This window comes from Phacochoerus africanus, chromosome 6 (genome assembly GCF_016906955.1).
Source record: "Phacochoerus africanus isolate WHEZ1 chromosome 6, ROS_Pafr_v1, whole genome shotgun sequence".
Classification (NCBI taxonomy): domain Eukaryota; kingdom Metazoa; phylum Chordata; class Mammalia; order Artiodactyla; family Suidae; genus Phacochoerus; species Phacochoerus africanus.
In genome coordinates this window covers 58,010,005-58,120,769 of record NC_062549.1, presented here as the reverse complement: position 1 = coordinate 58,120,769, position 110,765 = coordinate 58,010,005, and the positions used below count along the sequence as shown (strand labels likewise).

The following is a 110,765-nucleotide window of genomic DNA, read 5'->3' as shown; positions in this document are numbered from 1 at the left end:
AACAGCAGCCACATACAAGCAAAACCACTTAATTTACTTGTATCCAGTCCCAATCTAGTTCTCTGAATTAGCCCTAAACGAGCATATCTATCTCAGAGGTCAAATATAATGGATAGTTTGTGTGTGTTTTATGAGCCTACATTATGGCATTTAATCCTATTCACAATGGATTTCCTTTTTCTTTCTTTCTTTTTTTTTTTTTTTGAGATGTTTCATGTGTCTTCCTTTTTTTCCGGGTGTTTTTTATTTAGTTATATTTTGTCCTTTTCTCTGTGCAACCCCTCCCTGTTCTTTACTAGATCTTCCTTCTCTATGTCCCCACTGCCTTCCTGAAATATCATCCTGATTCCTCTTCTCCAATCCCATGCTTCCCTCTACTTCCGTTCCAACATCATCAGTCACCATATTTACCAAGATGAATCCCATATCGTCATCTCCAGCCCATAGGTCACTCCTAATCAGCTAACCTATTGGATAGCTCAACATGGATTTCCCAAAAGCATCTTAAAAGTCAGCATTCCTACTCTAAATCCAGGATATGACACCATTCCAAACCTGCTTTTCTTCATATGCTACAGATCTTACGTAGTGAAAGCACTGGTTCTCCAGCAACTTTAAATCAAAATTTTTAGAATCCTCTTAACTCTTCTTCCTCCAATTTGTTTTTCAGTCTATCAATTCCACTTCTTAACTACTTGAAACTAACCACTTCTTTTTTTTTTTTTTTTTTGTCCTTTTGCTATTTCTTGGGCCGCTCTCACGGCATATGGAGGTTCCCAGGCTAGGGGTCTAATCGGAGCTATAGCTGCCAGCCTACACTGGAGCCACAGCAACGCGGGATCCGAACCGCGTCTGCAACCTACACCACAGCACACAGCAACACCGGATCCTTAACCCACTGAGCAAGGCCAGGGATGGAAACCGCAACCTCATAGTTCCTAGGCGGATTCGTCAACCACTGCACCACGACGGGAACTCCCCCACTTCTTTTTGTCTAAACCTCAACTCTTTAAATCATCACTTATGTGATGTCTGAGCAATGGCCTGCCCCATTGGACACTCTTTCCATCTTGCAAGCAGAAGTATCTTTCTAACACAGAAATCTGACAGTTTTGCTTCTCTAATTTAAAAAAAAAAAAAAAATTCTTAAACTTAACCAGATAACACTTTCTGGTATAAATGCCACATTTTTATTTTTATTTTTTGTTGTTGTTGTTGTTGCTATTTCTTGGGCCGCTCCCGCGGCATATGGAGGTTCCCAGGCTAGGGGTCCAATCGGAGCTGTAGCCACCGGCCTATGCCAGAGCCACAGCAACGCGGGATCCGAGCCGCGTCTGCAACCTACACCACAGCTCACGGCAACGCTGGATCGTCAACCCACTGAGCAAGGGCAGGGACCGAACCCGCAACCTCATGGTTCCTAGTCGGATTCGTTAACCACTGCGCCACGACTGGAACTCCCACATTTTTATTTTTAATATAACTCCTTGCAGACTATGCCTCACCTCACCCTTATTTATTTATTTATTTATTTATTTTTGAGACACTTTGACTTGCATCTCCATTCCCAAGACCTGTCCTAGGAAATTAACTCTTCTATGTTCTTTGCTCCTTAACACTTAGTCTGCAAATATATCTCACTAGATTACAGTTCTTTGTTTACATATGTATCTCTCCAACTACAGCATGAGCTCCTTGAGTGCAACAGTCTTTTTTGTTAATCTTTATATCCTCATTGTCTATTAGATAATATTTGTAATGAATGTCTGCCCTCCTAAGATCATAATATAGTTAAGAGACAGATTTATACACAGATCTATTAGAGAAACATACAATTCAGAGATAAAGTTGATGTTTGAAAATAGTAAGAGGTGCATAATACTGCATTACAAAGATAAACACTTGATTTCTATCAATTTTTTTTCCTAGTATGGGCTATAGAGTAACTATTTTCGGATGATTCCCAAACTCTATGCTGCACATTTTTACACAGACACACAGGAAGATTTGATACGACATAGAGATGAGATGACCAATAGTACAATGTATAAATAAATGAGCAACTCAAGAGTATGCCATTCGGCTAAGTGATGACCTTGGTAAAGGTATTTTTTGCCATTTTATAGTGTGAATTACCTTCAGTTTTCTGGAACTGAGATTAGCCAAAGAAAGAGGCTGTATCTTAATCTCCTGGCCTAAACAACACATTAGCCAGAGAGGAAGCGCTCTAGAGAGACATCTGCAGGTTTTGAGCAAGGTTACACTGGAGTTTCCAAGAATGTGCTTTATAGAAATGTACTCTAGGAGAAAAAAAAAAAAAGAAAAAAGAAAAAGAAATGTACTCTAGGGAGTTCCCACTGTGGTGGGTACAGTGGGTTAAGAATCTGACTGCAGCAGCTCAGGTCACAATGGAGATGTAGGTTTGATCCCCAGCTCAGTGCACTGGGTTAAAAGATCCAGTGTTACCACAAGTGCCGTGTAAGTCACGGTTGTGGCTCAAATTCACTTCCTGGCCCAGGAACTTCCATATGCCATGGGTGCAGCCATTAAAAAAAAATAATAATAATAATAATTAAAAAAAGACTTGTACTCTAATGTATTCTAATAGCCTAAAGAAATGAGAGTTCTGAAATTCAATGGCAGACCATCAATAGATAAAAGGGGGAAATAATACAAAGAACTAAGAAACATGTTTTTATTTTTTTTTACATACTCAAGAGAGAAAATACACACACACACACGTGTGTGTGTATGTGTATATATATATATATATATATATATATATATATATATCCTTAAAGTCTTTTTCCTGAATATTGTATCACTTGGAAAAAACAGAAAAACAGTAGTAATCAAATTAATGCTAGAAACCTAACAGGACTAAACAAGTATTGTATAGTTTTTGACTCTGAAACTAAGAAATAAGAATGGCCAAGGTAATTATGTAGGTAATTTTTAACAGAACACATGTTTACACTTTGGCTACCATGATTCATTTTATACATTTCACTTGAGTAGGATGGTGTGACTATTATGACCGTCCTGTTAAATTTCTAAGTTTTCTTTTAGCCTATATGCTCTTTGAAATTCATAAAACAATATATAGCTGTGAATTTAAAAGCAAAAAGTTATATACAAATAGCTATAGCTAGGGAGTGACAACTTAAACCGAACTTGCCTTCCCAGATGGTCCTAAATAAAATTCAGTAAGTCATCAGATTTATTTAGGAAATATTTATTGAGCATTTAGTAAGTTTAAGTCACTGTGTGAGGTGCAGTACAGTGAAATTTTTAAAAACCACAAAATCTTTGACCAATAGAAACTGAAATATGTGATGGCAACCATAGGTTTTCTTTCTCTCAGTATTCTTGTCCTTCCCCATCACCGCTTCATTCCCTATTGTATGGAACTTTTCTTCTATTGCACTTTCTAATGAGAATTTATTTCTTACTCAGTTGACTCCCAGGCCTTTGTAACACACAAGAGGGAAAAGAGATCTAACCACAGGTTAGAGTGATAAGAGGAAAAAGTTTTTTTGTTTTTTTTTTTTAATGAAGCATCAGTACCAGAATTTTTCATTATTGGGGATAAATTAGTTAATAGTTGAAGCAGACAAAAAAATTATCAAGCTAACATGTTTAAGTCAATTTTTATAATAAAGAACTAAAATTAGAGAGAGGATTAGAAAAGCTATGAAACTGGGTTTCTATTTTTTTATTTTTTATTTTATTTATTTTTTTAATAATTTTTTTTATTTTCCCACTGTACAGCAAGGGGGTCAGGTTATCCTTACATGTATACATTACAATTACATTTTTTCCCCCAAAACTGGGTTTCTAAAAGAAAGTTTGGCGTTCCTGTCGTGGCACAGTGGCTAACGAATGCAATTAGGAACCATAAGGTTGCAGGTTCAATCCCTGCCCTTGCTCAATGGGTTAAGGATCTGGTGTTGCCATGAGCTGTGGTGTAGGTCACAGATGCGGCTCAGATCCCGAGTTGCTGTGGCTGTGGTATAGGCCAGTGGCTACAGCTCTGATTAGACCCCTAGCCTGGGAACCTCCATATGCCATGGGAAGTGGCCCTAGAAAAGGCAAAAAGACAAAAAAAAAAAAAGCTTTAGGGGTTTGACAAGAGGCTTCATGAAGAGACAAAGAGAACTATACCAATGTAGTGTGGACAGAAGTACAGAAAAGAATGTTTTTATAGGTTGTGAATTAGACATTCTTTAATATTATCAAGGAGATGCATGTAAATATTGCGAACTTTTCATTCGTTTCAGGTTTTTGGATGAGACTCCTTTTGAATGTGGCTTCATACCAAGACAGAGCCACGCGGGACCCTAAAATTTATTAAAGTGTATTCATTTAATAGTGATGATAAGACAAATACATACATATCTATAATAAATATCTAACTATAATGAGCAATAATAGATAAACATGGAATACCTCCTGTAGATTCTTGGGGAGAAATGTCACTCAACAGGAAAGATCATGGGGAGTACTGAAATGATTTGTTTCTGGCCACAACCATGGCATATAGAAGTTCCTGTGCCAGGGATCGAACTCCCACTACAGCTGCAGCCAGAGCCACACCAGTGACAATGCCAGGGCCTTGACCCACTGCACCACCAGGGAACTCCCTGAAATGATTTTTTTGGTATATTTATTTATTGAAGTAAGAGAAATTAGACATTCTACATTTTTAAAAAATGACATGAACTGAGGTACACAAGAGGGTGAACACAGGGTCATATATTTTTAATTTTATCCAAATTGGCTAGAGCACAGTTTATGTGTTAATTCTGAGGAGTAGCTATCTGAGGCCCTAAGGAAGGGATCTGGAAGCCCCAGAAGCTGATGAAAGACACTGAGAACTCAAGGGTGTGCCTGACAGCTCATCAGTGGCTGACAGACCAGCTCCAAGAGATCACTCAGAGGGAAGAGCATGGGCATTGGGGCAGGTCCCAGGCGCAAATTCTGAGACACAGGTGGGATCCATGCCAAAGGGCCTAACACAGAAACAGAAGAATTCTGAAAGTAAGAGTTAGGTTTTTGAAGGCAGGCTAAGGGCTTTGAGTAGATACAGACTTATCCCAAGGTTAAGATTCCAGCAGCTGTAAAAGCCAGACGCCAGAGGAAAAGTGAGAAGCAGCAGAGGTGCGTGCAACTTGGCACAGACAGGATCCTGCCTGGCAAAGCAGCTGCTGCTGTCCTTTATCCATGCTTTCTATTCATACCCTGATGTGCTTCTTTGTTTTGATAGACACCATACTTCTCAGCTGATAACATGTGTTGTAAGTATAAGGATAAAAAGGTCTTTTTAGCACCAGGAAGGGGGAGGAGGACTCTTGATCTTTTCTCAGCATAATAACTATCATGTTCTGAACATGTTTTGGATGCTTGATCATATTACCTCCATTTCACACAATTACTCTGAAATATCAGTATACTATCTCCTTATAAATGGCTGATCTAAGACTCAGCGAGGTCAAGTGGCTTGTCCAACACCATGCAATTTTTGTGTTGTAAAGCCAGGACTGAACCCTATATCCATCTTCTCTGATGACAAATCCCATGCTCTTTCAACTATACCAGAGCTTCCAATCAAAATATAATACAAGCCAAACATGTAATTTCACATTTTCTAATAGCCACATTAAAATAAAAAGAAAGCGTAAAATAACATGATATACCTAAAATATTTCCATTGACATGTGATCAATATAAAAATCAATGAGATATCCTTTTTTTGCTGTTTTGATGCCAATTCTTCAAAATCCAGTGTCTGTTTTGCCCAGATTTCTCAATCAGGCTAGCTACATTTCAAGTGGTCTATCATATTACATATCACAAATTATTATTCTGGGAGTTCCCATTGTGGCTCAGTGCTTAATGAACCTGACTAGTATCCATGTGGATGCAGGTTCGATCCCTGGCCTCACTTAAGGATCCGGCGTTGCCCTGAACTGTGGTGTGGGTTGCAGATGCAGCTCAGATCTGGCGTTGCTGTGGCTGTGGCGTGGGCCTGCAGGTACAGCTCCAATTCAACCCCTAGTCTGAGAACCGACAATATGCCGTGGGTGGCCCTAGAAAGACAAAAGACAAAAAAAAATTGTTATAGTGCTTCCCATGGGTTAAGCAGAGAAAGCATTTACTCCAGGGACATAGGGGTGTAGTGTGTGCAGGTGTGTATAGTTCTTTCTCCACGATTCTCAAATCTGGCTTCCCATCTGAATCGCTTGGAAAACTTTTTAAATATTAAGAATGTGGCCCTATCTCCTTAGATTTTGGTTTTATTGCAGGATAAGGTTCAGGTATCAATACTTTTTAAACTTTGTTGAAGTACAATAAATAGTAAAAAGTACACACAAGTGTGCAGCTTTATGGATTTTCATAAAAAGATCACACTCAGGTAACAAGCATCCAGATCAAAGATCAGAATATGCTAACATCTGAGAAACACCTGTCACATTCCTTTCTAGTCACCACACTCTGCAAAACACTACACCTCATGAGACTGATAAAACGGTGAACCCACGTGTGTTCTTACAGAGTGGACCATGGAGTTCTGCTCAGAACATCAGCTAACCTATTAATTCTCACTGCAGGCTGCTCTTCTTCAGGGTTCTTGTCTCAGCTTTTTCAGGTCAGGTCAACTTGTAGCCCCAGAAATAATAAAACATATGCTAACCCATCTCTCTTCTCAAGAATCTCCATCAGAGAAAACACAGGTCCTTCAAACCAGTATACTCCCTGGTCCATGCAGGTCAGTCTCATTCAGTCCTGAATCACTGGCTCCATTTCCATCCAGCCCTTCTTAGCTGCATGATAACAGAGATTGTCTCTCTCTTCTTTCCTAGACATCCACATATTTTCTTACCTCGCTGATTATCAACAGATCAAACGGATAACAACTTTGTGAGGCTTGTAACACAGATTTAATTTCCTACTGCGCAGGATTTAATATAAGTCCCAGTCATACATCCTTTCCCTTGGTACTTAATTCCCCAAACTTGGGCTCCAGCCTTTCTCATTACCACATACACCCTCTGGCCCTATACATTCAATGCTTTGGAAAGAGCATTTATTTTTCCTGTTGGTCATTTACCTTCCGGAGAGTCAAGAGATTTAAATTACATGTCTAAGAAAATTAAAAAAAAAAGAAAAAAAATCAAGTAGTTCCCGTCATGGCCCAGTGTTTAACGAATCCGACTAGGAACAATGAGGTTTCGGGTTCGATCCCTGGCCTTGCTCAGTGGGTTAAGGATCCAGCATTGCCGTGAGCTGTGGTGTAGATCGCAGACGTGGCTCGGATCTGGCATGGCTGTGGCTGTGGTGTAGGCCGGTGGCTACAGCTCCAATTCGACTCCTAGCCTGGGAATCTCCATATGCCGAGGGAGTGGCCCAAGAAATGGTAAAAAGACAAAAACAAACAAACAAACAAACAAACACCTCAAAAATTTCGACTTTCACAGGTGTTCCTTCTTTGGCTTAATCAGAAAAAAATCAATTAAGACGTTTCCTAAATTCAGCCAAGCTGAACAAACATGAGAATGGATTGCATTCTTGAGTCCCATGCTACAACAAATCCTCAGTAAAGGACTTCTCAATGTATTAAACATCCAGCAGTATTTGGCCTGCCACTTGTTGGAATCACAATTGCTTCACAGTGCTGTTTTTTTTTTTCCCCCTGCTTTCAGAACAGTGCCTTGTTGTACTTTCAGCCCATACAAGAATATTTTGAATGAGTCTGACTTTGCAAAGACGGCATTTGCAGCTGAAAATAGGAAAACATGACCATCTGTTCCTCCCTTCATGGTTCAATCTGACAGTATCCTAACACAGCTGTCTTCCTCTTTGACTCCATCCTACTCAGCCTGCCCGTCTCATTCCACGGTTTCTCACTTAAGCTTCTTCACTTACATTGTGTCTCTTTACATTCCTCTCCGCCTGTGCACCGATCACCACTATCCTCTATTTTATTGTTTCATGATTCTTATCACCCTCGAGAATACTCAAACAATTGCTTGTCATTTTCCATCCTTCCAACCCTAGCTTTTTCCCTCAATCCCTCTGCCTAGCACTGTCTGCACTCCTCAGCCACTACCTAATTTTATGTGGGAGAAAGAAATAAAAGGAGCCCCCTGCCCAGTTTTAGGTTGAGTCCCCTGATCAACCTAAAACTGGCTGGAAGTATGGAAATAAGCCCTAGGTTTTGAGAAGGGAGAGATTCATATAGGAAGGAGAAGGGAAGGAATACCTAAATGACACTGGTGGCAAAAGTAATTTTCACCTCTATCACTATAGATTTCCAATGAGTCATTTACTGACTACAGGAGAGGAGGTAGAGGATACCAAGTGCCACCAACTGCCACCACTATCAGAAGCCAGAAATTTCACAAGTTCCCTAAACATCAGAGAGACATCTTGATTTTTCATCTGTCCATTCAGTAGAACTCCAAATGATGGACAATTTTAGGAAACACTTGGCAAATATACTTAAGAGAGATTGATTTTAATAGCACAGACCCAGAACCCACACTTCTTACTAACTAAATATATGATTTCCCTCACTTTACTTAACTACTCTGGGTATCTGTTTCTTGTCTGCAAAAGGAAATAACAATAATAGATAACAGTAGATAAAAGATGAATAATAATAGAATGATGAATAATAATAGATAAGAGGAATGTTAAAAGGTTAAGATTAGTTAATACTTACAAAGTGCTGAGAACAGTGCGTGAAATTTAGTATAAGTATTAGCTATTAACGTTGTGTTTTATGAAAATATATTTATAGTCTCAGATAACTCAGAAAGAATAGTCAAATGGCTTTTGCTTCTTTATGTGGTGCCACCAAGTGGCTCAGAGGTTTTACTTATTCACTTATTGAACAAATATGAGTAAGTTCCTTCCACATGCCAGGTACTTTCAGGATGCCACCTCTACAAGGATTTAACCACAGGGATGATCTCTGATGATGTGAAGCTCACAAACTATAAAACTGGGTTTAAAAGGATGCTAGAAAATGAAATACTTAGAACATTTACTCTTGTCTACTGCAGGAAAGTCGTATTTTGAGGAGCAACATTTGTATTGGAAAGAAAGAGAGGGGGAAAAACTACTTTAGGGCTATGTAAATTCAGCTCTAACTTTTTCTTAATGAAAAGTTTCACAATGTCAATAAACAGTAGAAGGGGACCTAAGTACTCATAACAAAATAAAATACAAAGCCATCCAGGATTGGCCCAAGAAGGATGGGGGGGGGGATCACCGGACAGGCTCGGTCACTTGATGACATTGATTTCTTACTGGCACTTCAGTGAGAGCTGTTTTCTTCATAGTCTTCTGATTAAAGTGTAGACAGAATTCCTTTCTCTTGGATCCCCTTAGGAAAACAGACCAGGCAAAGAGTCTGACAAACACCAGGGAAACCAAAAAAGAGGAAAAACAGAGGCATATCGATAAATTGGCTTATTAAAAGTTTCTTATTTTCAACCTCATTAACTTCAGTCCAGGATCTCCAAGCCCTCCCGTTACTCACTAGATCCTTTCAAGAGAGATAAGACACTATCCAGAAAATTCTCTTTTTCATCTATATTCTCTTCCTCCTATCCCATTTTCTAAACTGAGACTCTTCTTCCTCTAGTTAGATATGTCATGAAAGCTATCTTTAAACAAGTATCTATTCTAGTATGCAATATTAATTGTATGATTAATATAACACACATTATTCATACATTCATAAAGAAGAATTTTTTTGTTGATTTAAAAACAAAATGGAGAATTCCTGTGGTGGTGCAGTGGTAATGAATCCAACTAGTATCCATGAGGATGCAGGTTCAATCTCTGGCCTCAGTGGATTAAGGATCCGGCATTGCCATGAATTGTTGTGCAGGTTGCAGATGTGGCTTGGATCTGGCATTGCTGTGGCTGTGGCGCAGGCCTGCTGCTACAGCTCCAATTCAGCCCCCAGCCTGGGAACTTCCATATGCTGTGGGTACGGCCCTAAAAAGACAAAAGACATTTTAAAAATTAAAAGAAAAGAAAAGAAAAACAAAATGAACATGAAGCCCTCAAAATCTCAGGCAGTATATGCAGTGATTATGAAGCTATTAACCAGAAATGTTAACTTCCAAAATCCCATTGTTGTAAATAATAATTATTAAATAAAAAGAATTTCCCTTTTAATTCTAAGCAAATTCTATATAATAAATACTCTGATTAATCAATTATTTAATATAATTGTCCTTAAATATTTGTGTTATATGAGGCACATTTCTCAGATAGGAAAATCAAGTTATTTAACAATAATTAGGTGTTCCTGTTGTGGCACAGCAGAAACGCATCCCACTAGGAACCATGAGGTTTAGGGTTTGATCCCTGGCCTTGCTCAATGGGTTAAGGATCTGGCGTTGTCGAGAGCTGTGGTGTAGGTCACAGACGCGGCTCGGATCTGGCATTGCTGTGGCTCTGGCATAGGCCAGCAGCTGTAGCTCCGACTGTACCCCTGGCCGGGGAACCTCCAAATGCTGCGGATGCGGCCTTGAAAAGACAAAAGACAAAAAAAAAATTAAATCCCCATTCATATATATCAAGCGTAAAAAAATACTTCATATATATCAAGTATAATGAAAATATACCTTTATATTTTTCTATATTTCAATTTTCCAATCTGTATTTCTATAAATATTGATAAATAATAAATAATAGATTTCTGCCTCCTGGTGGCCATATGCAGTTCTAAAAGAAAAAATAGCCTATGTCTCCTAAAACACAGTGAAGAGATTTTGTTTCAGATTTTTGTTTAAAAAGCTACTCACTCTGGAAAGCATTGGTAGTTGGCTTGGTACCAAAAAGAGAAAAAGTCAGCAGTGGCAGCCAAGGACATAAGTGCCTTCCAAGGACACTGTGGAACACAATTCCTCCTTTTCACTCAACTGGCTTATAAGCCATAAGCATATGCACATAAACTTGAGTCCTCAGGAAAACCAGTTTTGATAAAACTAACATGTTTGCCTGGTAGTTCTAATACATTTATCATAGATATCTTCCCTTAAGCCTCAAAGTCCTAAGGTTATAGTATGATTTACCTTTATTATTTTTAGCCAAAATGGAATATCCTTTATATACATTCTCCTGATGCAAGTTCTCCTGTGTCAATCAGATATGGCTAAAGAAATATAAGCTTCTTTGTATAGTTAAGTTCCCTTAGCAAAAGGTTTTATTTATTTATTTATTTTATCTTTTAAGGGCCACACTATGGCATATGGAGGTTCCCCAAGCTAGGGTTTCAATCAGAGCTATAGCTGCTGGTCTACACCACAGCCACAGCAACACCAGATCCCAGCTGAGTCTGCGACCTACACCACAGCTCAAGGAAATGCTGGATCCTTAACCCACTGAGCGAGGCCAGGGATGGAACCTGCATCCTCGTGGATGCTAGTCAGATTCATTTCCACTGAACCACGATGGGAACTTCAAAAGGTTTTATTCTAACATGTCATGACAGGAATACAGCATTGCTTATTAAAACTATGTGTTAGAAATGCGGAGGTTTTGTTGAAATAAAAATGTACTGAGGTGATTTTTAAAACTATGATTTATCAAAATCGGAGTTAATTTTTGAAGGGTTGCCTCAGTAAAAATAATAGTAAAATATATTGTATGTCATGTCACTAATAAATTTTTAACTTAAATACTTATAAGCTTATGATACAGAATAATTTTTGAATAGAAGGAACAAGTTTCCATAGACAATCTTAGCATCTAAGATTAATTTGTAAAAATCTGTAATTTCAAAATTGTTAGATAAATTAGCTAATTAAGGCTATAAATCACTTTTTTATTTCAATATGAGGGTTTAGTTGAGAAAGAAAATATTTATGATTTATTTTACATATCTCACAATATTTCTTTAGTTAGTGCTGTTTTGCAAAAGGGAAATAATTGAATGCACAGCATTTTAACATAAGTAATAAACATAGTATGTTAATTGAATCCAAATCACTGAACTTACTTGTATGTAAAATATTTTATTAAACACTATCAGAATTTTTTTCTTTTCTTAAATATTGTGTAAGAATATAAAAGGGTGGCATTATCATGGAAGAATGCCCTCTCATACTAATGAAGAAACAGTGAATTCATGAGAAGAAATAATGTATTTGACATGAAAGCACAAATATTCATTTACTCCTGACAGACCTCTAATATAAATTTTAATTCAAAAAATATTAATAGAAATGTTTAAACATACATCAAGTAAAAAGTAGTATGATGAGGGAGTTCCTGTCGTGGCACAGCGGAAACAAATCCAACTAGGAACCTTGGAGTTTTGGGTTCGATCCCTGGCCTTGCTCAGTGGGTTAAGGATCCGGTGTTGCCCTGTGCTGTGGTGTAGGTTGCAGACTCGGCTCAGATCCCTTGTTGCTGTGGCTCTGGCGTAGGCCGGTGGCTACAGCTCGGATTCGACCCCTAGCCTGGGAACCTCCATATGCCGAGGGAGCAGCCCAAGAAAATGGCAAAAAGACAAAAAAATAAAAAATAAAAATTAAAAATAAATAAAAAATAAAGACTGCTTTATATATTATACTGTAGCATTATCACAATTAAAGAAAAAGTATAGTCTATTATTATCAAATATTTAGTCACTGTTCCAGTTTATGACTGCTTCACAAAATGACTCTATCCTCTACTGTTAGTTGGCTTGAATCTGAATTTGTAATAGACCCATATATTGTGATTATTGATAAGTCTCTTGAAGTACCTTTTTTAATTAATAAACTTTATTATTGAGAGGTGTTAGATTTGCAGATGGAGCAGATAGTATAGAGAGTCCCCCAATTCAGCTGGCACACAGTTTCCCCCATTATTAACATCTTACACTATTATAGTACATTTGTTAGAATAGACAAACAAATATAATAACTTAAGTCCATATATTATTTATATTTCCTAGTTTTTACTTGGTATTCCTTCTCTGTTTCGGGGTTTTATTCAGGATACCACATCATGTCTATATTGTCTGATCTCCTTAAGGCTTTTCTAACTTGTGGCAGTTTTTCAGACTTAACCTTGCTTTTTATTTGTTTTTCTCTTTTCAGGGCCGTACCTGTGTCACATGGAGGTTCCCAGGCTAGGGGTCGAATTGGAGCTATAGCTGCAGCAACACCAGATCTGAGCCGCGTCTGCAACCTACACTGCAGCTCACGGCAACGCCAGATCCTTAACCCACTAAGCAAGGCCAGGAATCGAAGCTGCATCCTCATGGATACTAGTCAGATTTGCTTCTGCTGAGCCACGACAGGAACTCCTATCCTTGTTTTTAATGACTTAATAATTTTCATAAATACTGGTCAGCTGTCTTGTAAAATATCCCTCAATTGCAATCTGTCCAATGTTTTTCTCAGGATTGGACTCAGGTTATGGGTTTGGGGGAAGAAGATCATAAAAGTAAAGTGCCATTTTCATCACATCATGTCAAAGACACATACTAGCAACATGATATATATTTGATGTCATACTGATGTTGATTTTGACTGCCTGGAAGAAATTCTTTTGGTCGGTTTTCTTCTTTGTAAAGTTATTCTTATTCTTTCCTTTTTCCACACTGTAGCCTTTAGAAAAAAGATGTATGATCTTTAGAAAGAAGATGTGTGATCATCACACACAGCCCACACTGAGTAGAGAGTGATGCAACCTCGCCTTTAGGGCTGGAGTGTCTATAAAATTTATTTGGAATTCTGCATGGAAATTTATCTCTTTTCCCCTTTATTCATGTATTATTCAGTCATTTATGGGCCATAGATATTTATTTTATGCTTTGGGTTATATTCTAAACAATACAACATAAAATACATAATCAAAAACAATACTAGGAGTTCCCGTCGTGGCGCAGTGGTTAACGAATCCGACTAGGAACCATGAGGTTGCGGGTTCGGTCCCTGGCCTTCCTCAGTGGGTTAAAGGATCTGGCGTTGCCGTGAGCTGTGGTGTAGGTTGCAGACGCGGCTCGGCTCCCACGTTGCTGTGGCTCTGGCGTAGGCCGGTGGCTACAGCTCCGATTCAACCCCTAGCCTGGGAACCTCCATATGCCTCGGGAGCGGCCCAAGAAATAGAAACAACAACAACAACAAAAAAAAAAAGACAAAAAAATAAAAATAAAAATAAAAAAATTAAAAAAGATCCATTAAAAAAAAAAACAATACTATTTTATTTTGTTATTCAAATAGTTGCAGCTTTGGTCACTGGAGACTCTCTACTGGCTCCTGTGACCCTCTGATCTATTCCTACCAATGTGGATTTTTTTTTTTTTTTGAGTGCTTCTATTTTCTGGCACTACAGGATGATCCAGGGATATTTTACGTATGTCCTGCCCAGTCTCAGAATCGGCCATTTCTCCAAGAAGCCCTGATTCTTTCACTGGTGAATGAGATTAGAAACCAAGATCTAAATTCCTCCTAAAGTTAATATGAGATCAGAAAGAATGCATTTTTTCTCAAGATATTGAACATAGTATCTGCTCCCTGGGAAATCCAGCCTGAGAAATAAGTGAAACATATAAGATCCGAATAAAACAAAACAGCAACAACAGCATCAAACCAGCAATTCATATAGAACCAAATAGAAAGGCAAAACTCAAGGGACTACTCTGACCACCAACACCCCTGACACCAACATTCAAACAATTTCTTTCCCTAATAGGATTCTAGAGTTATACAATTCTACTTAGTAACTGTCATTGACCTTAACGCTAACCCGACTGAATATAAATTGCTTGACACATCCTGGCTGATATGGACAAAGAATGTCACCTGCCATTTTAGTGAACAAAAGATGTTGAGGCCATCAAGCTATCAGAAACTGCAGCTGCCCCCTTGTGGTGCACCCTGAGGAGAATTCAGGATGGAGAAAAACCAAGTTGTCTGCCACTAAGCCATCAGCCTCCACAGCCACCCCCAAGGGTGCACTGTGAAAGGATTCATGGAAAAAAACAGAATACTAGCCCTCCATAGTTAAGGTGAAAGATTAATTTCTATAAACTCATACTCTTGTATCTTCTTATACATAGAAAAGCACTAAAGTCATTAACTTGAGATGTTTGATTTTCTTCAATGTGGTGATCTCTTGATGTTCCAACTACCTGGGTTTTTTTGTTTTGTTTTGTTTTGTTTTTTCTTTTTTCTTTTTTTTTTTTTTTTTTTTGCAAAAACTCATATATATTCTAGTTCTTCTCTTACCTCTTCAGACCAATCCCTCAGAGCTGAGAGGCTGTATCTCAGGCTTGAGTCCTTAGTAAGTCCACCAAATGAAATATAATTCTCAACTTTTAGATTGTGCATTTTTTTTCAGTTAATAGTGCTGAATAAATTTTTATTCTTCTTCTTCTGCTTCATCTTCTTCTTCATCTTCTTCTTTGTCTTCTTCTTCTCCTTATTCTTTTCAATGACCACACCCAGAGCACATGTAAATTCCTGGGCCAGGGATTGAATCCAAGTTGCAGCAATGCCAGATCCCCTAATGCAGCACTGGATCCTTTAATCTACTGTGCCAAACCTGGGATTGAACCCTCTCCTCTGCACCACCCTGGATTCTTAACCTGCTGCACCATAGCAGGAACTATAACGAATACTTATTCTTATCTTACCTTAATTATCCCTCCATTTTCCACTTGATTTTTTCATTGGGCAGCATTTGTGTCCATGGCAGCCAACACAAATAGAACCCAAAAGTAGCCCCAGTCATAGGCTTGGAAAGGTTAAAATTTGTGGAGTACTAGTGGAATGTATGAAGAATTTTAATCTAAGATTCATAAATTATCTACACACTAGAATTTTAACACAAGGGATGGTGTTTATTAATTGTTCTTGTCTACCATTTCTGCCAGGTTTAAGAAATGTAACAGCCAACCACGTTTTCTCTATTCTTCACCTACCACACTGCACTTATGTCAACATAAAAGCAACATAACCAGCAAATCTCACCATTCTGAATATTATTATATGCCTTCTGCTCACATGAAAGTGGATATTGCTCTACCATTGAATACTTTTTTTTTTTTTTCTTTTCAAGTGCTAGGGTAAGTGCTGCCTGATTCTGATAAAATGATTTAAATTTCCAAGCACTGTACATGTCAGCATTCCAGTGTGATCTAGGACAGAAGGGAGTTGTTTCCATTCACACACAAAATGCACAGACTTGAGCTGACTTGCCTTATGTACTTAACAAAACCACAAGTGGTGCTATCCTGCTGAGAACCAAAATATATCCTGCTATTCTTAACAGAATTTAAATTTGGCTCCTGGCTGTCCTGCAGTTGTCTTTGTGAAGCAAGATACCAAATGGCCCCTTTAGTCCCAGTTTGCCTATGAGGTTAGGTTATTTACTTTGGGGATAGAAATCAGCTTAATTTAAAGAATAACAGAATTATTATTCTTTCCCAACTGTGGTTGAGAATGACCATATTTATTTCATAAAAAATAACAAAAAAGCACGTGATTGAGAATAATATAGGATTTAGTAATAAGGTTTCAGTTACAAATTCACAGAGAACATTCCCTCTAGGAAATAAATTCTTATCTACAGTTGCCTCACAAAGATTTAGCATCCCGAGGATATGGGGTAAAATAATACTATAGGCTTGAGGCAATTATTTTGATTTCAATTGTGGTTAAATGTACCCTGTCACATTGCTCTGTAATTGTCACAGATTAAATATTTCACAAGTTTAGTAAACTATAAAATTTTAGTAGACTAGTAGATTGTAGTATTGCTAGATAAATTATGGGGAATGTTCTCCTTAGCCTCTAAAATTATGCAGATAAAATTAGGCTAAAGTGAAATATTAAGGACAATTTTAAGAAAATAAGTGTGTTACAAATGGATAATTTTAAAAGTAAGGAAGCAGGGGAGAAGCCAGTATGTATTAAACATCTCTGTACCTATCAGCTTTAAGTGTTGAATCTAAAAGGAGATTAAGATGTATAGAGGAGTTCCCACTGTGGCATAGTGAGTTAAGGACCTGGCCTTGCTGCAGCTATGGTGTAGGTCACAGCTATGGCTCAGATTCGATCCCTAGCCCAGGAACTTTCATGTGCCGTGAGTGTGGACCCCATCCTCCACCTCCCCAAAAAAGATGTATAGAAATTAGCTTTTTTGTCCAAAGCTATCAAACTATGAATGTCCAATGGTACATTCAGATTCAGTTCATTCTGTTAGAAGTATTCTTATATGTGCTCCACAGAGGGAATTAAATGGCTACACTTACCCTTGGTTTAATGGTTGCATAAGCATCAAGTGTATATTTAGCAGCAACTGTTGCTATCGTTTCTTCAACTCAATGCCCCCACTGTGTCTCCACAACAGACTCAGACTGTATTACAAGGAATCCAGGAAGGACACTTAAACATTCCACAATAGAGCAATAATTTTGGCAACAGGAAACCAATATGATATCCAATTTATGACCTATTCCTTATTTGTGAATAATTCATATTTTTTGTAGTAAATATATCTTGCTTTGACGGTCTAAAGTGTATTAGGAAAAAACACCTCACCAAAACCCTCCTTTCTAGGGGGAGGGAGTGGGAGGGATCGGGAGCTTGGGCTTATCAGACACAACTTAGAATAGATTTACAAGGAGATCCTGCTGAATAGCATTGAGAACTTTGTCTAAGATACTCATGTTGCAACAGAAGAAATGGTGGGGAAAAAAATGTAATTGTAATGTATACATGTAAGGATAACCTGACCCCCTTGCTGTACAGTGGGAAAATAAAAAAAAATTATAAAAAAAAAAACAAAAAAAACCCCTCCTTTCTTCCCTCAACTTCCAACTGCTAGCATGTGTTTGTTTACTTGTGCATTTGTATACACATCCATCTTCCAAACTAAGTTTCTTTGAGAACAGCAACTATAATATCTAATTTTGTATTCGTTCTGCTGGAAAGAAAAATTTCTTATCTGACATTTTTAATATTTACTGATCTAATTTTATTCAGTAAGATTATAGGAGTAATCAAAAAGCTAATAGACTAGTTTTAATTTCTATTGCTTCAAAGTTGATTCATATTTACACGTTTTTTGACTATAACATAGAGACTGAGGTAAAAAAAAAAGTTCTACTAATTTTGGTGTCCTCTCATTTTTTTCTTTTCTTTTTTCTTTTTGCTTTTAAGGGCTACACCTGCTGCTAGGGTCAAATCGGAGCTACAACTGCCTGCCTACACCACAGCAACGCAGGATCCAAGCTGCATCTGCAACCTACACCACAGCCCATGGCAAGGCCGGATCCCCAACCCACCAAGCAAGGCCACAATCGAAACTGCATCTTCCTGGATACTAGTTGGATTCTTTCCCTTGTGCCACAACAAGAACTCCCTCTTATTTCTGACCAATGTGTGACATCGTGCTTGCTCCTAGGTCCTGATAGAGGAAGGATGGGACTTTTTTGTGTACTCAAATGAGAATGCTCTTCTCAATCTGAACATATTCACCACTGTTGGTGGAGAGGCACAATAATAACTCAGGTAGTCAGTGTAGGAGCATGGGCTTTGATGCATTCTTTGATGTGGCTATGGATTAACTTTTGTGGCTTAAGGGCTCCAGGGAGTAACATCCCCACCAGTCTTGTTTACTATAGAGAGTGTACCTACACCTAGATGGACATTAATCTCTAACCCAGTGTGACTCAATCTACAGGAAGAGAAGGGTAAAGAAACCATGAGACTTATGGGACATTTCCCCCCCTGAAACACCTGTTGGACAAGGACCCATATAGGTAACTTGGCAAGGCCAATGGGAGAAAACCATATCTTTCTGGACCCCACGTTAGTAATGCCCATCTATAGGACAATAGAGAGGGGGGACTCTTAGATGTTACCAGAATCCATGGTGCACAGAAGATAGAAGTGTGGTCAATATTGAAGAAATCATATTCTAGAGATGCACTGATTTCAGTCTAAATAGTTCAAGAGAAGACATGGTTTGAAGACATAGTATTTAGTATAATGAAATTTAAAACAGTAAATTTAACATGAACAGAAAATGAATATGTTCACATTTTCCCATATATTCAGATTTTGTAAGTCTTGATTTTGCAACATGATCAATGAAGCATATTAAGAACCTTTGAAGAGATATTGGAAGCCAATGTTCATTCACAGGTGGCATGAGTAATAATGCAACATACTTTTAAAATCATATTTCAAAGCATTGTGGCAAAAGGATACACAGGACTTAAGACATTAGCCAAGAATGACACATTTGACCATAAGGAACATGATGAGATGGTTCTGTAACATGAAAGGGAACAGATTGAGTTTGGACACTGTAAGGAATATTCATGTGCATTTGAAATCCAGCAGGGAGGGCCCTGTGGGGCTCCTGGGCACACAAGCTTTTCTGTGTTCCCCATTTCTTGTTTTTTGAGAATGAACTTCAGCCTCCATGACCTTTCCTGAGTTCCAAAAAGCAGGTTCAAACAGTTGCTTATCAGGGAAGGGAGGGGATGCAGAGACCAGGGAGCAACAGTCAGGAGACAATAGTGTAGCCTTGGGGCAGGATCCTGGTTCCTGCTCAGGGAATATACATAACAAATATGCATAACATTATCTTTGAGTTCTTCCACAGAATTGAAACCCCCAACAAATGGAAGATGTTGATGCATTCTTCATTCCAAAAGAAGGATCGTCAAAACCAATCCTGGGACCACCTGAACACCAGCTTTGAAAAATAATGCAATGGCCCAATGGCCCAATTTTTCACCACTGAACTTTAGAATCACCTCAAAATTTCTCCCAGGGGGGCACAGTCTTTAAGGCATTAGTCTGCGGTGGTCCCTTTTGCTTGGCAAAGCAATAAAGCTATCTTTTTCTCCTTCAACCCAAACTCTGTCTCCGCATTTCCATTCAGCACCAGGGAGCAGAGGGCAAATTCCAGCAACAAATTGACTGTACATTAAACAAATAATAAGATCCTCTTCATCACCTATTATTCTAAATCTAGATCAATAAATCTCTCTTCATCACATTGATCCATACATATTCTCTAAATCAGGAGTTCCCGTTGTGGCACAGTGGTTAACGAATCCGACTAGGAACCATGAGGTTGCGGGTTCGGTCCCTGCCCTTGCTCAGTGGGTTAACGATCCAGCGTTGCCGTGAGCTGTGGTGTAGGTTGCAGACGTGGCTCGGATCCCGTGTTGCTGTGGCTCTGACGTAGGCCGGTGGCTGTGGCTCCGATTCGACCCCTAGCCTGGGAACGTCCATATGCCGCAGGGGCAGCCCAAGAAATAGCAAAAAAAAAAGGCATATTCTCTAAATCAAATTGTTAATACTGACTTCTCTCTTGACCAAGATGGAGCATCAGGGAACAGATTACTTTCACATCTTGTACATAATGACAAAAACATTATAGCTATTTTTATCCAATTAAATTATGGATAGGGCAAAATATTTAAATAATAACCAATTAAATATAATTCAACATTATTATCCTTATCATAATTTGCTATAAGGTATAATGTGTGTTCCTTTACTCATGTCAGCTTTTAGCAGTGTATACCTTGCATTTTGTTTCTTTCTCTTGCTTAGGCTTTTTGGGATTGAATCTTCCCAGATCCACTCAATTTTTCCTCAGAGCCATGCTTATGGCATGTATGACTAAGATAAAACTTCAGTAGGGAGGAAAAACTCTAAGATGCTGCCTTCTGGTTTTCTTCCATGTGTTGAGATAAAGTGATTGTAGAATATAATCAGGATTTTTAAAAAATTTTTCCCTGGCGTTCCCGTCATGGCTCAGTGGTTAACGAATCCGACTAGGAACTATGAGTTGCGGGTTAGATTCCTGGCCTTGCTCAGTGGGTTAAGGATCTGACGTTGCCATGACCTGTGGTGTAGGTCCCAAACGCAGCTCAGATCCTGTGTTGCTGTGGCTGTGGTGTAGGCTGGCAACAACAGCTCTGATTAGACCCCTAGCCTGGGAATCTCCATATGCCATGGGCGCAGCCCTTAAAAAAACAAAAACTTTTTCCCTCAGTAACTTTCCTTTCTCGATAGGAATTTTACTGCTAGTTACTGTGTTTCCTAGGAGTAATTTAAGTTGATTTACTTAGAACCTTGAATTATGCCTAATAACCATCTTACTTATAGGATCAGCTATACAGGTTTTCTGAATCAAATGGTCTTGTTATAAATGCAAGTTTATGTCAAGTGTGACTTTAAAAATATATAACCAAAACCTTTCACAGATTTGAAATTTTATTTTCAAAATAGTTTTACCAGAAGGAATAAAAGAAGTTTACTGAAGTTATTGAAGTTGATTGTGGCCTCTAGCCCCAAAGAATGGTACTAATCACTGACAGAAATTCGGGAAGCTCTGAAAAGAGAAAGACTTCTGGGGGATTTTGATGCATTTCATTTTTAAGTTTAAGATCATGACAGGATACTCAAGAGAAAATGTCCTATGGGCCATCAGAAATGAGAATGCCTAAAGCTCTGGTAACTCAACAACTACATTGGCATTAGGATTACTCTTCACATAACCCTGAGAAGTCGGCAAATTATGCTTCTTGGAAAAGCAGCTGCAGTGCCTAGTGAGAAGGCAGGAACTTGAGGGCAAGCAGGAGCTGGGTAATTGCCTTTGTCACCACCATCGAGGCAGTGAAGCACAAGATCCAGGTTCTGCAGCAGCAGGCCAATGATGCAGAGGAGAGGGCTGAACTGGTTGTGGAGAAGCTGGACCTTGCTCAAGAAGGCCTGGCCACTGCCCTACAAAAGCTAGAGGAAGTCAAGAAAGCTGCTGATGAGAGCAAGAGGTATAAAGCTTATTGAAAAATGAGCCTTAAAAGATGAGTCAAAAATGGAACTCCAGGAACTCCAACCCAAAGAAGCTAAGCACATTGCAGAAGATGCTGGTAGGATGTATAAAGAGGTGGTTCCTATATTGGTGATTATTGAGGGAGACTTGGAACCCATGGAGAAGTGAGCTGAGCTGGTCCCCTTGCAACAGCTAGATTAGCAGATCAGACTGATGGACCAGAATCTGATCCATCTGAAGAGTCTGAGTGCTGCTGAAGAAAAGTTCTCTTGAAAAGAAGGCAAATAGGAGGAAGAGATAAATAGTCATACTGATAAACTCAAAGAGGCAGAGACCCGTGCTGCATTTGCTGAGAGATGGGTAGCCAAGCTGGAAAAGACAATTGATGATTTGGAAGAAAAACTGAAATGTACCAAAGAAGAGTACCTCTGTGCATAAAGGATGCTGGACCAGACTCTGTGTGACCTGAATGAGACGCAGAGTGCCCCAGTCCTGCCCTGCCACTGCTCCTTCCTCCGACCCCAACTTCACCAGCCTGCCCAAAGCTGATCTTTCAACTGAGGACTGATCTTTAACTGGAAGGCTGCTTTCTCCTTTCTCTGCCTCTCCCATCCTCACCCCCCTGCCCTTTTCACCAGACTGTCTCTGCCTCTCCCAAAAGTGATTCCAATAGGGCTTGAGGCTGAGCAACTTTGGGAACAACATTCAATGGAAGGTGAGCACAATGCAGTGTCTTTAAAAGCATGTTGTGATGTACATATTTTGTAATTACATTTTTGTTGTTGACGTGGCAACTATTTGTAAAAACATTCCAAATAGTTCTGAAGCAGCAGTCTAATCCCTTTCTCACTTTTGGAAGGAAATGTTTCAGCTTAATGCATGTTGCTGAAGGATAACAGTATGTTAACAGTATTGATAGTGAGGCAGAATATTAACTCAGGTAGTCAGGTAGGAACGTGGGCTTTGACGCATTCTTTGATATGGCCCTTGATTAACATTTGTGGCTTAAGGGCTCCAGGGAGGAATATTCCCAGAGGCCTTGCTTACTGTAGTGAGTATACCTACGCCCAGATGGACATTAATCCCTAGTCAGTTTACAGGAAGAAAAGGGCAAAGAAACTGTGAGACTTACAGGACATTTCCACCCCTAAAATCCTATTGGACAAGGGCTGGTAGAGGTAACTGAGCAAGGCCAATGGGAGAAAACCACATCTTCCTGGACCCCACGTTGGTACCCCCCCATCTTTAAGGAATAAAAACCCCTATAGGACAATAGAGAAAGGGGGCTCTTCTCCCCCCTCTCAGCAGCCCTGGGAGCTATTTGCTTTTCTTTAGTAAAGACTTTGCTTGCTTGATGCCTGTGTGTTCGCAGAGTTCATTTGACTGCTGACTGCCGTGAACAAGAACCCGGATTCCGGTATCATCTTTCTGGTATCAGTAGGGATGGAGTAGACACGGGTAATTTTAGAAGTCCCAATAAAGGTCCACAGATAACAAGGGAAACTTGGGGGACATTGGGAGATCACTGTTAGTAAATAAATTGCTCAAAAAAAGCCATCAGAACAAGGCAGGCTTGATTGACTAATGGAGGTATAAGAATTGCCTCAGGTCATTGGGTGGGGTCTGGGATGAGGTCTGCATTCAGATTCAGACCAAGGGCAGGAGTTTGAGGACCACCTTTCTGCTGATTTGAATACACACCTTACTGGATACAAAGGAGGAGCTGCTACTCCCAGAAAGGAAGAGGAGGGCTTTTCTGACCCCCACTCCCCTTGGAGGATAAAACTGTAGCCCACAGTTTCCTCTGGGCAGAGCCACCTTCCCTGTCTGCTTGCAACTCTCACAAGCATCCTATCCTAATAAATCTATCTCTTGCCTATCACTTTTGCCTCTCACTGAATTCCTTCTGTGTGGAGACATGAAGAACCTGAACCTCAGTGAGTCCAGACACAGGGTGAGTGCTTCTAATTTAAAACCTTGGGTTTAAGTCCCAATCTAGATTTAGGCTGGTTTGAGTCCGGCACATGGGTTCAAGTCCCAATCTGTGTTCTGGCTAGGTTCAGGCCATTAGTGCTGTCAGTTTCAGTATGGGCCTGCCCTACTGAGAACCAAACATCCCAGAGAAAGACTTCATTATGGGAAACCTTGTTGCTCTGTAGAAAGTACCCACCAAACTAGAAAAGTGATTCCAGGAGTTAGACAAAAAAAAAAAAAAAAAAATGCTGTTCAGGTTTTCAGCTTTACAGTATCTTTGGGCAATGATATTTTTTTCATCTGAAGTGATCAAACAAATTAAGATGATGAGACCCCTCTCTGAGACCAAATCCTTGTCCCATCCCTACCCTGTTCCCAACTGCTCACAGAATGGATCATGTGCCCCACTTGTGGAGGTGACCACTTATTTGCTCTCCTGCCTCTTTGAAAGAAAGAAAAGAAAATTATGTGGTTTTGTTTTTTGCTTTTTTTAGGGCTGCACCTGTGGCACATGGAGGTTTCCAGGCTAGGGGTTGAATCAGAGCTGTACCTGCCAGCCTATGCCATAGCCACAGCAACATGGGATCCGAGCCACATCTGCGACTCACACCACAGCTCATGGCAATGCCAGATCCTTAACCCACTGAGTGAGGCCATGGATTGAACGTGTGTCCTCATGGATAGTCGGATTCCTTTCTGCTGAGCCACGACGGGAACTCTGAAAATTATGTTTGCCACTGGTTTAGCCATATGAAGCTCATCTCGTCACCCTTTTCTGGGTCTGAAGCTGCTGTCTCTAGAAGCACATCTAACAAAGCACCTCTCATTGTGCTTTGTATCAGTTAGTGCTAGAGAAATCTTGAATAGCTTATGTATAAAGCTGTTTTTAAATTTTATAGTATTTTGGAACTTTGCTTCTTTGGGGCTGGGGCACACTAGTCACCCCATCTGGATGTAAGAGCTCTCTACACTCTGTGGGCTGGCAGTGTGCTGATCTTTTAAAGTTTCTTTCCTTACACCCTCCCGCCCTTTTTTTTGGTGAGGTTTCAGTGAGGTCTTTTAGTTAGGCATCCTGCAGCTTAATTGGCTTAAAATGAACTCTCTTTTGGTGTGGTCTATTTGGAGGCCATTTGGGAGAAAGAATAACCAGTTGTGTAGCTGTTTTGATACCTAAAATTGATGTATCATTTTGAAATAAAGAACCAGTCCCCTCCAAAAAAAATTCTTTTTTCACTTCTTAAATATCTTATGTACCACCAATGAATTCCTGTACTAAAAATAAAGTATGAAATATACTTCTAAGGCCTACCTATATTCTTGTTAACACCAGGCTCTAATTTTTTGCTCTAAAGTAAACAATAATGAATAGAACAATGCTCTAACTATAGCATCTAATAACTTTCCCATCTTCTTTTATTAAATATATTGCCAAAGCTTACATATTATTTCTGCAACCCCTTCACTCATCCTTCATGCCTTTTTTGTTTTTAATCAAATCTCTATTTCACAGAAAGTTCTCAGATTTTGAAAAAACAGAGTATTTTTACAGATCTTGGAAACTTTAAATCATAGCAGAACATAAATTATCCACTTTATAAGTATCTTTCATTGTTCTTTCTGGGCCCAGGCTAAATGATACTAATTAAAAATGGAAATAAAAAAATTAAAGAATTCTAAAGAACAAAACAAATCTCTTTGCTTAAAAAAAACTAAGTTCATGCTAATATGTTTAGAAATACATCCAGGAAAAAAAAATCTTAATATTATCTTTTGAGCACTTGGTAAGTCCAAAGTACTCAATCTTTATTATATCTATTTCTCATTAGACATATGCATTTCTGTTTCACAGAGGAGATGACAGACATGGAAAAATACTGAAGAGTTATTTGTATAAATCAAAAATGGGACTCAACTTTTTCTCTTAATTGCCAAAAATAAATGTCTATCAGAAACTATAAAGTGACAGATAAATATAAGCACTGCATCCTAGAAGATATAATAGTAATAATAATTACACATGGGCCAACCTACAGTTTTTTCTTCATTTTCAAAACCTGAGCATTTAAGTTAGCAATGTTTTATATCTCGATCAGAAACAAGATATGTGAAATTCAAATTTTATACATGTATAAAATGACACCATAAATTAATTATCCATAAAAAACAGAGTGAAAAATCGGCAGATCCATCAAATAATGACACTATCAACTCTGGTTACATCATTAAAATATAAACAGATAATTCTTAAATACACTAAATTGTTAATACAAAAAATAAAATAAAATAAACACCCATAACTTTAGAGTCCGTTTATACCATTCCTATGAGTAGCTTTAAATATGTTTTGTTTTCCAAAGAAAAATTTAAATTACTTTTTGAGAAACTCTCTTTTTAAGCTCTTATTATCTATTTCTGCAGTTATTTACTGACATCTTAGAATGTGATGCAGATTTAATGTAATCACATGGCCACAATCACTCTAACCATTTTACATATATAATTTACATGCATATTTATATATACATATGAATACGTATATAATTTCTTATCGTGTAGTTGCCATAATAGTGAAGTTTTTCCAAGCCAACCCTTAATGAAAAGCCACTAGGGGGGGACCAAGCATCATTTTTGTTTCTTCTCTTGCTCTCGTTACTAATATTATTTAGATATTATTAACATTGTATTTGTGTTTCACTATAAATTAATTTATTGGTATTCTTGAAGATTTTCCAAGTTACTAGAAATGTTTGAACAAAATTATATCCAATATAAATTAGTCACAAGTAGTTGAAGTACTTCCAAACACCCTATTTTGTTTAGTCTTAAAAGTATTTGATTTAAACGGTTGCAATCTTCCTAAAATCTAGATAAAGGTTAAATGTGAACTATGAATTGTTTACCCCACCAGAAGTGAATTTTTTACTCCCTCTAGGTTTTTGTGTTACATAAATTAACCACAAGTTTGGAAATAAAATATGTAACATGAAAACAATGAGGCTTAGGAATATTTCCCAGCATTTGAAAACTTATGTGCTAAGATAAATATAATAAGCTATAATAAACAGTAAGTCTGTTTTGAGAAATCAGTTGGTTGGGATAAAGATCAATTTTTGTTTTATTCTGATTTTTACTGAAGTTTATCTTGAGAGACTTTAGTAAAATAGATATTAATAATCAAAAATATAAAAAATATAGTTAGCCATTTGCAGCAACATGGATGGAACTAGAGACTCTCAAACTAAGTGAAGTAAATCAGAACGAGAAAGACAAATATGTGATATCACTTACATCTGGAATCTAATATACGGCACAAATGAACTTTTCCATAGAAAAGAAAATCATGGACATGGAGAACAGACTTGTGGTTGCCAAGGCGGGGGGAGTGGGATGGATTGGGAATTTGGGGTTAATAGATGCAAACTATTGCCTTTGAAATGTATAAGCAATGAGATCCTGCTGTATAGCACTGGGAAATATGTCTAGTCACTTATGACGGAGCATGATAATGTGAAAAAAAAGAAGGTATACACGTGTGTGTGACTGGGTCACTTTGCTGTACAGTAGAAAATTGACAGAAGACTGTAAGCCAAGCTATAATGGAAAAAATAAAAATCATTATAAAATCAACAAAATAAAAATATATATTTAAAAAGAAACAGTCTATAGTTTTAACTTTCAAAGGTCTGAAGCTTAATAAGTAGTTTGGGAAAATAGAAATTAAAATCTTTATTGAAATTTCTGAAACAGTGAGCAACTATACAATAAAGAAGTCTTAGAGTTCCTGTCATGGCTCAGTGGTTAACAAATCCAACTAGGAACCATGAGCTTGCGGGTTCGATCCCTGGCCTTGCTCAGTGGGTAAAGGATCTGGCGTTGCTGTGAGCTGTGGTGTAGGTCGCAGATGGGGCTCACTCAGATCCTGCGTTGCTGTGGCTCTGGCATAGGCCGGTGGCTACAGCTCTGATTAGACCCCTAGCCTGGGAACTTCCATATGCTACGGCAGGTGCCCTAAAAAAAAAAAAAAAATTTTATTTATGAAAGTGGAAATGAATATTTGTTATTTAAATCAAGGATGACAGAAAGAGAAATGGTTAAAAAAAAAAAGTATTTACCCAGTATTACCCAGACTTTGAACCATGAAACAGGCTATTACAAATAAGCTAGACAATGCCATCCTCTTATTTTCCAATCAGAACATGCTTCTGGAGTCAAACTACTAAGCTTCAGCTCTGTCATTTGCTAGTTAGGTGATCTTTAGAAAACGAGTTACAAAAGCCACAGTTGGGAGAATAAGAAGTTCCTCTCTCACGGAATTGTTAAGTGGATTAGCTGAGATACTGTGTATGAGGCATTAAGCAGCACACCTGGCACAGAACTCAATAAATGGAGAAATACTATTACATGAGAAACTCTTCATCTTAATGAGTGGGTTGGACAAAATGCATGCTCTTCACAGTACTCCCACCACTGTCTCATGGACAGATTAGTTACTGTTATATACCATCCCTTCTCTCGTTTGTATCATTTCTTCCTTTCTTAGCATTCAAATTCTCTCTCACAGGTTCCTCAAAACGTCCCTTTCAAAGACTTTGGACACGTAATTTAATGCAACTGAAAATCCTGGAACCATAAAATAAAAAAGTAATGACTATAAACCCATGTTTAAACCTGACACTGTATTCAGTGAAGGACTGAGAGGATATAAAAACATGGTCTCTATCTTCAAAGATGAGAATGAGCTAGAGTAGTAGGTGGGAGGAGATGGGAGGAAAGGAGAGGGGAGGAGTGGGGAGGAAATTAAATTTCTGTTGTTTTAAGCCACCTAGTTTATAATAATGTTTTTACAGCCATCCTAGGAAATTGATACAGAGGGACTTCCTTTTAAATCATCACAGTTAGCGAGAAAGAATAACAAAGAATCATAGCTAGAAAACGGAAAGATTTAGATAAGAAATATGTGTATTGAGTGTAACAGAGAAGAACAAACCTGACACCATATTGAATCTATTCCTTTAGCTCTAACCTTTGTTCTGTTGCCTATGCCTAGTCATGCTGGCTTTGCACTTTTTTAAGACTATTGCTTATAGCTTGAAATATAGAGCCCTATCTCAAGGTTACGCCTCCAAGGCTTGACCTTTAAAGGTATAACACTTTTCATTAATATAGAGATAAAAAGTTGTAGAACACAGAGATTTACAAGAACATCATGATCAGACCTACATGGTCAGCTGCAAAAACAAATGACTATTACATCCCCTCCAGAGTCTGGCCAGCACCAAAAAGTTTGCAACAACCAGCCACATCCTCCCCCCTTTTAGTATAAAAGAAGCCCAAATTCTAACTTGGTTAGGGTGGTTCTTTGGGACACTAGTCCACCATCTTTTCTGTCTGCTGGATTTCGGAATAAAGTCATTATTCCTTGCTCTAACACCTCATCTCTAGATTTATCAGCCTCTTGTACGGTGAGCAGTATGAGCTTAGACTCTGTAATTTGGGTAATGCAAAATTTTGTAGTTAAATAGAGATGGCTTAATTGAAGTGTCAGTGACATTTAGTTTCCTAACATGCTCCTAGATTTCCTTTGGCTTTATTTTTATATTCACTGCTGGTGATACAGAACAGGTGAAATTGTGATTTAACAATTTAAGGTATTGATTCCCTCACCTGGTTTTTCTCTCAGTTCTATCACATTCCTAAAGATGTGCTTATCCTAGCCTTTTCTCTCACAAATGTAAAGGTGGTGGAACATGTGTTCCCTGATGAACATTTGATGCTATACTTTTTAGTCCTGTGTGCTGAAAATATAGTGTTTTGCATTCTCATTTACTTAATTTCAAGAAAAAATAAAAATTGGAGTTTACATGAGTCTAATAACTATAAATTATTATGTGCCAGGCATTCTGTTAGGTATGTTCATGTTATTATTTGATTTACTCTTCACCACAATCTTTTGAAGAGCTATTACAACCTCTACCTATGGGTGGAGAAACAGAAGCCAATGAGGTTGTCAAAAGTCATTGAGAATAGGAGATAATGCTAATATGAATCTGTCCTTGTCCAGAGACTTACCAACTAATCAAAAAAGGATTTTTATGTAGTTAATATGCCCAACCTTAATAATTTGGCTCAGAGTCAAGATATTACTAATAATACTTGAGATTGGCCTTACACTGCCTGATGTAGCAATAAATCAGGCAATGGATAGGTAAGCCTTTAGCAAGATGTTTTTGGTTGGACCAAAACTTGTACAGAGCTATTCCTTCCATAAAAGGCTATAAAATACTACCAGAATCACAAAATGTGATATTTTCAGATGGAACAGTCCTGGAGTTAATATAAAATGCTTATTTTATTTTTTTATTTTTATTTTTTGTGTCCTTTTGCCTTTTCTAGCAAGGCATATGGAAGTTCCCAGGCCAGGGGTCTAATCAGAGCTGTAGCTGCTGGCCTATGCCAGAGCCACAGCCACGTGGGATCCAAGCCACATCTTTGACCTACAGCTCATGGCAACGCCGGATCCTTAACCCACTGAGCGAGGCCAGGGATCGAACCCACAACCTCATAGTTCCTAGTCAGACTCACTAACCACTGAGCACAATGGGAACTCCTAAAATGCCTGTTTTCTGAAAGAAGAAACTGGAGGCAGAGATTGTTCAATGATTTGCTCAAGGAGTACATGGCTAGTTAATGACAGAACTTGATCTAGAATTACAGGAATTTAAAAGGAACAAGATCACTAATATTAAACCCCTCGGCAAACATTTTAAAAAAGTCAACTCAAACTACTATGGAAGGAACCTTGCATTTACAGAGAATTTTTTACTAAATTTTTTTATAAAATGATATTTGAATTATAGTGGAAAAGCAAGAGACCCCAAATGTAATCACCAGAGAGAAATTTTATCAAGCAGAAGTTATTCACATGGTTTTGTCTCCTCAATCATTAAAACAATGCATTCTTAATCCCATCGTTTTGTCAAATGGTCAGCCAACTAAATCTTCTGTATGGCTTGAAGAAGCAAAAAGTTCCTCTTTGATCTAATCTCTGCCCGTTTCCTAGTTATTGCTATTCTAATTAATGAAGTATAAAAAGAAATCACAAACTTGTCATTTTGGTTTGCTGTCATAATTTTTTAAAAAAATTACATGCAGGAGTTCCCACTGCGTCTCATCAGATTATCTAACCGACTATATCCATGCAGATGTAAATTGATCCCTGACCTTGCTCAGTGGGTTAAGGACCTGGCGTTGCCATAAGCTGCAGTGTACGCTGCAGATGAGGATCAGATCTGCTGTGGCTGTGGCTGTGGCTGTGGCTGTGGGGTAGGCTGGCAGCTGCAGCTCTGATTCGATCCCTAGCTGGGAACTTCTGTATGCCCCAGGTGTGGCAGTCAAAATAAAATAAATAAATAAATAACACGTAAACTTGTTTTTTGTTTGCTGTACAGTTCTTTTGGTTTTAACACATGTGTAGACATGTAACCACCATAACAATCAGAATACAGAACATTTTCATCATCACGAAATACTCCCTTGTGCCATCCGTTTATAGTTTTATACTCTCCCCCTCCCACTTTTACTGTCTAGCAACCCTAACTCCTTTTCTTTTCCTGTAGGCTTGACTTTTCTATGTCATATAAATGACAAAATGTAGAATGTGGCCTTTTGAGACTGTCTTCTTTCATTCAGCATAATGTCTTTGTGATGCTTTCATGTTCAGTGTATCAGTAGTTGTTCTTTTATATTGCTGAGTAGTGTTTCATTTTATTGGTTTATCAACAGTTATCTATTTTAACTGTTAAAGAACTTTTTTTTCCCTTTTGCCTTTTTAGGGCACACCCATGGCACATGGAGGTTCCCAGGCTAGGGGTCTAATCGGAGCTGTTGCTGCCAGCCTACACCAGAGCCATGGCAACGCCAGATCAGAGCCACGTTTGCGACCTATACCACAGCTCACGGCAACGGTGGATCCTTAACCCACTGAGCAAGGCCAGGGATCAAACCCGCAACCTCATAGTTCCTAGTTGGATTCATTTCTGCTGTGCCACGACGGGAACGCCTTGTTGAAGAACTTTTGAGTTGTTTCCATTTTGGGGAAATTTTGAATAAAACTGCTATAAAATTCACATGCAGGATTTTTGTAAACAAATGTTTATACTCCAAATACTTAGGGGTCTCTCGGGTCAAATGTTTAAATTAATATTTAACATTATAAGTTACTGTCAAACTTTTTCAGTGTGGCTATAGCATTTTGCATTGCATTCATGTCAATAAAATATGAGATTTATAGTTGGTTTGTATCCATGACAGGTTTTGGTATTGTCTATCTGTTAGTTTTTGTTTTAGCCATTCTAAGTAGTGTATAATATGTAGTGGTGTTTCATTGTGGTTTGATTTGTTATTTTCTTCTTGGGTTACTCAGAAATGTATTGTTTAATTTCCAACTATTGGTGTGTTTTCCATGTACCTTCTTCATTAATTTCCAATTTAATCTCATTACAGTCAGAGATATACTTCGAGAGTTTTAATTCTTTCAAGTTTATTAATGTTAACATCTATTTTGTTAACTTTTTAACTTCCTCTGTCTTAAAAAGAATTTTTACTTCTCCTCTTGTTGAGTGGTTTATCTACAAATGTCAGTGCCTGCTGATTGATTTAAATGATTGCTCAACTTTTTACACTCTTGGTGATTGTGCTGTCTGCTTGTTTTATTAATTAACAGCAGAAGAGAGTTGAAATTTCCAACTCTAATTTTGAATCCCTCTATTTCTCCTTTTAGCTTTTTCAGTATTTGATCCATGCATTTTGAAGCTCTGATGTTAGTTATCTGAGCTAATTATTATATGTTCTTGATAAACTGATCCTTTAAATAACTGTATAATATCAGTTTTAATTTCTTATAATTTTCCTTACTGTTAAGTCTACTTTGCCAGTTGTCATAATAGCACTCTAGCTTTTTTGTGATTAGTGTTTGTATGGTTTATCTTTTCCCATCCTTTTACTTTTAAATCATTCTATTTAACGTGGATTTCTCATAATCATCATAGTTGGTTCTCTTGTTTAAAACTGATATTAAGCCTATCTTTTAAGTGTGTGAAACATTTACAATTTAATATAATTATGATATGCTTGGATCTATGCCTACTACTTTATTATTTGTTCTGTATTTATCTCTTCTGTTGTTCGTTCCTCTGTTTTTCATTTCCTGTTTTCTTTGCATTATTTCTCTTTCTTTTTTTTGTTTCTCACTCTTTTTTTGCTTTTTAGGGCTGCACCCATGGCATATGGAGGTTCCCAGGCTAGGGACTGAATCAGAGCTATAGCTATAGCTATCGGCCTTCACCACAGCCACAGCAACACCAGATCTGCGCCACATTTGTGACTTATGCCACAGCTCACGGCAATGCCAGATCTTTAACCCACTGAGCGAGGCCAGGGATTGAACCCACAACCTCATGGTTACTAGTTGGATTTGTTTCCACTGAGCCATGATGGGAACTCCTGGATTATTTCGACATTTTTAGTAGTCCATTTTTTTTGTTGAGTTTTGACTATAGGTATTTGTTTAGTTATTTTAGTTGTTTTAGAGATTACAATGTACATACTCAGCTTTTTACATTCTACTTAAATTGAATATTTTATCACTTCCACATGGAAAGTAGAAAGCTTATCACTACAGAGATACATTTACTCTCTCCCCTTTATGTTGTGGATGTCATGTGCTTCACACCTATAAACATTAAAAACCATGTTACAACTTTTTGTTCTTATTGCTATATGCATTTAAAAGAAATTAAGAGAAAATGATTATATTTACTGAGATCTTTACCATATCAGTTACTTTCCCTACATTTCTAACCTTGCAACTTTCCCTCTAAGGTATTTCCTTCAGCATCTCTTTTAGAGCAGGTCTGTTGACCACAAATTCTCTTAGTTTTCATTCATCTGTGAATGTTTTTATTTTTCCTTTGTTCTTGAGTAACGAACATTTGTTGGATGTGGAACTTTAGGTTGACACATCATTTCTTTAGTACATTACAATTGTTTTTCTACTGTTTTATGACTTCCATGGTTTCTGATGAGAAATCCATAGCCATTTAAATCATTATTCCTCTGTACATAGCTCATTTTTTTTTTTCTCTAGCTGCTTTCAAGATTCTTTCTTTGACTAGTTTTCAGCAGTTTGATTATGATTTATTTTGTATCTCTCTTCTAAACTGTCCATTTGATTTTTTTTTTCTATAGCTTCTATTCTCTACTGTGATCTTCTATTCTTTCTGTTCAACAGTAAGAACAGTAACAGTATTTCTTGGGACATGGTTTAGCAGCTGCTTTAAAGTTTTCAATTATTTTCAGGATCTGTGTCCTCTTAGGGTTGGTGCCTGTTGAGCACCCTTGCAATTTCTCAAGATTTCCCCATGTTTGCTGCATTGAGTAATTTTGCTTTCGGTGGTCCCTCTCTCCCACTCTGGTGGCTAAGTTTGTCTCCAGAGCCAAGTGGCAAGTGGATAGAGAGAAAAAAAAAACAAAAGCAATGGGGATTCTCTCCACCTTTTCCAACAACAATCCCTCTAGTCAGAGAGAAGGATTCTTCTCCTTCAGAGGTTTAAGTGATTTCCTGGCCCCTGCTAATGCCCTGCCACCAGGGAACTGTAGTTTCAGGACTGGAGCTTGCCTTAAGACATGGCTAAGACAGAAACAATCTAGTAAAGTACCCCTACTCTCTATTCCACGAGTGTTCCCCTTCTCTCTACTAAAACCAAAAAAGCAATGCTTCTCTCTGCTCTTTTTTATCTATGCTGGTAAGCACTTATGACATTTGGGCTGCCTTCAAATTTGGGCCAAAATCAAAATCAGGAAACCCATTGCCAAATCACTCGTACTCCAAGTGGCACCTTTCTTCTCTAATCTCCCTGCTGCCATATCTTTCACATAGCCTTCAAATAGTGTTCCATACCTTCAGCCAGGGATTTTAGTTGCATTCAGTGGGGGAGACAGGACAGAATGTCCTTACTCTACCTCAACCAGACGTGGAGGCTTTTCACAATGTTTTAAATCAGAATAAAGCTACTTGTAAAGAAAGACGATTGTGTATATTAAATTTTATAAGTGAATATGACATTTTTTGTTTTAAAGTATTCCATACAGGTTAACTTAACAACTTATTAGTTATAACCTTAGTGAAGATTATATGATTGTGTTCACTAATAATTGAAGTATCTATAAATACATCTATGAGATAATACAGAACAAAGTATGGCTTGATTCAACTTCACCTAACATTTGTTAACACCTTACTATATACTAAGTGCTTCACCTGAACTTCCACATTTAATCTATGCAATAATTCATGAATTAGCTACTATTGTCTATATCTTATAAGTGTGGAATACATGGGTACGAGGAGCTCAATTCATTTTTCAAATCCAGGGTACAGGGGTACAGGGATAGATTGGCAAACTTTTTCTTGAAGAGCTAGATAGTAAATATTTTAGGCTTTGCAAACCATGCAATCTCTGTTGTAAATACTCAACTCAGACACTTTAGCAGAAAGGCAGCCATTTGTAAATAAATGTGGGTGCCCATGTTTCAATAAAATTTAATTTATAAAAACAAGCATTAAATCCATGGACCTCAGTTTGCCAACCCTTGCTCTAGAGACCAAACATCTTACTATCATTTGCAACTACATCTTTTCCCCACATAAATCACCTTTTTTCTTTCTACCAAGCCTTAAGAACTTTACAACAAATAACTAGAATCAATTGTGATTATATTATTAGAAAGAAAATGTACTTTTAAAAGTCAGAATGAGATTTTTTTAAATTTGAGATTTCTGTCATTTTTATGTTGTTTTTCACTATTTATTTTTGTTATATCAAGTCTTGTAATTTACTAATAAGATGACTTTCCAGTCAAATACTTCTGTAGAAAAACTAGCCAGCCAGAAAATATTATCTAGGAATGGTCACTAACTCTATTACCTTGTGAAATTTCAAGCAGTGCTCTTGGTACATTGAGAGCTGATGCTGAGTAAATAGCCAAAGAGAATTTCTGCCTTGAGAAATAGTAAAGGAAATTGGACTGAGAATGGTAAAGGGAATTTAGAGAAGAGAAAAAAAGTGATTGCCACCTGTCTCTCCTTAGAGAAAACATTATTTGACTCAATGCTTTTATAAGTTTTTCTAAACTCTATTACTTTCAATATGGTATTCATATTTAATTCTATCAATTTATAGATTTTTAGTGTCCTTATATTAAACTTTACCATTTTTCTGTGTCTTCTCCTGTGTTAACCCTTTTACTTGAAAAACATAGTATTATATTTCATTCAATTTTATATCCCATGTTCCTTTACAAGTTAAGGTAAAATGTCTTAGATAGGTGACACTGCTCTTGAAGAGTGAACCATGACACAGAGATGTGAAAAATCCTATAAATCTTTTGGATATTTTTAAAGTTCCATCCAGATATACACCTAAAACAATAAAGAGGAGATATTTATCTTTTCATTTTAAAATGTGAAGAAGTGATTTATTTAAAATTGAAATTTCCAGTGATAAAAAATGCTATTAATTTATGATCTGGCTCAGATATATGTCTTAATTTAACCTATACACTAAATTTGTTAAAAATTTTTATTTAAAACCAAAATTTAATAGCTACTTCGTACCTAAATTAGAGAGGCTTTTAGAACAGTCTTCAACTATATTTTTAATATTTTAGTTTCTAAGTTTCATGGCCCAAACATGTGATTTGAGTGTACTACTCTTAATCATATTTACACAAATCTTCTATAGTGTATATGCAGATAATTTTAGGAATGGTATTTAGGGATTCAAAGAAAAGAGTCTGACTTTCATGAAGGGATCACCATGGTGCATGGGAAAAAGACCAAGCACCAGGGTGAAATTGATAATTCAGTAGAACTGTGTCCTTGGAGTCAGAAGTGACCAAGAAAATATAAAATCCAGAAACTGGCAAAAATCTTGGACTTCCTACAGAAAAGAGTGTTCAATTTAAATAAACTCCAAAAGGACAGACTGACCTCAAATAGGTCCAATTCTGTTCTAAAGCTGTGTAAACACCATGATGCTGCTGCAATTTTAGCCAGACTTCACAGAATTAGTGGGCAAGGTGTTCATTATTCAGTTGGAGCACAAGAAGTAATTTTGAAATTTCTTTCTGTTTTCATTTCTAAGAAAACACTATAAAGTGTTGGCTATGAAAATGCTTCATCTGTTTAAAAGAAACAAAAGAAAATTCCAACAACAACAAAATGCCCCTTTTCATTACTGCATTTCTAAGGTCCACTGGTAAAGGGTAAACATTTAAACTGCATTTAATTTTTTTTTTTTTGTCTTTTTGTTGTTGTTATTGCTGTTGTTGTTGTTGCTATTTCTTGGGCCGATCCCACGGCATATGGAGGTTCCCAGGCTAGGAGTTGAATCGGAGCTGTAGCCACCGGCCTACGCCAGAGCCACAGCAACGCGGGATCCGAGCCGCGTCTGCAACCTACACCACAGCTCAGGGCAATGCCGGATCGTCAACCCACTGAGCAAGGGCAGGGACCGAACCCGCAACCTCATGGTTCCTAGTCGGATTCGTTAACCACTGCGCCACGACGGGAACTCCTGCATTTTAAATTTTAAAATAAATTTTACTTAAAATATCTTGGCTACATTGGCACTACTAGGGCATTTTTGGAAATGTGTGTTTGTTCACTTAAGGTTGAATCTCATGTTGTAAAAACGTGATGAAATTTACCCACAATCTTAATGATAATCAACGGAGTCAGACCTCTTATTCTATAATTTCCCAAACACAAATGGTTTGACTTGCTACTTAGTAAGCACCAAAACTTTTACGACTTCATATCTTGCCACAGAAATATCTGTAAAAAACCATGACTTTAACAATTAATTTATAACAGCAACATGAATTGAAGTTTTTCTCTGACAAATACATTTCTTGTATTATTGAAAATACCATATTTACTATTATTTTTCATTTTGTAAAATTTCTCATTATTATAAATTACCAAATATACATTTTTGTTTCCAATGAACTTCTTTGCTAACTTTCCTTTTCTTACATTAGAATTTCCATTCTTAATCCTCCAAATTAGTCATCTTAATTTTCTAATTTGCCTTCAATCCTCATGTCCCATCATAAATTGCCTTTATAATTTTAGGAGAAGGATTCCTGAAGAATCAGAATATTTCTCAATGCCTGAAAAGAGATCTTGTTACTCAGTTTATTTCCTCTAAGTGGGGTATGCTCAACTCTCAGAAAGTCATGGAGATATGGTTGATCCTTAATTATTAGAACAATTTTATTGTAATTATTGTAAATTACAGTTCTATACACATTGTCATGTTTTGACTTTTAATAGTGTCTAAATAAATGCTGCTGTAGACTGAATTGTGTACCGCCCCCTCAAATTCACATGTTTAATCCCTCTCCCCACTCCCACTCCCCCAAAGTGACTACATTTGGATGTAGGACCTTTAGGAGGTAACTGAGATTAAATGAAATCATAAGAGTGGGGCCTTACTCCAATATAACTGGAGGACTTATAAGAAGAGGAGGAGAGAGAGATCCTTCTCTTTCGGCCATCTAAGAACACAGCAAGAAGCTAGCATCTGCAAGTCATGAAAAGTGTCTTCACCAGAACTCAACCCTACAGCCACCCTGATCTAAGACTCCAACCTCTAAAGCTGTGAAAAAATAAGTTTCTGTTATTTTAAGCTGCTCAAACTATGGTATTTTGTTATAGAAGCCTGAGCTGACTAATACAAGGCTTATGCTATGGAGTTCCGCCAAGCTTTATTATAGCTTTACAATGGAGTTATTGAATATTAGCCCAAGCAAGAATAAAGTGACACATTGTTTTACATTTTGCTACTCTTTTCCATGGATAATCTATTTAAGGTAATCCATTTATGGCTGCAGGAATGGACAAGAGAAGATTCATATACCTGTGTTCTGAAGAATGATAACATTAAATATTAAAACCACACCCTTGGGTCTACCAACTTTGTTACCAATAACATGTTAAGACTATCATCATGTTAGGTTTGGGTCATTTCAGCGTCTGTCCAAAAGATCACCCTGCTTGCTGTTTCTACCAGACACAGTTATCTTAAACTATACTTAAAAAAATGTTTCATCCTCTTCAAAAATCATCAAGGCTGAAGATCCTTCACTGTATATGAAATAAATTTTATTTATTTATTTATTTTTAATTTTTTTTTTGTCTTTTTGCCTTTTCTAGGGCTGCTCCCGCAGCATATGGAGATTCCCAGGCTAGGGGTCTAATCGGAGCTGTAGTCGCCGGCCTACGCCAGAGCCACAGCAATGTGGGATCCGAGCCACATCTGCGACCTATACCACAGCTCACAGCAATGCCGGATCCTTAACCTACTGAGCAAGGCCAGGGATCGAACCTGCAGCCTCATGGTTCTAATCAGATTCATTAACCACTGCACCACGACGGGAACTCCATATTGTATATGAAATAAATTTTAATCTGAAACCCTAACACTCATGATCCTCTTTAATCTGGTCTAATTCAAATTTGCCACACATAATAAGTGCTCAGTAAATATTTGTCTAATGAATTTTTCAGTTAACATTCTCACTGTCCCCTGAACTTGCTATCATTCCGGCTTTTTTGGCCTGGTTCATCCTGTGCTCAACTGCCTACTCAAAACTACTGTCATAATCCATAATCCTACACATCTTAAAAGAACAAATACAAAATCCATTTACTACAATTGATTTTCCAATTCCAAACTATATAGATAGTTTTTCCCTATAATTCCTTTGGCTTTTTAACTTAAACTTTGCATTTTAGTATTATATGTGCTCTATGGGTGATCATATATTTTCCTAGCATTTTTTATACTTTGTTACTCAATCTAGGTTGTAAACTTCTGTAGGGCTTCCATTCTTAGTATCCAATCTTTTCATTAATCTTTTCCTGGAAACTCAGCCTGAAATAATCTCTCTGCTTTAACTATTCAGTACTTATTTTCTATAGCCCCCATGTATCCCTTAATGATATCCAATATGCTATTTGCTGTTTGTCATGTATTATTATTATAATACTCCTCACATGTTCCTGCTCTATTAACTAAAATTTAACTTCCTTGAAGTAACAGTCTTTTATTCTCACAATTTCAGAACTGAACTATGTAAACATTTGTACATAAAGAGACACAAAGTTACAGCCTGAAGGGCAGAGGACCAGAAGTGAGATCTGGGTTCTGGTCCATGGTTTAGCCAACCAATCATCCATGTTAGGCAGTCGTTTAATAAACCTTTCTGGGTCTTTCTAGAGTAAAATTGTGGTGAGGGATTGTTAAGCTATTTTATGGATTTATTTTTTTGAAATTGGACCATAGTTTGCCTTTTTCTAAGTGTCCTAATTGATTCACAAAGAGATGAAGTATCTGCCTCTGAAAAGATGATGAGAACAGAGAACTCCGACAACTGGAAGTAGCCAATGGGATATCTGGATAAGAGCAAAAGTTATATAGATTTGAATTCCTTCAGAGAATATTTTTGGTTTTACTTTGCTGTTTTCCAGGTGTTAGTTACCCAACTACTTGGGTAAGAATAGTGTATTAACTAGGGTTCTCCAGAGAAATGGAACCGACAGGATTATATCTATATCTATAGAAAGAGAGAGAGTGAGTGAGAGAGAGAGTGATTTATTGATTCTAAGCAATTGGCTCCTGTGATTATATAAGCTTGGAAAGTTCAAAATTTCTTGGTCATTAGGTTGGAGACCCAGAGTAGAATTGCAGTGTGAGCCCAAAGGCACTCTGCTGGCGGAATTCCTTCCTGCTTAGGGGAAGTGAGCTTTCACCCTATTGGATGAAGCCCAAACACATTAGGAAGGGCAATCTGCTTTATTCAAAGATCACCATTTCAAATGTTAATTTCACAGAGATGCCTAGAATAACATTTGACCTAGCCAAACTGACATATAAAACCAACCATCACACATAAATTCTGTCACTGAAGAAAATAAAGAATAGTTCAGATGGCTTCCTTTTATTTCATTCCATGGACAGTTTATCAGGCCTCTCTTTCATACTCTGAGAGAGAACAGGAAACCAATGTCTTCCCTTTTGTCATTCTCAACAGACTCAAAGTGTCCTTACTTTGAAAAAGCAGCTATGCTACAATAGCTGAATCTCAAGTTAGAGAATCTAGTTACATATTCTAACCCTGCCACCTACTCACTGTAACTTTTGACAAAGTCACTTACTCATTTTATCTCTGTTGCTTCAGCCTGAAAACAGAGTAACGTTTACCTCAAAGGCAGGCTGTAAGAATCACATGTACCTATATGCGATATCGTCTTCATAATAACATATTGACCATAACCATTATATGTTAAATAAAACCTGTCTGCTTACCTAAAATAACCATTCCCTCATATCTATTCACCCATTTAGCAAATATTTACTGAATACCACTGACTGCAACATTAAACCAAATTTCTCTAGAACCACAACACCCTGTGAAAATGCAGAGAATTATCAAAAGCACTGAAGAGGAGTTCCCATTGTGGTTCAGTGGGTTAAGAAGCTGACATAGTGTGCACGAGATGTGAGTTCAATCCGTGGTCTGTCGGGGGCTTCAGCATAGATTACACATGTGGTTCAGATACTGAGTTGCTGTGACTGCGACATAGACCAGCAGCTGCAGCTCCGATTCCTAGCCTGAGAATGTCCTTCTGCCACAGGTGCAACCCTAAAAAGGAAAAAACAAAACAAAACAAAACAAAACAAAAAAGCAAAAACCCAAAATCAAAAAACAAAAAAATCCAGCACTGAACTGAATAAATCGTTGATAATCTGCATAGTTCTTTTTTATTTTTTTCTTTTTGACTGCTGCACCCATGACATATAGAAGTTTCTGGGCTAGGGTTTGAATTCACACCACAACAACTACCTGAGCCACACCAGTGACAACAATAGATCCTTAAACTGCTGTACCATCAAGGGAACTCCATTTCTTTCTTTCTTCCTTTCTTTTTGTATAGTGCCTATTAAATCAAGTACTACTGGGCATGGGATGGAGTAACTTGTATTAATAGTACCAGGTCATGGGAGTTCCCATTGTGGCTGAGAGGGTTACAAACTTGACTAGTATCTCTAAGGATGTGGGTTTAATCCCTGGCCCCACTCAGTGGGTTAAGGATCCGGCATTGTTGTGAGCTGTGCTATAGGTCACACGTTGCTGTGGCTATGGTGAAGTTCAGCAGCTGCAGCTCTGATTCCACCCCTAGCCTGGGAACTTCCATATGTCGCAGGTGTGGCTCTAAGAGGCTTAAAAGAAAAAAAAAAAAAAAAAGTACCAAGTCATTAAATTGGCACTACTATCTGTCTTTTATAGGGATATGAGGTGAGGTTCCCTAGAAACAAGGATTGAGAGGGCTATTCTTATGGCTGTGATTCATTAGAGATGGCTCCTCTTGAGTAAAGGAGGCAGATTAGGGCAGTAGGGAAGAAGAAAGGTAAGTAAGGGTTTGGTCTCATCCAAAGTCTGGCTTCAGCCCACCTTGAGTCAAAGTCCAGTCTGTTATACCCCAGAGTTAATCAGTCACTGGCTATGCACTGCTCCCCTGCTGATCAGGGCCATAACCTCTTAGGGGAAAGGAATAGCTACAGGTTAGTAGCCAATTCTCAATTTAGGCTGGATGCACCTTCCAGTAAAGGGGATTTGAGAATGGGGCAATGACAACCTTCACTACAAAGCGTCACCGATGCTCAATAACAGATGCACTGCAAAGGTGTTAAGAACTCTCTGGATCCCTAAAGAAAGACTTACTGACATGCAGATAATGTTTTATAGTATTCAAATTCTCTGAAAACTGGTGTTCCTTGAACTGTACGTAAATTGAATTACTATGAATACTAATAGTTTATTATCTGGAATTTCTCTTTCTTATGAAAATATAAATTTTATTATGTTTTGAAAACAAAGCCAGGAGTTCCCGTCGTGGCGCAGTGGTTAACGAATCCGACTAGGAACCATGAGGTTGCGGGTTCGGTCCCTGCCCTTGCTCAGTGGATTAATGATCCGGCGTTGCCATGAGCTGTGGTGTAGGTCGCAGACGTGGCTCGGATCCCGCGTTGCTGTGGCTCTGGCATAGGCCTGTGGCTACAGCTCCGATTCGACCCCTAGCCTGGGAACCTCCATATGCCGTGGGAACGGCCCAACAAATAGCAAAAAGTCAAAAATACAAAAATAAATAAATAAATAAATAAAATAAATGAAAACAGAGCCAGAGGAGATTCTTATTTCTGCCTTATTATCTGTCAGCTGCTAAGAAACATAAATGTACAATAGGCTTAAGCAACTCTGTTTCTTGGAAACAGTGAGCCAACAATTGTTGGATTCATATGACAAAATTTGACCAACAGTATACCAAACTTAAAAAAAAAAAAGAATGTCTTTCTAAAACCTACATTTAATGAAAAGAAACAGTTTTGTTCTTTAATTTGTAAATAAGACTTTTCCAGAGACAAGTACATTATATACCATGATTTTCCATTAAACATTGTATTTGTTGAAATTATCTGATAAAAATAAACCTCAAAGTTATTTAGAAAATAAATGTGTTTTGAACATTAAAAAAAATACCAAACTTATTTTGGTATACATTCTAAGTAAAAAGTAAGTAAATAGATGTAAAACTGTAAAAGGCAATTTTTCTAGAAAGACAGGTTTGCAAATGTGGGCATTTGTAAGTTACTGGCAGATAATTCTAATATCCACAATGAAAATTAGAGCTTTAGTTTTTAATTTTTACCTATTAGATCTTATGGCAAACCAAGTTATCAATTATATTAGTAATCAGCATGTGTTTATCAGGTGAATTCTTTTTTTTTTTTTTTTCTTTTTTGGCCGCCCTTACAGCCCATGAAGTTCCCAGGCCAAGGATTGAATCTGAGCTGGAGCTGCAACCTATGGCACAGCTGCAGCAATGCCAGATCCTCAACCCACTGCACCAGGCTGAGATCAAACCAGTGCCACCAAAGAGACAAGCCAATTCATTAACCCACTGTGCCACAGAGGGAATTCCCATTGGGTGAATTCTCATACAGCTGTTCCCATTAAAATGTAGCTGTAGAAACTATAGTATCTAATAACTCTTTTAAGAAACAGAGACATAAGGCTTTTCAAATCATAAAGAAGTGCCAAGATATTCACTTAGGTGAATTTTCCTTTTTCATCCCTAGTATAAATCTGACATCAACATCAACATTATGTAATATTTATTTGTGATACTTTACAGCATGTTAAAGGAAGCTCTTTTAAAGGCCATGGGAAGCTGCTATGATAATATTAAAGCAAGGGGGAAAGGACTCAATATTTTTCTTTTTTTTTTCCATTGCTCTTCCTCCAGGTGGGAAAAGGAGAACCTGAAACACATGGCTTTCCTGGAGACAACACACAAAACTGGATAAAGATGAAATTAACAATGTCTCACCAGGTTCTGGACCTTGGTTTCTATTTAAATTTTTGGAGTTAGCCCATATATAAAAGACACTAGAAAAAATGTTTTTGTTGTCCTCTAAATCTAAATTATCTCTATTTTCTTAGGATTGGGTTTGGCTACACTAACTGAATAATATGTAAGCATTTACCCTCATAATCTAGAGGTAAAAAGAACTTCAATAAAAACTCAAATGCACCATTCATAAGGGAAATATACTGATGGAAAACATAAAGATTTCTATTCAATAAAAGGCATCACTGACCAAGTTAGATATTTGACAAAGTGAAAAAAAGATGTTTAAAATAATCAAAATCAGCAAGCAGTTAGTATCTAGAATTTACAAATCCATAAAAACAAAATGAGAATCAATATAAAATATGGATAAAACTAGACAATTCGTCGAGTGGCAAAACTGAATTAGCAAGTATGAGACGAGATGCTCAACTCTTGATTCTCAGTGAATGGCAAAATTTAGAGCTAAGTCAGGTATTAATGAGATATAGGAAGACAGGCACTCTTGCACAGAGCTGACGGTGGTGTACACAGGTACAGACACAGTAGAGAACAATCCAGGTATACTTACTGGAAATGAGTATGATCCAGTAATACATTCCAGGAATGCATTCCAGAGGAACTTGAACCCCAGTTCATAAGGGGACAGTCACAAAGATGTTCATTGTAGCAGCAGGTAAGAGGCAGCTGAGTGCCTATCACTGAAAGAATGGGTAAATAAAATGTGGTGTATGCATAGGGTAAAATACTTTGCAGCATTCAGAAGGAATAAATTAGTGTTACATACAGCAGCGTAGGTGAATCTCTAAATGAATATTTATTTAAAATCAATTACTTTGTAAGTTGTGCCACAACATCTAAGACTTAATAATCTATTGAATATATTGTTTTCTATTGCTCTATATTATGTCTTGCCCAGGCTTCCTCGACTTGACATAGTTAACCTCCTAGACTTTGGGCCTCCCTGTGCCTAGGACATGTTACACCTGCAGAAGTATCCCGATTTGTATTTTTTTTTCCTTTATTCTATTTTAGGGCCACATGCGAGGCATATAGAGGTTCCCAGGGCAGGGCTTGAACTGGAGCTGTATCCGCTGGCCTACAACACAGCCACAGCAACGTGGGATCTGAACTGCATCTGGGACCTACACCACAGCTCATGGCAACCCCGGATCCTTAACACACTGAGAGAGGCCAGCGATTGAACCTCATGGATGCTAGCTGGGCTTGTTAACCACTGAGCCATGAAGGGAACCTCTCAATTTGTACTTGAATCAATAGATTTTCAAGTTGAGATTTGGAATTGTGGTGAAAAGAGATGGACAGGTGGGTGATTGAAGGTGATTCTTTTGAGGCTAGGAATTCATTTTGAAAGTGGAGGAGAAAAAAGGCTCCTTTAGGAATTGGAATTCTTTTTGGAACTGGAGGAGAAAGTGGTAGAATAGGTACTATCACACCGTGAATGGAGTAACCCTGCAACAAACGAGGGTGATGAAGTTTGCTTTAGGATCCTCTCTTTTTCCTTTTCTTAGTGTTTCCTTGTTCAGGGCTATCACTATTTTGTCCCTGAAACTTAGAGAGTTTTGTTTTACTTCAATTTATAAAATAAAGCTAGTAAGAACTAACTCAGAATGTTTCCTCAATCTAGAACACTAGTCAACCGCCCCTCCCCCCCACTTTGAAGGGAAATATGCCTTTTCTTTTTTCGATGGAAACTCTCATTTTGTTATGATTACCAAATGCATAAGTGAATTTTTATATACTAATTGTGGTGGGTCATTCCCCTGGAACCTGTGGAGGGAAGAAACACCCTACATAGTGGGTTTATAAAATGAGCTTGTTTCTCACTGAGATTCAGAATTTCATTTAGCCATGTCCTGAAAATGATTTGGATGAGGGCCAAAGGATGTCTCTGAAAGGGAAATCAATTTTTACTTAAGATCCAACAGGAGGTTGGAACTTTGAAAAAGAAGATATATGTAGCTTACTCAGCTTTTTGGAAGGTGCAAACAAGATGTGGATGGGCTCCAGGGAATGATGGTTGAAGGGAAAGTAATCCAAAGTGTAAAAGAATCAGGGATATGATGTAATCAGAGGGTACAATATCTATGTCAGCTATTTAGTAATTTTATAATCTGGATCGAGTCAGTAAATATCCCTGAACCTTTGCTTTTTTTTTGTATTAAGGAGATGCGAAGATCTCTAGTTCCTATCAATGTCATCAGCTAAAAAGATCACTTGAGAGCTGAAAAAATTAGAAGTAGATAAAAATTTAGGACCATAGAGAAGAAACTGAACTTCATTTTAGTAGCTGGCTAGTAATGAGATGGGCCTGAAACATAGTGGGTACTTAGTAAATATTTGTTGAATGAATGCATCAGAAAAGTGGAATAGATGGAATAGATCCAGGGAGTTCCTGTTGTGGCTCAGCAGTAACTAACCTGACTAGGATCCATGAGGATTTGGATTTGATCCCTAGCCTCATTCAGTGGGTTAAGGATCTGGCATTGCCATGAGCTGTGGTGTAGGTTGTAGACACAGCTAGGATCTCGCAGTGCTGTGGCTGTGGTGTAGGCCAGCAACTGTGGCTCCGATTCAATCCCTAGCCTGGGAACTTATATACATCCTGGGTGCAGCCTTGTAAGGCAAAAATAAAAATAAAAATAAAAATAAAAATAAAAATAAAAATAAAAATAAATAAATGGAATAGATCCAGAGGAAGTCAAGTCAGAAAAGAGCACCAAGATGGAAAGATATTCTCAGGTCAGGCATGTAGGAGGCAAGGGAAGGAACTTAGGACTGTAGGTAAGAAACTGTTCTCTTCACCCAGGTCTCAGGACAAGGAAAAAGCTGAAGAAGCCAAGGAAGCTGTAGGATAAAAGTGCTGAAAGCCCATTCATTACCTATAGAGATTGACAGACATGTTTTAGAGAATTCACAGTAGTAATGCCTTCACAAATACATCTTAAACAACAAATCTAAATATTTGAATTTACATTTAAGGCTGCTAGAAAGCAAGGTGAGGAGGAAGGGAAGTGAAAAGTCCCATGAACAAATCATAGGTAGAATCAGACAGACCAGAGTTTAAATACAAGCTACAAGCTACCATTCACTAATTGTATGAATAAAAAACTTAATCTCTATGAGACATCTAGAAAATGAAGATTTTTACCTTTCAAAAATGAAAAATTACAGTATCTACTTTGTAGAATTGAGGATTAAATAAGTGAACATATGAAAAGGACATAAAACATGACTTTTTTTTTTGTCTTTTTGCCATTTCTTGGGCCGCTCCCGCGGCATATGGAGGTTCCCAGGCTAGGGGTTGAATCGGAGCTGCAGCTGCCAGCCTACGCCAGAGCCACAGCAACGCGGGATCCGAGCCGCGTCTGCGACCTACACCACAGCTCACAGCAACGCCGGATCGTCAACCCACTGAGCAAGGGCAGGGACCGAACCCGCAACCTCATGGTTCCTAGTCGGATTCGTTAACCACTGCGCCACGATGGGAACTCCAAAACATGACTTTTAAAAACTACCATTATCATTGTTGTTTTTGTTGCTACTGTAGCTTTTATGCCCCTTAGAGTGTGTATCAGCCAATTCTATTTTTGGCTTGACTTCAAGAATTCATAATTTGTAAAGTAGATTGATTCTTTATTTTTTTTCCAAGTGTGCTTTTTTCCCTCTGTAGCACTCGTTTAAAGCACTCCCATTCCCCTACAATTCTAACTTTTGCCTTTGCCATACTGAAGAAAAAGTGTCTCTCCACATTCAGTCTAGGGTGGCTAAGTGGCAGGCATGGCTGTGGTCTGGCCACTTAGGCCCAGGATCTCAGATCCCAGAGGAGCAAGAGCCAGGGCAGAACCAGGGAAGGGTAGCAGTTGAGATAGGCATGTTTCAGGATTCCATGTAGGAGATAGACGATACCACATTCAACTACACTTAGATCACCTTCCCAAAAAGAGATGAGGTCGCCCTCAAGTACTTATTCACTTGTTTCCCACACCATCCTTTGTGGCTTTATGTGGCTTCATAAAGCCTACCAGTTTATAAATTACATACTTTTTGTCTTCAGGTCACTTTAGGGCTGCACCCATGGCATATGGAGATACCAAGGCTAGGGGTCTAATTGGAGCTGTAGCTGCTAGCCTATGCCACAGGCTCAGCAATGTAGGATCCGGGCCACTTCTGTGACCTACACTACAGCTCATGGCAACACCAGATCCTTAACCCACTGAGCAAGGTCAGGGTTCGAACCTGCGTCATCATGGATGCTAGTCAGATTCGTTTCCACTGAGCCACCACAGGAACTCCCCATAAATTACATACTTTTATCAGGAGAGACAAAGTTAGATATGATGTCAACACTTGGCAACTGAAAATTTGGATGAGGAAAGAGACGTGAGATTTATCATTTGGAAATGACATTAATGCTGATAACTTGCCAGGAGGTATACTGGAGTTACCCAATGATATGGATTGTTTGTCACTGCTAAATCAAATTTTCAAAGAAATTTAGTTCTGGTGAAATGGATTAGGCTGTTGAGCCCAGGTTTTAGCCAGCTTTGGGGGTTACCTTCATCCCCAAGGGATTTTGACTCTGACAGACACGGGCCTCCTTCTGTCGTATGTAATTAGTTTCCCTCTTAAACTATCTGACATATTTTTTTTTAATTTATTGTATTTTTTTTCCGCTGTACAGCATGGGGACCAAGTTATACATACATGTATACATACTTTTTCCTCCCATTGTTGTGTTGCGATTAACATAAGTTTTTTTCCCTTTTTTTTATTACTCAAATGTATTTATCACATCTGTAGTTGTATAATGATCATAACAATCTAATTTCAAAGGATTTCCATCCCACAACCCAGGTGATTAACATAGTTTTGATGTTACCTCATAGGCTGGGAGGCCAGCGGACTCAAGGATGATCAAGTATGGGGCCAGGGGAGGCCAAGAGTAGATGAAAGGAGGGAACAGCTGTGCTTCCCTTCTAATTTTTGGACCAAGCTTTCAAGCAGAGGAAATTGTTTTCAGGTGCTGAGGGGAAATCTCCGTTCCACAATCCCAGAGAGAAAGTATGATTCAGTAGGAAAAAAGTGCCTCAAATCTGAGTGTGAAAATGCAGTAAGAATGCACCCAGATAAAGGCGTGTGGCGGGAAATGGAGAGGGTGCTGCTCCTAAGGGTGTAAGACTGGTGTTTGTTTGGCTCATTGGCTTCAAGTTCTCAGAGACAGACAGACCGTCAGACCGCGCTGACTAAGGGGCTGCGGGAACACTGAGGTGCTGAGATATTCTAAAGAGGAGGCTGAGACATGACGAGAACAAGACTGGAGTCGAACAAAGGTGCCCAGGGATTGCAGGATGCAATCTGGAGCGTTCTAGGCTTACCGGGAGGACCACCACCAAAGCCCAGGACCATAGCCAGAGGTGCAGCGGCCGCAGGAGGCGCACCTCCGGTGGACCCGCCCCTCTGAAAGCCACGCCCTCAGAGTCAGACCAATGGGAGCTCGGAATATTAGCGGGTGGGAGGCGCGGCCGTGTTGCTACAGCCGGAGCTGGGCGGCGGCGGCGGCGGCGGCGGTATCGGCGGTAGTGGCGGCGGCTGCGGGTGTTGTCCTAGGAGTGTCGCGGAGCCATACGCGGCGGCGCAATGGAGGGACTGGAAGGTAAAGAGGTGAAGGGATGCGGGCCGGGCGGCTGGGAGTGGGGTTGCAGGGAGGTGGGGCTGCCCTGGACCTCGGTACCTGGGAGGCGAGGGCAGGTACGGAGCGGTGGACCCCGTCGCGCCTCCGGAGGCCCGGGCCGGCGGGCGCCTTGCAGCCCCAGATGTAGGCAAGCTAATAATCCTCCGGCTGCCGCTCCTCAAATGGTTCCCCTCTTGGAGCCTGAGCCTGCTCTCTGGTAAACGCCTGCAGGTCGTTTCCTACCATTTTCTAAAAGGTCTTGCCGGCCTCCCCGAATGTCCTTTTGATAATCACAGCCTCCGGCCAGATTTTATTTTCCTTGCAAAGTGTACTCTCCGTTAATGTCTAAGGCCTCCCCAGTGCCAGCCTTTGCTGGAGCCTCGGGGTGTGTCGCCAACCTCGAGCTTCTGATACTTTCCTTGGCCACTTTCCTTGGTTTCCCTAGGTAACCGTTTTTCCATTTCTACAGCATCTTCTGTCGGAAGGATGCCAAGAGCATCTCCCAAGGAAGTGTCACTGGCCAGCTTTAGAGCTGAGACAATAGATTAACAGGAGGATTTAAGGGCTTATTCACGGGGACTCTGAGGAAGAGCCAGCATTGATTCCTTATCTTTGGATTTATCCTTGTGCTGTAACGACGACTCCAGATTTTGCTTTGTTCTCTATTCTTTCACTTCTCTTGTTCTCTTCACTCATTTTATCCTGTGTAATATGACATGCGCTTAAAAACAACAAAGGAAAAAAACCAGTTAAGCCTTAGAAACAACAGTTTCACGATTCTTTTTCAAATTGTGGTTAATCCTTCTGATGAAGAAAAAGACTGGGGAATTGAAAGATCCTGTTTTCGTAATTTAGCCCTTTTTTTCTCTTAATTTACATAGATTCAGGTGGAATTAATAAGCAGAAGCATTGAGCCCTGTGGATTGTTGCATGCTAGGGAGTAAATTATTTCAGGTTTTGTTGTGAAGTGAAAAGTAATAGCTGATAACTTTTTGTAGTACCTAAGCCCACCAAAAAGCCATTGCAATAACAAGTATGGTAATATTTTCACGCTTTTGCTCCCAGGTGAACTCTCATACTAAATACCTTGAGGATGATAGATAATTAAGAATTCTGATGATTTTCCATTTGTGGGCAGCTGTGGTATATCATAACTAATGAAATTCTTGTTCTTTGACTATTTTGGCAAGTCACTCAAGTTTCCATTAAATAGGAATTATACTAATAGTATCCCTTACTCAAGATACTTTTGTTTAGAGAACTCCTGGAGGCAGTTTATTTTTTTTAAATAAATTTTTAAACATGTGGTAGTATATAGCTTAGTGGGTAGGATCATGGGTCCTGGAATTCTCATAAAGTTATCATAATACACACAAAGTGCTTTAGAACAGTTTTTCTGTAGATTTCTGTTATTTTATGCAGTATTTGAAATTAAGGCAAAGATCTTCATATGATTTTTAATTTAGGTATGCTAAGCATCTAAAAGAGTGTCTGACACAAAGTAGGTATTCAGTATTTGTTGTGAGATAAATGGCTTTGTCTAAGATGGGCACAGCAAAAAAATAAAAAGTCAAAGCCCTGCTTTCATTGAGTGTACATTTTAGTATATTTTTAACAGTCCTAAGACATTACTGTTGATATCATACTGTGTATACTTTTAAAATATAATGAAAACCTGTTATAACAAGAGAAGTGAAAGAATAGAGAACAAAGCAAAATCTGCATGTATTTTTTTGAATTACAGTTTTCTCCAGAAAACTGTAGTTACATGGGTAGAGAAATATATGAATTCTGATGTATCTTGTCATGGGCATGTTTTAGGGGCCCAGCTCGTGATGTGTTACGTAAACTACTTGTTTTTTACTCATCGTTTGTTTTTTTTAAAAAACAAAATGAGTTGCTGGTGTTGCCTATGATGTGTCTGATTGTAATGAATCAGGTTAAAATATATGAAATTCTTTTTGTAGGGAAAACAATTGAATATTGGGAATTTCAGGTGCTTTAAACCAATAAAAACTCTAAAAATCTTTTGTTGAAATCAGACAGTGCCTTTTTTTTTTCTTTTAAAATTAGCCCCTGTTAGGTAATACTTTGTAAAGATCAACTTTGAGTCTTTAGTTTACCATTCATTAATTTATTCATCCATGCCTTCATTTAATATACAGTGATAAATTGGTACAGTGACAGATAAGATAAAAATTTTTCCCTATTGGAAGTCTAGCACTTTGAAGGTGTCTAATGAACATTATATTGCAGTATCCAGTAGAAAAATCTTCAGGAGTTTGCTTAATATATCATATAATTGAGCATATATTGTACTGCCTGGCATTAGACCCGAGTTTCTAGTTGGAGTCAGCAGATTAATCCTAAATATATTGACTCTTGAAAAATTTTACTGAGGATTATCATACTCTTTGTTTTCTAAATAACTTGCATATGGGTCATGTATCACATGATTTTTGGTCTTTCTGGGACCTTTTTGTTTCCTGAATTGTCACAAGATGAGTTGTTAGGGGAACACATTTATTTACTAATACATTTTACTGGAGTATAGGTGACTTAAAACAATGTTATATTAGTTTTAGGTGTATTGTGAAGTGAATCAGCCATACATGTACATATATAACCATTCTTTTCAAATTCTTTCCCCACATAGGCTATCACAGAGTATTGAATAGATTTCCTGGAGCTATATATTAGGTCCTTGTTACCAAATGATTTTGTATATAGTAGTGTGTATATGCCAATCCCAATCTCCCAATCTGTTCCTCTCTCTCAGAGTTTCCCCTTTTGTTACCATAAGTTTGGTTTTGAAATCTTTAGGTCTTTTTCTGTTTTGTGAATAAGTTCTTTTGTATCTTTTTTTATTTTATGGTTTTTATTTTTTCCATTATAGTTGATTGATAGTGTTCTGTCAATTTCTACTGTATAGCCAAGTGACCCAGTCATGTATATATACACATATATATATACATATATGCACATATATACATATATATATATATTCTTTTTCTCACATTATCCTTCATCATATTCCATCACAAGTGACTGATACAGTTCCCTATGGTATATAGCAGGATCTCATTGCTTATGCACTCCAAATGCAATAGTTTGCATTTGTTAACCTCAGACTCCCAGTCCATCCCACTCCCTCAGTTTCCATGTATTAGTAATCTCATGTGATATTTGTCTCTCTCTGACTTCAGTTCACTTTCTATGATAATCTCTATATCCATCCATGCTGCTGCAAATGGCATTATTTTGTTCTTTTTTATGGCTGAGTAACATTCCATTCTATGTACGTATCGTATGTTTATTCTCTCCTCTCTCGATGGTCATTTAGGTTGCTCTGTGTCTTGGCTGTTGTAAATAGTGCTTCAGTGAACATTGACGTGCATGTATTTTTTTGAATTACAGTTTTCTCCAGATATATGCCCAGGAGTGGGATTGCTGGATCATATGGTAGTTCTGTATTTTTTTATGGCACCTCCATACTGCTCTCGATAGTGGTTTCACTAAACTACAGCCTCACTAGCAGTATAAGAGGTAAACTCTGTATTTTAAAACCAGATACAGATTACTGCTCATGATTTTATACAATCTGTGTCTGAGCACTTCTGCATTGTATGTACAATTAGAGGAACACCTTTAATGCCTTTTCAGCTAAAGCTCATGCCCTCTAGGTGTGCCTAAGGCAATAGAAATCATCGTGGACTTGGGAGAGTTCCAGTATCTCGTAGGCTTTTCACCTGTAAAATGGAGTGATGACAAAACCCTAAGCAGGTTTTGTTTTTTTTTTTTTTCTTGTCTTTTTGTCTTTTTGCCTTTTTGCCTTTTCGCCTTTTCTAGGGCCACTTCCCTCAGCATATGGAGCTTCCCAGGCTAGGGGTCTAATTGGAGCTGTAGCCACTGGCCTATGCCAGAGCCACAGCAATGGGGGATCCGAGCCGTGTCTGTGACCTATACCACAGCTCATGGCAGTGCTAGATCCTTAACCCGCTGAGCAAGGCCAGGGATTGAACCTGCAACCTCACGGTTCCTAGTCGGATTCGTTAACCACTGCGCCACAACGGGAACTCCTAAGCCAGTTTTAATCCATATATATTGTCATTCTTTTCATAACATCTTGATAAGCAGTTATTAACAATTGTGACAGATCAGCCTGCCTGTTCCTCTTTTGGACTGCTTAAGTTAGTACATCTTAGTGTACTGCCCTTTAAAACATGATTAGAAGTCTGATTGTCTTTTCTAATGTAGCTCTCACTGAGACAGTCATTCTGTCCCATTAGTGTTTTTTGTCTTGTTTTTCCCTGATCTGAGCACTGGTTTACTTAATAATTCTTCATTCATTTATCTAGCATTCTTTTTTTGGGGGGGGATGGAAACTGAATCTGAACCTAGTTGTTCATATTCAGTGTGTTAGAGAGGTCTGTGTTTAAATCATTGCTTTGTTTCTTTTTAGCTCTGTGATTTAGTTAATCTGAATTTCAGTTTCCTTGGCTATAAAAAATGGAGCTTGGAGTTCCCTGGTGGCCTAGTGGTTAAGGTTCAGCAGTCACTGCTGTGGCTCAGGTTCAGTCCCCAGCCTGGGAATTTCTGTATGCCATGGGCACAGCCAAAAAAAAAAAAAAAAGAAAAGAAAAAATGGAGATAATGAATATCAATTCGCCTGAACTATTTAAGTTTAAAATGATGTAATATATATATATATATATATATATATATATATATATATATATATATATCATTTAGCAAACTGTCAGGTACATAAAAGGCCCCTTCCAGTACTTGTTTATTGGTTGGATAAAATAATAGGAGTTGTGTTAGCTTAAGAGTGGTTCATAATAGGTGAAACATAGCATGCTTGGAAGGGATTCTGGGCAATCTCATTAGGTAAGTGTGGCAGCAGAATAGATTGGAGAAGGGAGAAGCTGAAAATACATGTGATTAGGATTTGAACTAAGGCAAAAGTAGCAGGAATTAAGGAGTACATTTAGAAGACGTTTCTGAGATGGAAAGATGAGCTATTACTGCTAGATGTGAGAGGGAAAAGGAAGCAAAGAGCAGCTTTCTAGCTTGGACTAGGAAGTAATTTCAGTATCTGTTATTTTATTTATTTATTTTTAGGGCCGCACCCGCGGCATATGGAGATTCTCAGGCTAGGGGTCTAATTGGAGCTGTACCTACAGGCCAATGCCACAGCCACAGCAGTGCAGGATCCGAGCCGCGTCTTCGACCTACACCACAGCCCCTGGCAATGCCTGATCCTTAACTCACTGAGCAAGGTCAGGGATCGAACCTGTGTCCTTATGGATGCTAGTCAGATTCGCTAACCGCTGAGTCGTGACAGGAACTCCAAAATCATAGCTCCTTTATTATTATTATTATTATTATTTTGGCTTTTTAGGGCCACACTTGCGGCATATGGAGATTCCTAGGCTAGGGGTCCAGTCAGAGCTACAGCTGCTGGCCTATACCACAGCCACAGCAATCCCAGATCCTTAACCCACTGAGCGAGGCCAGGGATCAGACCTGCAACCTCATGGTTCCTAGTCGGATTCGTCTCTGCTGCACCATGACACGCATTCCCTAATTTCAGTATCTTTAACCAAGAGAAAGACAAGTTTGGAAGATGAGGTAATGAGTTTTTGGCTTTAGAAATGTTATGTTTGTACAGTTCTTGGAGCCTATCTGGTGGAAAAGTTTTATAGCTACTTGTAAATATCTATCTGGAATTTTTAGTTTAGTAGTCATCTCATGTAAGTGACAGCAATGGATGCATTTGCCCAGGAAAGCTATATTTAACAAAATGAAGAAGAAAATTTGAGAGGAACTGATGCTTTAGGGTCCAACAGGAAAGGAAATTGGAGTAGAGGGCAGGCTTTAAAGAAGTTTAAAAATTGTCAAGAAAGGGAAGTGGTGGAGAACTAATATTGAGTAATGAATATGTTCTGGAAAAAGACTATACAGCTAGCACCTGGTTGTATTTCCTGGAGATCTAAGTACTATACTAACCTGGTCAAACCCTTCTTAGCTTGTGGAATCTGAAGAACTTGACTTAGGAAGGAGAAATGTCATTGAAGCCAAGAGAGAAAGGACTTTAAAGGTAGAAGGGGTTAATCAGCGGTGCCTCATGATGTAGAAGGTCCAGTAGGATGAGGATTCAAAAGAGGGCTTTCAGGTTGACAGTTAATAAATTATCAGTAATCAGTTGCCTTTTTCCCCTAAGATCTTTATTCTAATGCCTCCTTATTAAAGAAGCTTTTTTTTTTTTTTTTTTTTTTGTCTTTTAACCTTTTCTAGGGCCATACCCACAGCATATGGAGGTTCCCATGGTAGGGGTCTAATCGGAGCTGTAGCTGCCAGCCTACATCGCAGCCACAGCAGTGCAGATCCGAGCCGAGTCTGTGACCTACACCACAGCTCACAGCAACACCAGATCGCCAGATCCTTAACCCACTGAGAGAGGGCAGGGATCGAACCCACAACCTCATGGTTCCCAGTCGGATTCGTTGACCACTGAGCCACGACAGGAATTCCTAAAGAAGCTTTTCCTATTTTACCCACTTCTAAAGATACACACATAGCATTCTGACTGTCTTCTCTCGCCTTACTCAGCTCTGTTTTTCTACATCGTGCTTTCCACTTCCTGACATTTTATATACTTAATTTTTTTTTATTGAACTTTTTTCCAAAAGAGTAGAAGCGCCATAACATCAGCATCTGTTTTGTTTTGTTTTTTTTTCCATCAGGGTTTGCCTAACTCCTAGAACAGTTCTTGTCTCCTGCTAAGTGCTCAGTAAATACATGTTGAGTCAACAAATGGATCTATTTTAAAACAGTGTTTAGTCCTGATAAAGCTTGCTTGCAGCTCAAATAGGGAGAGAATGAGAGGTAGAGAAGATTAAGTCAGTAGATGGAAGCCAGTGTTTCAGAAAATGCTCCTTAGGACATTGGTCCTAAATTCCTTTTGGGGCAGAAAGAATTTCTCTTGGGGAAATAACAGCATACTCTATCTCTTTTTTAAAACTAAGTTCTGCTCTAAGAAACCCATTTGTTGAATCTAGCATTTCCCAAACATTTGACCATGAGCAAATGATTTGAGGGTGAGTAGTGGAGGTCGTGGAAATGACTAGTCTGGTTCAGACTGAATAGGAAGGGAAGTGTAGCCAGGAATAGGTTATTCAAAAGATGCAAGTCACTCTGAGATCAAGAAAGTGATTTAGAGAGAGGGGGAAGGTAGGAGTCTGTGGTTAGAGGGGGAACTTGTATGTTTTGAGTCCAGAAGTAAATCTTTCGACGTTGTCGTAGCAGTGGTTATTTTTGCTAAACTGGAGTGCAGGTCACTAAAGTGGAGGGGAAGGTTATGTACTGAGTAGGTTAAATATGAATGTTGAACTGTTAAAATCTGGGATGAGCTGAAAAAGAAATATCTTGTAAAATATTAGAGATTGTTGACCTGGAAGTAATAAGGTTTTAAAAATGGGTTGTAGGAAGAAAAATAGAACAGATGCTGTTTACTTCAAAAGAGACGATTATTGAGTTTTAAAGATTGGTTTCAGATGAGCAGTGACCAGTGGTAAAAGTATAGACATGATACACAGAGGCTAGAACTGTTTTTAAGTTTCAAGATTTCTTTTCTTTTGGAAATGTTCTCTACTATTTCTTGAATGTATACATTTTAGAATATCATAACTATTTCAGCTGACAGCATATTTATTTCATATCCTTTACATAGTAATATTATGTAAAGATACTATTTCAAGCATTCTTGTTTTGCAGGTTTTGAAATTGCTCACTACAGTAACTCATAACAGCATCAACAGTGTGGACAGGACCAATTTTGAAAGGAGAGATTGGCTTCTTTTAAAGTTTTAGAATATTAAATACTTTATTCACTTGGTTCTGTCCGTCAGTTTGAGTGCTTCTTTCAAGTGTTTACTCTCTGTTACAGTAATCACCCTCTAAATATCATCTCTATTATAGTTTCTTTGGGTTTTTTTTTTGTCTTTTTAGGACTGCACCCGCATCACATGGAGGCTCCCAGGTTAGGGCTAAAAAGGGAGTTGTAGCCACTGGCCTATGCCACAGCCACACCAATGCCAGATCTGAACCGTGTCTGCAGCCTTCACCACAGCTCACTGCAATGCCGGATCCCTAACCACTGAGCGAGGCCAAGGATTTAATCTGCATCCTCATGGATGCTCGTCAGATTCATTTTCCACTGAGCCATGACGGGAACTCCCTCTCTACTGTAGTTTTATAAGCTACACAATGCACTAGCTTTTGCCACTCAAAAGAGAGTAATAGAGTTTGCCTCCATGCTCTGGAGAGTAGTATTTTTTATTTTACTGGTTTTGAAGCATTTTTGTATATAACATCTTTTCTTTCTTTTTTTTTTTTTTCCTCTTCAGGGCCACATCTGCAGCACATGGACGTCCCGAGGCTAGGGGTCAAATTGGAGCTGTGGCTGCTGGCCTACAGCACAGCCACAGCAATTTTGTGACCTATACCACAGCTCACGGCAATGCCATATCTTTAACCCACTGAGCGAGGCCAGGGATCAAACTTGCATCCTCATGGGTGCTAGTCAGATTCGTTAACCTCTGAGCCAGGACAAGAACTCCTGTATATAACAACTCAGTTGATCTTCTTAAATTTTAAGGTAAATTGAGCAGATGTTATCCTCATTTAACAGATGCTGAACTTCATGCTACCTATATGATTAGTCATACACGTTCTTCTAGTTCATGTAGTGGAAACTTTTCCAACAAGGAGAGTGATGTCATGTTCTTCGCTGTAGGTCCTTGGAGATTCTCAGTTCTGTATGTTTACAAGTGGAAGTGATTTCCTCAACATGCTATATACTGTAGGAAACATTCATTTACCATCTGCAATTGGTTGGTTGGTTTAATCATTCTTATATTTGACCAACTTTTTAAAAATTTTAATATGACACCACTAAGGGAGATGTCTTGTCCTCCATTTACTTTTCATACTAATGTGGTCTTAAGGTAGATTTTATTAAGTAAATATGGTATGTTTCTTATGGAATATTAGGGATAGAAAGGAGTTACATAAGCCATTTAATCTAACATCCTTATTTTATACAAGAGAAGTCTGAACCTTAGGTTAAATGTCATACCCAGCAGCTTATAGTTCTAAGTGACAGAGCTGAGACTTGAACTTTGACAATGAGACAAATTCTAGTGCCTTTTATACTATACTTTTGTGTCTTTTTAAAATTTTTTATTGAAGTACAGTTGATTTACAATCTTTTGCTATATTCTCATGTCTTTTAATGAATGCCAGTAGAACAAAATGTAGCTTTGTTAACTCTAAAGCCTGAGCTGCTTATCATGACTGCTGGTAGAAGTTCTTTCCAGTGGATTTTGATATCAACACACATGCCGTATTTTGTGGATTATAGGGATGTGTGTATGACCAGTTAATGTAAGAGGAAACTATAAATTTATATATTTATCTTGAATAATGACTTTTAAAATATTTTTGAGATAATTGTTTTTAAATGTTTTCTCTTTAATATTACTTCCTTTTTTTTTTTTTTTTTTTTTTAAGGGGCACACCCGCGGCATATGGAAGTTCCCAGGCTAGGGGTCAAATCAGAGCTACAGCCGCTGGCCTACTCCACAGCCACAGCAATGCGGGATCCGAGCCACATTTGTACCTACACCACAGCTCATGGAAATGCCAGATCCTTAATCCACTGAGTGAGGCCAGGGATCGAACCTCCGTCCTCATGGATACCAGTCAGATTTGTTTCTGCTGAGCTACAATGAGAACTCCTGCTTCCTCTTTTTTACACCTTTTAGTGATTATAATTTTCTTTTCCTATAAGGACAACTTGAACATGTTTGATGACTTGTAGGAATTAATCCCAGGAGTTGAATTTTATTATATGGTAGTCTTTTAAGTGCTGTTATGTTAAAGTTTAAGTTTTTGTACTAAAAAAGTGGAAAATGATATCGTTCTTACATGTAGTGAAGAAGTAAGTTGTGTAGACTGTAGTCTTTATGAAGCAATAATTGTGTAACTCCACCTTTGTGTCACTGTTACTCGGTAGGTGCTTGGCAAGTAGTAGGTACTCAAGTAGGTACTCACATTATTTCCATGAATGTAATTGATTTTTCTCAATAGTTAATTTTTATAGAATTTTGCTTTGTTTCCTATTTAACGAGGAAATACCGAAATATACTTTAAAGCAAGTAAACTATGTGACACTTTTCACCGTTTTATATTGATAAAATTTTAAATCATTGTTGGGAATTTAAAGGAAGACATGAGAATTATAAATAGCTAAGCATAGCAGATTATGCAGTATGTGGTTTCACTTTGACAATCATTATAAAGACATTCTAGTCTTAATGTACCTAATGGATTCCATTCAGCAACTGCCTCAACTTTCTGGATCATTAGTAGAATTAAGTGATCTAGATAAATATAAATAAGCTTGCTTTGCTCTCTCTGAATAACCTAGTCTTTGGTATTGGAGAGGACAAATCAGGCAAATCTTTGCATTTGTGGAGTTCACAGCTTACTCCCACCATATAGGCATTGCTTCCAGTTAAAATGAGAGGTAGTCACTATCTACCACTGAAATAGGGTAGTGGAGTATTAGGAGAACAAGAGAACAAAACAGGTCTTCTGTTATTGTTTGATTGTGTTCCCACCATGTCTGTTTTGATTCTCCTGATTAGTTTTCTGTGGATTCTTTAAATGCCTTGAAACAAAGTATTTGAAGTCCATAATTGTACTTTTTTCATGAGTTTATTTTTGTTGCTTCTAAAATAAAATGGTTTTCTACTTATTTTTCATTCGATTAAAGAATTTTAACAATCAGTAAAATATTCAGCAAAAACATGATAAAGATCTAATTTTTTATCATTTTAATGAAAATTACAGGTATGGAAATAAATTTAGGGTGTGATATTTGGCTAGGTAATAAAATGACACATTGACTTAGTTATAAAAAATCCCAAAGAATGTTCGATTTTTATTGTGACAAAATGTGTTATATGCGAGTGCATGATAGATGTATTAATTTTTGATTAGTAAAAGTTGTAGCTGCTCTTTCTTATTTAATGAATTGTGCCCATAAGTTCAGATTATCTCAATTTGCTGGTCAAATGTATCTTTTAGCATAATATTATATATATAAAATAACAAACAATTTACATAATACAGCTAATTTGCATAGTAACTAGATGATCTTTTTCTTAAAGCATAATAATACTTCCCGTTGTCTGAGAGGACAACATACTTTTTATCCTAGACTCTCGTGTCATATCAGAAAGCTACCTCACTGATCTCCAATGTTCCTTCTTTCTTGTTTTCAGTTTTAAAAATTTTATACTATGGAAAAATAGACAACATAAAATTTACCATTTTAACCATTTTCAAGGGTACCGTTCAGAGGTATTAAGTATATTCCCAGTGTTGTGCTACCATCATCACTATCCATCCCCAGAACTTTTCCATCATCCCAAATTGTGGTACTTAGTTTTATTTTCTTTTTTCCCTCCAGTTTTATATATACATTTGACATAGAGCACTGTGTAAGGTGTACAGCATAATGACTTGTACATAGTTTCATCTTTCTTTAAACCTGAATGGTAGTTTTGCTGGGTAGATTATTCTTGGTTGTAGCTTTTCTTTTCATCACTTTAAATGTATCATGGTAATCCCTTTGGCCTGCAGAGTTTCTGCTAGAAAGTCAGGTTATAGTCTTAGGGAAGTTCTCTTGTATGTAGTTAGTTGCTTTTCCCTTGCTGCTTTTAATATTCTCTCTTTAATTTTTCCATTTTAATTATAATGTGTTTTTGTGTGAACCTTTTTGGGTTGATCCTGTTTGGGACACCCTGTGCTTCCTGGACCTGGATATCTGCTTCCTTTCCCAGGTTAGGGAAGTTTTCGGCCATTATGTCTTCAAATATGTTCTCCTTTTGGGATGTCTGTAATGCACATGTCAGTTAGCTTGATGTTGTCTCACAGGTGTCTTAAACTGTCTCTATTTTTTAAAAAAATTAAAGTGTAGTTGACTCACAATGTTATGTTAATTTCTGCTGTATAACAACGTGACTCAGTTTTATATATATAGACATATATATACACTACATATATATATATATATATATACACTACATGTGTATTTTTATATATATATGTACACACATATGTTCACACATTCTTTTTAGTATTCTTTTCCATTATGGTTTATCTCAGGGTATTGAATATAGTTCCCAATGGAGGGGAGAAGGGGAGGGATGGACTAGGAGTGAGTTTGCATTTAGCAAATGCAGGCTATTATGTATAGAATGGATAAATAACATTGTCCTCATTTTTTTAACTTTTTTGTTGTTGTCGTTTAGCTTGAATGATTTCTACTCTTCAGTCTTCTAGATGATTCCTCCATATCATCTAGTCTACTATTCCTTCTAGTATGTTTTTCATTTCACTTATTGTAGTCTTCAGCTCTGTCTAGTGGTTCTTTATATTTTCTCTTTGTTAAACTTCTCACTGTGTTTGTCCATTCTTTTCCCAAGGTCTTTGAACAAACATCTTTATGATCCTTACCTTGAATTAGTTCCTTTACTTCATTTAGTTTTTCTGGAGCCTGATCTTATTCCTTTGGAATGTATTCCTTTGTCACCTCATTTTGCCTAACTCATTTTTATTTCTATGTATTTGGTAGGTTGGTTACATTTCTTGATCTTGTTGAAGTGGTCTTTTGTAGGAAAGATCCTGTGCATTCCAGCAGCTTGCTTCCCTTTGGTCACTACAGCTGTGTGCTCTAGGAGTGCCCCCTATGTGGACTTCCTGGGCCCTTCTGTTGTTGGGGACTGATTACTATCGGTAGTCTAGTAGGCATGGTTGACCCCTGGTCTGATTGGCTGCTGGACTCTGCATTTGTGAATGCTGATAGCTGCTGGTATTTAGGGCCAGGTCCTGAGGTGACTAGTTGTGATGCTCAAGTGGTCCCAAGTCTAGTTGGTCCATTGGTGGGCAGAGCTGGTCCTGGTATAGCTGGCTGAAGGTATTTCACAGATGGTATCTGCCCACTGATTAGTGGGGCTGGAGCCCAGGGAGTCTAGTGGCTGGTGCCAGCCCTCTGGTTGCTGCCAGCCTGCTATTGGGTAAAGCTGTGCCCTTGAAGTTAGCTGCTTGGCCTGTGGGTCCCTGGGACTGTTGCTGGTGGTCAGGGCTGTGTCCTGGCACTAATAAGCTGGAGGGAGGGCTCCATAATGATTCTTGCCAGCACTAGCATTCCTTATGATAGAATGAGCTCCAAAAAATGGCTGCCACCAGTGTCTGTGTCCCCAGGGTGAGTCCTACTTGCCTCCTCTTCTCTGGGAGGCTCTCCGAGATCAGCATGTGTGTCTGACCCAGGCCATTTTCCAACGACTGCTTCTGTCATGGCTCTTGGAGCATGTAAATTTTGTGTGCACCTTTTAAGAATGGAGTCTCTGTTTCCCACACCCTCTGGGTCTCATGAGAGTAAGCCCCACTAGCCTTCAAAGCTAATCATTCTTGGGGCTCATCTTCCTATTACTGGGTCCCCAGGTTGGGGAGCCCAGTGTGGGACTCAGACTCTCACTCCTTGGGGAGAACCTCTGCAATTGTGATTATCCTTCTGTTTGTGTGTAACCTACCTAGAGGTGTGGATTTTGACTGTACCACATCTTCACCCCTCCTGCTTGTCTCGTTGTGGTTCCTTATCTATATCTTTGGTTGTTGAAGATCTTTTCTGCTAGTCTTCAGGTTGTTCTCATTGTGATAGTTGCCCTGTAAATGGTGGTAATTTTGTTGTGCCCATGGAAGGAGGTGCAGTCAGGGTTTTCCTACTCTGTCATCTTTTTCCACTCCCACTGTAGCCACCAATGTTATTTTTTTTTTTTAATTAATTTTTTTTTGTCTTTTTGCCTTTTCTAGGGTTACTCCTGCAGCATATGGAGGTTCCCAGGCTAGGGGTCTAATTGGAGCTATAGCCGCTGGCCTACACCAGAGCCACAGCAACATGGGATCCGAGTTGTGTCTGCAACCTACACTACAGCTCACGGCAACGCCGGATCCTTAACCCAATGTTATTTTTTAAAGCTTTGAAGATTAATAATAATAATAATATTAACCTTCAGATAAATTTGTTTTTTAAACTTTAGTAATTTACAATAGAGACAGTCTGTAAATCGAGACTGTGATGTTGATTTGGTTAAAATAGAAGAAAGCCAGATATTTCTATGATGTTGATTTGGTTAAAATAGAAGAAAGCCAGATATTTCTAATAATATCAGTTTGGTTCTTCTTAAATCATGGATTCTGTATTTAGCATTTGCCCTTTTCACCAGTGATGGCTTTCAGCCTTGGGCCCATTTTAATTGAAATGTTGCTTATTTCAAAGTGACACAAGAACTGACAACTTACATAGGAAAATAAGTAAAGATATTAAAATTTGGAAGTTTCACAATTTGAGTCATTGAATTTATTGATTATATCCTTTTCTGTTTTAGAAAATGGAAGTGTGCAAGTTGGAGAATTGTTACCTTGCAAGATTTGTGGAAGAACATTTTTTCCAGTGGCATTAGTGAGTACTCTTTTCCTTTGGAGTTTAATAGATCTTTAATTGTTTAATACCTCAGAACAATGGAAAGAATCTGTGGAATAATTTAAAAAGATACTAGCTAGTGTCTTTGCTCAAGAGTATTAGTTCCATGTTCTTCCAGAGTATTCTCTTTCCTTCAGAGTTCCTTCAAAGCTCCTGTTAAAGTATTAAAGTATTCCTCTTATGGGACTATTAACAAAAACAAAACTAAAACAAAAAACTCTTACAAGTGCTCTTAGAAAAGAACTCTTAGAAGTGATGTATTTAAAGATATAGAAGGATGTGATGTCTGGGATTGGCTTTAAGCTTCAGGAAAAATAGGCTGGGCTGGGTTAGGTGAAACAAGATTGCTAGGAGTTCCTGTTGTGGCTCATCGGGTTAAGGACCCGACTAGTATCCATGAGGATTGGGGTTGGATCCCTGGCCTTGCTTAGTGGGTTACGGATCTGGTGTTGCTGCAAGCTGAGGTGTAGTTTGCAGATGTGGCTTGGATCCATTGTTGTGGCTATGGTGTTGACCACCAGTTGCAGCTCCAATTCTGCCCCTGGCCTGGGAACCTCCATGTGCCACAGGTACAATGATAAAAAGAGAAGAAAAAGAAAAAAAAAGATTGCTAAAATGTTGGTAGTTGTCGAAGCAGTGGAGCTAACTACAGTTCTTATGTATATTTGAAATAGTCCAGGGAGTTCCCATCGTGGCACAGTGGTTAACGAATCTGACTAGGAACCGTGAGGTTGCGGGTTCGATCCCTGGCCTTGTTCAGTGGGTTAAGGATCTGGTGTTGCTGTGAGCTGTGGTGTAGGTCGCAGACGTGGCTTGGATCCTGCATTGCTGTGGCTGTAGCTCCAATTAGACCCCTAGCCTAGGAACCTTCATATGCTGTGGGTGTGGCCCTAAAGAGCCAAAACAAAAAAACCAAAAACAAAACAAAAAAACCAAAAACAAAACAAAAAAAAAGAAATATTCCAAAGAAAAAAATTTTAATTAAAAGTACACCTAAAATATACCACACATTCTTTAGATAACTAGTATATATAAATAGAAGTGCTTTTAACTAATTTTAATATGAAATATCCAGCTAAATGGAGAATAAGAAAGTCAATTACCATATATATTTTATTTTAACTTCAAATATAAATATGTATTTATTAATAGTTTGATATAGAATAAAAAAAATTCCTTGTGTACGTGTCTACTACAGTTTATTTCGCATCCTCTCACTATTTCCAATTTGTGTCTTTAAAACAAAATGAGGAATTAAGGATCCAAAATGTCTACCTGACTACAGGCTCCTTTTAAATATTAGTAGGTTTTTTTTTCTTAATTCTTTCTTGACCATGCTTAATTCAGTAGTTTTGTTGTTATTGATGACAGTTTTTCAAACCACTTTTGAAGCATTAAGCTGAGTTTTCACTGGCGAAAATGTCTTTTGTTGCCCTCATTTATTTGTCATTTATTTATTTAGTATTTAATGAAGCGATATCAGTATAACAACTACAGTTTGTATAATACATCAATTTTTGGAACAAAACATGCTTTTAACATATATAACTCAATATGAGAACAGACATCTACTAGAATGTTAGCCACACTTTTTTTTCCTAATATTTAAGAGATTTTATTCTGATAGTTATAATCACTGTACTTATTTGTCAGAGCGAAACCTGAAAACAAGTATGTAAAACAGTTGATTATTGATTGTGTTTTCAAAATAGTAGACTCTGACATTGAATCAACTAGTTTTGAGTTTTTCTCTTTGCCAGATGAAGTTTAACAGTTCCAGTCTACACAATTTTTATCAAAACACACAGGGAAAAAAGTGCATTTAGTATGCTCTATCCTATTAGTCAACATGTTTTATTTAGGGGATGGAAAATTATTATTTATCCAGTAGGTTAAATTGATGAAGATCAGTTAGAGCTTCCATTGTAATGTCCTTAAAATAAATACGTAAATGATTGAATGAATGAATTAGCAACCATGTTTAAAAAAAGAAAAGAGGTGTTCCCATCATGCCTCAGTGGAAACAAATCTGACTAGTATCTGTGAGGACGCAGATTCAATCCCTGGCCTCACTCAGTGGGTTAAGGATCCGGTGATGTCGTGAGCTGTGGTATAGGTCGCAGACGTGGCTCAGATCCCACATTGCTGTGGCTGTGGTGTAGGCTGGCAGCTGCAGCTCCCATTCAACCCCTAGCCTGGAAACCTCCATAAGCCAGGGGTGCAGTCCTAAAAAGCCAAAAACAAAACAAAACACAGAAAACTATAGCAATGGAACACTAGATAGCATGAGAAAAATCCTTGGTTAAAAAAAGGTAGAAAACAAATTACTATTATGTTAACATCTTGAGTAATTCAAGCTCTTACTATTATGTTAGGTGTTGTAATCCTAATGCTAATGCATTTTCCATTTACATTCTTTTTCTAGTTTCTCTTTTCAGGTATTTAGTAATAAAGATTTTTTTTGTCCACTTAGATAGCTTTTACTTGATTACATTAGTAAGCATTCTTTAGTCTTAGCAGTGTGAAAACCAGGAGAATATTAAGTAACTCAATAAAATATTGGAGGAGTATATGTATTTTCTTTTGGCAAAAGATAACTTGTAGCATGCATCATATATGCTTTTTAACAATTTTCGTTAAAGCAAGCTATGTCTTATTTAGAATTACTATTATTTCATCTTCAGGTTTTTAAACTGGTCTCAAGTAACAAAATTTTATAATCTTTTTGTAGAAAAGAAAATGCTATGTTGTATTTTTTATCTTAACAGAAAAAACATGGACCTATTTGCCAGAAAACTGCCACTAAAAAGCGGAAGACTTTTGATTCAAGCAGACAAAGAGCTGAAGGAACTGATATTCCAACAGTAAAACCTCTCAAACCTAGGGTAATTGAATGACCTTTTGAACACTGTGAACCTTGTTGCTATATTTAATGAAAAAAATTATGTAATTTTCTCGTATGCTGAGAATAAAGGATAGGCAGAATTCTATGGCATGTTCTCAGAACTAATCAGAAACTTATTTATTTTGAATTTCAGCAAAGGGGAGACCAAGTACTGTCCAAATGTTACTGGGAAGTTTTTGTAGCATTGGAAAGCCAATTGCTTAGCTATAGGCTAAAAAAAATTGAAAAGGTCGCACATGATCTTTTTAAGTCACACTTCAGCTATACTTTTTCTGTCTCTCTTACCAGTAGGGCAATCCCTATAGTATATGAAAGAAAAGCTATTATTTACAAACAGCATAGTAAATATTATTTCTTTGATTCATTTGTCAACATTTGTGATCTTATGCTTTCTGGGGAAGAGTTTTATCTGCTAATTTGTCCACATATGACCATTGTTGGCTTATTTTCTTCTTTGTAACCAAAGCAATGAATCTCCTGTGCTAATCTCTCCTTAGTATCACTGTCATGATATGCTATTTGCTAAGAATAAATAACATGAGTACTTTGTCCGACATAGTTTTAAAAATTCATTTCAGTTAAATAGCCATAATTTGAGAGCCTGATTTAAATAGGTTTTTGAAACAAACTGCTTTTGGTGGTAATAAATGGGAAAACATTTCCATGAGGGGCAATTAATATTACTAATAAAATCCTTTGCAATGGGAAAGTCAGTTGATCTTTGTTTTTCAGTTTATGCATATTTAAGGAAAGGATGGGTAAGGTACACAAATTATGATTGTAAAGTTTTTCTTAGTAACCTGCCAGATGTATGATTGTATTAGCCTCTATTAGCTTAGATAGATGAACTAATTAAATATTTGGAGGTTAAATTAAATATTTAATAATTTCACACACCTACAGTGGGTGTGAAAGCTGGCTTAGGAGTCAGACTGCCTGGATTTAATCCTGGCTGCTATTTTGTTGTGTTGGGTGAGTTTCTTAATCTCTATTTGTTTATCTGTATAATGGTGATAGTAGTCATAGAATTTATCTCCTGGAATTATTAAGGGGGTTACATAAGTTTATTCATGGTTATCTCTCAGTAAATGTTGGTTATCTTATTTCTCTAAGGGATGAGGTTGGTATACTTTAAAAAAAAAATCTTGAGAAATAAGGCAAAGTAAAAACCATTGCTTTCCCTTAAGTAGTTTCGTTTTCTTGCTCCTTGAAGTGTGGTCCGTAGAGCAGTAATATCAACACTGTTTGGAAACTTGTTAGAAATGAAGAATCTCAGGTCCCACCCAGACATGCTGAATTAGAATCTTCATTTTAACAAAGTCTGTGGGTGAGCATAGTAGTTGGAGAAGCAATGTATTAGAAGATTTTGAACATCACTATGTAGTTCTCCATATCTTTGCTCTTACAAAATCACAAGCAGAGTGGATCAAAGCAAATATAAGCTTCATTTTTGGAGAAAGGCACGCATAATCCAGGGACTGCAAAATGTATATCAGAGCTGCCCAAAGCAACTGAAATTCAGGAGAAGCTAACTATAGAGGAAGAGCAGGAAGTTTCTGGGGAGCCAGCCCATGGCCCAGAATCTGGGAACCTGCCACCTTAAATCTGAGAGGTCACCTCACCCTTAGAGGTGGCTCTTTAAAGGTGGGGAGGTCTTGTCCAGAAGTAACTATCCCTTGTTAGTTACAAACAAGGCAGGGACTGGAGTGAGCTGTATGATAGCCAGAAACTAGAATGAGCCTGACTAAAACTGGACAGAGGCCAGGAGGGAGGAAGTGGGGAGAAGAGGCATAGAGAATTGAAGAGGCCCAGAGCACAGAGAAAGCTCTAATGGAAAAGAAAATACCCTTTTTGGAGGTGAACGGCCCCATTTTAAAGGGCTGTGTCCTATTTCTAAAGTGGTTAGTGTAAGAACTGAGGAACGTGTGGATGGCAGTAGTAGCCTTCCTGAGCCCATATTGTGTGAGAGAAACTGAGGAGGTATGTTGTGTAATCACACAAGGAAGCCTTATTTGCATCTGTGTCTGGTACAGCAGAGAGGAGAGCTGTTGGCTTGTGTAGCCTAGAAAGTTACCCTGAACCTCCCTCACTTTTCCCCCACAACCTCTTAAAAATAGCTGTACCAGGAAAACCTAACTCATTCAATGATAAGTAATAAAAAACATTAGCTAAGCATTAGAACAAGAATACTATGAGGAAAAAGATAGAAGAAGGCAGCAAAACTTACCGGTAGATTAGTAATATTCACCATGGAACAGACAAATGTTGTGATCAGACATCTCACTATAAAAGAAGAAACTTTAAAGAATCAATCATCTCAGACGTCTGAATCTGCTTATATTTAGTTAAGATTTTTGGATCTACATCCATGAGAAAAGTGGACATGTAATTTTTCTTTCAAAGTTTTGTTGCTCTCATAGGACTAGTTGGGAGGTTGTATTCTTGTTTTCAATTCTTTGAAAGAATTTTTATTTATTTTTTGAAAGAATTTTTAAAAGATTGATGCTATTTCCTTTTTAAATGTGAAGTATTCAACAGTAAAGGCATCTTGGCCAGGGGTTTTCTTTGTGGGTTTTTTTTTTTGTCTTTTGTCGTTTTTGTTGTTGTTGCTATTTCTTGGGCCGCTCCCGCGGCATGTGGAGGTTCCCAGGCTAGGGGTCGAATCGGAGCTGTAGCCACTGGCCTACGCCAGAGCCACAGCAACGCGGGATCCAAGCCGTGTCTGGAAACTACACCACAGCTCACGGCAACGCCGGATCGTTAACCCACTGAGCAAGGGCAGGGACCGAACCCGCAACCTCATGGTTCCTAGTCGGATTTGTTAACCACTGCGCCAGGACGGGAACTCCTCTTTGTGGGTTTTTAAATGATAGATTCATTTAAAAAAATAACTAAAAGACTAAGATGATTTTTCCATTTTTTATATCTATTTTATGGTATTTTGTCAAGGATATTGTCCATTTTATCTTATCAAGTGTATTAGCATAAAGTCCATAATATTTACTTTTCTTTCTCATGTTTATAAGAACTGTATTATGTACTGTTTTCCATTCTTTGATAATTTGTGTTTTTCTCTGGATCAGTCTTGTTTTATTAGTGTTTTTAAAGAACCATGGTTTGTTAACGTAATACTCTTTGATATAAAAAATAAAGAGGACTAGTTAGATATTTCAATAATACAACAAAATAAATCTCATGTAGCACACAAGTAGCATTACATTTAGTGGAAAGACACTTAGCAGTAGTTCCGTTAAAGTTAGTAACAAGATTAAGCTTCAGCCAGTACAGTAAGTGCTAGTCAGTAGTTAGCTAATAATAAGCAATTAGATGCATAGGGATTGGAAAAGGAGGGGTAAATTTGTCGTTATTATGAGATGATATACCTGGAAAACCCAAGAGAATCAACTGAAAAAATTACTACATAGAAATAATAAGAAATCAGTGAAGTTATGGGACATAATGTTTATATACAGAAATTATCAGGTTTCATGTTTCTTTTTTAAAATTTATTTTTTGAAGTATAAGTGTTTACAAGTATGTATTTCTGCTGTAAAGGAAAACGATTCAGTTATATGTATATACATTTTCATATTATTTTCCATTATAATTTATTACAGGATATTGAATATAGCTTCCTGTGCTGTATAGTCAGACCCTTGTTGTTCAAGGTTTCATATTTCAATAAACAACCCCTTGAAATATGAAAATGGAGAAAAGCCCTTTATAAAAGAACAGCACAAAATATAAAATATTTAGGAATAAACCTTATAATTATAAAGGTGTAGGACTTCCACAAAGAATACTTTAAAAAAATTACTGAAAGACCTAAATGAACACTTCTTCAGGTGGAACTATATCTCATTCTTGGATACACAGACTCAACAAAATAGAAATTTTAAGTCGTTTATGAATGTACTGTTTAATTTTTCCAGTTAAAATATAGTTTAAAAAATATACAAGCTGAATCTAAAGTCATATGGAAAAATATTCATGTAAGAATAACTGGAAAAGATTGAGAAAGAAGCAGAATAGAGTTACCTTACTGGATATGAAAATATTATAATAAAAATCTAATTGTTTAAAACACTGGTACTGATACACATATAGTCAGAACAGGGAGTAGGGGATTCAGAAATAGGTCCAAGTGCCAAATAAAGGAGCTATCTCTGTTCAGTGGTGAGAAAGGTCAACAAAGGATGGTGAGACAGATGCATAGCCATGTTAAAAAAAAAAAAACAAAACAAAGTTGAGTCCATGCATCAGGTTAAATTCTAAATGAATGAAAGACGAGACTCTTAAAATGGAACCATGAAAGTTCTAGGTAGAAGCATGGGAAGATTTTATTTTGCCTTAGTGTGAAGTGGGGCTTTGCTAACTGTGACAGCAAATCTGGAGACTCTAAAAGAGTAACTTAAACTGTATTTAAAAAACTATTCTGCGTGTCAGAAGACCTTTAGACAAAATTAAAAGACATATAGTGGGGAAGGGGCGAGGTTAATTTCCTGGAAAGAATTACTAGAAATTGTTTTTCTAAAAAAAGACCAGTAATCCAACAGATATGTGGAGCTGGCATATAAGTAGTTCATAGAAAAGGCAATACAAATGATTCTTGATGTGAAGAGATGATCAGTCTTACTCATTGTAGGTTATAAACCACAGAGAAAACTATTTTTCACCTCTAATCAGCTTAAAAAGACAAAAGTTCAGTAACATACTATGTTGGAGAAACTACGGGAAAATAGAGAAAAGACTCTGAGTGGTGGCTTAAATATTTCTAACACCTACAGGAGGCACTTTAGTAGTACCTGTTGCAGTTACAATTGTATCGAAAGTATTACCCATAGTACAATTGTATAAAGTTTCTTTTTAAAATGATAAATTTGGGAAGGAGATCATTTAAGAATTCCTGATAAGAAAAAATTTAAAATAATGGCATTTTCTTGAGTTTTATTTAAATTAATTAAAAAATGTTTTGAAACTGGTTTTTGTTTTTGTTTTAATTTGTTTATAGCCTGAACCACCAAAGAAGCCATCTAATTGGAGAAGAAAACATGAAGAGTTCATTGCCACCATAAGAGCAGCTAAAGGCCTTGATCAGGCGCTTAAAGAGGGTGGCAAGCTCCCTCCCCCTCCTCCACCTTCTTATGATCCTGGTATATGGTGTTTGTTGACAGAGATGCTCATATCGAGAAAAATATTCATAGTATTGACAGAATTTTTATAAATTTGCAGATATTATTACACTTAATTTTTAATAATAGAACCTGTTGAAGCAAAATCTTTAAAAGTTTGCCATAAAATTATGGTGACAGTCCTGGAATTTAGTCTTATAAATTGTTAAACATAGAAATACATCTTTGAAGTTCCTTTCATGGCTCAGCAGAAACAAATCTGACTAGTATCCATGAGGATGCAGGTTCGATGTCTGGCCCCACTGAGTGGGTTAAGGATCTGGCGTTGCCATTAGCTGTGGTGTAGGTCACAGATGAGTCTCAGATATGGCATAGGCCAGCGGCTATGGTTCCGATTGGACCCCTAGCCTGGGAACCTCCATATGCCACAGGTGCGGCCCTTAAAAAAAAAAAAGAAAAAAAAAGAAATACATTATCTTTTTATCTTAATACTTTTATTTGACACAAAGCATTTACTACATTAAAAAATATTGTAGTAACTAGTAAATGTTAATATTCTAGGAAATATTTAATCATGTATACTATCATTTAAAAATTAGTCATTGAGTAACATTCAGATGGCTCAGTTGCCCAGTGCTTTGGTATCATCTCATCTGGGAAGGGAAAAAAATTTACAATTTTGCTGCTAAAAATGTATTATTCTAGTGTAATAACCACTACATAGGCATACTTAAATTACACTATAAATTTATGTATTTTTGAATTTTCTTCATTGGGTGGGTAAAAGTTGCTTGTTTATTGTTACCAAAAGTAAGACACATGCTGGCAACCATATAGTGAGATAGCTGAGGTATAATAAAAAATTTAAAATAACTCAGTTAACTCTTTGACATTGATTAGTAAAGTAGCTTTGAGGTATTTGTTTTAATATAACAAGGTAGCTGCATTAAAATTGTGTTAGTATTCTAGATTGGAAATTAATTTCTTAGTAGAAGATTAGATATGATCTTTTATAATGTTTTATTGTAAAGGAGAAGTTGATAAACAGTTTCTATAAAGGGCCAGTAGTTAATATCTTAGGTTTTGCAAGCCATTCTCTGTGGCAACTACTCAACTCTGTTGCTGTTGTAAGAAATCAGCCACAGATAATACATAAATGATGGGTGTGGCTGTGTTCTAATGCTTTATAAGGACATGTAGCAGGGCAGGCCAGATTTGGCCCATGGGCCTTAGCATGCCAACCCTTGTATGAGTCTTAGTAATTCACTTTAATGCTGTAAGTATTTCTGGAATGTTCCATTTGGGTTTCTATCTCTTTTATTTTTTCCTTAATTTTCCCCATGAAGTTGAATTCTCTCTTTGCTTTAGAGGTATTCAAATTTTGCATCTTATTCACTTAGCTATATTGCTTATGTCTGAGAGAGAATGAGAGTGGCAGTTCTTCAGGATAATTTGGATTTAGAAATCTTTTAATCTCTTAGTCCTGACAAAACAACTTCTTTGTTATTAGAGATTTTAGACCTATTCCACTAGTTGTCCGGACAAATTTCTGAGTTTCAGATCAGTTTAGTTTCTAAGGGGCAAACTCCATCTCAAAAAGTGAACCTATTGAAATAAAATGAAGATTTTTTTTTTTGACACTACTAAATTGTTATATTTATTTCTTCTCAATATCTCACAGATTTGAAGTCTTACAGTGCTACAAAATTTGGTTCTGTCTGAGATAACTTTAAGATTTAATTTTGAAAGAAATTTTGTTTATAGCATACATTGCATTTGGGGAGAATATTTTATCTTTGAAACATTTGCTCTTTCTTAAATTTAGTTTAATTATGTTAATGAGAGATATTTTTATCAGTTCTTCCATCTGTTGGGAACTGTAAGAGAAAATAAAACTGTGTGTAGTCTATTAAACTATTTCTTGACAGCTTTTCTCTAATTGAAATTAAAGATTTTAACAGATGAGCCCAATTTTTAAAATGTATTTTTAATGTAATTATTATTACTGCTTAACCTAGTCTACCATATGAAGAATACATATATGATGAAAACATACGGTATTATAGAGGCAAAAAAGAACATTTCCCCTTTAATTATTCATTCTTTTGTTTTGAGGATTTATCTTTTTTTTTCCCCTCAAATTTGATTCTGAGAAAAATGTAATTTATCATGTACCAGCAGACTTTTTGCTTAAATGCCTTCACTAAGTCTAGCTAAGTCAGTTTGGGTGGTTCTTAGGAAATGAGAGTTTTTGCTTATCAAATGTTATTACTATGTGTCTTGGATTCCTGTTCATAAAATTTGTAATCCTCTATATCCCGTTTCAAGTGTTATGTCATTAATGTGTTTCTTTTTTCTATTTTAGATTATATTCAGTGTCCATATTGCCAGAGGAGATTTAATGAAAATGCAGCTGATAGACATATAAATTTCTGTAAAGAACAAGCAGCACGTATTAGTAATAAAGGCAAATTTTCTACTGATACCAAAGGAAAACCAACTTCTAAGACACAGGTAAAGCACTCAATGTAGTCATTTTTATAAATAAATGAGAAAATGACTGAGTTCACAGTTTTGTGTGTATTTTTTACAGAATACTTAACCTCAGTTTTCTCACCTGCTAAAATTTTTTACAAAATTCAGGTATTTAGTAAAGAAATTTGGCTAATTGAGAACAAAATTTAAAGTGGACTCGAGTTAGTAAAGACCTAAAAATATACAGATTGAAGAGGCATTAGGGAAAAAGTGAGAAAATTAGTTAAAAATAGGCACAGCAGATTCAGAGAAAACTAGAGGGGATAGAAGAGTGAGAAGATGACAATAAAAATCTTCACTTGAAAATCATGTAAGTACTGGATGTTCTTGCATTGTATACAAGTAACACATTTGAGGAAATGAAAACCTGAGGTCAAATCCAAACTTCTACTTTTAAACTTTTAGGCAAATGACACTATGTAAGCCTTTATTTCTTCCTCTGTGAAGTATCTATTTAACTATTGTGAGAAGCAAAATAAATGATGAATGTGAAAGCACTTAGCCATAAACCATGTACGGATTTTGTTACATGAAATTTATTTTTATATTTTAAGTGTATGTTAACTTTGATGATATTACAATTGTAAGTAAATAAAAGTTTTTACAGAGCTTTCAGTTGTAAACAGTCTTTTTTAGTACTGTAAATTTAGCAAGCAATAAATAAATCCATTTTGCTTGTTACTTATGAGTGAAATATTGGATTAAAAGACCCCATTACAATTGAGACCTCCTTGAGAAAATCCTCCTATTGAATTTTTGTTAATATTATTGGAAATAGAGCATATCATTATTACCCTCAGCATAGTGGGGAAAGAACAGCAAAGAAAACTCATTTTGAAGAATTTCCAAAACAGATGTCAAACATCTCAAATCTTTTAAACAGTTAAGAACACTAATAGGATTTTTTGTTTTATTTTAAGATAAAATAGTAGATCAAAGGAAATAAAATGTGTCTATTTTAACTACTTTGCGCCAAACGATTTCTAAATGCACAATCCGGGTAGTTGATAGTTCATACATTAAATTATTACATCAGTTCTGATTACATGCGCAGTTTTTATATATATATTTCAATGTGACTTCATATTTTCTCATCTCTATTCATTTAAGATTTTGAGTACCTTTTTGAAGCATACACTGTGCCAAGTACTGAATCTATATTGGTAAAATAAGTAGAATACTTGTCCTGAAGATGCTTAAATGCATCCTTGTTATACTGAGCTACTATAGTCTGGCCTGATTCCAGCCCACTTTTTGACCCTACCCTGATTAAAATAATACAGATACAATGAAGGTCTATTTCCAGTAGGTAAGAATAAGAAGTGCTACCGTTTAGTTAAACTTTCCCAATTCTTCATTAGGGATTTTATTAAATTCAGATGTATCATTGTGGCTTGAATTTGCATTTCTTTGAAAACTAATAATTTTCAGTATCATTTCATTCTTATTGGTCGTTTTTATCTTTGTGAAGTCTCTGGCAAGATTTTTTTTTTGTCTTTTTGTCTTGTTGTTGTTGTTGTTGTTGCTGCTATTTCTTGGGCCGCTCCCCCGGCATATGGAGGTTCCCAGGCTAGGGGTCCAATCGGGGCTGTAGCCACCGGCCTATGCCAGAGCCACAGCAACGCGGGATCCGAGCCGCGTCTGCAACCTACACCACAGCTCACGGCAACGCCGGATCGTCAACCCACTGAGCAAGGGCAGGGACCGAACCCGCAGCCTCATGGTTCCTAGTCGGATTCGTCAACCACTGCGCCACGACGGGAACTCCTGGCAGGATTTTTTTGATCCTTTTTTTAGGTTCTCTTATTGAGTCAAGATGGTATTATATATTCTAAGTCTTTTCTCAGAGAAAATACATATTAAGAATATTTTCCCCCCTTCTGTGACTTGGCTTTTTATTTTCTTAAGGATGGCTTTTGAAAAGCAAAAGCTTAAAACTTTGATGAAGTGTAATATATCAGTTCTTTTATGGTTTCTATGCTACTTAGTTCTAAGACATCTTTACCTATATCAGAGTTGCAAAGGTTTTTCTCCTTTGTCTATTATAAATTTCATAGTGTTGGCTCCTACATTTAGATTTGTGGACCATTTCAAGCTAATATTTGTATCGTGTAAAGTAAAGGGCAATTGTTAATTTTTTAATACGGATAATCTCTTGTTTCAGTACCATTGTTGAAAAGACTTCTTTCTCCAATAAATTGATTAGTACCTTGTTTGAAGTTGAATAGATGTGTGGGGATGTATTTCAGGACATACTGTTTTGTTCCATTAATCTGTCTGTGTCTTCTTTTATCAATACCACACTATTGCCATATTAAATATTATACCTTATAAGTCTTAAAATCATGTAGTTTAATTCTCCAACTTGTTTTTCCTTTTTAAAATTGCTTTGGTTATTCTGGGTTGTTTACATTTATATATAAATTTTAGGATTGATGCCAATTTCTATAAAAAATGTCTGCTAATATATAATTGAGATTACATTAAGTCTATAAATCATTTGGGGAAAGTTAACATCTTAATATTGAATTTTCCAGTTCATGAATTTGTTGTGTTTCTCACTTATTTGGGTTTTCTTTTTTTTTTTTTTAAATTGAGTGTAATTGACATAGAACATTATATTCTAGGTTATAATGTAATGGTTCAGTGTTTGTATATATTGCAAAATGATCATTATAGTAAGTCTAGTTAACACCCATCACCATACCGTAATTACAGAATTTTTTTCTTGTGATGAAAAATTTAGGTTTTCTTTTCTTTCTTTTTCTTTTCTTTCTTTTTTATGGCCATGCCCTTAATGTATGGAAGTTCCTGGGCCAGGAATTGAATTCAGGTTAAATTGACCTATGCCGTAGCTGCAGCAACACTGGATCCTTTAATTCACTGCACTGGGCCAGGGATTAACCCATACCTCCTCAGCAATCTGAGCTGCTACAGTTGGAGTCTTTTTTTTTTTTTTTGTCTTTTTGTCGTTTTAGGGCCACATCTGTGACATATGGAGGTTCCCAGGCTAGGGGTCAAATTGGAGCTGTAGCTGCTAGCCTATACCACAGCACAGTGATGTCAGATCCGAGCCGTGTCTGCAGCCTACACCACAGCTCATGGGAACACCAGATCCTTCAGCCACTGAGTGAGGCCAAGGATTGAACCCGAGTCCTCATAGATACTAGTCATGTTTGTTACTGCTAAGTCACAACAGAAGCTCCTTTTTGAGTTTTTTTAAAGTATTGTTGATTTACAGTGTGCCCATTTCTGCTGTTCAACAAAATGGCGCAGTTATACACACACACACACACACACACACACACACACACACACACACACACACACACCTTCTTTTTCTAATACTGTCTTCCATCATGTTCTATCCCAAGAGATTGGATATAGTCCTCTGTGCTATACAGCAAGACCTCAGAGCTTATCTATTCTAAATGTAGTAGTTTGCATCTGCTATTACCCAGTCCATCCCACTCCCTCCCCATCAGCAACCACAAGTCTGTTCTCTGTGAGTCTCTTTCTGTTTTATAGATAGGTTCATTTGTGCCATATTTTAGATTCCACATATAATGATATCATATGGTATTTGTCTTTCTGTGACTTATTTTGCTCAGTATGAGAATCTCTGGTTGCATCCATGTTGCTGCAAATGGCATTATTTTGTTCTTTTGTTTGTTTTTTGTATTTTTTTGTCTTTTTGCCTTTTCTAGGGCTGCTACCGCAGTATATGGAGGTTCCCAGGCTAGGGGTCCAGTTGGAGCTGTAGCCTCTGGCCTACACCAGAGCCATAGCAATTCGGGATCCGAACCACATCTGCGACCTACACCACAGCTCACGGCAACGCTGGATCCTTAACCCACTGAACAAGGCCAGGGATCGAACCTGTAACTTCATATTTCCTAGTCGGATTCATTAACCACTGAGCCACGACAGGAACTCCTATTTTGTTCCTTTTATGACTGAGTAGTATTCCATTGTGCTTATGTACCACAACTTCTTAATCCATTTTGATGTTGTTTTTATTCTTGTTCTCTCCTATTTTGCTAAATTCCCTGATTAAGGAGTTCCCGTCATGGCACAGTGGTTAACGAATCCGACTCGGAACCATGAGGTTTCGGGTTCGATCCCTGGCCTTGCTCAGTGGGTTAAGGATCCGGCATTGCCATGAGCTGTGGTATAGGTCACAGACGCGGCTCAGATCCTATGTTGCTGTGGCTCTGGTGTAGGCTGGTGGCTACGGCTCCTATTAGACCCCTAGCCTGGGAACCTCCATATGCCACAGGAGCAGCCCTAGAAAAGGTAAAAAGACCAAAAAAAAAAAAAAATTCCCTGATTAATTATAATAGCCTTGTAGATATATTGTAGGACCATTCTGTGTACACAATCATGTCCCCTGTAAATCAGGACAGTTTTACTACCTCTTCTCCATTCTGTATTTATTTTTTTTTAAATAATTTATTGCATTAGCTAGAATTTTCAGTCTAATGTTAAAGTGGTGAGAGTGGATTCCTTGCCTTGTTCCTGTTCTTGGGTGAAAAAAACACAGTTTTTCACCATCGAGTATGATGTTGCTATAGATTTTTGTCAGTGCCCTTTGTCAGGCTGAGAAAGTTCTATTTGCTAAGAGTTCTTTTTTGAATTCTGTTGAGTACTCTTTATTGAAATAATTTTTTTCTCACGCTCTTTATATGCAGTTGCACTTACTTATTTTCAGATGTTAAACCAACTTTGTATTCCATGAATAAATTCCATTTCATTATGATTTATTGCCCTTTTTATGTACTATGGGATTTTATATGCAAACATTTTTTTTTTGGCTATACCTGTGGCATATGGGAGTTCCCAGGCCAGGGATCAAATCCAAGCTGCAGGTGCAGCCTACGCCACAGCTGTGCAATGCCAGATCCTGAACCCACTGTGCTGGACCAGGGATCAAACCTGCACCACCACAAAAACAATGCTTAATCCTTAAGCTGCTGCACTACAGCGTGAACTCCTATATGCTAAAATTTATATAAGAATTATTATATCTGTGCTCACAAGCGGTATGGGTCTGCAGTTCTCTTCTTTTGATATTTTTAGCTGGTCTCGGTATCGGGGTAATACTGGCCTCGTATGGATTTGCAGTTACTTTCTCCTCCATTGCCTGAAAGAGTTTTTGTAAATTCTTTTTTTGTACAGTTTTATAGTATTGGTATTATTCCTATTGTTTTTGTTTGCTAAAATTCATTTGGAAACTATCTAGGTATGGGTTTTTCTTTTTTCAGAGATTTTCAACTACCTCATTTTCTTGAGTAGATATTAAAGCTGTCCAGATTTTAATTTCTTCTGGTGTCATTATTGACAGTTTGCATCTTTTAAGTAATTTGTTTATGTAAGTAGGTTTATTGACCTAAGGTATTCACTTATTAACATGTGTAGAAGTTGTAGTGATATCTATTTTTCATTCCTAATATAAGTTTTCATTTTTTTCTCTCTGATTAGCCTTTCCCTTTGATTATTCTATCTGGAGATTTATCAGTTTTATTACATCTTTTCAAAGAAACAGTTTTTGGTTGTTGCTCTAGCATTGCTGTAGTTAATCTTTAATAACCTTAATATGTGGGGTTTTTTTCCTTATTACTCAGGTCAAAACATTTTTAAATTTGTGACTTCTTTTACTCATATTTTATTCAAATATGAGTTATTTACTTCCAGATTCAGTTGTCCCTTGGTATCCTTGGAGGATTGGTTCCAGGACACCCTCTTACGTGTGCATGCGCGTGCGCACACACACACACACACACACACACACACACACTCTCTCTCTCTCTCTCTCTCTCTCTCTTCCTGTCCCACCAAGGATAAGTCCCTTATATAAAATCACATAGTATTTGCATATAACCTACATTCTCTCCACATACTTTAAATAATCTCTGGACTACTTATATTATCTAATACAATGTAAATGCTATGTAAATAGTTGTAAATACAATGTAAATGCTATGTAAATAGTTGCATGCTTGTGGTAAATTAAAGCTTTGCTTTATGGAACTTTTGGATTTTTTTTTTTTTTTTTGACTTGGTTGAATCCATGGTTGCAGAACCTATGGATATAGGAGGGCCAACTAAATTTGGAACTTTTCTAGTTGTTTTATTTTTATGGGTGTTTTTGTTTTAATTTAATTCTGTTGTGGTCTGAGGACATACTTTGTAAAATTTTCATCTTATTGAGACTTGTTTTCTTGACTAGCATGTGGTGGTCTTTAGTGAATGTTCTGTGGCATGTAAAAAAACAAAGAGTGTATTCTGAAGCTGTTGGGTATAAAATTTTATAAATGTCAGTCAGGTTAAGGTGACTCCTAGTTTTATTCAGATCTTCCATGTTCTTTTGCCTTTTTTGTTTCATCAGTTACTACAAGAAACTTTAACTGTGTTGTGGATTTTTCTATCCTTCATTAATTTTGCTAGCTTTTACTTCAAGTAATTTGTATTTCTCTTACTATTTAATGCGTTTACATTTATAATTTGTTATGTCTTCCACATTTATTGACCCTTTCATCATATGGAGTGTCCCTTTTTGTCTTTGGCAACATTCTTTGTTTTGAAATTTTTTCATCAATAATATATAACCACTTCAGCCGAATTATGCTTATTTTCTTTCTATTCTCTAACCTAATATGCATTTCTGCATCTCCTGTAGACATCCTATACTTTTTCTTTTAATCCAGTCTGATAACCCCAACCTGTTTGTTTTTGTTTTGTTTTTGTTTTTTAGGGCCGAACCTGCGACATATGGAGGTTCCCAGGCTAGGGGTCGAATGGGAGCTGTAGCCGAGGGCCTGCCATAGCCACAGCAATGTGGGATCCAAGCTGCATCTGCGACCTATACCACAGCTCATAACAACACCAGATCCTTAACCCACTGAGCAAGGCCAGGGATTGAACCCGCAACCTCATGGTTCCTAGTTAGATTAATTTCTGCTGTGCCATGGTGGGAACTCCAAATAACCTCACCCTGTTTGTTGAAGTATTTTGGCTTTTCCATTTAATGTTTAATTCTTGATATGTTGTGTTTAAGTCTGCCATGTTGCTATTGATTTTCTATTTTTTCTTTTTTGTTTTTGTTTTTTGATTCTTTTGTTACTTTTTCATTCTCTCCTGTTTTAGTAAAAGACGTTTTATTTTTCTCTGTGGCTTTCTAGTCATAAGCCCTTGTAATTTTTTTTTTTTGTCTTTTTGCCATTTCTTGGGCCGCTTCGTGGCATATGGAAGTTCCCAGGCTAGGGGTCTAATTGGAGCTGTAGCTGCTGGCCTACAGCCACAGCAACACAGGGATCCGAGCCACACCTGCAACCTAGACCACAGCTCATGGCAACGCCGGATCCTCAACCCACTGAACAAGGCCAGGGGTCAAACCTGCAACGTCATGGTTTCTAGTCGGATTCGTTAACCACTGAGCCATGACGGGAACTCCATAGCCCTTATAATTTTTAAAATGCTTTCTTTAAGAATAACAAAATGCGTCTTTAACTTAACTTTGTCTATGGATATGTTTGTATCCCTCTCATCTTAGTGCAGTTGTAAATACATAAAACTGTGTAGAAATTATACCATCAATACTCTTGATGTGTATTGTTATGTGTATACTCACTACTTTAAAAGTTGTCTTTTAAAGAAATCAGGAGAAAATAAATACATGAATATATATTTATACATATTATTGACATAAATGTGTTTACACGTACATGTATATATTTTGCATTGTACATTTACTCATATTTTCATTTCAAGACATCTTCATTTCCTACTAATTTCAGTTGTCGTATTTTGTCATTTCTCTTCAGCCTGAAGAAGTTTCTTTACCCTTCTAATAGTACAGATCTGCTGACAATGAATTTTATTTTTGGTTATCTGAAAGAAATAACTATATTTTACTTTCATTTCTCTATTGAGATTATCTATATGTTACCATACTTCCCTTTAATTTTTTTGTTTGTTTGTTTTTTAATGGCTACTCTCATGGCATGTGGAAGTTGCTGGGCCAGGAATTGAATCTGAGCTACAGCCGCAACTTGTGTCCACTGTAGCTGCAGCAGCAGTAGATCCTTTAACCCACTGCGCCGGGCCAAGGATCAAACCCACACCTCCACAGTGACCAGAACTGCTGCAGTCATAGAGTCATATTCTTAATCCACTGCACCATAGTGAGAATTCCCCTTTAATTCTTATGTATATGTTTTTATTTTTTTAACATATTTATAGTAACTATTTTGAGGTTTTTATTTATTTTTTAATGACCACTCCTGCAGGATATGGAAGTTCCTGGGCCAGGGGTTGAGCTGCAGCTGGGGCCTGCCCCACAGCCAAGGCAGTACTGGATCTGAGCCTCACCTGTGACCTGCACCACAGCTTGTCACAACACTATATCCTTAACCCACTGAGCAAGTCCAGGGAGCAAACCCACATCCTCACAGAGACAACATTAAGTCCTTAACCTATAGAGCCACATGGGAACTCCTATTTTGAAGTTCTTAATTGCAAAATCTAACAAACCTATGCTTACTTGGAGTCAGTTTCTGTTGACTATTTTTGTTTTTCCTTTTCTTTCCATGTTTTTCCAATCTCTTAAAATCTTTTTTTTTAAATCCTCTTTTAAAAATGATTACCTATGGGAGGATTATACAGCTGCTTCGCTCCTCCACCATTGAGTTGAGTTTGTATTTGTTACTGTATTTTTAATTTCTTGAAGTTGACTTTTTCTAAATTTCTGTGTTAACATTTTATAGTTTCTAGTTCTCTGTTAATATTCTCACAGTTGTCTTCTATTTCTTGGAGTGTAGTAAGCATAATCATTTTATATTACTGTGTCTGATAGCTATATATCACGTGACCTTTATGGATAATTGTCTTGCTTGTTTTCCTCATGTCGTTAATTATTACTGACCATTTTCCACTCTTGCCCTTTAAAAGTTATTCATGAGGATTATTCTTATGAAGTGCCTTCTTCCAGGGAAGATTTTTTTACATGTTTCTTCCAGGTATTTAAGAGTTCTACCAGTCTGAAATCACTTTAAATTCAATTATTCGCTTTAGTTTGCTTGTCCACTTAGTAATGCATAACCATATAGCAAATCCATGTGATGGCCAGACTCTTCTTGCAGTCCCACCCAGTCTTGGCTCGACACTTCTTTCTCCTCTCATTTGACATTCACTGCTTTTCAAATGATTTTTTATAATTTTTCTAAGCATTTTTATTTTTTTAGTTGAGGGATTGGTTCAAATAGTGCCTTCTATCTTTTTATCAGAAATGAATGCCCTCTACATTCATTAAGCTTTTCCCAATTTAAGTAAAAATTCTCTGTAAACGTAAATACTTTTCCAAGGAAATTTGTTAGATTTGTGATTTGTATAAAAACACATGAAATAATCACCTCACAGACATTTACATGATGAATGAAAGAAACATAACTTGAGCACAACTCTAAATAATAGATTTTGTTCTTATCATTAAAATGAATTTATACAAAATTGTTGCTAGCTAGAGTCATTCTCAGAGCCTACCAGTAGAATTTGCTTGTACAGTATCTGTTGTACAATAGATAAAATACAGCTCAATAAGGAAGGAGTCATATTATCTAGGTCAGGGGAACAGCAAGCTACTGAGAGGCAGGTGAATGTTTTAAACAAGAAGCATTCGGAGTAGTATGAGGATTCAGTAAGGAAACTAACCTGACTAGTCCTGGTTGAGAGTAATAGGAAATATTATAGGAAATAAGTAAGATTAGGCTAGGTTCTGGTCATCTCAGAAAACCTGACAAAAAATTAAGTAAAATTGTAGGAGACCTAATCTAGAGGGGAGAAGACAAAGCACCTTTTGAAAGGAATATTCTGCCTTTTTCTGTTTGTAAGCCATTAAGTTAATAATGGTAATTCCTAAAATGTGTGTAAAAATCTTTAGTCTTAGTGTATAATGCTGTCAAGACACTCTCTACCTAAAACTTGAACTCTCAGTACAAAAGACACATACAAGCACCTTTTATTAATGCTAATCATTTTGCCTTGTTTTTGGTAATTAGCACAATATGAGTGGGTCATCAATCTTGTTTCTTAATCCAGTTTTATTGGCTGTATTTCTAGTGGACATGTCTCTAAATAATATTTTGACCAGTCTTTGTTAGGTGTTTTCGATTTTGTTAGTTTTCAAGTCTTTCCTAATGTCTTCATTGGAATTTTAGTGGGAGAGATTTATATTAACCAGATGCTCTTTTAAACAAGAAATACCTCTTAAGTTTTCAAAGAAACAGTGTCTTAAATGACTCATCTCCAAAGTCTCCGAGTCATTTTTTCATTTGATAGATAGGTATTGAAGGTTTTCTAGTTGTCAGGTACTTAAGAAATTATAATTTCTGGCATAATTCTGCCAGATGGGCATGCTGTGTGTGTGTGTGTGTGTGTGTGTGTGTGTGTGTGTGTGTGTGTGTGTGTGAGTGTGTGACCCTATTACCAAGATTTATTTTTGTAAGAGGTCAAAAACTGAATTTTGAAGAGTTACTGTGTTTCAGTTTAAAATTTGTATTTAGGAGTTCCCGTCGTGGCGCAGTGGTTAACGAATCTGACTAGGAACCACGAGGTTGTGGGTTCGATCCCTGCCCTTGCTCAGTGGGTTAAGGATCCGGCGTTGTCGTGAGCTGTGGTGTAGGTTGCAGACGTGGCTTGGATCTGGCGTTGCTCTGGCCGTGGTGTATGCCGGCAGCTACAGCTCCGATTTGACCCCTAGCCTGGGAACCTCCATATGCGGCAGGAGCAACCCTAGAAAAGGCAAAAAGACCAAAAATAAATAAATAAATAAATAAAATAAAATTTGCATTTAGCCAGCAGTTTTTGGTAGTGACACATCTTAAATTTTGTATTGATTATTGGTTATAAATATGGTTTGATTTTTGAAAATTAGGTTTAAAACCAGTTTTTCTCATAAAGTCCAGAGCAGTCTCAATAATACATTCATCTCAAGTACACATGCAAGCACATTAATCACCTTTTAGTTGGAGCATAGGGCTAAAATCAAGGTGATGTGAGTTTTAATTCCTGTCTGTTAAGTTGTAATGTAACCCTGCGCAAGTTTATTTCTTTATGTTGGAGTGGGTGATCAGTGAGATACTTTGGTATTCAGTAACAGAGCAAATTTAGCTCAAATAAGAGACAGTAAAATAAAATTAATGGTGACATTCCTTTAGAAAGTGGAGGAAAAATGAAAATAAACAAGATAAGCTGAAATATCCTAATTTTTGTCAGCCCATATCCCATTCATATAACATGGTATGGTTGAGGTTATTAAAGCCAGAATTAGCTCTTTCTATCTATATTGGAGCCATCCATTAACAGCTATTATAAAACTTATTCAGACCAATATGTACTCGTAGGAATTTTTATCTGTAAGAAATATGACTGGATTATATATAATGAAATATAAAACCACACCCAGGAACATGTGAAAATCTTGACCTTTAAAGCTGTGCCACTAATTGAGCGTCATTGGGCATTTCTAAGCTTTTTCCGTTAATATTTATTTGAAGTTTAAAATCTTAACATTGAGGAAATTTTTTCCGTTTGATGCATTTTGTTTTTCGTTTAACTGGGAAATGTTTTCTTAGTTTATTTTAGCAGTGGAACGTCTGAGCCAAACTTTTAGTACTCCAGTTTTGAAAAAAAACATATTTTGGGAAACCTCTCTCTGACATGATATGTTTTAATCTACACTTTCTCAATTTGGATATTTCAGTAGCTAATAAAAAGATTGCTCATTTAAGGGAATGTGCACTTTTGAAAGTACAATCCGTAATCAAAAAGTGATGTTGATAAAATATTTTATTTTTTATTTTCATTATTTTAGTATAAGCCGCCTGCACTTAAAAAGTCAAATTCTCCTGGAACCACCTCATCAGGATCTTCACGATTACCACAACCAAGTGGAACTAGCAAAACTGTTGTAGGTAATGAGATCTATAAAATAACTCGATTTTTTTTTTTAAACAGTGTCAATAAGGAAGGAAACAAAGATTGTTTTCTATTGTGGATTATTAAAAGTAGATTTATAATTAGGATGAGATGTTGAAGATCAGTAGTTTGGTAGTAGTTTGGATAAAAATAAAGTACCTTTCAGTAGCTTATACTCTAGATATTTTATAGTCCTTGTTTTTCAGTTTAAATGTCTGTCCTTGATGTTATTGACATATTATCTTCTTAGAGCAGTTGAACAAATTTCCGTACTTCTTTGACCACAGTGTTTTTCTGCTTATATCTGCTTGTACCTCTTTGAACTTGAGAGTTATCCTTAATAGACAGATATTATGGTTTGAAGAAGATATTTATTACTGAAGTATACCTTTCTTTATTTGTAAATTGTGAGAAAGAAATGTAGAAATTAGAAATGAAGGATGCTGTATGTTCTCTTGAAATTTTATTTAATTTTTTTTCTTATTTGATAACTCTCTCTGATTTATTGCCACAAACATTTATTGCCACTAAAGCATTTTCCTTGTCAGATGCTCTGTTTTATGTGATTTTTCTTTTTCAGAGTGTATTGTTTTTTATTATAAGGTGTTCCTTCAGGTAAAATGTCTTCAGGTAGCAGCTCTTTGGGAAACAAACTTCAGACCTTGTCTCCCTCCCATAAAGGGATACCAGCTCCTCATGTAGGGTAAGTCTACATGGAATTTAATTTATTAGTGATATACACGCATATATACATTATACTAAGGTTTTATTAAGTAATTGGCTTTTATGTAATCTTAGTTTTCTTTCTAAATTTGTCTTTTAATATATTGCTGGTCAGGAGTTCCCACACTACCGTTGAGGTTCTAAATTAGTCTGACCAGTTTGGAAGAAAATCTGGTGGCATTTATCAAGAGCCTTAAAATATTCATATTATCAATTGAATAAATTTACTTCTGGGACTCTAGTCTAAGGAAATCACTTAAAATATGAAAGATTTTTATAATAACCACTATTAAGCATGTATCAGGCATTGTGCTAGGCATCTTTTAAAACATTATTTTCATTTAACCGTCTCACTGCCATAGGATGAGGGGATCAGAGAAGCAAAGTAATTTGCTCAAAACCACACAGCTGTTGCGAATTGGAAGCAGGAGTTCTCTTGAGGCTCAGTGGCTCATGGATCCAGAGTTATAACTGCTATGGCTCTGCTTACAGCTGTGGCACAGGTTTGATTCCTGGCCTGGAAATTTCTGCATGCAATGGGTGCAGCCAAAAAAGAAAAGAGAGAATTGGGAGCAGGATACAAATTGGAGTCTCTCTGGCTGCTCTAAACATTGATCTCTTTTCATATGGTTTTGTTATAATGTAAAAAATAAAATAAAATCACCTAAATACCAAGCTTTGGCAATTTATGAAAATCTACAAAAGGATATTATATAGTCATAAAATATATGTACGTTTTATTTATTTACTTATTTATTTATTTTTGTCTTTTTGCCTTTTCTAGGGCCACTCCTATGGCATATGGAGGCTCCCAGGCTAAGGGTCTAATTGGAGCTGTAGCTGCCGGCCTATGCCACAGCAACGTGGGATCCAATCTGTGTCTGCAACCTACACCACAGCTCACGGCAATGCCAGATCCTTAACCCACTGAGCAAGGCCAGGGATTGAACCCGCAGCCTCATGATTCCTTGTCGGATTCTTTAACCACTGAGCCACGACGGGAACTCCATATGTTCCTTTTTTAAAAAAGATAATTCTGCTGTTACAGTTGTAGTATGCAGGATACAAAGTTCATGTATACTACTTTGATAGAAACTGTAAAAATGTATGTAGACAAAAAGAGAAAATATGCTGAAATATTAACAATGGGTGATTCCTTTCCTTTTATTTAATACTTTTTAAACTTTCTACAGTTTTATATACATGGCTTTTAATAAAGAAGCATAAGTAAGCTTTCAACAATTAATGTGGGAAAATTTGTTGTAACATTTGAGTTTTTTTTTTCTTTCTTTTTTTTTTTTTTTTAAGGCTGCACCCACAGCATATGGGAGTTCCCAGGCTAGGAGTTGAATTGAGCTTCAGCTGCTGGCAACACCAGATCCAAGCCATGTCTGTGACCTGCACCCCAGCTCATGGCAACACCAGACCCATAACCTACTGAGTGGGGCCAGGGTTCGAACCTGTGTCCTTATGGATATTAGTTGGGTTCTTTACCACTGAACCACAATGGGAACTCCTTTTTTTTAAAGGGTCACTAGAGATTTTAATAGGAATACTCATATTCCAGTAGAAACTCACTTTCCTTTTTGATAAATTAGCAAATTAAAGGATTGCCATGCCATGTGATGATTAGAATGAGGTCTTATGTCTTTATCTTTACAGTTACTGATAAAGACATAATTTTGGAAATACAGCACCTGTTACAGCACTTATTTTCAGATATAGGTTATCACTTTGTTTTCAGTGTAGGAAATATATATGATGGTATCTATCATATGAGACTATTATTTCCAGTTTGGATCATGTAGAGGGTGTAAGACTTAGGAATTTAATGTAGCTATCATTGTAGAAAAAGAAAAAGGTCAACTAACAAGATCTGATTAAATACAATTTTTTTTTTTTTTGGTCTTTTGTCTTTTTTGTCTTTTTGTCTGTTGTTGTTGTTGTTGTTGTTGCTATTTCTTGGGCCGCTCCCCCGGCATATGGAGATTCCCAGGCTAGGGGTTGAATCGGAGCTGTAGCCACCGGCCAACGCCAGAGCCACAGCAACGCGGGATCCGAGCGGCGTCTGCAACCTACACCACAGCTCACGGCAACGCCGGATCGTTAACCCACTGAGCAAGGGCAGGGACTGAACCCGCAGCCTCATGGTTCCTAGTCGGATTCGTTAACCACTGTGCCACGACGGGAACTCCAAATCCAATTTTTTTTTTTCCTCTTTTTGTTGTCTTTCTAAAAAGAAGAGACCGCTATCCTTGGTAATGAGATGTGTTATTAGTAGAATATGTGATTGAAAAATAAAAGGTTCTTATCTTCCAGTACTAAAAAACTTTTTTTTTTTTACATCTCTGAGTTGACTCATTAGATATTTAGCTAAAATATAGATGTAGCAGTACATTTTAACTTTCCAAATGATAGTTTCATTTACAGTTGATTATTAATGAAAGTCTGTTATTTTTTTAGTACCTCTCCTATCATACTGGTAATTTTATCAGTTGGCAATATTAAGTTGTACTGACACCCTGCATTTTTAATAGGACATGTGAAGCTGACTGGTAAAATGAAAAAGATTATATTGACTTTGGATTAGAAAACTAGACTTCTAGATCCTACTTTTGTCACTAAGGAGCTATATGACTTTGTGCATATCTCTTTTCTCTGTCTTGCTCTGACAACTTTTTGTGAACCTACTTAAAACCTCAGTAACTGATCTAAAAAAAAAAATCTTCCTAACATTTATTGATTGCTTGGAGAAATGTTTCTACTAAAAGCAGACTTTGGACACAATAATTTTCTAAGTTATACACTGCTATAATGCTGTAAATTTTTGGTTGTCCAATATTATGTTAAACTGTCAAACTAGTTATGTTTAAATTCCAGTTGTCCATTCTATATATGATCCTTATGTGTTAAAGGAGTGTTTCCAACTATTGGAACAAGAATGATATGTGCTCCTGACAATATATTAACTGGAATATTATTATATTACTAAGTTGAGTAGAACCATTCATGGCCGTCTATTTAGTGGCAGAACTTGTTACGTTATTAGAATTATTGAGGTAATGATTTGTCTGTTTCCCTTACTAGATTGTAAGCTCTGTGATGACAAAGCTCTGTGCCTTGCTTACAGATGTAAATACAGAATGTTGTATAATGCTTGGTACATAGGCACACAAATTTTTGGTGAATGTATGAAAAAGAGTAAATTCCTCATATGTCAACCTTTTGGCACATCACAGAATCATGGTTCTGGCACTAGTAAGAAAATTACTTGATAAGGAAAATTCAGGATTGAGTAAAGAATTAAGACGTATGGTTAGCTGTAATGTTCTAGAAATTGAACATCTTCTGAGATTGGTAAAATGGAGTCATTTTAATGGCTTGGAATTATTTAAAGCCTGGTGTGTATATCTGTATTGTGGTCACCTTTAATCATACGTACCGGTTACCTGTAGTATTTAGCATATATTGGAGTCATACCACCAAAAAATTTATATCTTATTACTCAGGAAAATTCTCATATGTTTGATAATTAACTTCTAGAGAACCTGTGAGTCAACAGATTTTAATAGAATTTTTTTGAAAGCAAAACATATCCCCAGTTGAAGTTTTTTTTTTTTTTTCTAATGCTAAAAGATGATTTTTCTTTACTCCTTGGAGATTTTTAGAAGTATGATGAAACACAGAGTTTTTAAATAAATACTGCCACACTGAATTGTGTCAGAGAGTTTACATGGTTATGCCTTGAACTGTGTTTTCTCTGGTTTATTACTGGCTTAAATGGCTATTTCAACTGATAATTTTCTTTCTTTTTCTTTTTTCTTTTCTTTTTTTTTTTTTTTTTTTTTTTTTTTTGACTCTCTAGGGCCTTACCATCAATATGTGGAGATTTCCAGGCTAGGGGTTGAATTGGAGCCTACACCACAGCCACAGAAATACCAGTTCTGAGCTGAGTTTGCAACCTACACCACAGCTCATGGCAGTGCCAGATCCTTAACCCACTGAGCTAGGCCAGGGATTGAACCTGCATCCTTATGGATGCTAGTCAGATTTGTTTCCCCTCAGCAATGCCGGGAACTCCTCAACCAAGAATTTTCAATAGCTAAAATATCCATTTTCAAAGATTTACTTCTCTTCAGTTACTGTGAAAAATAGGAATTTACTTTGGAGATAGGCTATAATAGGTGTGTTAAAACTTGAAAAATGGAATGCATGTAAGGAGCATTTCTTAGTTTAAAACAAAAGAAATTGGTTTCTCATACTTTATAATAATAAAAGTAATAAATAAATGTCTAGTTTTAAAGTATATTTTTGTATGAGTGGAAACAGGCTTTTTTCCAAAGCCAGTTTTTTGATGTTTGTGGTTTGTGTAGATCACTATTTAGATTTTTATTAGCTTTTTATTATTGATTTAGAAATGCCTCAAACAACCTAGAATTGCAGAGTTTGGCTTCTTATGTGGATAACAATGATTTAGGCTATTGGATTAGGGAAGCTAACTACCATGGAATTGAGATACTAAATTATTTTTATAGGATTGATGAGTTTAGGATCAAAAGTAGAAGTATGACATGTTTCAAAGTTTTGAGTGCCCCAGAACATCATAACTATGGATGTCTACAAAGATACAAAATACCAATTGGTAAATTTTCCCCCAATATTGTTTCTTTTTAGTTTATCTGCTCTGCTTATTATAGTTACATAGGACTGAGTAGTTTATTTCTTAAGAATTCAGTCTTATGGTATCAGCAGTAAACAAGGACCTTTGCTAGGTTAAAGTTTATCTCAAATTAGAAAGAGATATTGTTGCCAAATATTTAAAATCTCATTCAGCTCTGAATATATGGAAACCTGCCAAACTGTTGTTCCTTTCTAGATATACTATTCATATCATGGCAATTACATGCAATTAGAGATTTAAAAAAAAAAAAAAAAAGGTCAAGATTGAATAGTTTATCACCTGCAAAAGTATATTAGCTTGAGAAAAAGTAATGTACTTTTGTCTAAGAATACAGGGTAATGTAGTGATAGTTATCACAGCTCTTTATGATAATGTAGTGATAGTTATCACAGCTCTTTATGATAAAATTTAAAAGATCACCATGAGATCTGGCCTTCGTTTAGATTTTCAAAATCTTAAAATACTGACATTCTCTCATGTATGGAATTTTGCCTTTCTTTTTTTTTAATATTTTGTCTTTTTGCCTTTTCTAGGGTCACTTCCACGGCATATGGAGGTTCCCAAGCTAGGGGTCCAATCGGAGCTGTAGCCACCGGCCTATGCCAGAGCCACAGCAACGCGGGATCCAAGCTGCATCTGTGACCTGCACCATAGCTTACATCAGCACCAGATCCTTAACCCACTGAGCTAGGCCAAGGATCGAACCCGCAACCTCATGGTTCCTAATCGGATTCATTAACCACTGTGCCACAACGGGAACTCCGATTTTTGCCTTTTTAAAGAAGGTAGTCTTTTTGAACTATGAACTGAGAGTCAAATCCTCCCCAATAACGGTTTTTATTGGAACATGGCTGCACCCAATTTTTTATATATTGTCTATGGCTGCTTTCATGCTAGAGTGGCAAAGTTGAATGTTTGTGATAGAGACAGTATAGCCCACAAAGCCTAAAGTATTTACTGTCTGACCTTTCACAGGAAGGAAAAGTTTGCCACTTCCTCTTGTAGAGTAAGTTATCATAGGAATTAGATATTTATAATTTGGAGGTATAGGTTTTAAGGATTATTCGTTTATTCCCAAGGATGGAACTGTTTTTGTCATGTGGAATACCTAGGAAGTTTGGTCATAGACTAATGTTCTGTAGAACCAAAAGATTTTTTAAAAAACATTTATTAATCCATTCAGACACATTTCTGTGATTGAAAGGACAGTGAGGGATTAAAAATACACTTTCATGTTGACTCTGAACAAATCTATGTGCCAATTTAAGAACATACTATTGAATTTCATATGGGAACTCTATGTTATGTGTATCAGAATGCTTAATCTGCACCAAGTTTATGCTATGTAGATATACTTGATTGGCTTCAGATACCTTTTTTTCCATAATGGCAGCAAGACTATGGAATGGATTTGCTTATTCATGCTGTAATTTTTCTCAGTCCTTGAGTATCATTGTCATTACTGAATTAGACCCTTTAAAAGAAAAATAGGAAGTACCCATCTTGGCTCAGCAGGTTTCAAACCCAACTAGTGGCCATGAGGATGTGAGTTTGATCCCTGGCCCCACTCTGGGTTAAGGATCCAGCATTGCTCTAAGCTGTGGCATAGGTCACAGATGCGACTCAGATTTGGCATTGCTGTGGCTGTGGTGTAGGCTGCCAGCTGCAGCTCTGATTCAAACCCTAGCCTGGGAATTTCCATATGCCACAATTTTGGCCCTAAAAAAGCAAAAAAAAAGCATAGTCACTCTAAAAACTTTGATACCGATAGTTCCATCATTATTAGCAAATTGAAATTGTATTTCTAAAACTTTGTGAATAATATAAAAATATATAATAAAGTAGATTTCTCATTGTGCTCTCCCAAAATTTGTCAAAAGTTTTTTTTTTTTCAGATATATACCCAGGAATGGAATTGTGTTTTTAGTTTTTGAAAAACCTCCATGCTGTTCTCCACAAGGGCTATGCCAATTTACATTTTCACCAACAGTGAACAAAGTTTCCTTTTCTCCACATCCTCACCAACATTTGTTACTTGTGGTCTTTTTGATGGTAGCCCTTCTGACAGGCATGAGTTGATAGCTCTTGGTGGTTTTGATTTGCGTTTCTCTGATGAGTAATGATGTTGAGCATCTTTTCATGTACCTCTTGGCCATCTGTATGTCTTCTATGAAAAAAAAATATCTCCTCGGGTCTGTGCCTTTTTTTTAATTGGGTTGTTTGTTTTTTTGATGTTGAGTTGTATGAACTGTTTCTTTTGGATATTATCCCCTTATTGGTCATATCATTTGCAGATATTTTCTCTCATTCAATAGGTTAGCCTTTTGTTTTGTCAGTGGTTTCCTTTGGTATGCAAAAGCCTTTAATTAGTTCCTGGGATAATTCTTCAATTTATTTAATTATTCTAACATTAACTATTATTTCATGGTATTTAAAATATATATGTAATCAAGATTATATATATAAAAATACATATATAAGTACATTCATATAAAATTATATTAAGGTTATATAAAATACATTTTTGTATACATTATACAGTCTTGATTACATTATGAGATTTTAAATTTTCATTTTTGTATGGTTTATATCTTGATAATAACAGCATAATAGTAGCAAATTATTGCTAAATAATATTTTTTTACTGAAAAAAAAATCTTTATTTTTTTGTTACTCACGAATTTATCACATCTGTAGTTATATAATGCTCATAACAAACCAGTTTTACAGGATTTCCATCCTATAACCCAAGCGTATCCCCCACCCCCCAAATTGTCTCCTCTGGAGACCATAAGTTTTTCACTGTCTGTGAAGTCAGCATCTGTTCTGCAAGGAAGTTCAGTCTGTCCTTTTTTCAAATTCCATATGTCAGTAAAAGCATTTGATGTTGGTGTCTCACTGTATGGCTGACTTCACTTAGTATGATAACTTCTAGGTTCATCCATGTTGCTAAAAATGCTGGTATTTCGTTCCTTTCAGTGGCTGAGTAATATTCCATTGTGTGTATGTACCACATCTTCTTGATCCACTCCTCTGTCGATGGACATTTAGGTTGTTTCCATGTCTTGGCTATTGTAAATAGTGCTGCAATGAACATCGGAGTACCTGTATCTTTGTGAGTCATGGTTTTCTCTGGATAGATGCCCAGGAGTGGGATTGCTGGATCAAATGGTAGTTCTATTTTTAGTTTTCTGAGGAATCTCCATACTGTTTTCCACAGTGGTTGCACCAATGTACGATCTCACCAACAGTGTACTAGGGTTCCTTTTTCTCCACATCCTCTCCAGCACTTATTGTTTGTAGACTTTTTGATGATGGCCATTCTGGCTGGTGTTAGGTGGTACCTCACAGTGGTTTTGATTTGGATTTCTCTAATGATGAGTGATGTTGAACACCTTTTCATGTGTTTTTTGGCCATCTGCATGTCATCTTTGGAGAACTGTCTGTTTAGATCTTCTGCCCATTTTTGGATGGGGTTGTTTGTTTTTTTGGTATGAGCTGAAAAAACAAGATCTTTCATTTCTTCAATCTCAAACATTTTAGAAATTTTTTTACAAGCACATATATTTAATGCAGGCATTTAAAAAATTCTTTACAATGTTTTAAATAGTGTGATGTAAACACCTAATGTTAGCACCATTGCCCACAAAGTATTAATATCAACTTTTACAGCAAAATGCCTGCCATGTATGGGATACTGAAGGAACAAAAAGTGGATAAAATTTGTCCCTCCTTAGAGATCATTATTATCAAGAGAAGGAACAGGTTCTTTTTTTTTTTTTTTTTTGTCTTTTGTTGTTGTTGTTGTTGCTATCTCTTTGGGCCGCTCCCACGGCATATGGAGGTTCCCAGGCTAGGGGTCTAATCGGAGCTGTAGCCACTGGCCTACTCCAGAGCCACAGCAACGCGGGATCCGAGCCGCATCTGCAACCTACACCACAGCTCACGGCAACGCCGGACCCTTAAACCACTGAGCAAGGGCAGGGACCGAACCCGCAACCTCATGGTTCCTAGTCGGATTCGTCAACCACTGCGCCACGACGGGAACTCCAGGAACAGGTCCTTTTAGACACTGAACTCCATAAGGAGAACATCGCGTCAGGTCTGTCTTCTTTACCACAGTCACCCCGGAATTTAGCACAGTGCCTGATCCAAAGTAAGTGCTCAGGATTTAAATGAGTAAGCAAACATCCCATAAAAAGATTATACTTTTTTAAGTTATCAAGCAGCCATTTAAGATAGTTCTCCTTATTTCCTAATTTAATTTTTCCTGCTCCCTACTGTGAATGGATATTGGTTGGTGATAATATATATTATTTGGTTGATATAAAACAATGAAATCTTTGCAAACCTGCAGTTTTTTTCTGTTATCATCTAGCTGGAGATCCTTTATACTTGAAAACTATCCTTTATAGTAGAAAACTTCAGATGGTATGGCCACATAACATGTGATTTTTAGAGTTGCCATCCATGTTTTTTCACATAGGATTATGTTTTATGTTTACGTTTCTCTGGATAAATTTCAGAAATTGTTTTTGTAAGATAGGGTTAAGGGGAATTCCCCTGTGGCACAACAGGTTAAGGATCCGGTGTCGTCACTGCAGTGGCTCAGGTTGTTGCTATGTTGAGGGTTTGATCCCTGGCCCAGGTACTTCCACATGCTGTGGTTGTGGCCAAACAAACAAAAAGTCCGGGGTTAAAGATAAAAATACATTATTTGATTCATTATTTTATATTCAGAATTTTAAAATGTAGGAGAAATCATAAAAAGAAAAAAGAGAAAGACTCTAGGAGTTCAGGGAAGGGGAAAATTAGATTATTTGTGAGCTCCATAAGAACAAACATCAGATCTATCTTTATTCACCAGAATAACTACTTTCAGTTCACCTCTAGCTTCGTAGATTTTATTTGAAGCAGTTGTTGTCCTTCTTAAATTTTTTTAAAAATCGATTCCATTACTCTGCCATGTATAAGTGTGGGATTTATTTGGATGTTTATCTGAACTAGCAGGGTGGCCTGAATAGTCAGAATTTTCATATCTAATAATGGACATTGTATGAACTATATGAGGATTCTCTTTGACATTAGTCCTTACCCTGGCAGTCAGAGAATTAAGAGCTTGGGAGGTGGATTTCTGATGAATCAGAATAATGTCTTAAAAAACTTAAAAAATATATATAAAGAAACAAACAGTAGCATTCTCCTTATGGGTACACCTTTATATATTTTAATAGTAAGATGGACAAGTTAGGCCCTCCACTTCGAACTGGAAGACATATGCAAAGGTGGTATGACAGTGATACAAAATCAGACAGTGCCATCAAAAGACATGAGTTATTACCCATTTACAAGTAAGTATTTGTAACTCAGTTTGGTTAATCTTTTTCAGATATTTCCTTAAAGACTTTATATAATGTAATACTATACATTTGTACATTCCTGTACTTACTTTAATCATTTTTAAGACAAGAAGTGCTAAATTATCTTCTGGGATTTATAACACTTTGAGTTTTGATGAAAATTTCTATTCCTAAATCTGTTTTTTTTTTTTTGGCTTTTTTGTTGTTGTTGTTGCTATTTCTTGGACCGCTCCCACGGCATATGGAGGTTCCCAGGCTAGGGGTTGAATCGGAGCTGTAGCCACCAGCCTACGCCAGAGCCACAGCAACGCGGGATCCGAGCCGCGTCTGCAACCTACACCACAGCTCACGGCAATGCCGGATCGTTAACCCACTGAGCAAGGGCAGGGACCGAACCCGCAACCTCATGGTTCCTAGTCGGATTCGTTAACCACTGCGCCACGACGGGAACTCCTAAATCTGGTTTTAGAGCATATATTTTATTCCATTAAATTTTTATTTTTAGAGGGTTGAAATAGAAATCATCTTCAATAATTGGTATTTTTTATGAATATAAGGAATATTATATGTTAAATAATGTTGCTAGATTATCTTTTAGCTAAGCAGATGATGAATTATTATAAAAAAGAAGCGGAAAAGATCTTAGAAAACATTCAGTCCAAGAATCCTCAGTCTTTTTGTTAGATGGTTACAAATTCCACATAAAAAGGGGAAAGGACATGATGCTGCCAAGCATACTGCCCTCTCTGTGCTGGCCTAGCACCTGAGAAGAGAGGCCAGGGTAGCAGTGGCTGTCTTGGAACTCTCCCACAAGTCTTCAAGGTTTACTAGTTTGGCCCCCAAACCAAGTCTAGCCCTCTCATTTTAAAATGATAAACTTAGGGTCTAATAAATTAGACTACTTATTAAAACTGAAAAAGATGTTATTAAGTAGAGTTCACTTAACTTTTAAATCAAGGCTACAAGGTTACAACAACACTTTCTTACCAATAATAATAAATATAATTAAATATACAATAAAACAAAGATGGGAAAAGTCTTTGATATTTTAGCAGCCGTCATGTATGTTTTTAAGTAGTTGGTGATAAATCCCAGAAGGAAGAGTTTGTGCCCTGAGCCATTTTTCTTTGTACCATTGCTGTTTGTACTGGCTGGAGCAGATCTCATGTGTAGTTCCAAATTAAACCTTTTATTTTTGCCTGAACTATATATAGTAGGCAGATTGTAGATACATAACAAGGGTAGCACTTTTCAGACTCTGGCCAGGAAAGAAAATGTGTTGACCATGTGAGACTGGGATGACATGTTTAAGTACTGCTGATCAAAACGCTTCTACCCAGTCTCTTAAGAATGGTTCTCAACATTCCGATTCCACCTCATAGAAGATGTTGCTAAAAATACACAATAGGAGTTGGATAATGGCAGCTGTTGTTATTAACCTTATATTTTTCTCTAATTTGTTATTTTCCAATTATTTGAAGACCTTTATTGATATGAAGTTGTGTGTGTGTATATGCATGGTTGTGTTTGCATTATCTGTATATCTTATGTACACATTATAGGAAGGTGACAGGATTTCTAACAAGACTTTGTTATAGAGCCAAAAAACAAAAAATGTGTCCATCCCATTCCTCTTATGACTCTTAACTGGAGGAACTGCCATCCTTTGGCAGTGAATTTTCAGAGATTGAATTCCTAAAAAGGCATGTGAAATTCTGTAACATACCTAGAGGGGCTTTATCAAAGCAGAGTGGTTATATCTCATGGATGGACTTGGAAATGATCATTTGAAGGCTTTTTGAAGAGGCCCAGGGTAATCCATCCACACACCAAGGTGATTCTTGTCAAAGTTTAGAAACAATTTAAAATAACTATTCAATGTAGCCTTCCTTTGAATGACAGAATTGCATATTGAATATAAGATTTTTAATAATACCCACCCAAAATCAGGTTCAAGTACTCTGGCCATGTATGAGCTTTGCAGTTTCCTTAAGTTTCTTCAGCTTTAAAATGGAAATAGATTCTTCTGAGATTTTTGTGAAGATTAAACAAAGTATGCATAGTACTTGGAATTATATTTGACATGTAGTGGGCATTTGAAAAATAGTAAATGTTGTTTTTACCCGCATGTATTTTGGAGGTAGCTCTTTAAAATTTTAGGCAACTCTCTCCAACTTTGCTAAGTAAGTAGGAAAGGAAGAATTTCAGCCAAAGTTTGAGAACTTCCAATCTAAAGGAATTTTTTTTAAAGCATTCTGTTTGATCATATAGCGCAACATTGCTTATGTCTGAAATGAGAAGATTTGACTTAATTTCTAAAAGTGAGGGTGGGGGAAATAACACTTTATTGAATATCTGACTAGTTCTGCAGTATACTGACTGTGTCACTTTGGGTAAGTTCTTTAACTATGTTTTGCTTCATTCGGTTGCCTCATTTGTAAAATGGAATTATTAATCTTTCCTACTTCATAAAATTATTGTAAGAAGCAAATTTTTTATGAAGGTGTTAGAAGTTTAGCTATACCAAATGTAGTAAACACTATTATGTAAATGTTAACTTGTAGCAGCAGCCATAGTAATAATGGTATTACCATCATAATCAACTATGCCAAGTTTTATATAAAATCTCAATTCATATATATAGCTTTCTACAAGATAAGTGATGATGGTCACATTTTATAAATGAGGGAACTTGGATTCTGAGAGGTTGCTACTACCCATAAGTTGTTGAGTAGCAGTTGGGATTGGAATCCTGATTCATCTGAATTCAGAAGTCTGTACTTTAACCATTGTACTGTCATAATCCTTCTAAGCTTTCTTTGTTTCCTGGAGTTTCAGAGAGGGAATTGAGTGATGATCCAATAAAAACTCTTTTACTGGTAGCAGATGGCCCAGGCTATACAGTTGGTGAAATTAAAACTTTAAAGGCAAAAAGTGTATTAACCCACTTGTTTTATTTGCTGTTTCCAGGAACACACTTTCACAAATAGAATATTATCCTTTTAAAATGGTTAACTTTTTTGTCTTTTTGGTTTTTTATTTTTGTCTTTTGTCTTTTTTGTCTTTTAAGGGCCACACCAACTGCATATGGAGGTTCCCAGGCTAGGGGTCCATTCATAGCTGTTGCTGCCAGCCTACGCCAGAGCCACAGCAACACCAGATCCAAGATGTGTCTGTGACCTACACCACAGCTCACGGCAACGCCGGATCCTTAACCCACTGAGCAAGGCCAAGGAGCGAACCCACAACCTCATGGTTCCTAGTTGGATTCTTTTCTGCTGCACCACAACAGGAACTCCTTAGCTGTTTTTTTTGAACCACACCTTACATGCTCAACATTATTATTTAACAGTTATTCATAGGTACTTAACACATCTCTATTTTGAGGGAACTATAGATTTAAACTTTAAAAAGTGAAGCCTTTTAGAAATCATTAACTTATAAATTTAATATAAAGAATATATACTTTTTTTTTGTCTTTTTGCCTTTTCTAGGGCTGCACTCGCAGCATATGGAGATTCCCAGGCTAGAGGTCTAATTGGAGCTGTAGCCACTGGCCTACACCACAGCCACAGCCACACCAGATCCTAGCAGAGTCTGCGACCTATATACCACAGCTCACGGCAGCGCCGGTTCCTTAACCTACTGACTGAGGCCAGGGATCAAACCCGAAACCTCAGGGGTCCTAGTTGGATTCCTTAACCACTGAGCCACAACGGGAACTCCGGTATATCTGTAATTTAAATGATTTTATGTACCATCAGGACAGTGGTAGTAGATGCAGAATGTTCTGGTTTCTCCCTAGCATTAAGGATTTCAGATTTAAAATAATTATTTGGATTTTAAACTTTAGAATTTACCTTTCTATAGCTTCAAATTATTTTTCTTATCATGCAAATAAGCAATTTGAGAAATAAATGCTTACTATTCACTAGTTTTTCTTTTTTTCATTATGCCATCTTTTTCTCTCTTCTAGAGCTAATATCAAACCTCGAAATACCACACCACCTAGTTTGGCTCGAAATCCTGCCTCAGTTGGGCTCACAAGTAAAAGAAAAACATATACTGAGAGCTACATGGCCAGGTATGGATTTAGGTCTGATGTTCTAATAACTAACATAAAAAATGGGTATATGTTGTTTTCCAAGGATTATATACAAAAATTTCTATCAGGCTATTTATAGAAAATCTAATTTTTCCTTTGCTCTGATTTAATTTGGCTTTTATGTTATACACTAAGGAATTAGTTTTGGCATAAATGATGTTTTCTTATACCTTGTAGTTATCATGTTTTCAGTAAATACTCAAGGCCAGTTCGTTCAGCTCCACTAGATGCATTTGTGTTTTTTTATGTCTTAATTTTAATTGCAAAATGGTTGTTTTTACCACTATAAATGGAATAATATATCCTTTACACCACTGCTATTATCTTCAGCAGCATTTTAATACATTTAAACTCCCCTGCTGAGATTGTGATTATCCGTGTACTTCCCCTTCTAATCTGTCACAATATTTGTACAGCTTCAACATTCACTCTTTTTAAAGCACATAATGAAATTATTCCAGTTAAGATATTTATTTTTTAAATGTATCCCAAGTTATTCCAGAAAGTTTTAAGGAAAGGTACAGAAGGCCATGATGTAGAGTGAGATACAATATTTTTTTTAAATGAAAGAATAGAAAAACAAAAGATGGGAATTAAAAGATACCAGTGAAAAAAGGAGTGCAGTTAGTCTGCAAAATATGTGTCATGAGACCTGTAGATAGACTAGCTCTGGACCACAAATTAGGGTCTAAACTTTGTAGCAGCCAATGTACAGGAGAAGATAGGAGTAGTTACGTGATTCAAGAAGTCTAAAATAGAAAAATAAATCACTTTCTCTATGAAAGTATACCTAGTCCTGAGGCCTCCAAAGTTCTCCTGTGATTTCTTATAAGGAGGCACTGGGTAATTTAATGGTTTACTTCTCTCTTTCCTTCCTTCCTTCCTTCCTTCCTTCCTTCCTTCCTTCCTTCCTTCCTTCCTTCCTCCCTCCCTCCCTCCCTCCCTTCTTTCTTTCTTTCTTTCTTTTCTTTCTTTCTTTTGCTTTTTAGGGCCACCCATGGCATCTGGAAGTTCCTAGGCTAAGGGTTGAATCAGAGCTACAGCTGCTGGCCTGCGCTACAGCCACAGCAACACGAAATCTGAGCCACATATGCGATCTGCACCACAGCTCGTGGCCACACCAGATCCTTAACCCACTGAGCGAGGTAAGGGATCCAGCCCACATCCTCATGGATCCTAGTTGGGTTCATTAACCGCTGAGCCACAAAAGGAGCTCCTAAATTTTTAATTAATGTCCCTACTGAATCCGTACTAAATATGGCAGTGGATTTCATAGGATGTTTTTTTAGGATGCCCTCAATACAGGCCTATAACATGATACCCCATGAATCACCAAAACCAGTTGTGATGTAGGTGTGTTAGGTGTAAGTGTATGTATTATGTGCTTTTGTTATAAGTGCATAGCTTGTACAGTTATTCAGATTTAATCCAGGGACAGATTTTCAAGTATCTAAAATGCTAGCTCTCCATCCTGGTTGACCTATTAGAAAGAAGCATCTATAGAGCTTTCCAAAAATGAACATGATGAGGTCCCTCCTAGGGACTTGGATTTTTTTAGTTTGGAGAGTGGGATCTGGACATCTATGATTTAAAAAGTTTAAAGAGTGATGCTTATGCGTAAGATGAGAACCATAGAGGAATTGAATTGCTATCTTTTCAGCTAGATTTAATAAATACCATTTATTTCACTTGAAGTTTTTCTTTTTTTGTCTCTCTTTTGCCTTTTCTAGGGCCGCTCCTGAGGCATATGGAGGTTCCCAGGCTAGGGGTTGAATCAGAGCTGAAACCACCGGCCTACGCCAGAGCCACAGCAACGCGGGATCCGAGCCGTGTCTGCAACCTACACCACAGCTCATGGCAACGCTGGATCCTTAACCCACTGAGCAGAGCCAGGGACCAGACCCGCAACCTCATGGTTCCTAGTCGGATTCGTTAACCACTGTGCCACGACGGGAACTCCCTTCGCTTGAGGTTTTGATACATGTTAAATATCAAAGAAATGAACTTATGTTTCCTGGAGTCCTGGAGTGTGGCTGTACTCTGTTTTTATGTGTGGAACCATGTGTTTTGAAATGTTCTCTTATAAAATGGAAAAGCTAATAAATACATATGCTTTAATAAAAGGATCATTTTATCTTTCCAAAAAGGCAGACAAAAGAAGTATCAACAGACAGAAGCAAAAATCACATTAAAAAATAAGCTAGGTGCCCAGTAAATATTTTTTTTTGATGAGTAAGTTAATGAATAATACATGATGAGGACTAACAGCAAAAAACTTGGTTCATTTAAAATGATAAATCAGGAGTTCCTGTTGTGGCTCAGCTGTAAGGAACCCAACTAGTATCCATGAAGACACTGGCAGGTTGGATCCCTGGATTGGATCCCTGGATTGCAGGGTTGCAAGTGCGGCCCTAAAAAGACATACATACTTATATACATACATACATACATAAAATGATAAAGCAAACTCCTCAAAGTTGATCAACAAAAAGAGAAGGTACAAATAATATGCCGAATGAAAAGAATGTATCTGCAGATCCAGCAGAGATTTAAAATTATAAGAACAACTTTCTGCCAGTAATTTGAAACTTAGATGAAATGGAAAATTTCGTAGTAAAATGTATGAAAACCGATTCGCAAGACTAGAAATTATCATCATTAAAGAAATTGAATCAGGAATTCCCGTCATGGCTCAGTGGTTAACAAATCTGACGAGGAACCATGAGGTTGCGGGTCGATCCCCGGCCTCACATGGCTTGGATATGGTGCTGCTGTGGCTCTGATGTAGGCTGGTGGCTATAGCTCTGATTAGACCCCTAGCCTGGGAACCTCCATATGCTGCCAGTGTGGCCCTAAAAAAGGCAAAAAGACAAAAAAAAAAGAAATTGAATCAGTTATTAGACCACACCTGCTTCCTCACCATGACAGAAGTGCACAGGCACACACGTACACACACACACACACACACGTTTATACATACACACAAAGAGGGCTTATGAGAGTTTTTACATAGTAGCTTCTACCAAACTTTTACAGGGGAGGGAGGTGAAAAACAAAATTCTTCAGCTTCATTTCAAAGGTTTAGTAAAACCTTGATATCCAGACTAATGAGAGAATGTAAAATTATGATGTCTTACTTACAAACTTGAAAATACATATAAAAAATCTCCAAGAAATTTAGCAAGCCCAATCCACAGACATAAAATTCATGACACTTTAGATTTATCACAGAAAATAAGATTGATTTAACACTGGAAAGTTTATTCATATAATTTATCACATCAACAGATTAAAGGATTAAAAATATTGGTCATATATGTATATATGATTTACTGCCTATTTCAGATTTTTAAAAAAGCTGTTAGAAAATTAGGAGTAGAAAGGAAGGTAATTAAATGACAAGAATATTAGATTTACTAGGACTCTACATCAGTCTTCATATTTAGTAGTAAGCATTTTCTATAAAAGTCAAAATAACACAAGAATGTCAGCTATAATTTGTTTTAATGTAGTATAAGTAAAAAATGAAAGTTATAAGACATGGAAATAAGAACAGAAAACTTTTGTAGTTACATACAATATGATTATGTAGAATGCCCAAAAAAGAAATTAATAATAATGGAATTTTTAATAAATTGGCTTGTTATCAGTATATTGAAAGTCATTGCAGTCTATTTGTCAGCAACAAACAGAAAATGTAGTTTTTAGAAATACCCATGCACAAACACACAAATTTTGAGGTATATAAGTATCAAATTAAAACCAAATAAGAACTTTAATTTTGATGGGGAAAAATCACAAAACTTCAAAGATGTTAAAACGTTAAAGTAGAAACATGCCTTCTTTAGAAAGCAGAAGATTCAGTATTGTAAAGCTTTGTATCATCCCCTAAATCAATGTATAACTTCAGTGCAGTTTTCAAACAAAATTTATGTATCCTGACTAGTTCTAATCAGTCAGGACATCCAGTGTTAGCCAGGATAAGGTGAAGAATAGTGCTCGGATGTTTTATGAAGCTGTAGTAATTAAAACATGATAAGCGATTCAAGGATAGACAAATAGAACAATAGACCATGATGGAGTAGTTAGAAAAAGACCCCGTGGATTTTTTTTTTTTTTTTGTCTGAACTAGAAGAATATTAACAGTGAGATTAAGTAAGCTTTTAGTTACACTTAATATTATGGTCTGTTTCCCAAGAGTTACGTGTTGTACACTGCTGACAGGAACTTTTGTGTTTCTATTTTCTGTTCCTCTCCAGGCCAGATGGAGACTATATATCGTCACTTAATGGCGGAAATGTTAAAGGCATTGAAGGAAACTCAACAGGACACTTACCAAAATTCTGCCATGAGTGTGGGACTAAATACCCCGTAGAATGGGCAAAGTTCTGTTGTGAATGTGGTGTTCGCAGAATGGTTCTGTGAACAGAATCCAAGAAGAAAAAAGAGCTAAGTCCAGAATCTTATGACTATTACTGCTTGGACATCTAGAGCACTTCCGCTAGTGATTTCATGCTAAAATCATTCAAAATACTTGTTTTCAACAGTTTTTGAATCCTTTGTGTAATGTGTTATGTGTGTGTATATTTGTGTGTACATATACTGTATATAATAAATACCTGATAACCTAAACGGTGCCATTCAAGGAAATACTCACTGATTAGTTAGAAAATAATTTCAAGTGGAATTACCAACTTAGGTATTTTCTGTTATTGTTAAGCGTATTAAGTGTAATACCTCCTCAAACTCTCAGACACTAGTGGTTAGCCCTTTAAGCTTTAGTATGGTCATTACTTTGAGCAGAAAATCGTAATAAACATTTTTATTATTGGTGCCTGGTTCCAGACAGTATCATTGAAGGACAGGATGCTTGGAATTTTAGAACTGAAGAGAATATTTTTAGTTACCGTTATATGAGGTCATTTCTTGTATGGAATTCTTTAACAATTAATTTTATAAATATGTTTTAAAAGAGAAAAAAAAAACGGGAGTCTGTGTTACCCTTTTACTCAGTGTGCTATTAATTATATAATTTCGAGACCTTTACTCATTCTTTAAAATGTAATTATGCAGATTCTCTTTCAGAGACACAGGGCTGAAAATACAAATGTATTTTATTCTAGTTACAGTGGAATAATTTTTTTAGGACTCAGTGTGTATTAGTTAAATATATATTCCTGATCCTTTTATTTTTTTTTGGCTGCAACCACAGGATGTGGAAGTTCTCAGACCAGGGGTTGAACGCCACATTGCATTTGAAGTCTGTGCCGAAGCTGCAGCAACGCCAGATCCTTAACCTCTTGTGCCACAGGGAACTTCCTCTTTCTAATTGTCTTCAAATTTCACTTTTTCTCTTTCTCTTCCCTAACCTCACATCTGAAGAGTAGTTTTAATCTGATTTTTAATTTCATTTTTTCAACTTTTCAAATTTAATTAATAGAAGATTCACAAAATTCCTTGTAAAATCTTGTATTTATTTCTCTGTATTTGAATTTAGAATCAGCCATGTCAACGGGCTTTAAAACCATCTCATCTAATAATAATTTCAGTATTTAATCATTAATGCAGGTTATGCAGGCAAAAAATATTTGAATTTTAGTCACTTAAAGTATAGTTAGAGGTAGTTATGAGTAAGATAAGAGAATAATTTTTCCTACTCATATTTTTAGTGTTTAATGCTGAAACACCATTCACATCACACTAAAAAACAACTGAAAATGCATTGCTTTAATGGATAGCTGATTTATTATGCAATTAAACATTGGCAAAAGTGTAATTATACTTTATCTTTAATTTGGACTAAAATAAGTTTTTAATCATTGTCCCTTTCAGTGTAACATAGTATTTAGTAGTAGATACCTTTGCTTGTGTAGCCATATTCAGTAATACAGTAGTAATTTTGTTGAATCAAGCCTAACAGAGCCTTGATCTTATTGTAAAGGTGCATTCAAATCTTTTATAGGCAGTGTCTAGCTTCTTATTTATGATTCTGATCAACTGTAAGGATTAGTGTAGAAACATGTGGCTTATAACTTTCTCTGAAATATATTTATACCTATAACTTTATTCTTTTTTTTTTTTTTTTCATTTGGGCAGGGGCTGCTTTAGACCTAATGGGAATTGTTGTTATACTTTCTTGACTTTCTATTAATTTTTATTCTGGTTATCCATATTCACTTATTTGAAGGAAGGGTCCATCTTCTAGAATAAACTGTAATAAATTTAGGGGAGTTACACACATATTAGAATTTCATTTCACTAGTTTATGTTCTTCTGTTCTATTATAAATCCTATGAAGAACTTTAAACTCTTGTTTTATCTAGAATCGAGCACTATTTTCTTTCAGATGTGTTTTAAAGATCACAATTTTTTGTCTGCCCAACAAAGGGTTAGGTAAATGAACTTAAAGTGGCACATGTGTGTTTCTGACTAAATTTTACTATAGCAAGTAAATGTTTAATGTGCTAACTACATGGAAGTGAGTTGATAAGAAATCATTTGATTCCAGAACCCAGAGATTATTATAAACAGTAGGTGAAATCTATTTATGAATTATGAAATGTGTCAATGCAATGTATTTTAAATGCATTTTTATATTATTTGGGTATATTATTCTCATGATTTGTTGTGCAATAGTTGTTTTTAAGAAATTTTCCTATGCATCATTTATTTTATTTTTATTTATTTTCACAAGTATTTTCCAGTGTGGTAGAATAAAAAGATGATTGTAAACTTAAATTGAAAATGTAAAAATTGCTTATATATTACTCTGAAAGTTATTAGCTTGAAAAAGTAAGATTATTCTGGCTGCTGTTGTCTCTTGTTCACTTTTTTTTTTTAAATAACAAATAATGTCATCGTTTTTGAAACTATTCAATAAACACATGAAGCAAGGAAGTGCTAGTTGGTTTTCATTTATGTCTTATCTTTTATCCAGACTCAGATAGAAAGATAGGAATATGCTGAAATATAAAGAAAATATTCACGTGTTCCCTGGTGGCACAGTGGGTTAAAGATCCAGCATTGTTGCTGCTATGGCTCGAGTCACTGCTGTGGCATGGGTTCAATCCCTGGCATGCTGCAAGTGTCGCCAAAAAGATAAAATATTTAAATTGCAGAACTTTAAATGAGAAAACAGTTTTCATTGGCAGTTTTATTGCGCTATCAGCTTTTAAATAAATTATTACTATTTTATTGAAGTGTTTTATAACCTAAAACTATTAAAAGTGTTTATTCACAAGGTTTTTAAGGCATAGAAACATTCTCTTTCTAGCCAATGAAACGCAGCAGTTGAAAACATTAGGGAAGTCAAGGTTGACAGAAAACATTATGGATATTTCTAATTAGTATACAGTTCAGTGGAAAAAATATTTGTTTATGATGGATCCTTAGTTATTTAGATCATCAGGAGCCGTCTCTAGTGAAAATACGATCAAATTAGACGTGTTTAATTTGTACTCAATTTTCCTTAGGCTAGAGATGAATACTTCTATCATGATCAGGGAAGGAAAATAGAATAGGTATATAGCTACAGAACTCTTGTATCTCTTTTTGCTTTGCAGATGTATATTTTATATGTTAAGTGTATTTTTTTTTGTCTTTTGTTGTTGTTGCTATTTCTTGGGCCGCTCCCGCGGCATATGGGGAGGTTCCCAGGCTAGGGGTTGAATCGGAGCTGTAGCCACCGGCCTAGGCCAGAGCCACAGCAACGCGGGATCCGATCCGCATCTGCAACCTACACCACAGCTCACGGCAATGCCGGATCGTTAACCCACTGAGCAAGGGCAGGGACCGAACCCGCAACCTCATGGTTCCTAGTCGGATTCGTCAACCACTGCGCCACGACGGGAACTCCTGTTAAGTGTATTTTTAGTACTACCATGATAAGTGTATTTTTAGTGATAGGTTGTTTTTTTTCAACTGACTATATTATTGAATATAACAGTGGGGAATCATTAAAATACAGTTACTGATAGCCACACTTGCTTTTATTTCCACTTAGAAAAATTTTAATTTTTGTCACAATATTTTTTTGACAGTATAAATTGGTATACTTTATTTGAACACAAATACTGAATTCTCAAGTTCTCATCCAGTGAAACTATATGTGATTTATAATTTTTGGCTTACTTTGAAAGAGCTCTCAAATTAATCTACAATTATGAATTAATGTGTGTGTGTGTCACAATATTTCTTTTACACAATTTTGTTTGGCTTATATGTGAATTACTTTCTTGCCACTAGAGGGCACTTTTGGATAATTTAATATTGCCAGCCTCCAGTTATTTTAAAATAAGTACGATTTTTTTGATAACATGAAATAACAGATTTGTAAGAGTTTTTGTTTTTTTTGTGATTTTAATAAACTATATGTTGATTTATTTTTTATTATTTTTTTAGAAACCTAGTCCAGCTCTTTTTGGGCACCAGACTGGTAGTTTTTGATAGAAATATTTAATACTAAATCCTCATATAATTTTATTAGCAAAATTATGTATCAGGCATATTACTCATGTACATTATTGATTAATTGTACTTTATACTTGATCTTAGTTTTATAAGTTATAATCTCCTGTAAGATAGGGATTTAAAAAAATTAAATCAGCTAGCTTTAATATTATCTAACCTCTGCAAGTGACATCAGTTTTAAATGGGAGCTAAATAAGTGCCCAGACCAACTAATATCACAAAGCTAAAACTTTAT

General features: G+C 36.8%; 1 protein-coding gene and 1 pseudogene across 4 annotated transcripts; both read left to right on the top strand.

The window, feature by feature from the left end:
- The first annotated feature begins 16,621 nt into the window (after nt 1-16,621).
- Nucleotides 16,622-22,371, top strand: LOC125128670 (tropomyosin alpha-3 chain-like; annotated as a pseudogene).
- Nucleotides 22,372-49,852: 27,481 nt separating this feature from the next.
- Nucleotides 49,853-108,958, top strand: ZC2HC1A (zinc finger C2HC-type containing 1A). 4 transcript variants are annotated; one of them, XM_047783703.1, is made up of 10 exons: nt 49,888-50,009; nt 64,553-64,626; nt 67,416-67,532; nt 72,564-72,705; nt 75,050-75,198; nt 87,089-87,188; nt 87,808-87,895; nt 97,831-97,947; nt 101,933-102,040; nt 106,321-108,958. In XM_047783703.1, the coding sequence occupies exons 1-10, from the start codon at nt 49,994-49,996 to the stop codon at nt 106,484-106,486; spliced, it is 1,077 nt and encodes a 358-aa protein (XP_047639659.1). In that variant the 5' UTR covers nt 49,888-49,993; the 3' UTR covers nt 106,487-108,958. The 4 variants fall into 4 exon arrangements, with proteins under 4 accessions (XP_047639660.1, XP_047639659.1, XP_047639658.1 ...); XM_047783702.1 differs by having other exon boundaries at nt 87,796-87,895; XM_047783704.1 differs by lacking the exon at nt 97,831-97,947 and having other exon boundaries at nt 49,853-50,009; nt 87,796-87,895.
- Nucleotides 108,959-110,765: the final 1,807 nt, after the last annotated feature.

Bases quoted from the DNA above. Each gene is read 5' to 3' on its own strand.
- ZC2HC1A (XM_047783702.1), top strand. The intron at 72,706-75,049 runs GTATATGGTGTT...TTTCTATTTTAG, and splicing joins TCCACCTTCTTATGATCCTG to ATTATATTCAGTGTCCATAT. The intron at 87,189-87,795 runs GTAATGAGATCT...TTTTATTATAAG, and splicing joins AACTAGCAAAACTGTTGTAG to GTGTTCCTTCAGGTAAAATG.